We start from the raw sequence: 144,179 nt of genomic DNA, 5'->3' as shown, positions 1-144,179 counted from the left end.
CATTCCCAATTTTGTTCTCTCTCCTAATCACCAATGGCCATCCCATTTTTGTTGCTGTTCCAGCGCAGCCATGAAAAAAAAAAAAATCCAGTAGCTGACATCCAGGCTGAACAGGAAGCCATTTATTTAACTATTTTATTTTCATTTTCATTTTCATCTATCTGTCTGTCTGTCTGTCTGTCTATCTGTCTATCTATGTAAACCTCTTTGGGAACTTTTGTTTAAAAGCGGTATATAAATATTCATCGTATCATAGCATACCAAGTAGCCCCATTGAAATTAATGGGATAAGTGATTCATTTTATTTATTGTTAAATATATATAATACCACCTTTCTTTAAAACAATCCCAAGGCAGTTCATTGTTCATGGCTAACTTGTCCCATTAATTTCAATGGCTAACATGATGCACAGTCTGATGGAGCTGTAATGCTCTGTGCGGGGCTGCAGCGAAGCTGCAAGCTAAGCCCTGAGACTTTTAAAACTTGGCAGCTGTGGAATCAGTGCCGCCACATCTATCCCCATTTGCAACCATGGGGATAACTATTTATTTATTTATTTATTTATTTATTTAATTAATTAATTTACATTTACATTTATATCCCGCTCTTCCTCCAAGGAGCCCAGAGCAGTGTACTACATACTTAAGTTTCTCGTCACAGCAACCCTGTGAGGTAGGTTAGGCTGAGAGAGAAGTGACTGGCCCAGACTCACCCAGCAAGTCTCATGGCTGAATGGGGATTTGAACTCAGGTCTCCCCGGTCCTAGTCCAGCACTCTAGCCACTACACCACACTGGCTCTGTAATGGTAAATATGGTAATGCTGCTTCTGCAGCTGCCAGGTGTGACAAACACTGGGGTGTATTGTCTGACTTTGCTGCAGGAAACTTACAGCTCCACTAGACTGTACATCATGTTAGCCAATGATGACACTAGTCTTATGAGGACACTAGTCAGGAAGTCAGCCAGTCAGTTCCCCAAATCTCCGAAGCATGGATCTAGTTAGCTGTCTTTATTGTGGCTCCCTAGGTGGAGCTTGTTCCCCAAGAATGATAAGTGAAACAGATGGCATTGCAGAAATAAGAGAAGGCAAGTGGCCAATTTCCGCCTTCCTTGCTTCCCTTGCATCTCATCCCACCCCCCTTTTGAACAGGAGAGAAAAAAAATCTCATCTGAGAACTTTGGTTCGGCCCCAGTTAAAACCCCGCGAGACCACAGGCCAGCCTTCACAGTAGTACTGAAGCCTTTTTAAATAGCACACAAGATACTTGGATCACTGCCCTTAATGCCCATCTAAACACACCTAGCTTGCTTTAGGTGGGACGCCTCTGTGCTCTCCCACAACCTCTTCTTTAGAAGGTCACCTCCTGTTGTTCCAGCGGCCCGGAAAGGATTTGACCCCAGACACTCATGTTCAGTCCAAGCCACCGTGCACTGCAGTCCGACAGTGACCTCGATGCAAGACTGGGCAGCAGCACAAGTACCATTTGTTTAATAGGCTGCAATGATGCTAAACAGAAGGAGATTACTTTTCAGCAAAAATGCTGACAGGCAGGACTGCCCTACCGGGGAGGGGGGGAGAGAAGAAAACAGAAAGTGAGTGAGTTTCCAGCCTACAAATCTATAATATCTCTCCTGGTCCAGAGCTTAATCAATTCTCAAGTCTCAGAACTAAAATAGCCTTGATTTATATGATTCTACGATTCCCCCCACCCTTGCTCACTGCATGCCTCCATTGCCCTGTGAAGAATTCATAGCTTTTGCATTTTTTACTATTATGTATACCCAAGGGTATGGATACTAGCGAGTCAACTCCTCCTTCCCCTCCCTCCAAGAGAGCAGACTTGCTACTGAATTCTTTATAAAATAAGAAGTTGGGGCCATTCTTGGTGGCGGCGTTTGGTTGGAATATGGGATAGAAACTTAGGAGTACTTACAGGAATCCCTGATACTTCTTATGGATGCCCTCTAGCCCCCTTTATACTGCTACACTCGCAGTGGTTAATATTAGAAGACCCTCAAGTGCCCTCATGCATGTGCTTGGACCACAGTGACTGCATCATGGACTTTGTAGTCAATGGGGTGATATTCATACACGGAATCGGGCTGTAGCTCAATGGTTCAGTGCCTGCTTTGCATGCAGAAGGTCCCAGTTCCAGTGCCTGGTATCTCTAGATATGGCTGGGAAGAACCTGAACCTGAAACTCTGGACAGCTGCCACCAGTCAAGGTAGACAACAATGAGCTAGATGGGCTAATGGTCTGACCCAATAGAAGGCAACTTCTGGTGTTCCTGAGAAGCATCCATAGGCCAATGGTGGGGGATACCTGCTTTGTGTGCAGAAATCTTCAGGTTCAGTCCTTGGCATCTCAGTGTATGGTTGGGAAGGACCCCAGTCTCAAACCCTGGACAATCAGCCAGTGTAGATGCAACTGAACCTGATGGGTCAATGGTCTGACTCAGTAGAAAGCAACTTTTTGGTATGAGCCATCAAGACTGCAGTCCGGAGCAGCTTCTTGGACAATGAAGATTCCCAGTTTTTTGTCTGGCTCTGACCATTGGACTCACTGAAACAGGAAGCTCTGTGAAGGCTTCCTGTATAGGCAACAGTTGTTCCCCAAAAGTATCTGCACCCTGGCTCTGTCTTGACAGAAGCTTTAGTCCTTGAACACCAGAATCCTGTGCAGTTTCCTTCTGGCTTTTGATATTTTTCAGGTACCTTCTGGCTTTTGATTGCCTGATTTTATCAGGCAATGCCTTTCACTCTCAAGCTTTTCTCAGCAACAAAGGTTATGGTTCAGACTTTTTTGTTTCAATAGATGTAAATTATGAGATCCATGAAAGGCTACATTCTGGGCCAAAAACTAAATTGTTAATTTGCATAACAGCCCTTAGGGTTCACAAAAAGTCTCTCTGCCTTGTTTATTTCCCGTGGATCTAGAAGTGTCCAAGAAGCTGCTGCATATTGTAAATAATAGGCCAATGCAATTATTCAGCTCTGAATAGTCAAAGCCAAATAATGTGCACAGCCTCGCTGGCACCGCACAGAAGCAAGCATTCCCGGGGCACAACCCCATGTGGGTCTGAACTCACTAAACTCCTTACCAGTTTCGAGGGCCTCTTAAAGAGCCCAGAGCCCTGCAGTGGAAGGTGTGTGGGGAGGACTGGGAAGTGCAGTTCTTTCCAGCGCTTTCCTCCATAAAGCTTCCCCATAGAGCCTGCAAGGACTACACTTCCCGGCACTCCCCATGTACTGTCCTGTAGGGATGTGCACGGAACCGGCAACTGCCAGTACGAAGGTGGGGGGGATAACTTTAAGGACTGGAGAGGATGCTGTTACCACCACCACCTCTGCTGCCGCCGCGTTTCCCCCACCAGTGCTGTCTTTTAAAATGGTCCGGCGGGGCGGCAGTGTACCTCCTTGCCGTTGTGGACCAGAAGTATCTGGAAGTGTTCGCTGCACATGCCGTGTCATGATGTGTGCACGTGCAGTAGACACTTCCGGACACTTCCAATCTGCGATGTACCAGGGCAGCAAGGAGGTACGCTGCCGCCCTGTGGAACCATTTTAAAAGACAGTGCCAGTGGGGGAAACATGGGGGGAAGGGAAAGAGCACCCTCCCCAGTCCTTAAAGTTATGCCCGCCACCTTCGAAAAAGCAGAACTGTTGGACTTTTGGACCAGTTTAGAGGTCCATAAAGGGCCTCCGAACCGGCTCCTTGCACATCCCTACTATAAAACATGGCACTGGAATATAGTAGGACTCCATGCTCTTCTATTCCTGCTTACCTGGGAGTAAGTCTAATTGAAGACAGTGGGAGTGACTTCTGAGTAAACATGCATTGCATCAGACCACACAGCACTCATATTTCAGATGCCAAGGCAGAAGTCTTACTAGCTAAGATGCAGAACTTTTAATTGGGTGTTTCACATTCCAAGCGTGCATGGTGAAACTGCAGATCTGGGCAAATGATGAATATTTATGAACATCCATTTCAAACCTCTTCTTTGTGAGGAATATTTGTGAACCTGGGAGAAGGATGCAAGGGGTCAACTGTATCACTTCCCCATGGGAGCAGCTCCACAGTATCCCTAATTGGAGGATTCAGGCTTCCCCTTCATACAGCTACTAAATTAGTGGCTGGCTTCTCTTCATATGGCAGAATATTTCTAAGTAGATTTGAGAGCCGCTCAGCTGCCCTGCTGACTAATACAATGTCCATCGGTATTGATTCTTACCCACTTCAGATTACTTTTGTATTGAATTATTTCAAATCATAATGCAAAAGAAATCGCAGGCTCTAACTAGGCAAAGCAAATGCCATGATGAATGAGAATCCTAAGCTACCGTACAGCCATCAGAAAGCTGTTTCTTAACTGGTGCAATCAGAGGGGTGGAAAATAATTAGAAATACATAAAAGAGAGGTGGAGCGTAATAATGTTTTCCCTAAGTGACGTAAAATTGGCGAGATTTAAAAAATGATTAAATCACCTAGTTTACCAAGAAGGATTGAAGTAAATGAACGGCAAATAGCAATGGAGAAATGAGATTAGAGGTCCATTTCCACTGTGATTGGTACAGGGATGAAGGAGCAGTAGCATCCTGTGAATTCTGTACAGCAGTGGAGCATTCAAAACCTGGACTCATTGGTACGGGGTTCATTTTAATCAGTGATGAAAGCTTTAATTGGTTGATTGCACCAGTTAATTGTTCCTAAGGTTTAGCCCAGGTGTGGCCCTTGCATAAGGTGAGGTAAAGCATTTGCCTCAGACGGCATATTATTGGCATGCCAGCAGGGTGGCAAAATGCCCCTCACTACCATTGGGGCAGCTCTTCAGGACCAAACTGACCCTCACAAGCTTTGCCAGGAGTTCCTCTCCTCCCACTCCTGGCAAAGCTTGCAATGTGTCCAAGGAGAGAAGAGGAGGCTGCTGGCAAGGCTCTCTTCTCTTCCCCATCCCTTACCACTTTCAATGCTTGCAAGAGTCAATTTTGAAAGAACATGGGGCAAGGCAGCATTAGTGAACATAAGAACAGCCCTGCTGGATCAGGCCCAAGGCCCATCTAGTCCAGCATCCTGTTTCGCACAGTGGCCCACCAGATGTCGCTGGAAGCCACAGGCAGGAGTTGAGGGCATGCCCTCTCTCCTACTGTTACTCCCCTGCAATTCACCTCAGTGCCTCATTTCAGGCACCAGGATATCCTGGTCTGCCCTTGGTGTAGCCTTACCTTTTCAGAATGGGAGAGCCAGGGTCTTGGATCTTGATAGCAGGGCCTTGAGTTCAAATCCCCATCTCAGCCATGGGGCTCATTGGATGATCTTGGGAGTAGTGGTATGTGGCTTGAATATTGTATTTATTTATTTATTTGATTTATATACCACCCTTCCAAAATGGCTCAGGGCGGTTTACAATTAAAACAAACCACTGAAACAGTAAAGAGCTAAAACAAATTAAAAACAATATAACAACTAACAATTTTAAAACATTTTAAAACAATTAAACAATTACAGTGATTAAAAGCCCCAAAATCCGGTTAGAATATTAAAACAGATTTTAAAACCCTGGAAAGCCAGGCCAAACAAATACATTTTAAGGGCTCTCCTGAAGACTAATAGAGAATTCAATTTGCGGATTTCCACGGGGAGCGCATTCCACAGCCCTGGAGCAGCTATAGGGAAGGCCTGCCTCTGAGTTGCCACCAGATGAGGTGGTGGTAACTGGAGACGAACCTCCTCAGATGACCTTAATGTGCGGCGGGGATCACGCAGAAGAAGGCGCTCTCTAAGGTAACTCGGGCCTAAGCCATTCAGGGCTTTAAAGGCAATCACCAGCAGTTTGTATTTTGCCCGGAAACATACTGGCAGCCAGTGCAACTGTTTTAGAATAGGCGTAATATGGTCTCTCCGGGTTGCCCCAGAGACCAATCTGGCTGCCGCATTCTGAACTAATTGAAGTTTCAGAACTACATAAAAATGCAGCCCTACGTAGAGTGCATTGCAATAGTCAAGCCCGGAGGTTACCAGCTGGTACACCACTGTTTTGAGGTCATCCTCCTCAAGGAATGGGCGCAGCTGTCGAATCAGCCGAAGCTGGTAGAAAGCACTCCTGGCCATGGCCTCCACCTGAGAAACCAGGGTGAGGCCTGGGTCCAGGAGTACTCCCAATAAAGGAGTACTCCATTATCTACAGGGGCATAGGGAGCTCACCAGCAGTCACGGGTCCGCCTCTTATTGGCAGCCCCTCCCTTGTATTGGTTTGTGTGCACAGCCACACACTCAGCATATAATGCCATATGCAGGGAGCGTGCCTACTAGTGGCAAGAAGGGCCATGCTGCCCTTCTGCCACTTCCAGTCAGTGCTTCGTTCATGCACAATTTGGATTGCATGCATTCTTTCTCTGCTGTGCTCCAAGCAGAGCAAGAATGCACCCCACACGAACAGCACGTGAACAAAACACTGACTGGAAGCAGTCTTATCTTGCCACTAGTGGCTATGGGCATGGGGAGAGTGAGGGCAGGTGAGCACCTGGTGGCCCCTTGGAGGTGAGGGGGAAAGTGGGGGGTGAGTTTCAGGGAGCCCTTGCAAGTGCTTGGGACAGCGGTAGGGATGTGCACAAACTGGTCTGGAGGCCATTGTAGAGGTCTCCGAACCGGTTCAAACGTGGACGCAGTTTGACGGTTCGGCACTGGGGGGTGGTTCTTTAAGGGTGGGAGGTGCACTCCCCCCCCCTCCGCTTTTCTCTTGCTGGCAATCCTTTTTAAAATTAGTTTTGGGGGCGGCAGCATACCTCCCTGCTGCGCCTGTCCCCATTTTCAGCCGGAAGTGGCCAGAAGAACCATGCACACATGAGCACAGTGCAGCGGGCAGGTGCATATCAGCAGGCGCGGCTTGTGAACTCTCCTCTGGGGGGGGGGGCGTGTGGCTTTTTAAAGGTAAATGGAGCTGGTACTCCGTGCCGCCCAGCAGCCCCTGCTTCAGGGAATTGCCTCCGCCACTCACCTGGCCGCTGGCGGGGGCTCACCTCCGCGGGAGCCAGGTGAGTGGCAGAGGCAATTCCCCACCGCGGGGGCTGCTGGGCAGCACGGAGCACCGGCTCCGTTTACCTTAAGGAAGCCGCCCCCCGCCCCCCCCCGGAGGCACATTCACAAGCCGCACCTGCATATCAGGTGGGTGTGGGCGATGTGCGCAACCTGTGCATGTGCACATAGTACTTCTGGCCACTTCTAGCTGAAAACGGGGCAGGGGTGGCAGGCAGGTACACTGCTGCCCCCCAAACTGCTTTTAAAAAGGAGCGCCGGTGGGGGGAAAGTGGCGGGAGGGGTAAGTGCACCCCCTACCCTTAAAGAACCACCCAGTTCTTTAGTGGGTGAAACACGGAGATGGTGCTGAACCACGGAGATGCGGTTCCGTGCACACCACTAGACAGCGGTGGCCAGAGGATGTTCATCCCCCAGCGTTCCATGTTAGCCACGTGCCTGGGGATCTACCAGTTTCTCCCAAGCCCCCCAGTGTATCCCTCTGTGGAGCATTACATGCCATTCTACAGAGGACTCAAAAGCCGCTTTCAGAGGGGGAAGAATAGGCAGCAGCAGGAAGAAAGCGTCACTGCAGGAGCAGAATTTCACTTGTGGTTCTGAGCTGCCAAGCTTATGGGTATAGTACAGTGGTCCTTACTCTCTTCAATAGGGCTCTGCACCGAAACGCTTCAGTGCCACCCCAAGGGCAGCGAGGGGTTCCCTTAAGAGAAGGTGGGCAGGTCCTACTCACCCATCCTCCAAGCCCCCGACACCCCGCGCCACCCCGCCGCAGTGCTGTGCAACCGGAAATACATCAGTGTAAGCGGTGCCAATTCCATTTACATGCAGGGAGGCATCCCGTCGCCACTTCACAGTGTTTTAATAGGTGAAAGTGTCACAAGCGGCTGCTTTCATGGAAGTATTTCCAGTTGAACAGTGGCATGGGGTGTCAGGGGCTTACAGGATGGGCAGATAGGCCCTGCCGGCCTCCTCCTAAGAGAACCCCTTGCTTCACACCAAAGCATTTTAGCGCCTCTCCAAAGAGGCGCCAAAATGCTTCAGGCTCGTCCCTACTTTTCAAACAAGGGTTACTTGGTCAAAAAGCCTTCCATGTGAGAGCCATTTCCCACTGTGCTAACCTCGGCACATTACTGTGCTTTTCTCTGTTGGGAGGGCCACTGAAGAGAGAAGGAATCGTCTTCAAAGAGTTCTAGGAGGGAAACACTGGGATGGGTTACACTTCCTGGCACTCTGTGCATGCCTTCCAAGATGGTGTAGGGGCTCAAGAGGGCTCTGTTTCCCTTAAAGCCCCCCACCCCAGTGCTGAGCAATGGTTCCCTCTACCTGATGCCAAGGGAACTGAAACCTAAGGCAGACTGGATGAACCTTCAAATTTACATTCCAACCTCTGTGAGCAACTCTGTTCAATGAAACCATTTAAATACCACCTGCATGATAGGATTGAAATGACATCTTGTGGGTGCAACTCAGCGAAGCAATTTGGGAGGCTTTCAATGGAAACTGTCAGACAGATCCTTGATTCTTACCGAAATGTGATACGCGTTTTGCACTGTGGTTGAATAGATGATTTCCGTCACGCAGCCAAGGTGTTTAGCCTATCATCAAAGCCCCCCATATGTGTGTTTTCCAACTTCTAACACTTCAAATGGTTGCTTCTTGAATTAACAATGAAATACTGAGTTCAGTACTCCCAGCCGGCTGATAGTTAACCATGTCTTTCTCTTGCCATGACTGGTACACCAGGAGCGGTGGGGGGTGAAGCTGGCAAACTAGAAAGTGGAAGAGATAATCCATGCAAAGCGTTGTGAAAACATTTTGAATGGAAGCCAGATACCTACCAGCTACCAGCAGAAGGCTTGTCTTAGGTACTACAGATGTTCTCTCAATTGGCATTAGGATAGGAGAAACCTTCTACCCTAATTTGGGAACCATGCATGCATGCTCCTGATTGGCCATTGTGAGAATTCTACAAGCAAGGGAGGAGAAGGGGAAATGATCACCAGCCAGACAGGTGGCAGAAGTCCAGAACTTGTACTCTGCATGAGGGTGGAGGGAAAGCACTCCAGGCAACTCCTGCCTTTGGACCCAGCTTGCAGACAATCGTGAGAACAGCCAGTGGCACACCTAGGTGATTTTGGCACCAGGACTGTCCCCACCGTGAGCCCCCCCCCACCATGATGTCATGGGCTTGTGATGATCTATTCAAACTGCACAGGCACGCTGGAGCACCTTGCAGTTTTCAAGGGCCACTGGAGCTGACGAACAGGCCCAGTGGCCTCTCCACCCACCACCCGCACCACCACAGGGGGGAGGCCTGCTCAGCTCACACACACACTGCTCAGCTGTGCACATGGAGGCTAAAATTACAGAAAAGCGGCAGTTCGGCATGGTGGTGCAGCGGCGGTGCAGGCGCGGGGTGGTGGCAGGAGGGCCCCCTAGTCATTTGGAGCTCTCTCGGACCTTGCAGGCCATGGACTGGGGCCCCAAGGTCCGGGGGTAAGAGCACCTTTGAGAACTGCCCTACTTAGGAGGTCTCATTAGAGTTGAACTGAAGGGGGGGGGGTTATACAGAAAGCAGGACCCTCATTCCAATGAACTTAATTTGCCCTTGGTGACATCAGCACAGAGTCAATTTTTACTATAGTTACATAACATAGCATTCGAAAGTCATCTCATCCAATATGTGATCCCTGACTGGCCAGGATATGTGATCCCTGACTGGCCAGGATCACTTGGCTGCTGAAGCACCAGCAGAGAGGGGAAACAGCAGCAAAAGAATACCCACAGGACTTTTTTGCATGGTGCAACCAGACACCAATTCTAAAACAACATTTGTGCAGTTCAAAAATTCAAGTCGTGCAAAAAGTTGCCTTTTGTTAGAATATGTTAAACACGATTCATATCAATGAGAAAAGCCGTGAGTAGTCCAACCTCCTCTAGAATCCACAGCCTGATCAAGCATGCCCATTGCTTCCCCCCACCCCTGCCAAAGACTCTTCCCGCAGATTCCACTGCTACTTCCCTTAGAGTCTTCACCAATGAACATAACACTCTTCTGCAAGAGTGCTGTCAAATTCCCAGTTCTGAGAATTTTCTCCCACTCTCTGTGGGCTTCTAACTGCCCTGGGATGTGATTCTAGGCAACAAAGTGCATGTGCACAGACAAGGAAAATGCACAAGTGTGGGTTGTAGTGGTGCATTCTGTGCGTTGGAATAACATTCAGCTATATCAGTATGCAGTTCTGCATTTGCCTTTAAAAGACCCCTGGATGGCAGCATGCAGTTGTGAACGACCCTCCAAAGGAGCAGTATTAAAGGCTCTGGAGAGCACTGAAGAGAAGAGACCAGTTTGTGCTCCATGTCTCATGATGGAATCAAGTGGGATCGAGATCAACCTGTTCAGGAGGCATTCTGTTAGTGTCACTGACACACATTTGACTAGGTGTGTGCAAACTCGAATCAAAGCGGGGTTTGAGTCAAACTTGCCCAGTTTGATCGGTTCGCGCTCGAATCAGACTGGCCCTCCAAAAAGGGCCAGGCCGGTCTGAGCTCAAGCCAAACTGGGCCTGGTTCAGATTGAACAGGTTTGGCCTGGTTCAACCAGTTCTAGTGTTTGTAAAGGGAGATCCGGTAAGGATTCCCCTTTACAAGCACCAGGGGAACCCTATGGGGTTTTAAAAGGGCAGATGGGGATTATTACTGGATTCCCTTTTTCATGCACTAGAACTGGGGTTAAACCAGTTCAATCCCAGTTCTAGGCATGAATCGAACTGTCAGCTGGTTTGTCAGAACCAGTCCACAGACTGGGGTGGCTTAGTTTGAGTCCGGTTTGGACTTCAACCAAACCGCCCTTACATTTGAGTCCTTTTGAAAGATATTTTGGTCAGGTTCAAACAATACTGGCAAAAGTACATGTGATAAAGGAGGGGGAGTGCCTCCACAGACATCCCAGTACCCTCCTGTGTATGTCGACTATTTGTCAGAATGATCGCTAAACACACGCTCCAAATACTTGGAGAACAGCCCCTACAGACAATCCAGGGATGCAACATTTCACCAATGCACTGGAGGACATGTGTGCATCAGTAAATGCATACGTTGGGGATGGGGCCAGGGCTGGGTTAGAGTATCTGATTTGCATGCAGAAGGCTCCAGGTTCAATCCCTGGCATCTCTAGGTAGGGCTGGGAAAGACCTCCTGCCTGAAACCTTGGAGAGCCATTACCAGTCACTGTAAACAATCCTGAGCTAGATGAGCCAATGGCCTGACTTGGTCTAAGGCAGCGTCGATGCTCCTGTGTTCCTAAAACACCATGCAGAAGGAGTCATAATGCAATCGTATGTGCAATCCCACCCATTTTGCATGGAGGTGTGATCAATGCACACGTGGACATTGGTAATGCACAATTGTTATGGGAGGAGGGGTTGAAATGAACCTGAAAACTCAGGCAAACAGTGCATGCTCCAATTCCAGAACTGGTTTTAGAAGCTCTCCTAGTCACATCGTAATTTGGAGAAGTGGAATACAGAGCAGTGCAAACCCATGAGCAGAGCAGTGGGATGGGGAAAATCATCTTTACCTAGGTTGCTCTTTGCCCCATGGACTCCAGCCATTAAGCCTGCACCTAGTGTCATAGCCCTGCCTCTTCATGTGCATAGACCCATCCTGGATTCTGTTTCTTGATGGCACTAGACCAGGGCTGCACAATTTCAGTCCTCCAGCTGTCGTTGGACTGCACCTCCCAGCATCCTCAGCTACCCGGGCCAATAGTCAGAGTTGATGGGAGTTCTAGTCCAAGAACAGCTGGAAGGCCAAAGTTGTGAAGCCCTGCAATGAGGAAAGGGCTGTAGCTCTAAGTGGCAGAGCACCTGATTTGCACGTGGAAGGTCTCAGGTTTAATTCTTGGCACCTCCAGGTAGGACTGCAAAATTTATTTATTTATTTAAAAACCCGTTTGAAACCCTGGAGAGCTGCTGCCAGCCAGTGTAGAGAACAGTGCGATAAAGGGGGGAATGGCCTGATTCAGCAAAAAGCTGCTTTATATATGTGACAGAATATTTGGCACTGGCTTTTATATATACAGACAAGCCCACTAATTCAAATTTCAAGCCTGGCCTTCCCCAAGAATTGCTACTTTTAGACAGTCGTCTTGCTACCTGCAAATGCTATCCTAGTACAAATAAACTCATCCTAATAAATAAGCTGAACTCACTTGCCATGATATTGGAGGACTGTGTCCTCCAGGGAAGGATTATGAACAATATGTTAACAGCTCGAACATTTACATCTTGCAGTGAGTTCTAAATAAACCATAGGAATGTGTGCACGGATGAAATCTTCCTGGAATGAATTTTCATATTCATTTCTTATTAATGAGAAAGAGAAAGGCAGACTAGGTCGGATTTCATCCTACGTAATTAGCAGTGACCTACCATACTGGGGGCTGGATGAAATAATTCTGCACAGTGAGCTATAAAATACATAAGCACCAATTTTCCATTTGGAATGGGTGATAGTTAAAGCTGTCTCCCCACTGGGTCTTTGCACTTTGGCCCTAGCCTTTTATATCTTGAATATAACCAGGATGCATTAAGCCTCTGCTTTCCAAAGTGCATGCTTGCTGGGCCACAAAAAAATCCATAAATGTAAGCCTCTGTGAGTCCATAGCAACCACCAGCTGATGAGGCTGCCCACCAATCCTCTACATGACTCCCTGTTTTGGCCTTGCCTCCTTCCAGTCAACCTCTGCTGGGGAGAGATAGGCAATTCTGCCAAGTTCTCACACGGGGAAGAGGATGGCTCACACAGTCACTCCTGATGCAGGAGAGTTACTTATCAGAGGAAGCTGCCCATTGCATCTCTGCATGATATACAGTTATCCCTCTGCTAAGTTCTTAGACTCTGCTGACTCTGCTAACAGTCAACCCCTGCTAACTTGGCAAGGAGGCACATTTTAACGTGGTGATTCTCTTTTATTTAACAGGGGGAGAGTAACTGGCCCGATCCACCCCCAGCACAGTACCTCCAGTGACTGTTGCTGGTGTCTATCTTATGTTTCTTTTTAGATTGTGAGCTCTTTGGGGACAGGGAGCCATCTTATTTATTTATTATTTCTCTGGGTAAGCCGGCCTGAGCTATTTTTGGAGGGGTGGTATAGAAACCGAATGAATGAATGAATGAATGAATGAATGAATAAAAATCCCTTGCCAACCACAAGGGTTCCATTCCAGGCAAGCCTCCTGGTTGGCAAATTTGCAGTAGACAAACCATTGAAATCAATGGCAAACAGGAGGTTAGGGGAATCATGGTTGTGAAAGGACCACAAAATACAGTAAACATTAGGAAAAAATCCCCCCAAATCCCGCCCCAATCACCAGGAGTGAGTAGGAGGAGTGAATGGGACCCCCCAAAATGATCCCCAATCCCCCAAAATCCCCCCCACCCCCCAATTAAAAAAATATCTCCAAACCATGGTTGTTCTCACCATGGTTGGTGAGACTGGTCACAATTTCCCCATTGTGAATACTCAGATTGGTTGGCAAGGGATGACTATACTGCTTATAGCATGCCTTCTTCCAATCCGAACTCATGCCCAGATCACTCATGGAGCAGAACTACCTAGCATTTCAGGAGGCTGGCCCTGCCACAGGTCACTGCTGTGGGCATGCTTCCTTCCAGTCAGGAGCCACTAAATTGGGGATTCATGCAAAGGGTTGGAGGGTGGGTGCCTCTGAAATCAAGTAATTCTTACTCTCCACAGTCCAAAAGTCAACCTGGGTGTGTTTGCATGATGTGCATCTCCTATTTTAATTTGGAAAAAAGTGCACGCCATCTGTAAGAAGGCTGAGGAACTCTTCAAGGCCAATATGATAGCTGAAGTATCTGTCCTTCTACCATGCTTGTCAATGGGCAGACTGGCGTGGCTTTGCCTCACCCCTTTTGTGGTCTGTTATATATGCTTTTGCAAGAAGGTGTGGGGCCAGGTTGCTGCTGGGGATTGATATGCATGCCCCTAGATGGAGGGGCTGATGCAACCTCTTAATACTGGTCCAAGCATACTACGCAGTGCTTTGGGGCGGGGGGAGCAAAATACCAACCTGGCCACTTATCTAAGGACTGCGTGTCACGGACTGGCGACAATCACAACTGCACAGTTGTTGTTGTTTTTAAGCAGAGCTTTGGTGGGGAGGACGCAGGGTGGCTCAACTACCGGAAGGCCCCTGACCCCGGCCATTTGGAGGCTTCCCCAGACCTTGGAAGACCGGACCAGGTCCCCAAGGTCTGTGGGTTAGTGCGCCTCTGGTTATATGTGCTTGATAGTTATTGCTAGCAGCAGCAGAGTCTTGATTTGCGGTGATCAAACTTTCTGTTTTTCCTTTACACTGTTAATATGAGTAAGTATTGACAAAAGATGGGGCAAAGTTCTCATTGCTATGCATGTCTGGATTCTGGAGGGACACTGAGCAAAGGAAAAAGTCAGAGGCTTGGGTCTGCAGTGACTCATCTTGAGCATCCCAGTGGGAACACCTGCAGCAATCCGTTCTGCTTTCATCTGGTCAGCTTGTGCCTGAACCTCATTAATGATTTTGTGGCTTGTCTGTGCATACACCACAAGTGCAAACGGTGCTCTTGTAACTGTGTTGAACCAATCAGGGCATTAGCTACCCAGAATAATCCTTTGCAGGTCCTTCCAAATGATCTCTCACTGTGGATGGCCTTGGACCTGGGCCTCCAGGTTCTGTCCCATGAACCCTTTGTGCATCGGAGGTTGGTGTGATGGCTGTTTGGCTCCGTCCCAGAGGAACTCATTGGCAACACTGAGTAGCCATGTGACTCCTGAGCCTTTAACTGTTGTATAGAAGAGGGAATTTGAGCTCCGTGGTGACTAGGAACTCGTTTTGAAATGGAGCCTACCTCCTTCTTTCCTTGTGATTGGGACTGTTCTGTGCTTAAACTATGGCTGAAATGAAATTACCCACCTCACCCCACTCCCACCATTTTTGTCATTTCACAAATGGCAAAAATGAGAGAGCCAGTCTTTAGGGTGGGCTGCAAAATTGGGGAACATTGTACTGGAGGAGAGCAGATTTTGTGGTAGCAAGCATGAATTCTCCCTTTTGCTAAGCAGGGTCTGCCCTGGTTTGCATTTGAATGGGAGACAGCATGTGTGTGCACTGTAAGATGGATGGGTCCGCTCTGGGAAGAGCACTTGCATGCTTGCATGCAGAAGGCTCCAAGTTCCCTCCCTGGCATCTCCAAGATAGGGCTGAGAGAGACTCCTGCCTGCAACCTTGGAGAAGCCACTGCCAGACTGTGTAGATAATACTGAGCTAGATGGACCAATGGTCTGACTCAGTATAAGGCAGCATCTTGTGTTCCTATGTTGTGGTGTTCAGTAGCTAGTTGCCATCATTTGTTCCCCTCCAAAGCCCCCTTAGAATGACATGAAATCGTGACATACTGGCCTGGTTCATACATAACAGGAAACCAGGGGGCCCTTCATCTCTGGTTTCTAAACCTGAACGTCCAAAACCAGGGGAATGCAGTTTGTCGGGGGAAGTGAGCCACAGTTACCCTTGCAAAACTTCACTCTGAACCTTTGGTCAAAGTGGAGTTTTGCCACCGCAAAATCCATTTCTGTGGTGCCAGCATGACATAGGAATGCTGACACCACAATTTGGGCCCCAGAGAGCCAGAGTTGATGGAGGAAGCTCCTCCCTCACTCTAGCCCATTTGGCTGTGCGGGCTGTCCTTCTGTGAAGAAGGAAACCCACACAGCCAGCTTCCCCACTGCAGTCTTGGTGACTGCAGAGAGGACATTCTCCCTAACATCCGAATGCAGATAGGAGGACAGGGGGAGGGGGGCACAGAACCGCAGGTCCATTGGACCCTCAGTTCTGTGTTATGTATGGACTGCGCCACTGTTGCTTTGAGGAGGTTCTAGGAAGCAACACTCTTCCCATCCCTCAACCAGCAGCCACTGGGAAGAGTGTTATAGCCATTACCCATTTGTAGCTGTTTGGAAGCAGCAGCAGCAGCAACAGCACACACACACACACACACACACTAAGCTGAGTGTGTGTGTGTGTGCAGGGGTAGGTTTCAGTCCTCCATCCCCCCCCCCTCAAGCCTCCCAAATTTCAGCTCACAGCTCTCAAGAGGGAACATTCGGCCCAGTTACCCAGAACTGCCACCACCATGTGAGTTTTGACCCATAATCTGGGCTTTGTCATAGGCATTTCTGTCCTCAGCATGCCCTTGAGGAACATCCTTTTCCAGCTGCAATAGGCTTTGATTGTGGTCAAGGATGCCCTCTTCTGGACCACAGGGATATTTCAAGTCTTTTAAAATGCACATAGCAGGTTTGTAATTTGAAATTTCCTCCAGTTACAGACAGGAGGCAAAAGACCTTTCGGGATTCCACTGCTAATGACAGGCCACTGCAAATATTTCTTTATCAGCATGGGATCAATGTTGTTTAAATTAATGAAGTGTGTGACTTTGAAATATCACCTAGAACAGGGGTTTCCAAACCAGTGTCACAGATGTTGTTGGGGCCAAGACGGCCTTCAGGATGATGATGATGGGAATTGTAGTCCAAGAACATCTGGAAACCCAAGTTTGAGTGAGGACCCCTGGCCTGGAGCATTTTATTGAAGTGGTATGTGATAGGCAAGGGCCAAGGAGAAATTATATTCATATCATCTGAATAGACTGAATTTTCAGAAAGGTTGCAGCAACAAATTTCATCTAGAATGAAATTCCAGGTGAATCTGGAGGTTCCAGTGTATCAGCTAACCTGAATCAATGCTGTGCCTTTCATATCAGCTCGACGAACACAAATCATCTGGTGAAGCTTTTCGTGGTTTGGAGATAAGAACCATCACCTGCTAATATCTGCAGACAAAACTGCTGTTAAAGGCACAAAAATGAGGACTAGCCAATCTGGCTACCCTCAAGGCCAGCCTGATCATATAAGAGAACTAGGTGGTCTTCTAGAGCAGGTATTCTCAACGTTGGGTCCCCAGATGTTATTGGACTTCAACTCCCATAATACCCAACCAAAGGCCACTGGGGCTGGGGATTATGGGAGTTGAAGTCCAGTATCATCTGGGGACCCAATGTTGAGAATCCCTGTTCTAGAGCACCACGCTTTAAGGGGCACCGTGCTGCAGTGAATAGCCCTGCATCTCCATCTGATGGTTGTAGGTTTGCTCCTCTTGCATGTTCCCTGCCTTATTTGCATCAGCACTGCCCCTCCCACCTTCCTTCAGTGGGCAGGGGGATCTTGGTCTGTGTCACGTGCTGCCCAAGGCAAGAGCTGGTTTTGCTGCCTGTCAGGTTGAGCTGTGAAGGGGTGTGCTGCCACAGACTGCTTTTCCCCACCTACTCACATGCCTGCCTTTCTTCTTTAGTTCATTGCCTCCACCCCTCAGACTAAGGCAGCCTGTGAACACAGAAGCCCCATTGAAGATGGGTTCACCAGAGGCACGGATAAAGAGCTGGGTCCTGCCAGCTGGGACTTGGGAATGTCTCTGCTGGCCTGGCCCACCTGCTGATGCTGTTTCCCCACAGTCTCAGTGAAGAGGAGGACGGAAACCCCCACCAGTCCACAAGTGCCTGCCCTCCGTATTCCTGCTAACTGGGCAAAGAGGCACCTTTTTAACGTGGTGATTTTCTTTATTTATCAGGGGGGAGAGTAACACCCAGCACAGTACTTCCATTGACTGTTGCCAGTATCTATCTTATGTTTCTTTTTAGATTGTGAATCCTTTGGGGACAGGGAGCCATCTTATTTGTTTGTTTGTTTAATATTTTTTGATGTAAACTGCTTTAGAAACTTTTGTTGGAAAGCAGTTTATGAATATTTGTTGCTGCTGCTGTTATCGTGACCCAACTGGGGTGCAGGAGGAGGAGCAGGAGAAGGGGCAGAAGGGAGAGAAAAAACCCCACCCAACTGCAAACCAACACAACAAAAAAGTCTTCTGCCTCCTCTAGAGTGTGGACATCAAAGCCATACTTTGCCTAGAGGGCCAAAAACCTGAGCTGGCTCTAGCTACCCTGTGTTCCCTTTTCTGTAAAATACTTGGTTCTATGAGATGTCTTCTGAATTGGATTGCAGTCTTCTGTACTGGCCCCTGTAGACATGCCTCTAGCAGAGGTTTGTTGTGCAGCACTTAGCAGGAGATCACATTGATCTCTGCTGAATGATGGACATCAAACTGCAGTTGTCAAAGCCCAGCTACAGGGGCCAGTTCAAAAGCTGGTGACCTGAATTCTGTAGGAGAGCAGAGAGATCACTGGGATAGTGTGAAAGGTGAGTGAGCGAGTTAAAGTAAGTAAGAGAGAAAGACAAAGCGAATGGTAGAATCTCTGCATGGGAGAAACACCTATTCATCCCCAGCACAGTATCTCTCCAGTGGCTGTTGCCGGTGTCTATCATTTGTTTCTTTTTAAGATGGTGAGCCCTTTGGGGACAGGGAGCCATTTCATTTGTTTATTTACATCTATGTGAACTGTTTTTCACTGAGCCCCTGGTGGCGCAGTGGTAAAACTGCCGCCCTGTAACCAGAAGGTTACAAGTTTTATCCTGACCAGGGGCTCAAGGTTGACTCAGCTTTCCATCCTTCCGAGGTCGGTAAAATGAGTACCCAGAATGTTGGGGGCAATATGCTAAATCATTGTAAACTGCTTAGGGAGCTTCGGCTATAGAGCGGTATATAAATGTAAGTGCTATTGCTATTTTGGGAACTTTTGTTGAAAAGCAAAATGCAAATATTTGTCATATTCGTATTTGTATACAAGTGGTGGTTATCTTTGGAAAAGAAAAGGCATACAGATTTGGTACCTTCTTCTGTTGATGAGCAACAATCAAAATCCACAATCTGGAAGAAAGGAAATAGGAATTTGAACTGGAAGACTGGAATGTGTGACCTGAGAGGGCAAGACAACTGACTCACATAGGCTACTGGCAAGTAAAAATAGGTGTCTTTATTATTATTATTATTATTACATTTATATCCCGCTCTTCCTCCAAGGAGCCCAGAGCGGTGTACTACATACTTGAGTTTCTCTTTCACAACAATCCTGTGATGTAGGTTAGGCTGAGAGAGAAGTGACTGGCCCAGAGTCACCCAGCTAGTTTTATGGCTGAATGGGGATTTGAACTCGGGTCACCCCGGTCCTAGTCCAGCAGTCTAACCACTACACCACACTGGCTCTTTAGTGGTGCAGTGGTGGATAGCAGAATGAGATAGGGGCCAGGTTCAGACATAACGTGAAACTGGAGTTAAATGGGGCAGAGTTTGGAACTCCAGTATGTCCGAATTCATGAAACCGTAGTTTCGAGCTGAAAGTGACCTGCAGTTTGCCTTGCCAATCTCCAGTTTGAACCTTCAGTTTTCACAAAGGTTCACCACCGAGACTTCTGGTTTGGCCACCAAAGGGTTACATCCAAACCCTTATGAATGCTGCCATAACTGCCAGGGGCCACAGTGAACCAGATTGTCTGGTTCATGGACCCTATCGAACATCACCTCCAAACTGCCATGTATACCATTGATTCAGGAGAGGACAATGGCCAGACCCAGATAGGGGACCTGCAACCACTGACATTGACCAACCTCTTCAAAGAGGGCAGCCAGGTTTCCTTGCTTGAGCATGGGATCCTTGAGGGGCAGGACTTGCCCCCAGGACCAAGGCCTATTAGAAGACCTCTTGGAGGAGATGTTCCACCACACACCACCTGGTATTCTATCCGGAATGGGGGTCGCCACAACAGCCAGGGCACTGCAAGGCCATGGGGTGGTGGGTGAAGGAGTGGATCCCCACAAGTACACTCTCGGAGGCCAAGATGGAGCTGTTCCAAAATGCCCAGGGCAGTAAAAGGTTATCCTGCAATGGGTGGTGTGGTGCTCGGGGGTGGGGGTGGTGGATGGGTGGGGTTGTGTGTTGTCTGTGGAGGGTGGGGGTGGAGGGTAATTGGTGTTCTAAGGATAGGAGGTGTCTTTTTGTGTTGCCCATGGATGTTGGTGGGGTGCAAATGGTGCTTTTGCATTCTGGGTTGGGGTGTGCGGTATTCTGCAATGGATGGTACAGGGGAGGGTGTGCTTGTCCCATTTCCAGGGGGTCATGAAGGCATGTAGCAAGGGACCACAGCAGGGTGTAGGGGTGTGTGTCCTTGGTACACACATCTGTTCTCCACCAAAGCACTTTCCTATCTGTGGTGGAAGACATGGGGGTGGGTGGGTACAGAAGCTGGATGGAAGGAAATGGTAAGATTCATCGCACACAAATCTTTATAATGCACTGTCTTTTCATGCCCCCTCTCCACAGACACACCAGAGAAGGAGGAACCAGACCAGCCACTACCACCACCAGAACAACCAGTGTTTCAAGCTGTGCCTGCCTTGCCAGCACAGCCACCACCATGCAAGACAAGGTTGAAATGCAACATGCCACCCCAGACCAGGAGCCTCACAATAAAGGCTCTCTGGGGACACTTGTAGAAATGTGTTGCTGACACCTGCTGCTCCCCTTGCAAGAAGAATCCTGCAGTGCAAGGGGACCAGTGCAGCCATACCTGGGCTGCCCAGGGGAGAAAGGGAATACGGGGGAGACAGAAGGAGATGGCCATGAACAGGCCACTGCTCCCAAAGAATAGAGTGGGGGGGGATTCCGACCAAACCCCCACCCAACTAGCCCTGCCAGTGCTTTTCTGACTACGCCAGTGCTCCTGCCAACAACTCCAGGAGAGCCAGTGTGGTGTAGTGGTTAGAGTGCTGGACTAGGACCGGGGAGACCCGAGTTCAAATCCCCATTCAGCCATGAAACTAGCTGGGTGACTCTGGGCCAGTCACTTCTCTCTCAGCCTAACCTACTTCACAGGGTTGTTGTGAGGAGAAACCTAAGTATGTAGTACACTGCTCTGGGCTCCTTGGAGGAAGAGCGGGATATCCCTGCTAACTGGGCAAAGAGGCACCTTTTACCGTGGTGATTCTCTTTATTTAGCAGGGGGAGAGTAACTGGCCCTGTCCACCCCCAGCACAGTACTTCCAGTGACTGTTGCTGGTGTGTGTCTTTTCTTTTTAGAATGCGAGCCCTTTGGAGACAGGGAGCCATCTTATTTGTTATTTCTCTTTGTAAACCGCCCTGAGCCATTTTTGGAAGGGCAGTATAGAAATCGAATTATTATTATTATTATTATTATTATTATTATTATTATTATTATTATGTAACAACAACAACAACAACAACCTTTAAGAGCACCTCAACACCATAGGGGCCACAGAAATCACCATCAGCCAATTACAAAAAGCAGCTTTACTGGGAACAGCCTATATTCTGCGACAATATCTATAACAACTGACAATAAAATTCTGGCATCCCAGGTCCTTGGGAAGGACTCGATGTCTGGATAAAACAAACCAGTCAATAACACCTGTCTGACTGTGTAAACAAGAAATAATAATAATACATGAAACAGAGCAGGAGGCTGACAAGCATTGGGCATGGCTAAAAAAAGACGACTGCGGGGAGACATGATAGAGGTCTATACAATCATGCATGGTGTGGAGAAAGTGGATAGAGAGACATTTTTCTCCCTCTCACATAACACTAGAACCAGGAATCATCCCATGCAATTGATTGCCGGGAAATTGAGGACCAGCAAACGGAAGTATTTTTTCACGCAACACATAATCCACTTGTGGAACTCTCTGCCACAAGATGTAGTGACAGCAAACAACCTGGATGACTTTAAGAGGGGTTTGGATAACTTCATGGAGGAGAGGTCTATCAATGGCTACTAGTCGGAGGGACACCTCCAGCATGTCATCGGCTACTAGTCAGAGGGCTAGAGGCCATCTCCAGCCTCAAAGACAGGATGCCTCTGAGTACCAGTTGCAGGGGAGTAACATCAGGAGAGATGACATGCCCTCAACTCCTGCCTGCAAGCTTCCAGCAGCATCTGGTGGGCCACTGTGTGAAACAGAATACTGGACTAAATGGGCCTTGGGCCTGATCCAACAGGGCTGTTCTTATGTTCTAATGTTCTATGTAAACCCCACATTCAATTGCCTTATTTGTAGAGCAGTAGTTATAGACACCCCCCCATACCCACACAAGTTTGCAAACCCTGAAAGCACAATCTTCCAAGCCAGCCCTGAGCTCACATTGTAATGTTCCCCCCATACACACAATTTGGAAACCCCCAAAAGTTTGCTGTCCTCCTCTAAAACATTTGCAAAGAGGATATTGTCTGTATGCTTCTTTGAATAATTCTAGTTTCTCTGTTATAAAGACTGGTGTCCATATTCTTCACTCAGCCCCTCTGATCCATTTCCCCTGTCCAAAGGGAGAGGGTGCTGGGTGGTGGGGGCAGCATTCCATCAAGGGGGATCCATTGTGTGCAAGGTCTTTAAGGATGCCCCTGAAGATATCCAAGGAGGAGGAGGGCCCTTCCAACAGCTTCCAAAAAGCATGAGGGGGGCAGGATCGACCCTTCAACAAAAACAAAAGTCTTAAAGGCTTGCTCCCCTTGCAAGGAGGGCAACCAAGGTCCATTGCACTTTGTTCATTGGGGACATAGTAGGCCCACACACCGGTGGGAACAAGAGGGTTACATTCCTCCAAAAACCGGCGAGATTTTTTCAAAGGGGCAAGAAATGGACCCAGAATATAGGAACATAGGAAACTGCCATATACTGAGTCAGACCATTGGTCCATCTAGCTCAATATTGTCTTCACAGACTGGCAGCGGCTTCTCCAAGGTTGCAGGCAGGAAGCTCTCTCAGCCCTATCTTGGAGAAGCCAGGGAGGGAACTTTGAACCTTCTGCTCTTCCCAGAGCGGCTTCATCCCCTGAGGGGAATATCTTGCAGTGCTCACACATCAAGTCTCCCATTCAGATGCAACCAGGGCAGACCCTGCTTAGCTATGGGGACAAGTCATGCTTGCTACCACAAGACCAGCTCTCCTCTCACACGCCTTGTGGGCATGAAGCTGGAAGGAGGGTGTGCCAGGGCTAGAACCTAATGTCCTGAACAATGCCTATGGCAGGTAACAAGGAAGGGATCCCCTCCCTCCTTGCCTCCCTCTGTGGAACAGCACCCCTTTGTTCCTGCTACTGTACGGGCTAGGTGGGTGGGCACTCCCACACACCATCACTCCCTGGATACCCTGAGTGGCCAGCAAATACAATTCATGCTCCCACAAGGGAGTGTGCCATCACACAGCCTCCCCCACAGTAAGAGAGGAAATGATTTGTCATGGCGGGCACAGCACTCTGCATCACGGTCCCCACTGCCATGCAGATAGTCCTCAGCACCATGGAGGTGGAAGCAATACAGAGAGCCCAGCAGAGGAGACACTTTCTGCGGGTTCTGGGGGGCTTGGGGCCCCAGGGTGAAGCAGCTGTCCGTGTGGAGGCTGCAAGGTTTTTGATGGTCTCCAGGAGTTTCAAGGGACTGATAGCGTGCTCAAGGACAGCTGTCAAAGCAGCCCAGAGATATTCGATAGCCCACATCCTTCTGCTGCCTACATCCTGGAGGAGGAGTCGTTGGAGGAAAGGAGGTGGGTGCTGCCAAGCTACAATATCACATGGAGGTCAAAGGAGGACTTTAATGAGTGGGAAGATGAGCACTTTGGGGGCAGCTTCAGGATGCCCCAGGCCACATTTGACTTCCTGGAAAGCGAGATGGAGCCTGTTCTCCACCGCCAGGACACTGTGATACACCACGTTATCTCAGCATGGAAGAGGCTTGGCATAACCATTTATTTTTATTATTATTTATTTATTATTAAAACTTTTATACCGCCCTTCCAAAAGGCTCAGGGTGGCTTACATTAAAACACCATTAAAATCAGTTAATAAGTAAAACAAAAATTATAAAGCATAAAAACAATGATTAACAATTTAAAACATCATAAAACAACAATAAAATAATCAGAACAATTTAGAAACAAATTTTAAAAAACTGAGAAAGCCTGGTTGAAGAGATATGTTTTCAGGTGTTTTTTGAAAATTTCCAGAGATGGGGAGGATCGTATCTCAGCAGGGAGCGCATTCTAAAATCTCGGGGCAGCAGCCGAGAAGGCCCGTCTCTGTGTAGCCACCAAACGAGTTGGTGGCAACTGGAGACGGACCTCTTCAAGTGACATCAATGGGCGGTGGGGCTCATAGCGAAGAAGACGCTCTCTTAAATACCCAGGGCCTAAGCAGTTTAGGGCTTTGTAAGTTATAACTAGCACTTTGTATTCTGCCTGGAAATCTATTGGCAGCCAGTGTAACTCCATCAACAAAGGAGTAATGTGGTCTCTCCGAGATGACCCAGAGACCAACCTGGCTGCCACATTCTGAACCAACTGAAGTTTCTGGACTACATACAAAGGCAGCCCCACGTAGAGCGCATTACAAAAGTCAAGTCTGGAGGTTACCAACAAATGTACCACTGTTTTGAGGTCATTGATCTCAAGAAACGGGCACAGCTGGCGTATCAGCCAGAGCTGATAGAAAGCACCCCTGGCCACCGCCTCAACCAGAGAAACCAAGGAGAGACGTTGATCCAGAAGTACTCCCAGAATGCGAACCTGTTCCTTTTGGGGAAGTGTGACCCCATCTAGAACAGGCAGATCAAAATCGTCTCTAGAGTTCCGACCCCGCACAATAAGTACCTCCGTCTTATCTGGATTCAGCTTCAGTTTATTCTCCCTCATCCAGCCCATTACTGTTTCCAGGCAGGCATTTAGGGAGGATATGCCAACTCCTGAAGAAGTTGACATGGAGAAGTAGATCTGGGTGTCATCACCATACTGGTGACCCAGCTCCAAATCCCCTGATGATCTCTTCCAGCAGTTTCATGTAGATGTTAAAAAGCATTGGAGAGAGTATGGAGCCTTGAGGGACACCATAATTAAGCTCAGATTTTGAAGAGCAACAATCTCCAATCGACACCATCAGGAATCTGTCCGAGAGGTAGGAGCAAAACCACTGTAAAACAGTGCCTCCCACCCCCAACACCCTCAGACGTTCCAGAAGGATACTATGGTCGATTGTATCGAAAGCCGCCGAGAGATCCAAGACAACCAACAGAGTCACACTTCCTCTGTCAATTGCCAATTGGAGATCATCCATCAGGCCGACCAAGGCTGTCTCCACCCCATAGCCCCCTGAAATCCAATTTGAAATAGGTCTAGATAATCAGTTTCCTCCAAGACCGCCTGGAGCTGAGAGGCCACCACCCTCTCAATTACCTTGCCCAGCCATGGGAGATTGGAAACTGGCCTATAATTGCTCAACTGAGGGATCTAACGCAGGCTTCTTTAGAAGAGGTCTAATAATTGCCTCCTTAAGACAAGGAGGCATCCTGCTCTCCCTCAGAGAAGCATTTATGATTTCTACCAGGCTGCCTACAACAGCCTCCCTGCTAGATCGAACAAGCCATGCTGGACAAGGGTCAAGAGGACAAGTGGTAGGCCTCACCGCTCCAAGCAGCTTGTCCACATCATCAGGAGTCACAAACTGAAATTGATCCAGTCGCATCATATAAGAGGAGTTGTCGGACACCTCCAGTTCAGACATCAAATAAATTGTGGAGTCTCCATCTAAGTTGGCCCAAATCCGAGAGATTTTGTCTGTGAAAAATTCATTAAACACACCATAGCGGGTAACTGATGCTTCCAAATTCTGGTTCAAGGGAAAGGGGGCAGATACTAGTCCCCTCACAACCCTGAACAACTCCGCCGGGCGTGAACTCGCAGAGGCAATACAGGCAGAAAAGAACCGCTTCTTTGCCGCACGTATTGCCTGAGCATAGATCTTTAAATGTGCTCCATGTCATAATCTGTCGGATTCAAGTCAAGTTTTTCTCCACTTGCACTCCAGTCACCTACCTTGCTGCTTCAGCCCCCGTAGATCTTCCATATACCAAGGGGACGCTTAGGAGCAATCATGTCTACTGCCCTGGTGAGCAAGTTGTTCCAGTTCTCAACCAGGGCATCAACAGGATGACCAGCAGAGCCAACATTGAATTCCTCCAAGGCTTCTTGGAATCCTACCAGATCCAGTAACATCTTCAGGTGGACCATTCTAATAGGCCCCTTGCCCCTGCGAAAGTGGAAAGCGGTTGTAAGTCCAACCTTAACCAGATGGTGGTCCGTCCGTGACAATGGGGAGATCGTAGGAGTCCCCACCCATGGAACACCACCCTGATCAGAATAAAAGACCAAATCAAGCATGTGACCTGCAATATGCGTCAATCCAGAGACCGCTTGGAATAGGCCCATAGTTGTCATGGCCACTATGAACTCCTGAGCTGCCCCGGACAAATTGGTCCCAAAATGAACATTGGAGTCCCCCAGCACCAAAAGTCTGGGAGACTCCAACGCAAGTTCTGCGACCAAGTCCGTGAGCTCAGTAAGAGATTCAGTTGGGCAGCGGGGCGATCGGTACACCAACAGAAGTCCCAGTCTATCCCTGGTCCCCAAGCTCAAGTACACACATTCATTATGGTCCAATACCCTGACAGGGACCCTGGTAAGGGAGATGTTATCCATATAGACCACAGCCACTCCACCTCCCCGCCCACGTCCCCTCACCTGCTCCTCTACAGAATATCCTGGAGGGAGAAGCTGGGACCAAACTGGACCACTAGCCTCCCCCAACCAAGTCTCAGTAACACATCAGGTCGGCCCCTTCATCCATGATCAAATCATGGATGAGTTCCGATTTATTTTGGACCGACCTGGCATTGCAGAGGAGCAAGGTAAGGTTATGTGGGATGTTGGCAGTGCTCCCCAAGTTCAAAGAGCTGGCAGGACAGCTGGAAGGGGGGACAGCTATTAGATTTCCGACTGCCCTACCCCTGGAACAGCCTTCTGACCTGCCAACGTTTCTTCTTCTATTCCCCACCACCACCGGAATAGCTGCCCCACATTCAATGAAAGTGCTCCCTGCCTCCCCACCCCCAGACAAACCCACACACATTGCAACTTCAACCCAACCTCAGCACAACTTAAAACTGATTAAACAGAAGCCCTACTATTGAATGCCTCCCTCTATATAAATAGTTGGACAAAGTGTCCAGCCCTCGCCCTTATAACGCCCTCGTTATAAGCTGGTCTCCAAGGTCACCTCCAATGTGAACTACCCGACCTTCTGCCACCTGTTTGTGATTGGCAGATCCACCATCTGCAAGAGAGTCAGGGAAGTTGTGAACCTCCTGGTGGAAGTGTTCATGGAGGACATGATCTGTCTGGGTGACCCAAAGGAGGTGATGGTGGGGTTCATCTACACCAGGGTGTTGGGCAGAAGCCATGGCATGCCATTTTCTGGACCTCCAGAAAATGGGAAGGTAAGCACATGGGATCCTCCGTGCAAGTGGTGGGGAGCATGAAGAGTTGTTGAGGCGGGGGGGTTGGATGGGGCAGAGAGTGCAATGTGACCCCCCTTGGTGGCGGCGGGGAGGGTGACGGGCTGCTTTGGGGGTTAGATGGGTCAGGGAGGGAAATGGGATGCCCCACCCACACCAAGACATGACCTGCACAGCATGGGCTGTGCTGGGGGTGGACAGAGTGTGTGTGTGTGGGGGGGTGGCTTTTGCTCAATGTGGGTGGGTGTGGCCAGTGGGTCCCCATGTGCTCAGTGGAGGCTGCAGAGCGAGGTGGAAATGAGTTATTTGGCAGCTGTGTGGGGGTGGGGGAGTGGCAAGTTACCCTAACCCAAGTACCCAACACTTACGCTGCTCACATGTCATGCCGCAGAACGCACTGAGTTTTAAATACAATGCAGTTGTATTGTTTTTAGGGGTTGTAGACATCCTATCTCTCTACATGGAAGTGGGCATCTCTACTAGGGTAGGAATACAAACCAGACAAGACCTGCTGCAGGTTTAAAGAGTTGTTATTGATAAAGTTGTACCCATATTTCAACTAGGTCTCTGCTAGGGGTGTGCACGGAACAGGTTCTGTGCACTCCCGGGAGGCGGGTTGCTTTAAGGCACAGGGTGGGTTCCTCACCTCCCCCGCCAGGTTTCCCTCGCCAGCACTGCTGTCAAAATCACTGGCACGGGGTGGCTGTATACCCTCTTGCCACTCCGCTTAGCGTAACACTGGAAGTGGCCAGAATGCATGGGCAAATCACTCACACATCCTGGCCACTTCCAGTATTACGCTAACCGGGGCGGCAAGAGGGTATATAGCCATTCTGCACAAGCAATTCTGACAGCAGCGCTGGCGGGGAAAACACGACGGGGGAGGTAAGGACACCTTCCCCGTGCCTTAAGCAACCCCCTCCCCACCTCCGAACCGGCTCAAATGCTGGTTATTCAAACCAGTTCGGCAGTCTGTGAGTAGGCCACCAAACTGGTTCGTGCACATCCCTAGACTCTGCAGGGCCCCAAAATATCATGACATGACATGCCCTCTCCTCCTCCTCCTCCTTTTGACTAGATGGGGGCAGGCAACAGGCTGCATATTACTTGATTTTGCTCTGGGGGTCACACACGCACACACACACACACACAGTCCTGTGAGTTCTTCGGGGATTGCTAGTTTATTTTGTGGCTGCCGCCATGCAGGACCTAGAAAGGGATTTTTCTTTATTAAGGGGGAAAAGTCACTTTTAAACTGAAGCCATAGAAGGCTGCTCTCCGTGTGTGTGTGTGTGTGTGTGTGTGTGTGTACGCGAGTGCATGCATGCGTGTGTGTTTGTACTCCCTCCAGAGCAGAGATCAAGCAACATGCAGTATGTCTCCTGTCCCCACCCAGTCTAAGGCAACAGAAGACAAAGAGGTGAGGACAATGACAGGGAGTCTAACAAATGTCGGATCTCTGATGGGATTTAGCAAAAACAGCAGAGAGCCACCCAGCAGTTCTGAATGTCAGAGGCTCCCTGTTGTTGTGTCAGAACTCCCTCTTGACAACCCCTGGCAGAGGACACTTCGGCCCAACATGTCTGTTGGGCCCATTGCAATGCTCAGCCTGTGTGTGTGTGTGTGTGTGTGCGCGCCTTGTGTCTTCATCGAGTGTTGGGGCCATACAGTGGCTCTCGCCACCCACACTTTTGTGCATCCACAGACGGATCCTAGAGACCCAATTTCTTAATCCATGGTTTGAAAATAGGCTAAAACTAGCCTATTCGCAGTTGCAGAGTGGCCAGAAATGACTTCCAGTGCAACTTCCGGCTGCCATTTTAGAGCATGGAGTATTTTGAGGCTCTTAAAAAAACTTATTTTGCTGAAAATTCAGCTGATTTGGGGGTTTGGGGGGAGGCATTTCTGGAGCCCTGCAGCCCTGGAGAGCAAGGTGCTGCGAAGTTCTCTTCTTACTTTTCTCCCCCCTCTTCCCAGTTTTTAGGGATTTTCAGGCTTTCTTATAGCAATAGCAATAGCACTTACATTTATATACCGCTCTATAGCCGAAGCTCTCTAAGCGGTTTACAATGATTTTAGCATATTGCCCCCAACATTCTGGGTACTCATTTTACCGACCTCGGAAGGATGGAAGGCTGAGTCAACCTTGAGCCCCTGGTCAGGATTGAACTTGTAACCTTCTGGTTACAGGGTGGCAGTTTTACCACTGCGCCACCAGGGGCTCTTCTTCAGGTACCTAACCCCCCAATCCCCATAGAATTAAGGTTTCATTATTCATGGTGTCCCTATTCATGCTAATTGGTGGGAAGAGAACCCCCACGAAAAATGAGGGCCACCTGTATACAGATTCTGGAGCTGTTAGGGGTTTTTTTGCCCTGTAGGTGGCAGTCATAGAGCTTAGACAGGCTCCAATACATTACTCTCAGCAATAGCAAAAAAAGATGGGAGATATTTCCTGGAAAGTTTTTTGGCTGGTGCCTGGTGACGCTGGTGGAAATCTGCCCTACGGCAGAAAGAGACTCATCCAGGCCGTACACCCCAGCAAGCAGTGTCTGACGAGACTATTTGTTTTGCTGGGCTCATAATTCCATTTTGTAACGGTGAGCAGAACTCAGTCATGTTACTTCTAGTCTGGATTCTACTGGGAGTTTCAAGGACAACTCCAGCGATTTCATTAAATAATGTTGATAATCTGGAAAGGTTATAAGGCCAGGGCCATTGCCTCAGCAATCTAATGAGCTTCGTCAAAATATGTGCAGAATTTTGTGGGAAACGGTGGGAGCTTTGCAATATGTAATTAAAACTCTCAAGCAGGGGGTGAGATGTGCATCCCTATTTCCATCCAAGGTTGGCTGGCCAGTAAGGGCAGAGGGGCCTGTGCCCCCTCCCTCCCCCAGACAAAAACAAACAGAGGATCCAGCAGAATATTGGACTTAGCAGCAGCCAGAAAACTCTCTCAAGCAGGGAGCTTTCTCCAGCCCTTCCTCCCCAGGCCTGTAACTTTCTGGCTGCAACAGCTGTTAAGAGAGAGAGAGAGAAAGAAAGAGAGGCTTGGTGAGAGAGTGGGGCTGGGGGGAGTGAGAGGCTTGGTGAGGGGCAGAAAAAAAGATTGGTGGGGGGGCTTGCTGAGAGAGAGAAATAAGGAGGTATGGCAAGGGTGGTGAGAGAGAGAAGAGAGAAGTGAGAGCAGGAGCAGAGCTTCAAAGAATCTGGGCCACCAAGGGAAAGGGCTGCAAATGAGATGCCCCATGCATGTGATGTCACATGCATGTGGGTGTGGCCCAGTCTCCATAGGGCCCATCCCAGCCCTCCCGAATGCATTCCCAGCCAGTGTTTGCTGGCTGGGTGCATTTATTTCACATCCTCTCCATCGCTGAAGGGGGAGGAGGCGAAATGAGCAGAGCAACCAGGAAATGCTGACTGGAAATGAGCTGTGGAGAGCTTGCTTGGAGCTCTCCAGACCCTGGCACACCCCTTTTGCACATGATGTCATGCGCATATGCGGGTGCCTGGGCTCCGGAGAGTTCCAAGCAAGCTCTCCAGAGTTCATTTCTAGCCAACATTTGCTGGCTGCCACATTTATTTCACTTCCTCTCCCTCCTGAAAGGAAATGCATTTGGGAGGGCTGGGGTGGGCCCTCCGAAGATTGGGCCACGCCCACATGCATGTGACATCATGCGCACGGGGCGTTACAGGCATGGGCTGCCATCTGGCTGGCTCCACGAGTGGGTGAGAAGGGAAAAAAAGAGGCTTGGTAAGAGAGGGGGTTTGGGGTGTATGTGTGTGTGTGTGTGTGTGTGTGAGAGAGAGAGAGAGAGAGAGAGAGAGATGCCCATAATTGGCTCCACGTCTCACTATCCCTGGCTCTGCCCATCACTTGTCCTGCCTAGTGCCCACTCACCCACCTATCTCAGGGGCCACCAGCCACCACTGTTTCCATCAATATTTTGTAGATGTTGTGCAGGAGTATGATCTTCCAAGTTGGCTACGTTTTAGTGGCAACTCTAGTATTGAATGTGACCTATCCATAAAATATGGAGTGATATCCCTTGCTCAAACTTGAATCACTTTGGAAGATCCAGAGGAGTTAGTTATATTGAAAATTTGGCATGGAGAACATGGGCTCAGGTTTCATCTCTGTGGTGGAGTCATTGTATATGTCCTTGAGCAAGTCACTTTCCCTGATACATAGAACAGGAGCTCAATAATAATGACTTGCCTCACAGGGTTATTCTGAGAATCAATGGCTGAAGGATAACAGCAAATCATAATTGGGGGTGATGAAAGACAAAGGCAGAACATTCTCTCTGACAATTCCTGGCACTGTGTTATTTCTGTTCCCAATACTGGACTTTTATTGGGAGGATTTACTGGGAAGATCTTTTGTAAACTGTTTTTTTTCTCCTGGAAACACCTGCAATAATATACGAAGGCCCTCAAAATTGGGTCCCCAGATGTTGTTGGAATGCAACACCCATCATTCCCAGCCACAATACTAACAGTAATAATAATAAACTTTATTTGTTAGCTGCCCCATAACAAATTGTTCTCTGGGCAGCTTACAACACGACAGGAAAACATGAGCTAAAAACACACAAAACACTAAATCATAACAGACCAAAAGTGGGGGAAGGGGTGAAAGACAAAATACAATGCAAAACCATTTAAATAGCGTTTTTTTTAAAAAGCCTTTGACCATGTGGAGTTAGAGATGATGTTGTAGATGATGTTGTAATCCACCATCTGGGGACCCCAGTTGAGAAACCCTGATCTACCAAGAAGGAATACCTGTTTACACTACAGAGAGACATAGCAGTCATTTTCTATCCCCCCAAGGAACTGTAGTTTTTGGAGAGCTAGGGATTTCTAACAGGATTCTCAGCAGCAGCATCAAATGGCAATTTTCTGGATAATCTAGGGGGTGCCATGACAATTTAGCTGGTAGAAGTGATGTTGATGTATAATAGGAATTTTTTTCAGATACTTAGCAGTATGTTTTTCTCTCCAGTAGGTGGAGTAGCAAGACCAACAAAGAAGAACCTCCTTTTTTTCTTAATTCCTGTGATTGTTTGAACTACTTCTCTGAAAAACCAAAGAAAGTACCTTTTGTTATCTTCTAAGCTAAATACTTGGCATATAGCCTGAAGTTGGCAGGAACTTTCAACAGGTGTTAGAAATAAACACAGGCCTCCTCATGCCCTCTGGGCAGATTGTGCAGGTATTTGATCAAGCGGAACCAATGTTACAAGCCACCAACACAAGAAATGGGATTCATAAGGCAGAAAACACATGCATTATAAAACAGAAAAATTGCTTCCCTCAGCACACTGGTGCTTGTACAGCAAATATTTTGAATTTATATAAGGGGCTTAATTTGTGTCATGGCTCAGCCTCAGAATTTTTATTTTTATTTATTTATTTGTTTATTTATTTATTTATTTATTTATTTAGCAAGGACTCAGTCCTGAAAAGTGGAAAGGAAAGCTACACTTACCCAGAGCATGTGCAGAATTCCTTTCCCTCATGCCTTTCCCCTGCACACTTAGGATTAGGGAACAAAGCTTCCAAAGAGTGCTGAACCTTCACAGTGGAACTCATACTCTGCCCAAATGTTGATAACCTTTTTTTTTTTTTAAGATTATGTACTTAAGAATCTTAAGTACCCATTAAGAGCCCATGGGAGGGCCCTGGATGCAGGCCTGCAGCAAGGTTTCTCCCAAGGCAAGCAAAGGCGGGAGGAGGCTGCATTGTGTCAAAGGAGACAGAACAATGTTAATTCACAAAGTCCAAATGGAACACACAGGGCAGATGTGGGCTTTGAGCCAATTTACGAAACCAGCATCTGTCATTTTTTAAAAAGAAAAGAAATTTAGTGCTTAATTAATTAATTTGATTGGCTGACATCCTGACTAAATAACTCAACAGAAGTCTTATTGGGATTAAGTAGTCATTTAGAGTAACTTCTGAGTGTGATACTGTTGAGTAATTCAGTCTGGAGGTCAGCCGTTGAGGCTCTTCTCACATGCACTCTAACCTAGGCTAGGGAGTCCCAGCCATGGTTAGGCTGCGCATGAGAACTGTTGGGATTGGGCCCAATCCCAGCGGAGCAGCACTACCTAGCCCAGCTTTTAAACCTGGCTCTTAGCCAGGGTTAAGGACTCAAGTGAGCCCTTAACTTGGGCTCCGGAGTAGTGTGTTCGCTGGGGCTAAGTTCAACCCCGGCAGACATCGAGATTGGTGCTAGAGCACTCATCTCCTGGGGGAATCCCCCAATGCATTGTGCATGTTGCATGGTTCTTCATGGGATATCTGGAGGCCAGGACGTGTTGTCTCAGCCTCTGGGGCTCCGTGTTGTGCCACACAGCACAGATTATCTGGGAGCACGATCCACACTCCTAGCAACAGTAAAGCACTTGTCTGTGGTGAAGGTGAGTTCAACCAGCCTTCCCCCTGCCCACCCGTGACCCCGCCCACCCACCTCCCTGCCTGTCGTGTGAACAACCTCACTGATTGCATTTTACTCCAGTCTTTATTTTGCAATATCAAAGAGGGGTTTGTGTATTTATTTGCTCTGGGATTGTAATTTTTGACCAATCTTGGGCTTTCCAACTTGATCTATTAACTCTGGTCCAAACCTCCTTTCTATTTTGCCAAGCAGGGCTTTTCATCAGTTGTTCCTTGGTTCCCAGGAATGTTTCAAGAAAGTTCCAGACCTAGGGCAGTGGCTTATCAGAATGAGTGATAGTGATGTGTGTCTGTCTGTCTATAGAGAGAGAGAGCACTGCTTGGGCCTCACTCACTCACTCCCACAAAACTCCAAAACCAAACCATGAAAGACAGAAACATGCTGTGGTTTTACAGGTAGGTTCCAGACCTCACCCACACTACCAAAAACATCAAACCCCCTGGGAAAATTCATTAATTTTCCAGAAAATATGGGGAAATTTTCCCATAGGATAAGCATGAGAAATGATATCTTCTGACAAACTTTGGCAGTTTTCTCAGATACCTTTATGGACGGGAAGTCTGGACTTTCACAGAATGATGCAGAAACAAACAAGCTATATTGTTTCAGTTCAGTGGGTTTCTATCTGTGTCAGGCTTCCATGAAACTCATGTAAGAAATTGAAAATCATGAAAAAAACTTGCCCTAGATATCTTTGTCCAGCTATCTCATTCCGTCTCCTAGAACTTGTCATTTTAGGCATTCCTGGCAGCAGCACTATTACATGCTCAAAGCAAAGCAGCTCCTCCAATCATCCACTAGGATGGAGTGAAGGGAAGGTGTCAGTGCAGTTGTGCAGCACTACACAACTGCACAAACGCCATTTAACATCATTGTGCAAGAACTTCCACTTGTGCAGCAGCCCTGGTGAGGCACTGCACATAATGTCCAAAACATAAAGGATGGGGCATGGGAGGAATAAGTATATTAAAATAAGTCTTGCTGTGGAAACTCTTGAAAAAACCAACAGGAAGAATGCCCATTAGAATACAAGGCAGTACATACGATCATTAATTGGGTAGGAATAGGACATGTGTCCTACCCAGCGATGGGAGCTTGCACACTCCTGGTTTTCAATCATGTGCTAGTAGAAACCTAAGTAGGAGGTAGGAGGAGTGATCACCTTTGAGATGGGAGCTGGGTAGGACGCTAGCACTTCTACACTGCTTTTTAACAAGGTAGGAGGAAAAGCCATCCAACCCAGCTCTCATCTCACAGACGATCACTCCCAGTCCCCACTTCTCCTACCTAGGTTTTTGCTAGCACATGATCGAAAATCAGCAGCACACACACTCCCAGAGTTGGATCAGATGCTTGTCCTACCTGATTAACGACCATGTGAACTGCCTTACTGTATATTCTGATGTACTTTAACCTCATGAATTTAAATCAACATCCCACTGCAGCCAAGTCACCTGGGCTGAGGAAGAACAGGTGCCATATCACCCCAAGCCTGCACAACTACTGCAGAGGGAGAAGCTATGTCTGCCAGGGGGCGCTCTTATAGCTGCAGCCCGAAGGAAGAGAAGCCTTACCCCTTGAAATGATCATCTGCTGCCAGGTTCCTTCTAGGGATCATTCTTGGTGGTATCTATACCCAGCCTCCTGCCATTTTAAGAACCATCAGCAGCCACAACCAAAAACCTGATCATTTTGTTTTTCTTTAGTTGTATATAAAGCACTTTGAGCAGCCTTGTCCCAAAGACAGCATACAAATACATACAATAATAATAGTGGGACTATAATAAAGAACTCTCTTCTTTTCTGATGGAGCATCTGACTGCTGGAACTGGGAACAGTGCTAATTTGAGTCATATAAGAAAACTGTTGAATCTGCAGTTGTGTGCTGAATGGACCACAGCATCCTGTTTCAGTTGAACAACAGAGGTCTGCAGAAGGGTTTCATCAGGAGGGAGGCAGCCAGGAGGGAGGTCACTGAGAGCAAAGACTGGCTGCAGAAAGGCAGCAGTCAAAGAGTAAGGTTGCTTGCTCCCCCACCTGCTATTGATCCCCTGCAATTAGTATTTGGAGGCATCCTACCTCTGAATATGAAGATAGCCTATAGCTATCAGGATTACTCACCACTGATAGACCTGTGCTCCATGAATTTGTCTTACATTTTGATGTAAACTGCCCTGAGCCATTTTTGGAAGGGTGGTATATAAATCAAGCAAGCAAGTGAGTCCTGCTTAAAGCTATCCAAGCTGGTCACCATCACTACATTAATCTAAGATAATTCCTTAGATTAATTATGTGCTGTATGAAAAAGCACTTCCTTTGTCTTACATTTCCTGGCAGTCTTACATTTCCTAGCAATCAGTTTCATGGGATGACCTTGGTTCTAGTGTTGTAAAAGAGGGAGAACTTCTCTGTATCCACATTCTCCAAACCATGCATATGTTTATAAACATGATATGTCTATCATGTCTCCCCACAGTCATCGTTTTTCTAAACTAAAAAGCCCCAAATGTTGTAGCCTGATCTCATAAGGAAGGTGCCCCAGGCCCCTGATCATCTTGGTTGCCCTCTTCTGCCCCTTTTCCAGTTCTACAATATCATTTTTGAGATATGGTGACCAGAATTATAGAATTGTATAAAGACATTCTAATATTAGCAGTTTTATTTTCACCCCACTTCCTAATGTCCCATAGCATTGAACCTGTCTTTTTCATAGCTGCCGTGCACTGAGTCAGCATTTTCAGTGAGCTGTGGCACCAAGTCCGGGAGGATGCCAGCATGGCCAACAAGTAGAGTCAAAGAAGCTGTAAAAGACAAGACAACTATCTTCAAAAAATGGAAGTTCTGCCCAAATAAGGAGAACAGAAAGGAACACAAACCCTTGCAACAAAAATGCAATGCTCAGAGACCGTACTTAATCAGAAGCTAAAATATTCCATGAACACCAATTATAAGAAAGCTAATCATGTGCTATAAAAGTGTTGATTTCAGACACAACCTCATCCAAGTCAAAAGTTCCCTAACATGACCTTTGAAAGCCTAGTGGTCAGCGAGATTATTCTTGATCTGGGTTACTTTGCTTCCCCATCTTCTGTGGGAGAAGGTGCTGGCATTCAAAAGAAACCAGAATATTTGTTGACAATGTTTTCATATCCTTCTTGGCCTGCATAATCTGAGGTTCCTAAGATCCTCATTTTAGAAGCATGAACCTGCACCTGTTTCGAAAGAGGATTATGAAACTAGCTATCCACACTATTATTTATTTCTCCACCGCAGTTTGAGTCCTAGGTTGTTAAATTATAAATTGGTCTTTGGGACACACTTGACTTCCCCTATTTCTTTGTTGTCATGATTGTTACCAAGACTGCACAGGGCCAATATTGGTAGATGCTCCGACTACATTTTTGGGCTAAGGGGGGAAATTAACTCAAATTGGGGTGCATCCCTGAACCTCATTTAATTAAACAAGTGTGGTGTACTGTAAAGTTCCAAAGAAGGAGAGACTAGATTATGAATTTAAGGGTTTATTGGAAACAAACTTGGGGAAGTTACAGAAAGTAAAGGTAAATTTGATTACAATTTTAGTATATTGTCTGGCGCAGTGGATAGGAAAGAGATGCTTAGGGTTGGAGAAAAAAGGTGGAATGGAATTGGGAGAGCTGAGCTGAGAGTGACTTAGCCCTCCTTGTGTGCATTCATTGCACTCAGTTTCATCCGGTGATCCTTGAGGAAGGGGGTGCATCAGCAGGGCAAGGGGTGTGGGTAGGTGTGGAAAAAGGGAAGTGGGCAAAGAGGAAAGGGGACGTGAGAGTCAAGAAGCAACAGCAGATGCCACAGCTTGCTTGATATAGGGGCAGCAGTGACCGTAGAACAGGAAGAAAGAGAAATTACAATGGTGTCAATAAGGGGATTAAGCTAATCATCATGAGCAGTTTTGTGTCTGATTGCCTACCTGGAAATAGGTGTGCCAAGTGCATATCTATGCGGAGTTCTTTGTTCAGGGTAGAACTTCTCTCCTTATCTAGTCATTCCCATTTACTGCTTAAGGAGTAGGAAATGGTTGCATGTTTGCCCATTTTGGCTGAAGCACTCAAACATCCTTATCACTAATAGGCCATCCTGCCCAGGAGATAGCTTTGAGGTCTGTCAGCTGACCACTTTGAAGGTGGAAGCTGTTTGTAACACCTTTTTCAATCAAGAAGTGTTTTGACCTTCAGGCAGGTTTCCAAACTTGCCTTTTGCCAGTGACCTGAAGATACAAACAAGTGAGGGCAGGAAGATTGCTGAAGGCTATTCAGTCATGCAACTGGTGTTTTGCAAGGTTCTTGGGCGGGGTGGGGGGTGCACCTTGCATGCCCTGTAGGAACACTATTGGCAACATATCTTGTCTCTGTCTCTTGTCCTCAATGGTCCCTAGCATCCATTTTCCTACCTTGTTTGAACTTTTCTGCTCATTTCACAGTTTTCTCCCTATCTGGGTCCATTCTTTTCCTTATTGTACACAAATGCCCAGGTATTTATAGCAGGGGTTCTCAACACCTGGCCCCCAGGTGTTGCCTGTTGTTGGTTTACAATTCACCTTTGGTCATTGTGGTTGGGGATGATGGGAGTTGTAGTCCAAAAGCATCTGGGGATCCAAGATTGGAATACCCCACCATATATACCATGGCTCTGATCAATCAATATTTAATATTCCTATAATTTTAAAGATGGTAAAACGCCATGCTAAATAACATGGTATAGAAACCATGCAAACCCATCCACAATCGTACATGTTAGCTGGAACTCCACTAGAGTTGTCAGTGCTTTAAACAAGTTTTTCTAAGTAGAACAAAAGAGTTCTATATAGAACTGCTTTCCATTTGTAACATGGTGACTTTTACATAGTGCCCTCCAATGTGCTGTAAATTTGGTGTATCAGACAGTCAGCATATTCATTCATAAGAACATACGAACAGCCCTGCTGGATCAGGCCCAAGGCCCATCTAGTCCAGCATTATGTTTCGCACAGTGGCCCACCAGATGCCACTGGAAGCCACAGGCAGGAGTTGAGGGCATGCCCTCTCTCCTGCTGTTACTCCTCTGCAACTGGTACTCAGAGGCATCCTGCCCTTGAGGCTGGGAGTGGCCTATACCCCTCTGACTACTAGTCGTTGATAGACCTCTCCTCCATGAAGTTATCCAAACCCTTCTTAAAGCCATCAAGGTTGTTGGCTGTCACCACATCCTGTGGCAGGGAATTCCACAAGTGGATTATTTGTTTGTTTTGTTTGTTGTTGGATTTATATACCGCCTTTCATTAAAAACAATCTCAACAATTATGCATTGTGTGAAAAAGTACTTCCGTTTGTTGGTCCTAGATTTCCTGGCAATCAATTTCATGGGATGACCCCTGGTTCTAGTATTATGTGAGAGGGAGAAGAATTTCTCTTTATCCACTTTATCCACACCATGCATGATTTTATAGACCTCTATCATGTCTCCCCGCAGTTGTCTTTTTTCTAAACTAAAAAGTCCCAAGTGTTATAGCCTTGCCTCCTAAGAAAGGTGCTCTAGGCCCCTGATCATCTTGGTTGCCCTCTTCTGCACCTTTTCCAGTTTTACAGTGTCCTTTTTAAGATGTGGTGACCAGAATTGTACGCAGTACTCCAAGTGTGGTCGGACCACCATTTTGTATAAGGGCATGATAATATTAGCCGTTTGATTTTCAGTCCCCTTCCTAATGATCCCTAGCATGGAATTGGCCTTTTTCACAGCTGCTGCACATTGAGTCGACACTTTCAACGAGCTGTCCACCACAACCCCAAGATCCCTTTCCTGGTCAGTCACCAACAGCTCAAATCCCATCAGTGTATACTTGAAGTTGGGGTTTTTCGTCCCAATGTGCATCACTTTACACTTGCCAACATTGGACCGCATTTGCCATTTTGTCGCCCACTCTCCCAGTTTGGAGAGATCCTTTTGGAGCTCCTCACAATCCGTTTTGGATTTCACTACCTGAAAGAGTTTGGTATCCTCTGGTAACCAATGTAACTCAAATTTTCAAAAGGGGATCCATCGGGGATCCAGGAAATTATAGGCCAGTCATCTTAACTCTGGTGCCAGGTATTTTGATGGAAAGCATACTTAAGAAGAAAATTGTTAAACAAATAGAAGAAAAGGCTTTGCTGAGGGAGAACCAGCATGACTTCTGCAAGGGCAAATCTTGCATCACTAACCTTTTGGAGTTCTTTGAGAGTGTCAACAGGCATGTGGATTAAAGGTGATCCCGCTGACATAGTGTTCTTGGACTTCCAAAAAGCTTTTGACAAAGTTCTCCATCAAAGGCTCTTGAGTAAACTTAGCAGTCATGGTATAAGGGGGCAGGCTCATGTGTGGATCGGTAACTGGTTGAAGCACAGGAAACTGGGTAGGCATAAATGGACAGCTTCAACAATGGAAGTAGGTAGGAAGTGGGGTCCCCCAGGGATCTGTACTGGGACCCGTGCTCTTTAACTTGTTCATAAATGATTAAAAATTAGGGCAAGCAGAGAAGTGGCCAAAATTGCAGATTACACTATACTATTTAGGGTAGTCAAATCCACAAAAGATTGTGAGGAGCTGCAAAAGGATCTCTCCAAATTTGGGGAGTGGGCAACAAAATGGCAAATGCAGTTCATTGCAAATAAGTGTAAAGTGATGCATATTGGGGCAAAAAAACCCAACTTCACATATACACTGATGGGATCTGATTGTCGGTGACTGACCAGTAGAGAGATCTTGGGGTTGTTGTGGACAGCTCATTGAAAGAGTCAACTCGGTGCACAGCAGCTATGAAAAAGGCTATTTCCATGCTAGGAATCATTAGAAAGGGGATTGAAAATTAAAATGCAAATATTATAATGCCCTTATACAGTTCAGATGTGCGGCCATATCTGGAGTACTGCATACAGCTTTGCTCAGCGTATCTTAAGAAGGATATTGTAGAACTGGAAAAGGTGCAGAAGAGGGCAACCAAGATGATCAGGAGCCTGGAGCACCTTCCTTATGAGGATAGGCTACAGCATCTGGAGCTCTTTACCTTTGAAAAGAGGTGACTAAGGGGAGACATGATCGAGGTGTATAAAATTATGCATGGAGTAGAGAGGGTGGACAGAGATAATTTTTTCTCCCTCTCTCACAACACTAGAACCAGGGGTCACCCCATGAAACTGAAGGTCGGGTAATTTAGGACCAACAAAAGGAAGTACTTTTTCACACAGCATATAATTAATCTATGGAATTATTTCCCATGGGATGTGGTGATGGCCACCAGCTTGGATGGCTTTAAATTTATGTTGGACAAGTCTATCAATGGCTACTAGTTTGGTGGCTGTGGTCCACCTCCTGCCTCAGAGGCATGATACCTCTCAATACCAATTGCAGGGGAGCAACAGCAGGAAAGAGGGCATGCACACCTTGCCTGTGGGTTCCCCAGAGGCATCTGGTGGGCCACTGTGTGAAACAGGACGCTGGACTAGATAGGCCTTGGGCCTGATCCAGCAGGGCTGTTCTTATGTTCTGTGTCCCTCCTGCTGGCAGCACCCATGCAAAGAGGAAGGCCCAATCACCCACACATGGGATGTTCATGACATCACATGAAAGGGGTGTGTGGCCTGGGTGCCAACGAGACCGTTCGAGCTCTCCCAAGCTTATTTCCAGCCAGCGATTGCTGACTGGAAGCATTTTTCCCCCTTTCTCTCCCTTGCTGGAGAGAGAGAAAAAGAAATAAACTCAGCCAGCCACAAAACACTGGCTGGAAATGAGCAGAGCCTAGCCTACGCTCCTTTTGCGCATGACATCATGTGTGCCATGTGAGCTCTCCCAAACACATTTCTAGTCAGCCTTTGATAGCTGGCTGCATTTATTTCCCTTTCTCTCCCTCCAGCGAGGGAGAGAAGGGGAAATTAATGCTTCCAGTCAGCAAACGCTGGCTGGAAATACGATCTAGAGGGCTGGGGCAGGCCTTCCAGCTATCAGGCCATGCCCCATTGAGTGTGATGTCACACACAGAGAGGGCACCAGCAGTCCTTTTCATTGGTGGCCCGGGTTCTTTGAACCCTACCATGCAATAGTGGCTCCACCCCTACTATACATTGAGTGACTGCCATTTTGAAACAAGACAGCCGTTTGACCAAGAAACCCACCAGAGTTTCCTCTGCCTCCTCTAATGTACTGTGAATTTGGTTTGTATTGGACTGTAAACACAAAGGTTCTTAGGTGGGGACACATAGCTCTCATCATCCTTCTTCTCTTCAGAAAGCAGAAGAATAAGACATTCTTGACAGCTATGTGGGATGAGACAGTGCCCTCTGAGTCTGGGGTGCAGCCCAGAGTAAGTTTAGAGGTTTCCCAGGTCAGAGTCCACCAGTAAGCTGTAGAACTGGGGGCATAGCTTAGTGCAAACAGCTTTTCCATTCACCTAAAGTGACTAGCTTAAATAATGTTGTGGAAGATAGCCTTGACCCTTGCTTGCCTGGCAACGGACCCCAAAGCAAAGAACATGGTCAGGTCACTTTCTTCTTTTGGGAAAAAATTCAGGTTTGGGGAGAAGAGCTGGCCTTGTAGTAGTGAGCATGAATTGTTCTGTTGCTAAGCAGGGCTCACCTTGGTTTTTATTTGGTTGGGTGACTACATGTGAGTGCTCTCTTCTGAAAGATATTCCCCTTAGGGGATGGGGCCATAACTCAGTGGTGGAGCATCAGCTGTGCATGCAGATGGTACCAGGTTTAATCCCTGGAATCTCCAGGAAGGGAAAGATTCCTGCCTGAAACCATGGAGAGCTCCTGCTAGTCTGTGTGAACAGTACTGAGCTGGATGGACCAAGAGTCTGACTCGGTATAAAGCAGCTTCCCCTATTTTCCTATTTTCTCACTTCTACAAAAAATACCTGATCAAGCAGAGGCTCTGTTCACATGATTTATCACCCCCTACTCCACAAACTGGGTGCAAACAACGGGTGTGTGCAGACCCTTTTCCACATTCAGACTTTTTCACATTCGGACCAAAGCATGGGTTCACAAATGGGTTCAGTCTAACCAACTGGCTGGGCCGGTCTGGTTGACCGAACCAGCTCGAACCAGTTCAGTGGTTCGAGGGGCTATGTAAAGTGGCTTGTAAAAGGGAATCTGGCGAGGATTCCCTCTTACAAACAAAGGGATATCCTTCACAACAGTCTTCTAAAGGGCAGCTGGGGGTGGGGGGCAAGGGTGGTGAGAGCTGATGCACCAAGTAAGTGATATGATACTTACTACTGGTAGCTGCGGGGCCCACTGTGGAGCAGCAGCAGGTCAGGTCAGTGCCAGATCCGTGTTGCCACATGTGGGCTTCTTAGGGGAGCTAAGGGCCCAGGCAGCTTTGAAGAGTGGTATCATGGCTGCCACTGGTATGCACCTTATCACTTACTTTTGTAAGTGCCCCTGCTCCCCCAGCCCCAACCGCCCTTTCGACACCTTTTATGAAGGATTCCCTTTTACAAGCCACTTCACATAGCCCCTTGAACCGCCAAAGCACTTCACCGTGGACCAGGCTCCACCATGCACCAGGCTCCATATTGCCAGTGCAGGCAATATTGAGTAAGACGGACTGATTATCTGACTCAACAGAAGTCAGTTGCCTATGCCCTTATGACTGTTCTCCTTGGAGAACTTACAGTCTGGCCCTAAGCTTGGGAATTATTGAGACGGAGAAGTAGACCCGAAACATTTTAAATTATTATGAGTCCCAACCCACCATGGAATATCAGATCTCTTGCAATATATTGTGGTTTATCCCAGCACACACCCAATATCTGCCATAGTACATAGGAACATAGGAAGCTGCCATATACTGAGTCTATAATTGGTCTATCTAGCTCAGTATTGTCTTCACAGACTGGCAGCAGCTTCTCCAAGGCTGCAGGCAGGAATCGTTGCTTTTATGAAGAACCTAGGATCAGAACCACTGACCTTTCTTTAGTGATCTTGTGCACATTCATCGCATGTGTGGACCACTGGGGAAAGGGGAAAGAGAGTAGGCGGGAGCATTCTTCCATGTGGGGCAATGGAGGCTGCTTCCCACACTCCTGTTGTGGGAATTCCCACAAGCCCTCCAACAAGGCCCAAACTGCATTTTGTCCATTTCTCAGCATTGGCGTGATAATGTCATGGTTTTATTTCCCCTTCCTTCAACAGTCTGGAGTGGATTATAGCAGCTGGAGTTACCACCTCCCTCTGATGCCCTGGGGCGTGTTCAGTTCTGTTCTTGGCTAGGACAGGAAATTATCTATTTTGTCCTTTCCCCACATATATAACAGACATGCAGGCATATGTATGCCCATACACAAGCCTGGAGGAAAGAAGATTCCAACACACTCCCAAACACACAAGAGCAAACAAATAGCACAGAAGGATGTGTGCAGAGAGAAAAATGTATAATGCTTGCTGTGGTATTGTACTAGATGCACTCATCGTGTCCATGTCTGGGGGAGCATCCATGAGATCAGTGGTGTCATTAGGGGGGATAGGGGGCATATGGCCCCAGTGGGTTTTTTGGGGGGGGTGCCCTGGATCTCCCCTGTCTCGCATCACTCCTTCACTGCCACAAGGACAGTAGCAAAGGAGCTAAACAGTGGGCTGCCGGCGGGCATGTGAAAGGCAAGCAGGGATGTGGCAGTGAGTGCACAAGTGCCATCTCCTGGATGGCTCTTCACACGCCATCCTGGCAGCAGTAGGAGCACCAAAGGCTGCTCCCCCTGAGGTGAACCCCATCGCCCACTGAGATCATCTGGAGACGTCCGTCTGCAGTTGCCACTGGTTTGCCTGATGGCTACTCAGGTACGGGCCTTCTCCGTTGCTATCCCAAGACTTTGGAATGCACTCCCCATTGAAATAAGAGCCTCCCCATCTCTGACAATTTTTTAAAAGGCAGTCAAGACACATTTGTTCACCCCAGGGTTTAATTGGATTTACAGCTTTTAAGAGTTTTTTAACATTGTTTTAAATTATTATAATATTTTAAACTTCATATCTATCTATCTATCTATCTATCTATCTATCTATCTATCTATCTACACACACACACACACACACACACACACACACACATATTATGATTATTATTATTATTATTATTTCGATTTCTATACCGCCCTTCCAAAAATGGCTCAGGGCAGTTTACACAGAGAATAAATAAATAAGATGGCTCTCTGTCCCAAAGGGCTCACAATCTTAAAAGAAACATAAGGTAGACACCAGCAACAGTCACTGGAAGTACTGTGCTGGGGGTGCATAGGGCCAGTTATACACACACAAACACACACACACGTATTTACATTTTATATCCCGCTCTTCCTCCAAGGAGCCCAGAGCAGTGTACTACATACTTAAGTTTCTCCTCACAACAACCCTATGAAGTTGGTTAGGCTGAGAGAGAAGTGACTGGCCCAGAGTCACCCAGCAAGTATCATGGCTGAATGGGGATTTCAACTCAGGTCTCCCCGGTCCTAGTCCAGCACTCTAACCACTTCACCACGCTGGTGTATTTATCATTTTTATTATCATTTATCATTTTATTATAAATCACCCAGAGACATACGTTTTGGGCAGTACACAAATATGTCAGATAGATAGATAGATAGATAGATAGATAGATAGATAGATAGATAGATCCATAAGTAAGTAGTGCTGGCAAGTGGTGGCAAGTTGCAGCAGCAGCGCTAAAGGCCACCCTCAAAGGCAGCGGCTGCAGGAGCAATGCAGGCCTTCCCCTACGACAGTGCAGAAGAATCCTGCGCCTCAGCAGGAGCAAAAAAAAAAAAAAAAAAGGTTTAAAAAAAAATTGCCCAGTCCCAGATCCTTTGAGGGTGTAGCAGTGCCCCTGCATGACATCACCATGTCCATATGTGTGTCGCTCAAATAACCTTTTGCACTTACAGTCCAATAAAAACCAAATGAGCAGCTCACGGGAGTGGGGTCCTAGGGGACCCTGATAGAGGTATTCTTTTGTTGGCTTGCCAGGTTGCTTCAGGAGGGCAGCTACTCAGGGTACAAACCGCACTCCTTAGTAACTCAGGTGCTGAGAGTTGGTTACAAATCCAGCTCACACAGCACATGGAAGGAGGCCTGCATAAGAGTCACCAAGATAAAAGAAGTGGCAAATGTGGTCCATTAATTCTGCTTAGAACTGCTTGTTTTGCAAATGATGGGAGCGGCAGACAGGAAGAAGAAAGGTGGAAGGAACTGGGTAGGCTTAGCTAGACAAGAGAATTCAGTGAGGACATGATAGCACTCTCCAAATGCTGCCCTGGAGGGCTGTCACACAAAAAAGGGCAAAGGTTTCTTCTCCGCTGCCCCCAGGGCTGGATGTTGACATGCTGAAGCCCTAAGCTATGCCACGCTTAAAAGGCCCCGAAGCACTACAAAAAGTATATTATTCTAACAAACAGGACAATGAAAACAGAAATAAGAGAGCTTTATTTTTTCTTGGCAAAGATGCAATGAAAAACCAAGAACCTAACAAAAACAGTTATCTTGCAATAAGCCTGTTTGCAGTAGAAATACCTTTAAATGAAAATATGTTATGTAAAACCTGACATTTAGTCTTTCTGTGTGTCCAGAGGCCCATCATGATGTGAGGCCCTAAAGTGTAGCTTGATTATTTGGTGCCTCAATCCGGCACTGGCTGTCCCAGAAAGCAGGATGAGATCTAATGGGCTTAATTTAGAGAAGAGTCAGTTTTCGTTGGATATTATGAGGATCTTCTTAATGATAACAGCAGTTTAACAGCTGATCCTGGGATCTGGTCCGCTGTGACAAAGGATGCTCTTGGGATGGCAGACCTAGTCAAAACAGTCCAGGAACTACCAACACACTCCTGCCGCTGTGTTAGCTTGTTGGCCGGGGATTAGCCCTATCATGAGAGGGCCACTCCATTGTGGAGCCAGGGGCGTATCTAGGGGTAGGGCAGGCAGGGCACATGCCCCGGGCACCATTGGAAGGGGTGCGCCATTTTGTAAAATTATTTTTTTAAAAAAAAAAATGGCTGCCAAAAACAAAATGGCCACTGTGCATGCTCAAATGGCCTCTCTGAGGCTCTAGGTCATGCCAGGCTTTGCAGAGGCCATTTGAGCATGCGCAGTGGCCATTTTGTTTTCAGTGGCCTTTTTTTAAAAAAAGAAGAAGATTATTTTAAAAAACGGCCACTGCACATGCTCACATGGTCCCTGCGAGGCCCTAGAGGCCAGCGGGGTGAGGGGGAATCTTTGCAACACCCCCCCAGCCTTTAGGAAGCCCCGCAAAGGGGCTACGGGTAAAAATAATAATAAAAAATATATAATATAAGACACTGTACACATTCAGATTGGCACTATGTACAGAGAATCAGGGCTTGTGAATACTGAGCTGAAGCTTATGAGCTAGGATTGTATTCATTTGCTCTTACTTTGCTTCTTGTGATAAGTGAGTTAAATGTGATGTCTTGCTAATATGGCTATTAATGGTGAGTTTGTCTTTGAATCAGTGTGAAACCCTTAATATTAAGGCCCACTGGGAGTTTCTTGCTCTCTTTCTCTCATTTTAACTGACTTTCTGAAAGACTAGAATATATTCCAAGCAGTGACACAGTTTACTCTGCATATCCTTTAATTATTTACAGAGTATCTGGGAAAAGTCAAATTCTCCACTGATTTTTAAAACTTATGTAATGGTGATGCTACAATGCATAGTAGAGAATTAGACAGGCACTTCTGTTTAGTTTTCCAAGTACATCTCCACATAGTATTTGGGTATTTCATGAGCCCCCACATACTGAAATTTGTAGTTTTCCAGCATTTTTTGGTCTGGCTAAGTCCACTGCTAAATAGTTTTTGAAATATTAAAAGATTAACGAGCTTGACTTGTATTTTTCAGCTGATATTATGGTAAAGTTATCTGAAAGCATCTGGGTGTCAGATGCTTGGACAGGGGGCGCAATTTCAGTGTTTGCCCTAGGCGCTATTTTCCCTAGATACGCCTCTATGTGGAGAACCAGAGGCTCTATGAGCTTTGGGTCTCCATTGGACTGCATTCTCATGAGTTAGGCTGATGTATAATAAATTAGAAATGCATAGAATTGCACAGCCTGAATTAGTTTGAAATAATGGTTCTCTGCAAGAGATGTTTCTTTGCTTGTCAGTGCAAAGCATTGTCAAAACTATGTTTCTCTAGTAATATTCCATCCCCCATAGGTTACTGCGACCGTCTGTGGAATGTGCTGAAGTTGATATGTAGAAGGGGTTGATATGACTAGGAAGATGTTGGCAGTCTGCCTGCGTATGTGTTTAGAGTTTGTTTTCTGGCCTTGGTTAGGCACCTTGGCATCATATGTTGTTTTCTTGTGAGGGTGACTTTTGCATTTGTCATGTATAAAGGTATGGATGTTTGAATATTCCTTTGTCTTACTTTGAGCAAATAGCCAAAGTAACACCTCTGTTCTTAAGGCAGAATAAAACCTTTGATCTTGTTATCTCATCTGGGCTGATGATTATTGGGCTCCATCTGCCCAGGAACGAACCTCCTTATTGGGGACAAGGTTACCCTAATACATCAAGGCCATCCAACAATAGGTCCTCCAACTATACTGCTGTGTGTGACCTCCCCGCCCCCACCGCCAGTATATCTGTTTAAAAATAGAACTCATACTCCTCATCTTCTCCTCCACACTCAAACCCTACATACTCCCAAGGAGTCCGGGCCACCCCGTGTGTCTTGCTGTCTCCCTGTGGATTTTGCTAGATTGGGGATAGCTCCTAGGACACCTTCAAAATTCCTGGGCTGCAACCGGCATTGCAGCGTATGCAGATTGGCTGCCGTGGGGAATCATGATTGAGGGGAGCCCCTATTTTCAGCAATCTCTGGAAAGCCGGGTGGCTATACTGGGCAAATATCAACATACATATGTGCCAAGGGGCGACCAGACTGCCAGAGTGAACAGTTTCACTCCTGCTGTCCTCCAGTTGCCACAGCCTGGAAAGGTGTTGGTGTGGCGTCCTTCCTCAGGGCTTGCGTGGATCTAGCAACAGGGCTGTGCAGTGACAGCCCTCTGGCCTGCATGCATGTCTGTATGGCCTGCCACACTCATGAGAGAGTGGTCCTTGGGAGAAGGGGCTTCATCACACATTATCTTAATGCCTGTTAAGATAATCTAGAGAGGTTCGCCTGCGGCTGCCACCAACTATTCTGACGGCTACTCGGGAAGGGGCCTTCTCCATTGTTGCCCCTGGACTTTGGAATGTGCTACTTGTTGAAGTAAGAGCCTCTCCATCTCTGGCAACTTTTAAAAAGGCACTGAAGTCACATTTATTCACCCAGGCTTTTAACTAGATCTATGGTTTTAAATTTTAATGTTGGTTTTAAATGATGTTAATGTTTAAATGGTTGTAATTGTTTAATTGATTTTAATTGTTTTTATTTTGTTGTAAACCACCCTGAGCCATTTTTGGAAGGGCGGTATATTAATTAATTAATTAATTAATTAATTAATTAAAGATTCAGCCCCTAAAACACCATTCGGTGTACCCCCAAATGGTTGGTCTCACAAGTAATGCCATAGAGTGTGGGCTTGCACCCAAGGAGAAGGGGCTGGGCCCTGCTTCCCCTGTACAAGAAATGGAACAGAGTCACTCACAAATTCCAGGGGCTGCCTTTTAACCCAGACCCCGGGTATCACTCTCCTGGCACATGTGTTTTCTTTGTTGGGCAACAACTGGGTTGCCCGGTTTCTGGTGCCGCTGGGACTCTATGTGCTTGTACAAATACTCCTTCATCCAGGGGCGTAGCAAGGTTGCAGTGGGCCCAGAGACAAAATTTTAAAATGCCCCCCCCCATAACAAAAGAGAGATAATTTCAGGTTCACCTTTGCTAGAGCTGGAGGGAGAATAAAAATAAAGGGTTTACATCCTTCCAAGCAGAGTTCTTTTTCCAGATCAGAGTTCAAACAAAATAATTACAACACACATATAAAAACCTATCTCCTTTCTTCCAGGGAAAGGGCAGGGAGGGGAGACTGTCCCAATGAGTAGATGTTTATAGCGGGAGGGGAAAGCCAGCATGGTGTGGGTTGGTGCTTCCACTGTAAAACCAACAACCTTTCACTCCAAAAAAGCAGCAGAAAATCACCTCTTGGCTGCTTGAGAGCCTACACCATTTCCCCCTCCTCAGCTTCTGAGCTGAGCCTAGAGGGAAACCAACCCGCAAAGATTAGAAGGGTGCGGGGGGTGGGGTTAAAGAACAGAAAGAGTCTAAGAGTAGAAATACAAATCGCTCAGAACGAAGACTTTCCCAGCTCAAGGATTGCTGCTGGGCACTGAAAGGACACTGGAGACAACAGAGGCTGGAGAGAAGATCTCCAGCAAGCCTCACCATCTCTTTCTCTCCGGGCTACCCCTCTCCTTAGTGTACATACAACCTCCTCCTCTTCCACCCGCCCTCCCTCTGCCCCAGCCACTGCCTCTGCTCACTGCGCCTCTCCCTGCCAAGGCTGCAAGCACTCTCTCTTGCGTGCACACAGGCTTCACACGAGAGAGAATGGAGACGGGGGAAAGAGGGAAAGGATGGGGCAGGAGGCTTGGGGAGAGAGAGAGGCTGCAGGCTTTTTGAGAGGAGCCACCCCATCCTGCCCAACCTCCGTGTGTTTACTTTGAATTTCTGCCACCGCGTGGCTGAGGGATGGCTGGGGGGGGGAGGTGACACAGGAGTAGTCCTTCTCCCCCTCCCAGTCTGCTTCAAGTGAATTTCTTCTAAGGACTTACTCTGCTTTAGAGCAGGGAAATGCTTTTCCTGCCAGGGTTTTTTCAATAGCCGAAGACTTCTCCGCTCCCAGGTCTATCCTGGTGGAGACTGGAGCGGAGGCTAGTTCAGTCCACCTCCTCCCTGAACTGCTGGAAAGGAACAGGCTACAGTACTGGGGACAAATAGGGAAAAGCAGGCAGCGGAGTGGCTGCTTTTTCGCCAGGAATAGGTGGTAGGAAGCTGGTCCGGAGCTTCTTGTGCTGCTGCTGGGGGCGGGGCTGTGTGTAGGGACAGAGCCCTGCCAGGCAGGGAGAGCACCCCCCACCGCTGAAGACGGCTTTGCTTCTTCCTCGCCCAGTCCCTCGTCCACTGTGGGGCTCGCAGCCTTACCGCTCTGGAAAGTGCTGCTCACGGCCAGCATCAGGAAGAGGAGGAGCCGCCGCGCAGGGCTCTCGAGGACACATGCGCCTCATGTTGGGCTTCGTGGGCTGAAGCGCGCTGGGAGCAAGTCCATCCCTTGGCGGGTTTTTTATCCCTCCAAGCCCAGGCTGCAGCGGAAGGAAGCCGGGGGCGGGAGCCCTGGGCCACCGTTGAGGGGGGAGTCGCCGCCGCCGAGGGCAGAATTGCTGCGTTGCCAGGCAAGCACGCGCCGTGCTGGGCGAGGCCAGTTCAGATGTGAGGCGTGTGGGCTGCTGCTGCTACTGCTGGGGCGCTTGACCGGAAAGGCGGCTTCTACTACATAAATTACTGGCAGGATAGGCTTCTTGTCTCCAAGAACAGATGAGCCCCTGGGCGCTCCTTAAATTGAAGGAGCAGCGGCAGGCGCTGGGTGGGGGGAGGCACGTGACATGTCTCTGGAGGGCCCCCCCAGAGGCCAGGGCCCCTAGACAGCTGCCTCCCCTTGCCCGATCATAGTTACGCCCCTGCCTTCATCACTTGAATGTGGAGACCTCGCCACTGCAAAGTGCCCCCTTGTCACCCTATCCCCTTTTTCTGCAGATTGCCAAAGGAGGGAACTCGAGACCCAGTCAAAAGCAGGCATCTCCCAATGTGGCTTTCCCCCTTGACATGCTTTGAAGCTTGGGACGTGGCAACTTGGCATCCCTGTGGCCGGGCAATGGCTGGAGGATTGTGGAGAAAGTGGGGAGGGGAGTGTTCAGAGAAGTAGCCAGCAAGAAGCACATCAGGCATAGAACTGGTGCGTCTCTGGGCTGGCCTGAGCCACCCTGTGTATGGCTTTGGCAGCAGCCACAGCACAAAACCCCGGTTATGGCGCAGGCAGAATTTGGATGAAACGATGCCCCCTTCAAACCTCAGGCTGGCACAGCAAAACTCACTACAAACCAAAAAGTGCAAAGCGGGTGAAAAGAGTACATGAAGAGTACCAGAAGGTTACAAGTTCGATCCTGACCAGGGGCTTAAGGTTGACTCAGCCTTCCATCCTTCCGAGGTCGGTAAAATGAGTACCCAGAATGTTGGGGGCAATATGCTAAATCATTGTAAACCGCTTAGAGAGCTCCGGCTATAGAGCGGTATATAAATGTAAGTGCTATTGCTATTGCTATTGCTATGATTCCAGATTACCAAAATTCAGATCACAGTTTTGGCTCAGAAACCTTGGGTTAACCAGGGGTGGCTCGGTTTGTGACCAAGCTGAAACAGGCCCGGTTCAGATGAACCAGTTGGCAATGGTAAGGGGCGGCTGGGTGGGGTCTCTGAGAGAGGTTATAAGCTCCTTATCTGGCAGCTGTGGCTACTGGCACCACTGCTCACCCAAGCGTGTTCCTCCTTCCTTTATTAAGCTGCTGGCTCATTGCTGGCTTAGTAAAGGAGGGAGGAGTGCACTTGGGCCATGCCAGGAGGTTGAGCGGCTGCGAGCAGCAACACCAGCAGTCATCTAGGTAAGGAGTTTATTACCTCTCTCACTGCCCCTGTTCTTGTAAAGGGGAATCCTCACTGGATTCCTGTTCAGTCAAATGGACTGGACTGGCCAGTCATTTCAACTGAACCAGTTTGGAGCAGTTTGGTTCAAACTGATTCGCAGTTTGGTTCGAATTTGAACCGAACCACGTGTTTTTGTTCTGCGACCCCCGCCCCCCATTGGCACAATGCACCCACCTGCTGACCGGTGTTCCCTCTAAGGTGTGTGCACTTGCACACAATTTTTTTTTGATGTCCAGTAAATTTAAGATTCTGTTCCGGTTAAGTCAGGAAGGTCCCACTCTGAATGCACTTGCGCACACATTGCTTTGATATGGTTGGCCAGAACAAAACTTATTCCACACACAGATTTATTTATTTATTTAACGTACTTGTATACCACCCAAAACACAAGTCTCTCGGTGGTTTACAATAGAATAATAAAAACAATTAAAATGTTAAAACATGACAACAATTTAAAGTTTAAAAGGTTAAAGCTATTAAAAATCACACAATTAAAACAGCATCTAATGAAAAGCCTGGGTGAACAAATGTGTCTTGACTGCCTTTTAAAAAGTTGTAAGAGATGGGGAGGCTGGTGGCAACTGCAGATGAACCTCTCCTGATGATCTCAATGGGCCATGTGGTTCATAGCGAAGAAGGCATTCTCTTAAAGAAGGGGGGGAAATAGAGAGAACACTGCTACCAACCTCGAGATTTAATCTGTCAAACCCCTCCTCTCTCAGAATCATAAATATGTGAAATGGCTGGTGAGAAAACTGAGGTGCTTTAGACACCTTTCCTTCTCAGAAGCAGAAGGGGTTGTGACTGTCATGAGGGAGTATTCTTCAAGCTGCAAAATGTCTTGGTTTTGGTTCACGTCCTCTTCCTCCACTCCTCATCACGGAGTTTCATTAGTTTCACCCACCTGGTTGTTCGCTAAGTGCCCTCTGAGTCCACGAACATCCCACTGCATCAAGTTACGTTTGGACAGTTTGGGCTCTCTCTCTCTCTCTCTTTGCCCCCTTATGGTCTTTTCTTCAGATTTTTGTTAAACCAAAATGGTCACTCACATGACCAAAGTGGGGCAGCGAGGGCTGGGGGGAAGGCAGGAACCCCACACAATGCAGAATATAGGATGGGGGCCATCTGGCTTGGCAGCAGTGCATGTGAACAGGATCTAAGTATCTTAGGAACATAGGAAGCTGCCATATAATGAGTCAGACCATTGGTCTATCTAGCTCAGTATTGTCTTCACAGACTGGCAGTGGCTTCTCCAAGGTTGCAGGCAGGAATCTCTCTCCGCCCTATCTTGGAGAAGCCAGGAAGGGAACTTGGAACCTTCTGCTCTTCCCAGAGCAGTGGCTCCATCCCCTGAGGGGAAGATCTTACAATGCTCATACTTCTAGCCTCCCTTTCATATGCAACCAGGGTGGACCCTGCTTAGCTAAGGGGACAAGTCATGCTTGCTACCACAAGACCACTCTCCTTCTCCTTCTGGAGGAACCACACGGTGAACCTGAGTCCAAAGTGTGACGCATCAGCTAAAAGAGCTAATGCAATGATAAGGAAGCAGATTGGGGCTGGAGAGTAGGAAGAAACGTCCTAATTGCAAGATCTGTTTAAAAGTAGACAGTCTGCCTTGTGCAGTGGCGGGGCTCTCCTTCTTTTGACGTTTTCAAAAAGGCTGGGCAGCCATCTCTCCAACATCAGGGATGCTGTAGCAGTTTCCTGCATGAGCAGGTGCGGGGGTGAGCTAGATAACCTCCAAGACGCCTTCCCACTGCTGGATTCTGTGCATAAAAAGCAGGCATGTCATCCCCACTCAGGTGCTTAAAATAACATCGGCTCTGATCCTCAGCCAGAAATCATCACATCTCTTGGCAGTGAATGCTGTATGTAAATTATGTGTGGTGTAGTACTGTGCTTTTCTTGGACTATCCTGAATCTGCGCTAATCAATCACCTTCCCGGCTCTCACCCCTGCGTGTCTCCCTTATCTTCCTTTCTCCTTAACTCTTCCCCTCCCCGCTGTCTATTTCCGATCTCTTTCCGATCTCCCCTCCCTCCTCTTCTGCCCCCTCCTCTCCCCCTGCTCTCCTCTCCAGCCTCTTAACTGCCTCTCCCTTCAGGCGGGCTTTCAGATCCCCATTGTCACTTTCTAGCTGTCACATCTCAGAATCAAAGGTGTGTGCCGGCTCCTCTGCTATTGGCTGAACGGAGATAAGGCCACCACCTTAGAGTCGCCTGGGTTGGCTTGTGAAAACATCAGTCATGCCAGGTGGGTGGGCTTACCGAGAGACTGAATGAGAGGGCGGGGCGGGGGGGAGAGAAAGAGAGAAGAGAAACTGATTAAGGGAGAGAGAAGCAGCATCTCCAGAGTCCACACAAACAGGTACATGTGGGGTGCAGGCGGGGTGGGGGGGAGAAGGCAATGGGGGTGTGAAGGATGAAAGGCAATGGATATTGCAATGGATAATCGGCGCTCTGCGACTGTATATAAGTGATGGTTAGTACTGGGGGTGAAAAGGGGAGCTGTGTGTTGACCAACCTGTCTTGCTGAGAGAATTGAAAGGATCAAAGCTGCTGGCATCCCCACCCCGTTCTCCTCCCGCCCCCCCGCCCATCTTCTAGACGATGCGTTTTCATGTGAGAAAAGGAAGCAAGGTGCATGAGGGGACCCGGGATCAGCACGGAAAGGATTGCCAGACTGTGTGGGGAGAGTGTGCAGGCGGAAAGACACCGAGAAACAGGCTCGGTGTGCAGCTGTAGACAGACAGGACCGTAAGCATGTGTGCACACACAGAGGGTGCATGGCATGTGGGCAGAGTCCCTGCCTGTTCTTTGTCGTCGTCTTCTGAGCCTCGGAGACCGTCGCAGAGCTTGGAGCTGCTGGGCAAGCCGGGCAAAGTGCAGAGCGACCGGGAGGACGCGAGGTGGGTCGGGCGAGGGAGCCGCACATCTGCACGCCCGACTCCAGCAGGCTTCAAATGATTCAGCATTAACCAAGGCGCTTCTGTGGCTGGAAATGTGGTGTCTGGCTGAGTCGTATCGTGAATGGGGACGCATGAATGGGGAAATGATGTGCGTGTGACTGAGAAGCCCTTTGCTGAACAGCCTTTTGTGAAAGGAAGGAAGAGAGAAAGACAAGCTTTGTGCAGCTAACATTTGTGGAGAGAGAACAACCTGCTGATTGATTTGATCCCTATAGCTGAGCGTTGCCAGGATCTGCAGGGCTGCTCATCGCAGAGATATGGGTTCCTTGTGGCTACTCGGCAGTGGGTACTCAGCACATGCTCAGGAGTGCTCTGTAGGGCAGGGCTACACAACTTCAGCCCTCCAGCTCTTTTTAGACTACAACTCCCATCATCCCCAGCCAAAGTGGTCAACAGTTGGGGGTGATGGGAGTTGTAGTCTGCAGGAGGGCCGATGCTGTGCAGACCTAGTCTAGGGGTTAGGTTCCCAGGCTTGTGTCCACAGATGGGAGGGATGATGGGAGTTGTAGTACAACGCCCATAATCCCCAGCCACGCTGTAGTCTAACATCATATGGGGAGCCAAGCTGCGGAACCCCGAGATTGGTACTTCAGACCTTCCAGGGCTGAGCCCGAGGTGTCACCTTACAAGCAACTTCTGGTGTTTACCCTTGAGAATCATTTTGCAGATTCATCCCTGCCTTTCTGGGGAAGGAAGTGAAAGAAAGCCCCCAAGCATCGCGTTTCATTCTTTTCCGGGGGTGAGGGGCCATGATGAGGTCTCTGAAGACAGAGCAAACGCGAGCATCGGTTTGAACATCCCAGTACTTCCCAAACGCGCGGCTTGGGGGCTGGCTGTAAAAATCGGCGGTGGGAGTGGGAGAAACGCGCCCAGAGCTCTGTAAAACGGACAGCCAGCTCTGGGACGGACAAGCCAAGGATGAGTAGGCAGGTGCGCAACCAGGATGGGGTGGTCCCCTCTGCGCGGAGGGGCGGAGGGCGAGAGGGCGGAGCGTTGAGCGTCCGAATTCACTGCGGCTGCAGAGCCACGTGCGAAGAGCGGACACGCATCGCCAGCAGGCTCCGTGGAGAAGGAGGAGGCGGCGGCGGCCTGATTTGGCGCTGCTGGGCGCAGCTGGGCAGAGGAGCTTTGTGCTGTTGGCGGCTGAAGGGAGGGATGGAGCCGGGGTTAATGGCTTAATTGAATCGCTGCGAGCGGGAGGGGGAACTGCCGCCTGTTCGTCGGCGGGGGAGGCGGCTGCTCCTGGGGTTATTGTCGGTCACCCACCTGCAGTTTTGCCTCGGGAGGCTGCCCGCCGAGTCCCGCCAGGGATGGCTTTCTTTGGGCTTGGAGTGGGCCGGTCGGGAATGGACTCTGCTGGCCTTGATAAGGCCACTGATTTCTACAAAATTCATCTCAAGCAGCTGTTCCCAACCTTGAGTCCCCAGATTCTGGACTACAACTCCCATCATCCCTGCAGTTTGTAGTGGTAGACTCCAGCAACAGCTGTGCCAGATGCAGGACTGCACAACCCCTGCCCTTCGGCTGGTTTGGGACTACAACTCCCATCATCCTCAGCCACCGTGGCCAATAGGGATGATGGGAGTTGTAGTCCAACAGCAGCTGGGGGACCCACAACTCCCATCATCCCTACAACTCCCATCATCCCTGACCATTGACCACTGTGGCTGAGGGGAGTTGTCCAAAAACAGCTCACTCTCCGGAAAAGAGTTGCTTTAAGTGCTACTCAGCTTGCAAATCTGTAGAAGACAACCTTGCCCTCATTACGTTCAAATGCAAAGAAAAAATCCACTTGCTAAATTTCTGCCTGTTGTCGTGGAGCTAGCCCAAGAGCTGGTTAGGGCTTTTGGTAGCAACTCTGAATGAGTTTGCCAATATTCCAAGTTGAAACCATATTTCAATATTTCAAGTGTTCGGCTTGAAACCATAGACCTCCTGACCTCTGCAGAGGGTTACATATTTGGTGAGCCATTCAAGATGGAAACCTTAATTAGACTGAAGGTTCTAACAAAAAAACTTACTAAAAAAACACGTGTGTTTCCCCCAGTTATTCTCAGTAATCGCCAGGAAGCAAGTGAGAGCCAAAGATGACTTACTGGGGGCTTTGCTGGCACTCATTGTGAAAGCACCAAACCATCGGTGACCTCTGATCACTGGCCTGGAAAAATAATGAGTGGTTCAGATGTGGTAATATAAGATTTAGGCCTGGAAAATAGTGAGTGGAACATTAAGAGATATGGGGTCATAATAGATACCGCCTCCTGTGTAGTACAAATTTTCCAATGCAGTGTATATTTTCTGAATTCTATTCATATCACAGTTTTCCTCCACAGAGCTCCCAGTAACCGGCTTGCTTCTCTCCTCTTTTGACCACTGTTATCCCTACAACTACTCTGTGAGTACTTTAGGCTGAGATATGGTAACTGGCCCTGAGTGAGTTTCATGGCTGAGTGGTGATTTGAACCCGTCTCTTCCTGGTCCTAGTCCTTAACACTCTGCTCACTGTACAACACTGCCTCTGGCTGCCTCTGTAGGGAGACCAATGCTGGTACAAGGAGGCTGCAGGACACTTTCCGTAAAACTGAATCCATTGCTTAATGGAGTTTCCAACTTTGGGTCCCCAGAAGGTGCTGGACTACAACTCCCAACATCCTCAGCCTTTGGCCATTGTGGCTGGGGATGATGGGAGTTGTAGCTCAGCAACGTCTAGGGAGCCAAGTTGGTGATCCCATCCTAAACTAATGGATTAAAATGAACAGAGGGGCATTTGTAGGGGAAACTGATGTGTGAGCAAAGGGTTAAATCCATGAGTGTATCTATAATTGAAGTGGGGGTGGGGTGGGGTGGGGTGGATGTCCCTGGGCCCATGAGGGAGGCAGGCCCACTGGTTGGAGACAATCCACTCTTCACTCTACCCTCCCACCTCCCTGACTCATTGGCAAGCTGTTGGCTCTTGATCGGGTGATATTATTTGCATAGGAGTGAGAGAAAGGCCATGCTGAGAACGCTTTGTTTTTCACCATGTCCATATAGTTCTTCTGCATCACATACATGGTGGGGGTGGGAGAAAAAGAAGGCACGTGGCCCATCTTTACAACCTTGCTATGCTCCTGGTTAACTTAGTCACTTTTCTGGCTGATTCTCCCCTTCAAAGGTCTTAATGCACTGCAACCCTGTGTTTTATCCATTGTTTCGGGTAGGGGTGTGTACGGAAACAGTTTGGTTCAAATCCAAACTGGATTTGAACTGTCCTGGCCCGGTCCAGTTCCCTCTCCTGCCAAACCAGGTCTGGTCCAGTTCAACCATCGAACTGGGCCGAACCGGTTTGGGGGATATACTTGTAAAAGGGAATACGGTGAGGATTCCCCTTTACAAGTACAGGGGGTAAGGTAAAGTGTGCCGTCAAGTTGATTTCGACTCCTGGCCCCCACAGAGCCCTGTGGTTTTCTTTGGTAGAATACAGGAGGGGTTTACCATTGCCTCCTCCCACAGAGTGTGAGATGATGCCTTTCACCATCTTCCTACATCGCTGCTGCCCAATATAGTACCAGCGGGGATTCAAACCGGCAGCCTTCTGCTTCAAGCATTTCCCCGTTCAGGGGTAAATAAGCTGCTTACCTGGTCAGTGCGGCTGCTGGTGCCACCACTTGCCACCACTCACCTGGCTGCCCCAAGCAGCATGAGCCTTGTTCGGTTCGATCACAGACTGAACCACCCCCAGTTCAGTTCATGATTGAACTGATGAACAGGCCGAAGACGAACCGGTTTGGCACAAACTGTTCATGCACACCCTTAGTTTAGGGTTCCCCCCGCCCCAGCCTTGTAGCTCTCCATACTCTGCATATACTCTATACAGAAGGAAGTCCTATTGTCTTTAATGAGGTTTACTCCTAAGTAAGTGTACATAGGATTACAAGCATAAATAAGAGACTTCTCTTAAATAAGAGAAAAAGTAAAGCTGTTGTCTGATGCACATTTCCTTGAGAGTCTCATTGAATTTAGGCTTCCGTCTGAGTAAATCTGTAGAGAGTTCTATAGATAGTGATAGGAGGAAAAGAAGAAAGACAAAAAACAAATTAATGGAACCACTAGACTTCTCTGGTGGCAAATTAAACCTTGGTCCTGTTTTTCAATTAGGACTAAGAGTGGGTTCCTTCCAGCATATTATATTTACTTTAATTATTGCTGTGCAGGTGGGGGAACCAAGATTACATAAAGATATGCAAACCAGAAAATAAAATACATGCAACACCCATCAAAGTGTAGAACAATGAGATACATTCATATTGAGAAGGCTTCCCCTTCCCCATTTTTCCAGGTAGTTTCCATGCAGGAAAAATGTGTGTGTGGTGGTGGTGGTGGGGGACCATACAATGAGAGTTGTCTGAGCCCTCAGATTTTTCTGAGTTTTTTGCTGAGCTTGGTCACAATCTTATTTTCCCATATTTTAATAACTTAGTTGCTGTAAGGGCACGTTTTCATGATGATCTGGGCTGGTGGGAAAACCAGATCCCTAGATTCTGTAAATCGAGAACTTGGAAATATTGGGCTTGCAATCATGTCCAGCCCACATCCACCCCAGATCAGTGTTCTAGAATTTGATCTTGAACCCCAGTTACTCTGGGGTTGATGTGGACTGGACACAATTGCAAGCCCTACATTTCCACGTTATCCCACCACAAAATTGGGAGCATCTATGATTCCTGGGTCATAACCTGGACAGGCACATTCGTGGCGGCCTCCAAAATGGCCAGTGGCACCAGAGAAAGGGCTGGAATGCCCCCCAAATGGGCCAAAACTGCCCTTGGAAGCGTGAGGGAAGGCCAGTGGGAGGAGGGGAAAATGGCAGAGACCCATCCATGGCAGCACTCCTGGATACCGCTGGACCCAGCAGTGAGTGTTTTTTTAAAAATTAACTTTAGAACCCCCAAACCGGTCCTGAGCTGGGGGGGGGTTGGCTCGAGGTTGAGCTGAACTGGGCCCGGTCCAGCTCAAGGGCTCACCCTTGAGCCGACCCAGTTTGATGGCAAACTGGCTTGACCTTGAGCTGCTTCTCACATTCCTAGTTATCAATATGCTGATGGCATCCAAATCTATTTCACCTTGTCATCAATATCAGGAAATGGCATTAGCCTACAGATAGTAATGGGTTGGATGAAGGATAATAAACTGAAGCTGAATCCAAACATGGCAGAGGTGCTCATTGTTGGGCGTCATAATCTGCAAGATGGGATAGAACTTCCTGTTCTGGATATTGTTACACACAGGTCCATCTGTGGGTGCCATCAGGTCATCTGGTGATGACCTGGGATTGAGCCTTCTCAGTTGTCTCCCCTTGATTGTGGAATGTGATCCCCATTGACTTGAGAGGATTATCTTCCTTGGAGGCCTTCAGGAGAGCCTTAAACACCCATCTCTTCAGCCAGGCTTTTCATGATACCTGGTTTTTATTCTAATTTTTATTTGGTTACATTTTTTAAAAATGTTTTATTGAGGAAGGTTTGGTATATAGAATGAATGAATGAATGAAATATATTATTATAACACTCCGCAAACACCAAGTACACAGCTGTGATTAAAAATAATAATAATATTTTTTCTTTTGCATTTCATCATTTTTGGTTTTTAAAGTATTTTGGTTTTAATCACATTTTAATAACTGATTAACAATAACTACAAATAATACAAATAAACAGTCAATAAAACAATATAAAAATTGATGCAACCATCACAGAATTAACTGCAAAAACCAAAAACAGGAGACCCCCTTAGCATGCCCCCAAACACCAAATGTGTAGCAGAATGAGCAAGCTTTTAATGGGCACCTAAAAAGAGAGAGTGATGTAGTTAGTACTCAGGTTTCCTTGGGGAGGGGATTCCAGAGCTCCAGCCCTGCTACGGAGGGGATCCTGTCCCACATGCTTGCTAACCGGACCTCAGAAGATGTTGCAAAGCAAAGTATAATCGCATATTCTTCAAGCTCACAAAACCTGATCAAAATATTCTTCTTTTAGAAAGGATTTTCTAAATTAGATAATTCAACTAGGGGGAAAAATCAAAGCAGTAATTTGGTACTTTTCATATTCTTTTTGCGGGTGTTCCACCTATCCTTTTGGAGGATTGTTACTATTTCTTTTTATTTATGTGCCTCTTTTTAACAGGAAAGTTCTCAAAGCAGTTTACAAAGACAACTAATAATAACAGGCTGGTTCTCTGTCCCCAAAGGGCTTACCCAAAGAAACACAAGGCAGACACCAGCAACAGCTACTGGAACTCTGTGTTGGAACTATATAGGGACAGTTGCTCTTCTCTTTTAAAAGGTGGCTCTTTACCCAATTCACAGGGATGGATAGGAAATGCATCTTCTTTCTGGCCACCTCTGGACATAACGTGGAACCATAGGTCCAATGGACCTGTGGTTCTGCTCCCTCTCTACCTCCACTCTCCCATCCAAATTCAGACATTCAGGAGAGCTCCTTTTCTGCAGTCTTACTGACTGCAGAGAGGAGGCGGAATTAGCTGCTTGTGCTTCCTTCTTTACTGAAGGACAGCACCAGCAGCCAATAGCAACTGGAGCGAGGGTGGTGCTTCCTCTCTCAGCTCCAGTCGCAAAGCAACCAGACTTCAGAGCCAGTGTTCGGACATAACTCTGGCACCGCAGAACCAGAGGTCCAGTCGGTGGACCTCACTACAGACTGAAGGTACAAATCTCTGTCCGGGGAGGGAAACTGTAGGTCCATTTCATGGTGAAACTGTGGTTGCTCGCATTCAGACATACAGTTTTTGAAACCAGAGGCCCCTACACCTCATGTTACATGAAAATGCGGCACCTGTGTCTCTGCGGCTGGTGACAAATAACTTCGTTTTGCTTGAGATTTGCCCCCAAAGGTTCAGCTTTTAGTTTTGCCAATTTCTCCTGCTTGGTTTTTGTTTACTAAGAACTACACTGCTGAAAAATCTCTCCTGCAGAGAATCTATATGCACACACACACACACACACACACACACACACCCCTAACGCTTCTCCTATTAGCTTATGGAAGTGCTTACGAATCAAAAGCACATTTTAAAAAACAGTCATGAGAGCAAATCTCCAATGGAAACATGCCCGAAGCTTCACAAAAATCACTACCTATTTTCATCCAGAGTCTCATGAGTTACGACCACTGCTGGTTATACCCAATCAAAACCAGTAGTGAGTATCTGTCATTTGCTTGACCTTACAATGTCACTGTGGGTGGCTTCAAGCATTATCCATCCACTGCAAATAACCAGAGGAGCCCTGTTTGGAATGGATGGATTAGGCTTTGCTTGCTGTTATGGTATCAATCAGTGAATCCAAGGATTTGTAGCTTGCCCACTTGAGAAATTGCACTAGTCCTATTGAACTTTGCTTGGCTCGTCCTCATATCTCAGATGCTTTACCTGAGAAATTCCCCAAACCTCTTTGAATTCCGTCGCAAGTGAAATTGGGTGGCAACGTAATTTGCAACCCCTGCTAACTGACAAAGAGGCACCTTTTAAAAAAAATGGGGGGGGGGGATTTTGTATCTTACAATATCTTTCCCAGTCCCCCAACATCACCACCTTTTAAAAGTGGCAATTCTCCTTACTGAGCAGGAGGAGAGCAAGTGGCTCTATCCAGCCCCAGCACAACATTCCTCCAGTGGCTGTTGCTGGTGTCTATCTTATGGTGGGGTTTTGTTGTTGTTGTTAGATTGTGAGCCCTTTGGGGACAGGGAGCCATTTTATTTCTTTACTTATATCTATGTAAACTGCTTTGGGAGCATTTGTTGAAAACTAGTATATAACTATTTGTCGTATTCATAACCTGAAGATGTGCATGTCTCCTCCGCAGTTTTTTGTAACCTTATCCAAATCTTGTTGGCTGCACTCCACATTTCTGATGTTTTGCCTGCGGATAAATTCTCAGATTTGTTCTAGGTTGTGCCATTCAGGCGAATCCTACTGTATAATCACATATTGGCTTGGATCCAAAAAGGGAGGTTTCCTTCTGTCTTCCTGCTGCTGCAGCACCATGTGCCTTCAAGCCAATCCTAAGGGTTAAAGTTGGGCCCCCGGATGTTGTTGGACTACATCTCCCATCCTCCCCAGCCACAGTGGTTCAGTCATTGTGAGTGAGGATGATGGGAGCTGTAGTCCAACCATATCTGGGTACCCATATATGAGAACCTTTGGGTTAGGTGACCTTCCAGAATGGATACATGGTTTGGGGAGCTGCACCTGAAGTAGCAAATTGGAAAAAATAAGTGGAGGATAACCCACCTGGCATGACTAAAAGATGGGATAGAAATAAATGCAATCAAATGATTAAATGATTACTTCCCCCAAACAAGCAGAGCTATCAACATAGCTTTAGATTTGTATTTTATATTCTAATTTAATATTTGTATTGCTTTAACAGTTTAAAAGTTTTGTATTGCTTTTAAATGGTTATTTTTTATTATTATTATTATTATTATTATTATTATTATTATTATTATTATTATTATTTTAAATTGATAATAATAATAATAATAATAATAATAATAATAATAATAATAATAATAATAATAATAATAATAATATTTCTATACCACCCGATATAGACATCTCAGGTGGTGTACAGGTTAATAACAGATATAAAAACAATATAAAACAGTTAAAATGCATAAAGCAGATAAAAACAATATCTGTGAGTAAAAAACATATTATTATTATTGTTATCTGTTGTAAACGACCTTGAGATTATTTTAATGAAAGATGGTATATAAGACTAATGATAGATAGAGGTAGATAGATAGATAGAGGTAGATAGATAGATAGATAGATAGATAGAAAGATAGATAGCCTTATTCACAAATTATGTTCAATGCACATATGAACTGTGCATAGTGCAGACGTGCATGGTATTCACACAATTTGTTCAATGCATATATAGTAATACACTTCCTATCTGTGCCCTGCTTTTGATGAGGCTGGTACCGAGGTTCACTTACACATACAGTCATTCACAGAAAAAACATGGATATGTGTACAACATAATGTCTGAATAGGGCTCATGTCATTCTGATATCCCACCTGTGCTCTCTCTAGGCCTGGCTAGGGCAAAGAGGAGGCAGAGAAAAGGAACAGATAATGAAAGGTGAGGCAGTTCTTGCCCTTAAAGGGAGGAAAAGGCTTCTTCAAGCAAGACTGCAAAATATGCTGTAGTTTCATGGTATGCAAGATCCTTTTGAAGGATTTGCGATTTCCGAGGAAACCTATCCCCGTGACAGCTGCCATGCAACACTAGTGTTTCTCAGGAGGATGAGAGCCGGGTTGCTAAACGGCCGTCTCTCCCACTGCTGGAAAATGAGCCACTTGGAATGCCAACAGATGTTTGCGCCCAACAATGGAAACATTATACATCCTTTCCTCCCTTTATCTCAGGAAGAAACTTCCCATCCATTTGGCAGCAGTTTTCTGCTCCTTGGCACTGAGAATGAATTTGTGGCCTGATCAACCCCTTTGTTTCAAAAAAAAAAGCATCCTGGGAAGAAAGAAGTTCAGCAGGACCTGAGCCTTTGTCTCTTTCCAAAGTGCTTTTTGCCTGGGTGTGTTCCCTCCACCAAAGGTCTTGGATCTGTATCTGTATTTGGTTTCTTCAACCCAGGGATTCTGAAATCTGGGTCCCCATATGTTGTTGGACTACAACTCCCATCATCCCCAGCTACAATGGCCTTTGCCCATTGGGGTTGGAGATGATGGATGATGGCACCCACTTTCTGGAATTCTATGCCTCATAAGTGAAGTTCTTTGGGGTCCTTAAGACAGCCAGTGCAGAATTCATTCCTTCTTTCCTTCCTTCCTTCTCTCTCTCTGGGCTCTGTTAGTGGTTTTATTCTGGGTGTTATTCTGGCTTTTTAGTCTTGCACATTTAATTAATGGTTCATTGCCTATAGTTTATTGAATGGCTACTTTTAATTGGTTTTATAACTGTATTATTCTCTTGTTGTTACAGCCTAGAGCAACCACGTTGGGCTGATTGGATGGGATTCAGATTGCGATATAAATAAAAGAAATCTATTCACCTAATAATTGGTTTACCATCTTAAAAAGAGGGGGTTGAATCCCTGTGATATTTAACCATTAGTGGTCTTTACCTAGCATCTTCATGGTGGGGCTGTAGCTCATAATTGATTGATTGATTGATTGATTGCATTTCTATACCGCCTAGTATAGAAATCTCTAGGGCGTGTACGGATTAAAACATAGTATAAGATAAAACATTTAAAATTCATAAAAACAGATAATCACAATGGATAAAAACACACATTAAAATTAAAAATTTAAATTTCAGTTAAAAGCCTGGGAAAACAGGTGTGTCTTCAGGGTCCTCTTAAAAGCCATCAGAGGAGGAGATGCTCTTATTTCAGCAGGGAGCGTGTTCCAAAGCCCTGGGGCAGCCACAGAGAAGGCCCAGTCCTGAGTTGCCACCAAACGAGTTGGCGGCAACCATAATCGGATCTCTCCAGATGATTTTAATAGGTGACAGGGTTCACAACAGAGAAGGTGCTCTCTTAAGTACCCTGGAACTAAGCCGTTAAGGGCCTTATAGGTAATAACCAGCACTTTGTATTTCATTTGGAAACATATCGGCAACCAGTGCAGTTCTTTTAGAATCGGTGTTATATGGTCCCTTTGGGTAAACCCAGAGACCAATCTGGATGCCACATTCTGTATCAATTGTAGTTTCCGAACTGTGTACAAAGGCAGCCCCACATAGAGTGCATTACAGCAGTCAAGTCTAGAGGTTACCAGTACATGTACCACCGTTTTAAGGTCATTTGTCTCCAGAAATGGACGTATCTGTCTTATCAGCCAAAGCTAATAAAAAGCACTCCTGGCCACAGCCTCAACCTGAGAAACCAGGGAGAGTTTAGGATCCAGGAGCACTCCCAGACTTCGAAGCTGATCTCTTAGGGGGAGTGTAACCCCATCCAGAACAGGCAGATCTAAACCATCTCTCAGGTCCTGACCTCATACGGACAGTACCTCCGTCTTGTTAGGATTCAGCTTCAGCTTGTTATCTCTCATCCAGCCCAATATCGCCTCCAGGAAGGCACTTTGGGGGAGGGGTCATGCTATTTCCTGATGAAGTTTGTATAGAGAAATAGATCTGGGTGTTATCAGAATATTGATAGCATCCCAGACCAAACTTCCTGACAATCTCTCCCAGCGGTTTCATGTAGATGTTGAAAAAGCATTGGCGACGGTATGGAGCCTTGCGGAACCCCTCCATTCCACAACAGAGCAGAGGGTATTGCAGCACCTGAAGTGTGAGGTTCTGCTAATGGAACTGCCAAATGCTGCCTGTCCTATGGCCTTGGTGGGGGCCAGCCACCTTTCAGATCTGGCCCTTGCAAGCTTTGAAAGTGGTGCAGGGGGCAAGGAAGAGGACAAATTGCCGGCAACCTCTCAGCTCTGCAGCTGGTCGCAAGCTTACAAGGAGTGTAAATAGAGGAGAGCAGTCTTCTCCTTGGAAACACTGCAAGAGTCAGATCAGTCCCAAAGAGCTGCCTCAGGGGGGCATTTTGCTGCCCTGCTGCCACCTCAATAATCCGCCACCTGAGGTGACCACCTCACCTTGCCTCATGAAAGGACTGCTCTCAGTAGAGCACTTGCTATGCATGCAGAAGGCCCCAGATTCAGCCCTTGGCACCTCCCATTGAAGAATCTGAGGCAGCAGATGCTAGGGAAGAGCCTCTGCCCAAGACCTTGAAGAGAGGCTGCCAGTCAGTGTGGACAATACTGGGCTCTACAATGTGATACAATGCATGGCAGCAGTAGCGACCGATGCGGGTGCCACCAGGGGGGCAGCAAGGGACACATTTAAGTGTAAATTAATAGGCGCTTACCTCTGCTACCGCCACACCTGAATGCTGCTTCAAGCAGCAGCACACCGCCCAGCACCCCTTGCGGCGGGGAACTCCGCCACTCACATGGCTGATGGATCAGCTCTGTGGAGGCCATGTGAGTGGAGGAGGCAATCCCTGCTGCAGGGAGTGTTGGACGGAGAAGTGTTCAGGTGCGGCAGTAGCAGAGATAAGCACCTATTAATTTACACTTAAAGGTGCCTCCCAGTGTCCCCTGCAGTGGCGCTTGCAATGACCGCTACTGTAAGGCAGCCTTATTAACCTAATGGATACATCTGTGTTCATGTTCATTCGTATGGATATACTTGTACCTGCTTTTCCTGATCCAAGTTGGTGATGGTGATGATGTAGGACAGGGTTTCTTAACCTTGGGCCCTCAGATGTTGTTGGACTACAACTCCCATCATACCCAGCCATAGCCTTTGTGGCTGAGGATGATGGGAGTTGTAGTCCAACAACATCTGGGGGCCCGAGGTTAAGGAGCCCTGATGTAGGATGCAAAGCTGTCCGCTCCCAAAGCTGACGATACATTTCTATAAAGAAGGTGAATGTAAGAGTCCATAGTGCTGCCAGTGTTGCTAGCTCTGTTACACTTTTAAATGCACTTTTAAAGGTGCTGCACTTTTAAATGCTGCACTTAAATTTAAGTGCTGCACTTTTAAATGCTCCGTGCCACTAAAAGCAGCTGCTGGCTCTCATGCCCTGCTTCTTCAACCTCCTTTCCGGCATCCAAGGGGCAAAATTACTCCTGCCTGCTGTGGTCAGCAGGGATCTAGTCATGGTTCCCAACCTGGGAGCCTCCAGATGTTTGTTTGTTTGTTTGTTTATTTTATTTAATACATTTTTGCATACCACCCCAAGCCAAAGTCTTGGGGCAGTTCACAGTTATAAAACAACAATACAAATAAATAAAACATTAAAATCAATTAAAACTCCAAAAAGCTGCTTAAAATGAAAACAGTTTACAATATTTAAAATTACAAAAGCTAAAAGGCCTGGTTAAAAAGTTGAGTCTTTAAAGATCTTTTTAAAACCGCTAGAGATGGGGAGAGTCTTATGTCAGCGGGAAGTGCATTCCAAAGTCTCAGAGCAACAACTGAGAAGGCCCATCCCTGAGCGGCCACCAAACGACTTGAAGGTAGCCACAGACAGGCCTCCCCTGAAAAATGCAGTGGACAATGGGGATCGTGCAGAAGAAGATGCTCTCTTAAATACTGTGGGCCTAAGCTGTTTAGGGTTTTATAGGTTATAACCAGCACTTTGTATTTTGCCCGGAAACCTATTGGCAGCCAGTGTAACTCCTGTAAAAAAGGAGTAATATGGTCTCTTCAAGATGACCCACAGACCAACCTGGCTGCCGCTTTCTGTACTCATTGTAGTTTCCGGACTACGTACAAAGGCAGCCCCACATAGAGTGCATTGCAGTAGTCAAGTCTTGAGGTGACCAGCAAATGTACTACTGTTCTGTTGATTTATTTATTTTTATATTCCACTCTTCCTCCAAGGAACCCAGAGCAGTGTACATGGTTATGTTTATCCTTACAACCACCCTGTGAGATAGGTTAGGCTGAGAGATAAGTGGCTGGCCCAGAGTCACCCAGTGAGCTTCAAGGCTGAATGGGGATTCCTAGTCCACCACTCTAACCACTATGCCATGCTGGCTCTCTACTGAATTACATGTTCAGTATGTTGCTGAACTACAACTCCCATGATCCCTAGCCCAATAAATTTGAGCTGGGGCTGACGGGGGTTGTAGTTCAGCAACATCTGGAGGCCCTCAGGTTGGGAATCACTGTTCTAGAGGATGGGTGGGAGGACTAGTGCAGATAATGCAAATGTTTCAGTCTTGCTCAGTGCCCTGGAGCATTTAAAGACAGAGACACCAATGGAGGGCAAAAACCCAATAACCCAAAGAGCTGCATTCAACTCTGCACACAGAAGAATGCAAATCTAGCTAATTCTTAGTTATACCAGAAAGCAAAGTGACATGGTCTTGCAGTTATTGGCATCAATTCAAGTTGATAAGGCATGACAAGTTGATAGCATGACATTTAGCACTTAAATGCCCCTTCTAAGCAAAGAACTTAGCCACCTAATGATGCAGTGGGGAAGTAAGTTGCTGAGGGAGCAAGAGGTTGCCCATTTGAATCCCTGCTGGTGTGTTTCCCAGACTATGGGAAACACCAATATCAGGCAGCCGCGATATAGGAAGGTGCTGAAAGGCATCATCTCTGTGGTCGCCAGGAATTGACACCAACCCAACGGCACAACTTTACTAAGCAAAGAGTCACCTTTTAAAGTGGTGACTCCAGAGGCGTAACTAGGGAAAACAGCGCCCGGGGCAAGCACTGAAATGGCGCCCCCGTGCCCCCCCGCCACCCCCCCAACATACTACATTATACTTAGGTTTTTCCTCACAAGTGCCCACCGCCGCCGCCAAGCCAGGCCACTGACTGGCCGCCAGGCGCCAGCAATGCAATGGGGGGGGGCGCGGGCGGCGTGGAAGGGACCGCTCATGGGGAAGGGGACACCGACGCGCTCCCTTGACTGCTGCAGCACTGCTGCACTGAGCAGGAAACATTTGTATTAACAAAAAAAATTTAATTTTTTTTAAAAAAATTGGTCATGGCGGCGCCCCCCATGTGACCAGAAAAGATGGCGCCCGGGGCACGTGCCCCCCCTGCCCCCCCTATAGTTACGCCTCTGGGTGACTCTCTTATATTTAGCTGGGGAGAGTAACTGACTCCCTATTCAACCTCAGCACAGCATTTTTTCAGTGACTGTTGCTGGTGACCACCTTGTATTTCTTTTCTATTGTGAACCCTTTTGGGACAGGGAATATTTTTTCCCCATTTTGTAAGCTCTCTTGTGAACCTTTTGGGGTGTGGGTTGAAAAGCAGTATATACATATTTGTAATTGTAGTAATAGTCAGGCTTAGGGAGGACTAGGCCTCAATTCAAGGTGCTGGTTTTGACCTTTAAAGCCCTTAATGGTTTGGGCCCAGGATACCTGAGGGACTGCCTGCCCCCAAGGGTTGCTGCCTGCTTGACGTGGTCATCTGAGGGGGCTCTGCTCCGGGTGCCGGCAATGAGGGAGGCTTGGTTGTCGTGCACGCGGGACAGGGCCTTCTCTGTTGCTGCCCCCAGACTCTGGAATGCTCTCCCGGTGGCTATTCGCTCCTCAGTCTCCATCACAGCTTTTAGAAAAAGTGTAAAACCTTGGCTTTTTGCCCAGCACTTTATTTCATTGTCTCTGCTGCTGCTCTTTGTACTCTGTATTGCTTTTATGCTTTGCTTTAAATTTTTAATCAGATTTGTTTTATATTTTTAGCTTAATATTTTAATTGTGTGGGGTTTTTTTACAATTATGTTTTTACATTTTGCTGTAAACCACCTTGGGATTGTTTTAATGAAAGGCAGTATATAAATTTAACAATAAAATAAAATAAAATAAAATAAAATAAAATAAAATAAAATAAAAGTAACTGCTTGGAGGGTGGGCTTCTCCAAATAAGGAAGAAAGCCCGGGAGAATCAAATCCTTGCGGCCAATCTAGAATGAGGGGCAGGTTTACTGGACAAGAGCTTATGGAGGAGTAAAGGAGGGGTGTGTTCAGTTCTTCACTGGAAGCCTCTCTGAAGGAGGACCGATCAGCAACTACTGTAGGAAGAGGGGAGACTAACAGCCTTGTGCTGGTAATCAGCTGGAAGCTCCTTACCTGGAAGTAAGTAGGAAGGATAATGGCCAGTTTAGCTAGTCAGGGAATTTATTTTTCTTCAAGTGCTTGGATCTGACTGCATGGTTATTGTAGTTCATGGGGAAGGGTTTTACTTGAATGGAAGCAGTGATTGTTGATACCTCTGTAGTTTTCCTTATAGTCCAATTATTAATAAATGTTGTTACAGAGTGCTGCTGCTTATTGGGTCCTGCTCTGGTCACACACTCTTGAAGGCCTAAGACTGCTCAAGCCTTTCTGTAGGGAGGGGGTTTCCACTTTACTCTCCCAGAATATCCTCTTGGAAGGGTGAATCTGCTCTTATAAAAAAAGTGGACAGTGGCAGCCTACCAGCAGCTAAAGGAGGAAATTTAAAGCCTCCCTTTGATCATTACAGTAATAAATACATTTAAAAAAATACACTTAAAAGCAACACATTGGTCAGGAAAGGGTCAAAAGTGGTCAAGGATAGAGATGTGAAAGCCAGGGGTAGGGGTGAGGGACAAACCCTGAAAAGGGCTTTTTATTGTTTGTTTTCTGGGGGAAATGTTTTCCCCCCTAGCTTTTCTCCAGGCTTTCACATAGGAACAAAAGAAGTGGCCTTATATTGAGTCAGTCAATTGGTCAATGTAGCTCAGTGTTGTCTACACAGAATGGCAGCACCTTCTCCAAGGTTGCAGGCAGGAGTCTCTCAGCCCTATTTTGGAGTTGCCACGGAGGGAACTTGGAACCTTCTACATGCAAGCATGCAGATGCTCTTCCCAGAGTGGCTTCATCCCCTAAGGGGAATATCTTACAGCGATCACACATGTAGTCTCCCATTCAAATGTAAATCAGGGTGGACCTGCTTAGCAAAGGGGACAATTCATGCTTGTTCTCACAAGAGCAGCTCTCCTCCTATCTCAAGTCAAGGGCTGAGAGTAGAGGTGTGCATGGGCGATTTGGCACAGTTCAGTTCGAATTCAGACCGAACCACAGGTATGCAAAGTGGTTTGATCAAACTGATTGGCCTAGGCCAGTTGGTTCAAGAAACCAGCTTGAACCAGTTCAAAGCGGTTCAAGATTGAACCACTCAAACCGTTTCAGAGCACGGCAGTCCAGTTCACGATAGAACCGGTTCTTCACATCCCTAGCTGAGAGGCAGTGAACAACTTGTTAGAAATATTCACAAGTATAAACATTTCATGACTATAACCTCCCCGCCACACACATTTTTTGGTAATTTCAGCCAGATAGTTGCTATAAGGAATGGGAGCATGTACAGTTGCTGGAATATGTTGGATGCTTGCTTGCAATATTGTTAGAATACTTGTTGGTAATGTTTTGTGGCTTCCCCACCCTGTAGTCTCTCATGTAGCAAGACATAGATAACTCAGGAAATACTCATTTCCTGCATTGTAGAGAGCATCTTTCTGATGAATTCACATAAAAGGTTCGGGTGGTATCTTGAAAGCAGGACACTGTGGTTAAGATGAAGCTCTGTTTAAAAGCATCCTACATCCTCGTCTTCTGCTCTTGCAAACTTTTTGCCTCTTTTTCTTACAGTATCTTTCACTTGCTGGTATGCACAGCGCTTGTAACCATACTGGAACATGCTCTCTAACTATACATTTTTTGGTAGAAGGCTAGCTTTCTTACCTTGATGTAAAATTTAATTGTTCACAGGGATTCAGCATTTATTCCATTGTGTAAAGGGAACTGCAGCTCTGTGGTTGTCCCATACTAGTGAACTCAGAATATATCGAGGTTTTCAGCTGAATTCTGTGGGGTTGGTAATCTCTCTCTCTCTCTCTCTCAATATCTCTCTCTCTCTCTCTCTCTCTCTCTCTCTCTCTCTCTCTCTCTCTCTCTCACACACACACACACACACACACACACACACACACACACACACAGAGCTGAGGGTTCTGGACAGATCAAAGTTAATTTCCCAGCGCCCCAGTTCCTTTCTTTTTATATATTTTTTAAAAGGCCGAAAGGAGGCTCTCCTCCCCCTCCCCCCTACATTCAATTTATTTATTTATTTTTCATTTTAAATTTGAATTGAATCAAGTCCAAATTGAACTGGTCGTTCAGGGCTAATTCGATTTGTGTTTGAATCAAAACAATACATTTGAATTTGAATTTGAATTGAATTGTGATTTTTTATTTGTGCACATCCCTAACAGAAATCACTGTCAACATTCATCCCCTGAGATGGTACCAACGACGAAAATTTGTAGGTCTGGCTCATGGATTATTCTGTTTCTGGTTTTCTAGCCTACTGCAAAACCATGCTTTCTTGGTGTGGCTTGATGTCTGCATTGAACCAGTATCTGATGCAATTTAAAACAAGTCTACTTATTGTATAGGCCACAGAATGGCGCAGTGAGGAAATGACTTGACTAGCAAGCCAGAGGTTGCCGATTCGACTCCCCGCTGGTATGTTTCCCAGTCTATGGGAAACACCTATATTGGGCAGCATCGATATAGGAAGATGCCGAAAAGCATCATCTCATACTGAGCGGGAGATGGCAATGGTATACCCCTCCTGTATCCTACCAAAGACAACCACAGGGCTCTGTGGTCTCCAGGAGTCGACACCGACACGAGGGCACACTTTACTTTACACTTTACTTTACCTACCTATTTTATCTGATGATTGTTAGGAAGTATGCAAATGGTTTTCCCAGAAGAGTTTATTTACACACAAAAAGGTGAATTTGCTTTAATTTGCTTTTTTCTTGAGGAGAACCAAAAGCGAATGATTCAAATAATGTCCACCCTTTATCCATGTTCCCAAAGGTGTAAACATCTTTATTGGAGCAAAGTGAAGGTGATAGGAGCGAAACACAGCCACCACTTCCTATTTTTCTCCAGGGTTCATGAAATGCAATTAAGTTGCTGCTTCTATAAAGGCAAAGCAGACTTTAGTATTGATATAAACATTGAATGGAGGGACCGACCCAGTGGAGAACAAATGTGAAGATTTATTACTGCCGTTGCCCTTGTGCAGCAGACAAAGCACTTTCACATTCTCCCTAATTTAACTGCAGTAGTGGCAGCAGCAATGGAGGGCTGGCGAGCAAGCAGGCTGACGCAGTGGGGGAGACTTGGAACAGTTCCCCTCAAAAATTCAATGCCTCAAAAAAAGTGGGGGGGGGGGCGGGGGGAGGCGGGAGCTCAAATCCTGAACACAGGCCCTTTAAGAGGTAGGTACACTCCTGGTGAAAATACAGATCATGGAGCAATAGTCATGGAGATAACACTGCAAGGAAGTTCAAGAAAAGCCTTCTGGCTTATCTTTGTGACTCGGGAAAACCGACAAATGTGCTTCTGTCACAATCCATTTGGAATGTATCCAAGTAAATAAAGGCCGCATTCAGACGTAACGTGAAACTGGAGGTTGGCGGGCCCGTGCTTTCAATTTTAAACTGTAAACCACATCACAGACATTCTTCCACCTGTGGTCTGGCAACCTGCAGTTACAGGTGAGTGGAGCCTCTCGCTGCTGCTCAGCCTCTGAGGCCTATCCCAGCAAGCTCCACGGCCAGACTGTGGGCAAAGCATGTCAGCAAAGCAATTGGTCACAATCTTGGTCAAGATTGGTCACAATCTTGAAGGGGGCATGCCAAGCGAGATCATTCATTTTCAGAGAGGTCCGCCCATCCTCGGCATGGAAAGGGCATTTAAATACCTTTAAATGCCATGCCATGCCAGTGCTTCTTCTGACAGCGATGGCACAGCCCAGCAGCAAAATGTCCAGCACAAGCACAATTGCAGGGTTGGGGGGGGCACTATTTCCCTGTTACTCAGGAAAGGGAAGGTAAAATGATGACTTCCTATGGGGGGATATGTATATGAGGGAGGGGAAAGAATCCTAGGGGGTCCGTCCCACCACGAGCTAGGATGCTCTTGTGAGGGATCACCCTAGTAAAGCAGTGCATACCAACTGGTGCCGCTAGTGGCACAGTGGTAAAACTGCCGCCCTGTAACCAGAAGGTTGCAAGATCGATCCTGACCAGGGGCTCAAGGTTGACTCAGCCTTCCATCCTTCCGAGGTCGGTAAAATTGATGTGTTTGAGTAAACCAAAGTAACTCCATTTTACATAGAATACCAAAGCATCTCCAAGTTTGCTTAGAAAACCTAATTCTAACTTAAAGTAACCCCAGCTAAGCTCAGAGACATACGGCCAATGTCGTTATCTCTCTCCACTAAAATGTATCTAAAGAAACTTGGTTCTCACCGTTCTTTGCTGACAAGTTAATAAAACAGGATGTAACCAAATAAGGAATGATCACCAGATGAACAATGAATCATTCACATGCGTACTAGATACTTAGTCCACCATTTTACTGCCACGTATACTATGTCAGCATCATTCAGATTGTCTGTATAAATGTAAGATGCACCTATAACCAATTTGTATTCAATGTGGAGCGTGAGCCCCATTGTCTACCTGCTTCTGCAGAGCATTAAACCAAGCCTCTAATTGATTCCCACTGTGTCTGTTTGATTGGCTTAAGGCGGACCCAGGGACGAACTGAATTCACATCAAAATGAGTACCCAGAATGTTGGGGGCAATATGCTAAATCATTGTAAACCGCTTAGAGAGCTTCTAGCTATAGAGCGGTATATAAATGTAAGTGCTATTGCTATTGCTATTGCTAAACCACACTCCTGCCCCCACTGGCAGCTTGCTTCCAGTGGGTGATTCCTCTCATCAGAGGGCCCTTCTACTGGGGAGGACCATAGGGGTGAAAACCTTAGATCTTCCACTGGACTAGACACACATGAGTTGAGCTAACCCAACAAAGAGGGCCCTGCTTGTGTGGGACGCCCACTGTTTCTGGTAAAAGATAGAACTTTTGCACTGCAGCCCCCTCCTCCTCTCGGAAGCTTTGCGCACACCCAAAAGAGATTTTGACACTCCATGTGTCAGATCCTGGCCGCTGTGTGGATGGAGGGAACACTGGGGGTGGGGCTGGGTCTTTATTCCCATTCAATATTCCTGGGTCCAGTCCAGCGTTGTGCGGTATGCAGATCTGCCAGCACGGGGACTCTCAGGAGAGGGGCATCCCAATTGCCAAATATCCCATGAGAGCAGGGTCACCATCTCGGGGCACAAGCTAGGGTGCACATGTCCACATGGGTGGACAGGCTGGCAGGGGGCAAGTTTTGACAGCTATTTGGTGGCAGTTGCCAAGACGGAGAGAGCACTTGCAGGGGAGCCACCCCCATGACTTTCCTCCATAAAGCAACCTGGATCGATATAGAGCCCCAATGGTCTGACACACTCTTGAGAGAGCTGTCCATGGGAGAAGGGGTTATTTTGTCATCACTCATTATTAAAGATTGTGGCAGACACCCCTGTCCCTACAGACAGTTCTTCTCATGTGAGGGGGCATCCCCATGGCCCGGCACTCTCTTGAGCAAGTGTGGGCCACCCTGGGTCAGCATCCATCCTCATCGCATATGAGGAATTGTGCCTTTCACAGAAACAATCCTGATCCTTCTGCTCAGCCCTTCTCATGAGTAAACCCAGGGAGTGCAAAAGTCTCCAAAGGAGAAGGTGCTGGGCTCCCCTTCCTTAACCTTTGTGTGGGGTGGGGGGTGGGGTGGGGAATAGAAATTAGCTGCTCAAGAATCCCGGGTTGGGGCTGACATTTAAACCTAGGCCCAGGCACCCCGTCCCAGCCATATCTTTCCATCCTGGTGCTGTGATGGGGTGCCCTGCTTATGTTGCCACCTGGAGTGTTTGTGCTTGTGAACATACATCATTGTCGCTTTATTCTCAGGAAGCGAAGCACTTTAACATCCGCCCTGTCATCCCATCCCAGTTCCCTCCTTCTTGCCAGGAGGGTGGAGCAAGTGACAGAGTGGAAAGGAAGGATCTGCCCATGTGACTTTGCGGCTTGACAGGCCATCAAGCATGCAATGGGACGTGGCGGCGTCCCTGTTATTGTGCTTCTACATTGCTGGATAGGTGTCAGGAGGGGAGGGGCAGTGAGAAGCACCACACCATCTCTATAATTGCTGTTTCATAAACAGAACAAAACCATGGTTATCCCGTTTTGGACATCACTTCAGCGGCCAAACCAGAGGTCTCGGTGGTGAACCTTACTGCAAACCACAGGTTCAAATTGGAGTTTGGCAAGGCAAACCACAGGTCACTTTCAGCTCAAAACCACGGTTGCACAAATTCATATGTAATGGAGTTACAACCTCTGCCTCATTTAAGTCCAGTTTCATGTAACGTCTGAATTCAGCCAAAGAGAATTAATTCTCATCAATAATAAGCACTATATTTAGCTGCATTGCTGCAGATTAAGAAACAGTTATCCCAAGCATCTGGATGGTGGCCTTCTTATTCAGGAGCACTGATGTAGTCGCAAATTCAGAAGTGCAGGCGCTCTCCGTGACAGCCTTCCTGACAGCTACCTCCCAGAAACCCCCTGAAATGCACTGGTTCAGTCTGGTACATTCCTCCCAGATAGACTACTCAGATAGATGCAATAATTTTTTTTGGCGGGGGTGGTGGTGGTTTGTGACAAGAAGTCAAGGATCATGTAGACTCTTGGGAATGTACCAGAATGAACCAGTTGCATTTCAGTGGGCATTCGCTGTCATTTGTTTTAGGACATCCTGACACTAGTCCACCACAGGACTTGCATACTGACAGTCCCAGGTTCAGCATCTCCAGGAAGGCCTGGGAAAGACTCCTGTCTGAAACCATAGAGGGCTGCTGCCGGTCTGTGTAGACAATACTGAGCTAGATGGACCAGGGCTCTGACTCAATATAAGGCAGCTTCCTATGTTCCTAAGACAGGAAGAATGGTAATAAACTGTTGGAACAGCAAAAGCAGCTCATGATTCCTATGTAGAAAGCCAAGGGCTTTGCATCCCTGCTGAGACCCTGAAGTGGGGGAAGTGTTAGGACTCCGTCAGCACTACACCACTGTTCAGGAATGACCCCGAGTGAAAACTAGTCTGTTTTTGTTTCAGCTTCCCAATCAAGAACAGATAGCCGTCCCTCCAGAAAGCTGTGAAGATTAATTTATCTTTGCGGTTCTTTCACTGCAAAGCCTAGATACTTATCTAAGATGGATGGATATTAATAGGATAGTTGCAAGCACACAAGTTAAGTAGTATTGAGTCCAGCACTTCCCAGGTAAGACATCATTAAATAAGACCCCGAGTGACATTAATTTAAAAGTACTTAAACTCTATAGGTGCATTATTGTCAAGCCCAGCTAATCACTAAGAACACAAATTGCTTTCTGGGCCCCAACGTGGATCCCAGTCTCCATTTATCTAAAGTAATTGCAACATCTTTGTAATCTGTAACCAAGGTATTGCTCTGGACTGCACTTTTATTACTCTTATCTCTAGTACAGATGAAGTACAGTCAGGCATGAAATCTACCATTAATGTGTCTCATTGCCAGTAAGTGCATTGCATATATCTGAGTGGGTACTTCTGTCCAATAAAGATTTTACATCTTCAATACATGTTTTCAAGATAATTCAGTCATTATTGTCACCTAATTAAAGAAATCATAATTAATCAATCATTTGTGTGTTTGATTAATTGATTGTATTCGCATATGAATAAAATGCTAGTTCTGTGGAAAAGGCATTCCTGTCTTTGTTTTTAGATTATAAAAGCATCATAGTGTGGTGTAGTGGTTAGAGTGCTGGATTAGGACTGGCCCAAGTTCAAATCCTCATTCAGCCATGATACTTGCTGGGTGACTCTGGGCCAGTCATGTCTCTCTCAGCCTAACTACTTCACAGGGTTGTTGTGAGGAGAAACCTAAGTATATAGTACACCGCTCTTGGCTCCTTGGAGGAAGAGCGGGATATAAAATGTAATAAATAAATAAATTAGCAGTGCCATCATGAATGAGCCCCTGGTGGCGCAGTGGTAAAAAACTGCCGCTCTGTAACCAGAAGGTTGCAAGATCGATCCTGACCAAGGGGCTCAAGGTTGACTCAGCCTTCCATCCTTCCGAGGTCGGTAAAATGAGTACCCAGAATGTTGGGGGCAATATGCTAAATCATTGTAAACCACTTAGAGAGCTTCCAGCTATAGAGCGGTATATAAATGTAAGTGCTATTGCTATTGCTATCACAGAATTTCCTCATGTGGGAGAGGTAAAAGAATGCCTCTTCTCAAGATGCCACGTGCAGGATTTTACAGTACTGTTTTAATTAAATAGTAATATTTTGGAAATCTACTGCCAGATTAGCTCATTATTTCACCAGTTTACCAGATTAGTTCACTATTCACTAGATTACTTCACTATTTCTCAGCCTAATCAACCTCGCAGGGTTGTTGTGAGAATAGCATGCAAGCAGAACCTTGAACACTGACTTCCCTGAGCTCATTGGAGAAAGGCCAGGATAGAAAAGTAACAAATAAATGTTGGTTTCTCTTGCAAACCAGCTGCCCCTCACAAAATGCTGTCCTAGACACTCACCTAGGTAAGGCTGTTTCTGTATGTCAGCTGTCGTGGACAATCTGAAATGTAGCTCACCAGGTTCCAGCCCCTGCTTATCTTCCCAATACCAGGGCACTGCCCAAGAGCATGTGAAGTAATAATAAAGGGAAGCATACCTTTGAGCATGTACAGAGTGACTTTTTTGCCCCACTGAGTAACAACAAAGGGCCCCCTAAAGGTAGAGTTACAGAGAAGAGCTTTCGGATCAAAGAATATGTTTTCTAGGCAGCCATAAACTCCAGCACCTCTCATTTTAGAAATGAAATACTATAGTAATCTCATACTAGCAAAAGCATTTGCTGTTTTGCTAGGGATGATGAAAAGTTGAAAATGCTTAGCGCACTGAGGAGGATTATTTTAAGACCTCTTAGGAGCCTTTATACCATTTTTTTTTTAAATAAAAAAGATATTTTGCATGTTAAACAAAATGCTAATAAACCATATTCTGCCAGCAAAAGTGCATCAAATTGCCCCAAACCACTAATGGATTCTAATGAATCTGTCACATCAAATCAGAGCCCTGAAAGGGAATAGTAAAATTCCATTCGTTCAGCATGAGTAGGCTGTGAACTCTCCCTGGTCTTGCAAAACAGTCTCCAGCAGGATCACCAGAAATAGCATCATCTCTAAAAAGCAGCTGTGAGAACATCTAGTAAAAAGAAGCCAGCAAAGGTGCTTACGAATTTGTTCATGCACCAATACCCATGAAAATTGGAAGTTAAGGCTGCTGCCTCCACTTCTGTGCCATCTAAATAGTAACTGCGCTCTACGGTCTTCCATGCTGTGCTCACATCTGACGTAACCTGTATGCACTCACAGTGGTCGAGGGCAGCATGGAGGAAACCACTCAGTCCATCTGCTACTAGGGTTGTGCATTGTGTCAGACCCGACAGAGATGTTGGACCTGACATGCCCTCTGTCGAGCATTGTTGAAGGAAGTTTCACAATGACAGCAGCAAGCTCCCAGTAGTTGGGCCGCCTCCATAGATGCGCCAAGTGTCAGCAGGAAGAGGTTCTGGTTCCAAGTCTTTTTGGCCTTGTGTCATGAGGAGAGGGTAGTGGTGGCAAAGGTAGCATCAGCCATCAGGGGCATTTAGTTGGAACTGTTAAAAGCTCTAGTCATTTTGGGGTAAGCAGCCTCTTGGTTGCCCATCTTATGTTCCACTGAACCACTTTTGGGGTGGGGGCCGAGCCAGTAGCCTAAGGAGTCCAGCAGTGGCCCCTGTTCAGCCAACCACCAGCGCCCACCCCCCCAGCCATGTCCCCTTTGTCAGACATCAGCACCTGACATCAGATGCAGGGAGCGTGGTTTTGCTCACAAAAGGGGCTTCACGTCCCATTTGCGAGCAAAATCCAGCCAGCGCCATGTTTGCAGCACAGTGGGAGCGGCAAAACCACACACCCTGCATCTGATGTCACGCAGGGGGCGTGGCTAGGGCGTGAGATGTGGCCCCTGAGCAATGCAGCCCGGGTTCTTTGAACCTGTTCACGCTATGATGGCTCTGCTCCGGCCAGAGCTTGGGGCTAAACTACATAGTAGGGCTGCTCTCATGATTGGCATTAGGTAGGAGAAGCCTCCTACTCTAATTCCGGAGCCATGCACACTCCCGATTGGCCGTCACGAGAATTCTACAAGCAAGGGAGGAGAAGGGCAAATGCTTGTCTGGGAACTGAATGAGAGTAGGAGGCTTCTTCTGCTCTAATGTTGGTCATGAGAACAGCCTTCTTGTGGAAAAATGAGCAGATGCTAATGTTTCTTTTAAGAATCACAGCTGGACTGCCCCTTGAGGAGCAGGACCATAGCAGAGGAGCTTTAATCCTGCTCCCTGCCATGGTCCTAATCCAGATCTTTCCCCACCCTGCAGCTTCTGTTGGACGCCGAAAGATACTCCCATGGCTGTTGAATGGCAGTCATGATGGGCGGGCATCTGGACTGGGACTGTAACAGGGGTGCAGTTAGACCCCTTGCCCACACCTTGGTCCTGATCTGCAAGGGAGCTCAATCCAGCTGCTATATTTAAAAGAAAGGTTAAGCTTGTCAGCATTAATGATAGGCTTAATGCAACAGGTATTTTGGCCCTTAGTTGCACAGCACATGCTTTGGAGGCAGAAGGCCCAGACTCTGCCCCTGGTATCTCCCATTTTAAAAGGCCCAATCATAGAACAAGACTAGAAAGGATTCCTGCTAGAGAACTGCTGTCATCCAGAGTCGATAACACTGGGCTAGATGGACTAATGGTCTGACTGGACTAATGGAGGAGAACTGGTCAATGCGAGGAGAGCTGGTCTGGTGGTAGCAAGCATGACCTGTCCCCTTAGCTAAGCAGGGTCCACCTTGGTGGCATATGAATGGGAGACTTGATGTGTGAGCCCTGTAAGATATTCCTCTTAGGGGATGGAGCTGCTCTGGGAAGAGCAGAAGGTTCCAAGTTCCCTCCCTGGCAGCATCTCCAAGATAGGGCTGAGAGAGATTCCTGCCTGCAACCTTGGAGAAGCCGCTGCCAGTCTGTGAAGACAATACTGAGCTAGATGGACCTATGGTCTGACTCAGTATATGGCAGCTTCCTATGTTCCTATGACTCAGCATCACGTAACATGATAGAATCTTAACAGTGGAAGGGACCTTGAAGATCTTCTAGTCCAACCCCCAGCTCAGTGCAGGAAGTGTCATATGTTCACTCATCTGTTACCTAGTAAGTACCTGGTAAATGGACACCAAGGCTGTAGTGTGTGGCATTCATGCTTTCTTTACAAATTTGCAGAAACCATGATTCATCTTACACTAATTTTAATTTATGAAAATTATGCACATCATACCAGTGATTTCTGATATGCTTACACTAGAGCAGGGATTCTCAACGTTGGGTCCCCAGATGTTCTTGGACTTACACTCCCATAATCCCCAGCCCCAGTGGCCTTTGGTTGGGGATTATGGAAGTTGAAGCCCAATAACATCTGGGAACCCAACGTTGAGAATCCCTGCACTAAAGCATGGGTTCTTAACCTTGGATCCACACATGCTGTTGGACTACAACTCCCATCGTCCCCAGGTATAAAGGTCATTGTGGCTGCAGATGATAGGAGTCAATCTCCAACAATATCTGGGAAGCCAAGATTGAGAAACCCCACACCAGAAGTCTGAATGTGCACATTTCATTTGCAGGATTTTCCTGTGGACTTCTAAGATTCCTGGGAAGCTTCCCTTGCACTGCCCCATTTTATAAATGAAAGATGTGATTACATCCTTCCATATGGAACTGATCATCTGTGACAGAAATAATATGGATAATCCTCATTGACCATGAAAAGAATTCAGTACATGTTATTAATACAACTTCAGCAGGTGGGGTTGGATGGATTTGGCCCTTTTTGCACCTGGCTGAAATCTGAATTTGTCTCAAGTTTGGACTGTTTAGACTGGGGGATTTGGGTTGGCAATTTATTTTCTGATGATTTGGGGGTTTTTAGGACACTGTTTCTAAAAGCATAGAACCCACTGATCAGCCTCTGCAACAAAAGTGAAAAGGGACATTAAGGGTCAAAGTAGAATCAACTTTATTCTTTGCTCATATAAGTTGTCTCCAATGGCTGCAAAATGTAATATGAGAAGCGGGAGCTGACTGATCATAGCCATAACAACTTCTCTGTCTGCAAAGGGGCATTGCAGGGCTTTACAGATTACCAATGTAGTTGTGGATGAGATCCATTCATTACCAGTTTCCACCATACTCAAGATGGTGGTACCACTTGTCTCTTCAAGACCTAGAAGTGATCCATTCAGTCAGAAGCTGTGCAGTATCAACTTGTTAATGTGTCTCATGTTTATAATGCCACTCTTCTTCCAAAGAACACTGCACTCTCTAGGCAAGTGTGTGTGGTCCCCACACAACTTTATCCTCACGAATGCCTTGTGAATAGTGGTGACCCAGACCTCTGCAAGGGCACCAGATTCTGCCCCTGCGCGCCCACACAGGCACCCCTTTCACGAGGATTTTGCTTGCTAACTGAGCAAAGATTCACCTTTTTAAAGTGGTGATTCTCTTTATTGAGCAGGAGGAGAACAACTGGCCCTATCCAGCCCCAGCACAGCATCCCTCCAGTGGCTGTTGCTGGTGTCTGTCTTATGTTTTGTTTTAGATTGTGAGCCCTTTGGGGACAGGGAGCCATCTTTATTTATTTTTATTTCTCTATGTACATCACTTTGGGAACTTTTGTTGAAAACTGGCAAATCAATATCTGTTGTTGTTGTTTGTTGTTGTTGTTGCTTCTCCTCTCCCTTTGCAGCAGTAATAGCCACTGCCTACAACTCCAAGATAGAGCTGAGAGAGACTCTTGCCAGCAACCTTGGAGGAGCCACTGCCAGTCTGTGTAGACTGGTGGTTCCCAACCTGGGGGCCTCCAGATGTTGCTGAACTACAACTCCCATCATCCTCAGCCACAATAAAGTGTAGCTAGATGGACCAAGGGTCTGACTAAAGCAGCTTCCTGTTTCCTATGGTCTCCCTCCTACACTGCTGAACTGCTTATGAAAAGATGGGTGACACAGAAGAGGAAATGTTGAAAGGCAATAGAATACCAGATATGCTCTAGACTAGAGTGTCTCGGGTACTCTACTGTCCTTTTGGAATCTTCTCTTCCTCTCCACTCACTTTGTCGTAACTGGGCCAGCAGCAATGTCTGCTCAGATAGCAGTGGGTGGCAAAGGGATGCCACCCCAATAAGAGGTATATATAAAAGCCAGCAATGCTAGCAGAATGGACTTCTCATTGGCGGTATCCCATCTTTGGAATGCCTTCTTCAGAGAGAGATCTCAGTGTTGGCATCATACATATCAGGCCTGGTGGGATGATCTTATGGTCAGCAGCTTTTGGCAGTGCAACCAAGCACTTTCCCTTATTCAGGTTAAAGGTAAAGTAAAGTGTGTCGTTAAGTCAATTTCGACTCCTGGTGCCCAAAGGTTGCCTCTCTGTAAAGCACCCAGGAACTCAAAATAACCACTCTGCCCATGCCACCAGAACAGCTCCTAGGCAAAGGGAGCTTTTGGCTTGATCTTTGTCCTACCATTCAACATTTCACTGATGAAAACAGAGATGTGCCTCGGAATGTGTAGGGGGTGTGGCCAAGGGATATGGGAGGGGTGGTGTCCAATCATGACTACAAGCATGCCACAATGGAAAGTGGGTAATAAGGTCCATACATAGGAACATGGGAAACTGCCTTAATCTTAGCCAGGGCATTGGTCCATCAAGCTCAGTTTTGTCTGCACTGACTGGCAGCAGCACTCCAAGATTTCAGGCAGGAGTCTTTCCCAGCCCTGCCTGGAGATGCCAGGCAGGGCCGGGAAAAGACTGAACCTGGGACCCTCTGTGTCCAAAGCAGATGCCCCGCCACTGAGCTATGGCCCGTTCCATAGCTACAGCCCCATACAGACCACATTAGGAACATAGGAAGCTGCCATGTACTGAGTCAGACTATTAGTCTATCTAGCTCAGTATTGTCTTCACAGACTGGCAGCGGCTTCTCCAAGGTTGCAGGCAGGAATCTTTCTCAGCCCTATCTTGGAGAAGCCAGGGAGGGAACTTGGAACCTTCTGCTCTTCCCAGAGCGGCGGCTCCATCCCCTAAGGGGAATATCTTACAGTGCAAACACTTCTAGTCTCCCATTCATATGCAACTAGGGTGGACCCTGCTTAGCTAAGGGGACAAGTCATGCTTGCTGCTACCACAAGACCAGCTCTCCTCTGGAACAACATAACATTGTTCCAGATTACCAAAGCAGAAGAGCCAAGAATCAAAACACCACCCAGATAATTACAAACCAGCATTCATAATTATGGGCAAACCTTGTTTCCTAAGAGATTTATAATTCAGGCCCAGCTGCATCTGTAATGTGGCAGGTATCCCAAAATGAAAGCATGTGGGAAGCTGTTTGTGTGAAGCGCTGCCTCAGTGTGCATGCACATACACATGTGCAGAGATGTGCCAACACCAGGGTTGGGTTGATGTTATTAAACATTAGCTTAATCATGTGTAGGAGGGGAATTCCCTCCATCCAGGCAACTCAACCCATGGAGTGACATCCACATGGCTCCATTTGTTTGGTGGCAGTCCTTGTAAGCAATACTGAGCTAGATGGACCTATGCTCTGACTCAGTATATGGCAGCTATGTGGCTCCCAAGCAGCAAATGTAACATTTGAGCTGGGTCTCTTGATCCTTCTGGAGGTAATTATTTCTCAGTTTCTTCTCAGGCCTCCCTTTAGCTCCCGCAGTATTATAAAAGCCCGTTGTTTCACTTTGCATAGCATAAGCTGCTCCCAGCTATGAGAAAACACTGATAAGAGTGAATCTCATTTGCTATAGTAATTCCTTATCAAAGTCACAAAGCCAGTCAGAGTGAAAGAGAAGATTACCTACCACTGAGCAATGCCTTGGGAAATCGGATTATTTTACATGTCATTTGGCAGCTGAGTCATAACACTCATCTCGCTGAGTCTCTGCAGTTGAGTTTCCACAGAGCACTTTTAATTGGCCCTGTGACTTGTTGCGCTGATTAAAATGATAATCTGATGAAAAGCGGTGCCATCGAGTTTCTTCAACCATTGGGTTAGATGCCAAAAACTTTACAGATCCTGCAATCAGATCAGAAGAGGGTAAGCCTTTGGTTTCCTCTCTGCTTTTGTTACAGGGAGATCAAGCTGCTGTTAAAAGGGAAAGGAGCAGGCTAGGTAGTTCTTTGGGGCCATTGACAATCCTGGGGAACCCTTCCCTCACAAGTATGTTCACTACTTATCAAAACTCTTTTGGCTTGCCTTGAAATTTCTCAGATGTTTTGCCTGAGGGGAGACTTCCACGTTTTCATTGAATTTTGCATTAGGAAATATCTGCTAAAACGGACAGCGATATATTGAATGCCTCCCTCCAACCACCACTCCTCCCAGGAAAATGGCCCCACCTATTGACAGTCCTCTGGGTTTCCTCACAATTCCTCTACATGTTTTGCTTGAGGAGCAACCTTCACCAGAGGTGCACCTAAGTCATTTTGGAGCCTGGACCTAAAGCCCTTTTGGGGGCCCACCACCACCTCTGCTGCTTCTCCTGCTGCCAAATAAGCTGCAATGCACTTTAAAAAAACAACAGAAAAAACACCTCCAGAACACACTCTCTCTCTCTCTCTCTCTCTCTCTCTCTCTCCTCTGAATAAGATACTTCCCACTAAATTGTCGAGAGATATCACATTTTACATGGAAATCCTGCCACATAAATCAGCAGGCTGCTCAGCATTTGGAGGCCCCCCAGGCCTGCAGGGGACCGGATCTCTGCCCAGAAGTCTGGTCCAAAGAGCACCACTGACCTCCACATTTGCTTTGGATTCTGCTTAGGAGACATTTCAGTAGCAAATCTATGAATAGGGCAAGAGAGGCAGTCAAGGCATATTGTCTCCTAGAATCACGGAAATAATCAAAAATCAAAATCATAATTAAGTCATAATAAAAAATTATGTTTTTCTCTAGAAAGTCTTGCTCCCCAAATACTGTATCTCGTGGTGGTGGGGATACTACATGGGTCATAGTTGGCAGCAGCCACCAGTCAAATGCAATTATTACTGCAGTTAGCTCACTGAGAATGGTGGAGGGAGGGGGACAAAAATCACGGTAAGAAAAGGAGACCAAGCCAGCCAGAAGTAGGGGTGTGCATGGAACCGTCTGGCCCGGTTTGAGGCTTGACCAGCCTTGAATGGAACTGGGCCAGTTTGGTCCAGCCCCCATCGGACCCCGCCCCCCCCCCGCCTGGTCCGGACCGGCCTGCTGGGGGTCTGTGATCATTTTTTCATTTTAAAAATGAACAATAAATACCTGTGGCCTCTTTGGGGGGCTTGCGGTAGGCCGCGGGGTGTGTATGTGTGTCCGCGAGGGTTCCCCTCCCCCCACCAGCCTCCCTCATCACCACCGCGGCCGAGTAAATGTAGTATTTCTGGCCCTTTTAGGCCTCCGTAAAGGCGAGCGGTGGCCATTTTGGCCACTGCTGCGCATGCGCAAATGCCCTCTGAGAGGCCTGCCTACGACCTCTCAGAGTGCATTGCTCATGCATGGCAGCAGCCAAGATGGCCACCGCTCACCTTTACGGAGGCCCAAAAGGGCCAACAATACTACATTTACCTGGCTGCGGAGGTGATAAGGGAGGCTGGCGGGGGGAGGGGGAACCCTCACGGACACACACACACCACATGGCCTACAGCAAGCCCCGCAAAGGGGCTTGCTGTACCCAGAATGAGTACCCAGAATGAGTACCCAGAATGTTGGGGGCAATATGCTAAATCATTGTAAAATGCTTAGAGAGCTTCGGCTATAGAGTGGTATATAAATGTAAGTGCTATTGCTACTGGTATTTATTAATCATTTTAAAAATTAAAAAAATTCACGGACCAGTATCCAGTGGTTCGGTTCCAGTCCGGACGGAACCGGGGTGGGGTTCAGTTCGATCACGAACCCCTGAACCTCCGGACCGAACCATCGGACCGCAGACCGCCGGACTGGTTTTGCACATCCCTAGCCAGCAGTTCTTAAGTGCTGGCTGGGCTCAATCCTTCCCAGGGAAGGCATTAAATGTGCTGCCTCACCCACCCCCATCCAAGAGAATCCTGTGCTGACACCACCCCTAACTAGGAAGCTTTCCAGATTATTATTTTTTATATTATATTATTATTATTTCTTGTTTACACAGTCAGACAGGTGTTATTGACTGGTTTGTTTTATCCAGACATCGGGTCCTTCCCAAGGACCTGGGATGCCAGAATTTTATTGTCAATTGCTATAGATATCGTCGCAGAATATAGGCTGTTCCCAGTAAAGCTGCTTTTTGTAATTGGCTGATGGTGATTTCTGTGGCCCCTATGGTGTTGAGGTGCTCTTCAAGGTCTTTTGGAACTGCACCCAGGGCGCCAATGACCACTGGGATTATTTGGGTCTTTTTCTGCCACAGCCTTTCAATTTCAATTTGAAGATCTTTGTATTTGGTGATTTTTCTATTTCTTTTTCTTCTATTCTGCTATCCCCTGGTTTTGCTATGTCGATTATTTTGACTTGTTTTTCTTTCTTCTCGACTACCGTTATATCTGGTGTATTGTGTGGCAGATGTTCATCTGTTTGTAGTCGGAAGTCCCATAATATTTTTACATCTTCATTTTCTTCAACTTTTTCAATTTTATGGTCCCAACAATTCTTGGCTACAGGTAGCTTGTATTTTTTGCAGATGTTCCAGTGTATCATCCCTGCTACCTTGTCATGCCTTTGTTTGTAGTCAGTCTGTGCGATCTTTTTACAACAGCTGATTAGGTGGTCCACTGTTTCATCTGCTTCTTTACAAAGGTGGCACTTGCTGTTTGTGGTGGATTTTTGGACTTTTGCTCTTATTGCATTTGTTCTTAGTGCCTGTTCTTGCGCAGCCAGTATTAAACCCTCTGTTTCTTTCTTCAAGTAATCATTCTTAAGCCATTGCCAGGTCTTGGTGATATCTTATTTTCCATTTATATTGTGCAAATATTGACCATGCAGTGGCTTATTTTTCCATTTTTCTGCTCGGTTCTTGACTTGTTCTTTCTTGTAGGCCTGCTTTGTTTCATTGGTGTTGAATAGTTTCGCGTTATTGACCATTTGAAGTGCATCTTCTTCACTGTCCTTGATATATTCTTCAAGGCCTCTTTTCTCCTCCTCTACTGTTTGATGGACTTGCAGCATTCCTCTTCCACCTGAGCTGCGAGGGAGGTATAGCCTATCTACATCACTGCAGGGGTGCAGAGCATGATGGATGGTCATGATTTTCCTGGTCTTACAATCCAGGGTCTCTAGCTCTGCCTGGGTCCAGTCTATTATTCCTGCACTGTATCTGATAACAGGTATAGCCCAGGTGTTTATGGCTTGTATGGTGTTCCCGCCATTGAGTTTGGACTTGAGGATTTTTCTAACTTTCCTGATGTATTCACTTCCAATTCTTCTTTTAACTTCGATGTGTGCAATGTTATCAGCCTGGAGAATGCCCAAGTATTTGTAATGTTCTTTCTCTTCCAGGTTCTTAAGAACATAAGAACAGCCCTGCTGGATCAGGCCCAAGGCCCATATAGTCCAGCATCCTGTTTCGCACAGTGGCCCACCAGATGCTCCTGGAAGCCACAGACAGGAGTTGAGGGCGTGCCCTCTCTCCTGCCATTACTCCCCTGCAACTGGTACTCAGAGGCACCCTGCCCTTGAGGCTGGAGGTGGCCCACAGCCCTCCGACTAGTAGCCATTGATAGATCTCTGCTCCATGAAGTCATCCAAACCCCTCTATTCCTTCTGTTTTTCTTATTTTCCCTCTGTTCATTATTAATGCAGCACACTTGTCTAGTCCAAACTCCATTTTTATATCGCTACTGAATATACGGACAGTGTTTAGCAGTGATTCGATTTCTGACTGGGACATTCCATACAACTTCAGATCGTCCATGTACAGCAGATGGTTAATTTTACTTGATGTTTTAGATGTATGGTATCCGAGGCCTGTTTTGTTTAGTATTTGTGAAAGTGGGGTCATGGCGATTACAAACAACAGAGGGGATAGTGAGTCCCCTTGGAAAATGCCTCTTCTAATGCTAACCTGTCCAAGTGTCTCACCATTGATTGTTAACTTTGTACTCCACATGCTCATTGCTTTTTAAAAATAAATATCTGAATGTTTTTGCTGACTTGTTTTTGCTCATTGCTTTTTTATAAATATCTGAATGTTTTTGCTGACACCAGTTGTTTCTAAATATTTTAGTATCCATGTGTGAGGCAATGAATCGAAGGCTTTCTTGTAGTCAATCCATGCAACACTTAGATTGGTTTTTCTTCTCTTGCAGTTTTCTAAAATCATTTTGTCAATCAGCAGCTGGTCTTTTGTGCCTCTGGTGTTCGGGCAATTTCCTTTCTGTTCAACTGGAAGCTGTTTGTTAGTTAATAAGTGTTGCATCACTTCATCTGCTATTATTCCATTTAATAATTTGAACATGGTTGGCAGGCAGGTGATCGGTCTATAATTACTTGGAACTGCACCTTTTGCTGGGTCTTTCATGATGAGATGAGTTTTCCCAGTTGTTAGCCATTGTTCAATATCACCTGCTTGCAAAATGTGATTGAACTGTTTTGATAGTTGTTTATGAAGGCTTGTTAGGTGTTTAAGCCAAAAGCCATGCAGTTCATCGTCGCCTGGAGCAGTCCAATTTTTAATTTTCCTTGCTCTTTCACTTATTAATTCTGGTGTTATTATTAGATCTTGCATTTGTTGGTTACATTTTTTGACCTCTTTCATCCATCCTGCTTTTTTTATTATAATCTATTGGATTGTCCCATAATTTTCCCCAGAATTGCACTGTTTCTTCTTTATTTGGTGTTTCTAGGTTCCTTGCAGTTTCTCCTTCTATACTTTGGTAGAAACATTTCTGATTCGACTGGAATTGGAGATTCTGCCTGTGTTGTGTAATTCTGGCTTCATTCCTGCTAATCTTCTTTGACACTGCTGTTATTTGCTGCTTTATTATTTCCAGGACTTCTCTAATTTTCCTTGAATCTAGGTGGTATTTTTGGATCAGATACTGTTTGGTGTTTTCATTCTTCAGCTTCTTGTCTTTCATATCTTTCAATTTACTAGCATCTGATCTAAGCCTGGAGATTTTATTTTCTAATCGAATCTTCCATTTAGGTGATGTACTGCTTTCTTTTTTGACAGGTCCACTGATCTTATATCCGAGCTCTTGTGTTGTTATTGTTGCTGCACTGTACATTAGTTGGTTTGTTTCTTGCAAATTTTTGGTTGTTATTTCTGCAAGTGCAGCATTGACATCTTTTAATGCCTGAGCAAGTTGTTTTTTGGCAACTGTTTTTAGAGCTGGAAGTCGAACTCTGGTGGTTGTTTGGTTCATGTGCTCAGTTATTTTTTGCTTTAGTTCTTGTTGCTTTTCTGTTAAATGGCATTTGGGTTTTTGAGGTGAAGGCAAAGGGGCGTTTGCCTGGTTTTGATTTTGAAACAGTTCAGCAACAGTGGCATCCTCCGTTTCCGACACCTCCTCCACCTGCGCCTGAGCAACTTCTTCAGTTGGTGGTAATTCTTCTTCCATATCTTGAGCCTGTGTTGCTCTTTGCAGTTCTTCCAGCTCAACTCCTGTGAATACTTTATTTCTTATTATGAATCTTCTCTGTTCTGCTAGCCTTTGTTCTGTTATTTCTGTATCTGGATGCTTCTTTTTCCAGATTTGGTACATTCTTTCTAGTTAGCCTCTTCTAGTTGGACTAGACTTGTAATAGCAGATCATTATTTCCTTGTTGGCATTTTTCGTATATTTTTTTCAGTTAAGCGACGTTTCTTCCAGTAACTTTGCTGTCTCCAGCCCTGGTTGCTCAGCTGAAGTTCCTGAGTCCTGTAGCCCACTTGCCATCAGATGTCCAGGGACTATAGCACCTGGCGCAGTCCTTGTTGACCCGGGCGACGACCGATCCGGTATAGATTTATTAAAGTTACGTCTCACCATATTGTTGATGGGAGAGGCACTCTTTGTCTGGCTCCTCAGGTGAGACCTGTCCAGTATGGTTGGACCTCTGGCATAGCTCTCACCTTCCTCAGAGCACACAAGCCCCACAACCACGCCAAGGTAGTGCCTCACTGGGGGTTGTTGTTGTTGTTATTATTATAACATATTTCTATACTGCCCCAAACTCACGTCTCTGGGTCGTTTACAACAAACAAACAAAGAAAAAGCTAAAACATTAGTGAAAATAATTAACAGAAAAACTTAAAATAGTAGTTAAAACAAAATAAATGATATAGTAAAAGTTAAAACATTACAACAATTTAAATTTTCAAACAACATTTTAAAATGATGTAAAACAATATTTAATTAAAAGCCTGGGTGAATATGTGCATCTTTAAATACTTTTTTAAAGTTGTCAGAGATGGGGAGGTTCTTATTTCAGCAGGGAGCACAATCTAAAGCTTTGAGGCAGCAGCAGAGAAGGCCTGTCCCTGAGTAGCCACCAGATGAGCCGGTGGCAGCTGCAGACGGACCTCTCCAGCGGATCTCAGTAGGCGATGGGGTTCATGACGGAGAAGGTGTTCTCTCAAATACTCAGGGCCCAAACTGTTTAGGGCTTTATATGTTATAACCAGCACCTTGTATTTTGCCCGGAAACTTATCGGCAGCCAGTGTAGCTCCTTCAATACAGGAGTTCTATGGTCTCTCTGAGATGACCCAGAGAGCAACCTGGCTGCCGCATTCTGAACCAGCTGTAGTTTCCAGACTACACACAAGGGCAGCCCCACCTAGAGTGCATTGCAGTAATCCAGATTACACCCTAGAACAGCAGTAATATGCTTTGGCTTGGCAGGATCGTCTTGAAAACGATCCCCAGAATCTCAAACTCCTACAACGGGAAAATGCAGCTATTTTTCTGCAACAGACTTGCAACATTGTAGCATTATAACACCAAGGAGGCTTTCCAAAAGAAGGCATTGGAAATGTGAACAGCACCTTGCTGTCAGTGTAGAGACTGCGGTGCCAAAACACAGGAAGTATGGAAGCACACTTAGGAGATCCGTAGAGACACTGTTGCAGGGGTTCATCTGGAAAGCGCTTTGATTAGCCTTGACTGGATGCCAAATGGCGCTGATAGCTACTGGCCCAAGTAACAATAATGGCTGTTCCCTCCCCTCCCCCTGTTTAAAATGGTAACATTTAACAGTTACCTAGCTTAGTCTCCCACACTAAGCAGAATACCAGGCGTCCATGTAACGAAAGAATTCGTATGGGTGGAGTATTTTTGTGGCTTAAGTATTTTGTACAGTCATGCAAAGTATGAGCTGGTGTAGTGCCGTGACTAAGAGACAGAGCTGTGAATATAATTTGAATCTCACCTCTGACAAGTGCACTCTGGCCTTCAGCCAGTCCCTCCCTCTCAACCCCAGCTGCGATATGGGAATAATAATACTTAATACTAATAATAATATTGAAAGGATTGCATTAAAAAAAAGGGATTCCCAACCTGCAGTCTTCCAGATGTTGCAGAACTGCCATCATCAACAGCCACAATAAATGGTAGCTGGCGATGATGGGAGTTGTAGTTCAGCGACATCTGGAGGAACGCAGGTTGGAGACACCTGCATTAAAATAATACATGCAAAACCCTCAAAAATGGCTATACAAATAATATGTTTATTATTAGTAGTATTTTTTTAGTATTAAATGTATTTGGTATTAAATACTAATAAATTAATACTTTAATTTTAATTTAATACTAAACTAGCTGGGCCGGGCGGAGAGCATCTGCGCCTCAGGCCAGCACCGTCTCTACCCCCCCACCCCGCGCTTTCTGGCTTCCTCCTCCCGGCAGCCCCATTGCTAGTCCAGCAGCTGCTCATGAACTCTTGCGAGAGCTGCCACACATGGGATTAGCAACTGGTACATTTAAGAAAATTAAGTATATAGATGTATATATTACAGCCAGTTACTGTGGCTTTGAGATGGAACAGTGAATTAACTCATTTATTGACAACTAGAACATTTAACTAAGTGAATCCTTTCAATTTGGCAAGCCGTCTAAAATCCCAGTCAGGGAAGTGATCCTTTCTATCTGGCTCTTTTTCAGTAAGAGCCAGCGTGGTGTAGTGGCGAGAGTGCTGGACTAGGACCGGGGAGACCTGAGTTCAAATCCTCATTCAGCCATGAGACTTGCTGGGTGACTCTGGGCCAGTCACTTCTCTCTCAGCCTAACCTACTTCACAGGGTTGTTGTGAGGAGAAACTTAAGAATGTAGTACACTGCTCTGGGCTCCTTGGAGGAAGAGTGGGATATAAAATGTAATAAATAAATAAATAAATAAATAAATAAATAAATAAATAAATGGAGGCACAGGGGCGTAGCTAGGGGAGGGGGCCCTCAGGAGGGGTGGAAAAAATAGGGAGGGGAAAAGCTGGGAGGCCCTCAGGAGCTGGGGGGGCTGGGTTCTTTGAACCCATCCACTCAATTATAGCTACACCCCTGTTCAGACATATAATGTATTAATTCTGTCTGGACATCTTTTTAGAGCAATTGTTTTCTCCCTTCTCATGTTTGCTTCATTCTCCTTTTGGCCAGGGTGGGGGGGACTGCTTCTACTGATTAGAACTTTTCCCATGGGATCAACTTGACCTATTTCAAAAGAGCAGTAAAGAAACGTCCTTCACAACATGAGCCTTACCATGCACTCGTTTGCACAGCAACCCTGTTTTCTGCTGCAGCCGCTTATCATTAGACAGTGACGAAACTCCATTCTTCTTCACCCTTATCCAAGCTGCATTGCCATCTCAGCCATTTCCTTGTCTGACGTCAGATGCAGGGGCGTTGTTAGCTGAGCCCCTGCGTCAGACATCGGGGCAGGGGCCCATGGCGGCAGTTGCAGGTGGGGTGCCACCAGCCTCCCTACACTACTGTTTCTGGGTGATAGCATGGCAGCTGCTCTTATGCAGCAGCCATGGGAAATATAAGACTTGGTGCTGTCTCTGCCAGAAGGACCTCTTCTGTGTATGCTGCCACTGCAATGAAGCTAGTGGCAGATAAAACATGAAAAGGAAATCATTGGATTTCAGGCACACCAAAACGTGGTCAAGAATTCTCACTTGGGAACTTTTAGCCCCAAACTAAAAAAGGCACATGTTTTGTGCAACACCTAACATGCTTTCATTATTAGAGCCAGCATGGTATAGTGGTTAGAGTGCCGGACTAGGACCGAGGAGACCCGAGTTCAAATCCCCATTCAGCCATGAGACTTGCTGGGTGACTCTGGGCCAGTCACTTCTCTCTCAGCCTAACCTACTTCACAGGGTTGTTGTGAGGAGACACTCAAGTATGTAGTACACTGCTCTGAGCTCCTTGGAGTAAGAGTGGCATATAAATATAAAAATAAATAAATAAATAAATAAATATTATTACACGTATTAACTCATGCAACGCTTACAGCTGGCTTCTGCCCAGAATCCCAGAACTCCCATCATCTTTATTATAGAGGGTGCCCTTCAAAAGAAAATGGCAGTGAAACCTTTTATACATGCAGCTGTCTTCACCTCCCAGCAGATTTTCCTATAGATTGCACAGTCTAATTAGCTACTGATTGGCTTTTGTTCCATTGCAATACACAGATGTGAAAGCCTAAATAAAATGATTGTGACAATGGAAACCCTGTGTGATAATTACAAGCAGTTCTTAAGTCATAGAGAAGGTGGCAGCAGGAGGATAATAGATTGATCGATTGATTGATTGATTGATTGATTAAGTGCTATCAAGTCGGTGTCGACTCTTAGCGACCACAGAGATAGATTCTCTCCAGGATTATCTGTCTTCAACTTGGCCTTTAAGGTCTCTCAGTGGTGCATTCACTGCTGTCATCATCGAGTCTATCCACCTTGAGGATAATATAGGGCCAGAATTCAAAGTTTGGAAATGCAGGGATCTTTAAGAGGAAAGAAGAGGAAGTTTCTTCTTCTAGAATTCTCTGCTCCTGCAGCTCAGCTAAGGCCTTAGATGGAGGTCAATTGGTTTTTATTTAGCATAGATTAGTTGCCTTGCCAGCTTTGCCCAAGGCAATGTGCAGAAATTAAGCTCAAACATCTTAACTATGTAAAGTAATTCATCTCAGAGGTTAAGAAATGGCTGTAAAGCATCACAAAAATCAATGCAAGACAAAATAGCATAACCATATACTAAGCATAAGGGAGGTATGATCTAGACCTCTATTTTTAAAAGTCCTCTGTCAGTATACCTCTGATGTTAACAACACCAGCTGTTTTCTAATCTCCCCTTTGGGGGCAAGGTGAAAGTGTGTGTGGTGGCAGCTCAGCTGCAGAAGGTCTTGGACAAAGCCATAGCATAGTGGCAGAGCATCTGCTTTGCATGCAAAAGGTCCCAGGTTCAATCCCTGGTATCTCCAGGTAGGGCTGGGAAAGACTCCTGCCTGAAACACTGCCAGTCACCGTAGTAGACAATACTGAGCTAGATGGACCAATGGTCTTATGTGGTATAAGGAAGCTTCCTATGTTGCTTTGACACACCTTGAGGCTATTCACATGATGGGAGAAAATCAGGCTAGCAGAGGCTAGCCTGATTTTCTCCCATCGTGTGAACCACTTGGCTCGGCTGCAAGCCCAGTGGTTTCTAAGCGGGTAACCTGTTACAGTACCCCTGCCCTTAAACCAGGTTTGTGGAGCAAGCACTCCGCAAACCCGTGTTTGTTTTTTTACTCCTGTGTTGCTGCGGCATGGCTCCACACCGCAGCAATTCATGAGTAGACCCCCGGGCGAGAAGCTCAAAAGCAGCCTCCTGTCTTGGGGGTCTCTTCAGCATGCCCTGAGCACCTGCACAGGGCAAGCTGGAGCTTCCGGGGGCCATACAGCCCCCAATCCCAGTAATGCTTTGCAGCTCTGCAAAGCTCCCAGTAATGCTTTGTGCGCACACACGTCAGTGACGTGGAAGGGGCGGCAGGGAGGTATCCTGCCGCCCCAATTACTCTACAAATTATGGCACCACAGCGGAAAGCAGCGGGAGGGGTAAGTAAACCCTCCCGCTGCTCTTAAAGTGACCCCCCACCCCAGTGCCAGACCGCAGTGTGGCAGTTCCGTGCACACCCCTACCCAGTAGACTGGCTTTCTAAGGAGAGTGCGGCAAGCTGCCATGAGGGCAGGAGTGTGGTTTGACATCCATGGACTGCTTTGCCAGGGTGAGCCGTCACAAGAGCATCGTTGATCACAGTGGGCCAGACCCCAGGATCCTTTGCCCTCCCTCATATACATATCCCCTCCTAGGAAGTCATCGTGTTCCCTTCCCTTTTCTGAGTAACAGAAAAATAGTGCCCCCCCCCCAAGATTCCCCCACACACCAGAAATTGTGGTTGTGTGAGACAGTTTGGCTTTGGCATCATCATCATCATCATCATCATCATCATCATCATCATCATCATTACATTTACATTCCGCTCTTCCTCCAAGGAGCCCAGAGCGGTGTACTACATACTTGAGTTTCTCTTTCACAACAACCCTGTGAAGTAGGTTAGGCTGAGAGAGAAGTGACTGGCCCAGAGTCACCCAGCTAGTTTCATGGCTGAATGGGGATTAGAACTCGGGTCTCCTCGGTCCTAGTCCAGCACTCTAACCACTACACCACGCTAGCTGTCTTAGGAGGGCAAGAGTTTGAATGGCATGGCATTTAAAGGGATTCAAATGGCCTTTCCCTGCCGAAGGTGAGCAGATCATTCTGAAAAGGCATGAGTGCACTTGGCACACCCCCTTGAAGATCGTAGCCAATGGCTGTTGCCCTGCAGACCTGCTGACACCTTGCCCACAGCTTGGCAATGCAAGCACTACAGAGCTTGCTGGGAAGCAGCCTCAGAAGACCAGGAAGAGGGAAGGGCTCCCCTGTCCTGAAAACGGAGGTGCCAGACTGCAGTTGGACAAATGTCTGTGATGCGATTCACAGTTTGAAAAATTAACCATGGGTTCGGCAACCTCCAGTTTAATGTTACGTGTGAATGCAGGCTTAGCCTGTGGAAAAATCCCAACAGTGTACTTCAAAGCTATGAAGTGGCAACCGAGAAGGTCTGACTCTTAAGTCATCACGAGATGAGCTGGTGGCAACCACAGGCAGACATCCCGGATGATCTTAATACATGGTGAGATTCACAAAGAACAAGGTGCTCTCTAATGTATTCAGGGCCTGAGCCGTTTATGGTTTTATTTCACCCAGAAACATAGCAGCAGCAATGCAATTTTGTTTTTAATTAACAGTTTTATCCAGATTTTTCCAAGTCATAACAAATAGGAGCAATATGATCTCTTCTGGTTGTCCCAGCGACCAGTCTGACTGCTGAATTTTGCACTAATGGAAGTTTCTGGACTAGAAACAGAGGGAGCCCTGCATAGACTGCATTGCAGTAGTCTAGACTGGTGGGCATGGGAACTTTGGCATTGTTCTGCACGCCATTCACAATGGGAGGAGATGCCTCAGATGCAACAGGGATGTAGCCTGAAATGCAACGCAGGAAGTCCCTGACTCATATCTTGTCCCTACCATGATGAGCTTACTAGGTGGCCTCAGGCAAGCCACAATCTCTCGGCCTCATCCCCCTCCCCTATGCAGAGCCATTAATATTGGCCTTCCTTACAGGGCTGTGTTAAGAATGTGAAGCATTTTTCAAATGCTGTATACACGCTAAAGTAAAGTGTGCTATCGAATCGGTGTCAACTCCTGGTGAACACAGAGCCCTTGTGGTTGTCTTTGGTAGAATACAGGAGGGGTAGAATACAGGAGGGAATATAGGAGGAGGTTTCCCATGCAGTATGAGATGATGCCTTTCAGGATCTTCCTATATCACTGCTGCCTGATATAGGTGTTTCCCATAGTCTGGGAAACATACCAGTGGGGATTCGAACCAGCAACCTCTGGCTTGCTAGTAAAGTCATTTCCTCGCTACACCATTAGGTGGCTGTATACATGCTACTTTTATTATAAAGGGAATTTGGGATGAGACATGATGGAGAATGAGAGTTTTAGCATAACATAGTATTGCCCACTGACAAGGAAAAACACCCATCATCTCCAGCTACAATGGTCCAACAACTTCTGGGGACCCTCGTTTGAGAACCCCTGGTAAATAGGGTTGCTGCCTTAGCTAGTTTAACTATTTTGTCTTTTAACCACCTGACTAGATGTACAGACATCTGCTCAACTGCAATACCTCAACATATTTTGGGAGGAAAGCTGGTCTCATTGTAGCAAGCATGAATTGTCCCCTTTACTAAGCAGGGTCTGCTTGGTTTGCATTTGAATGGGAGACTGCATTTGTGAGCACTGCGAGATATTCCCCTTAGGGGATGGGGCTGTTCTGGGAAGAGCATCTGTATGGAGAGGAGAGCTGGTCTTGTGCTAGCAAGCAAAGCATGACTTGACCCTTTAGCTAAGCAGGGTCTGCCCTGGTTGCATATGAATGGGAGGCTAGAAGTGTGAGCACTGTAAGATATTCCCCTCAAGGGATGGAGCTGCTCTGGGAAGAGCAGAAGGTTTCAAGTTCCCTCCCTGGCAGCATCTCCAAGATAGGGCTGAGAGAGATTCCTGCCTCCAGCCCGGTCTGTGAAGGCAATACTGAGCTAGATAGACCAATGGTCTGACTCAGTATATGGCAGCTTCCTATGTCCCTATGTTCCTATGCTTGCATGCAGAAAGTTCCAAGTAGCTTCCCTGGCATCTCCAAGATAGGGCTGAGAGAGACTCCTGTCTGCGATCTTGGAGAAGCCGCTGTCAGTTTGGCTAGACAATACTGAGCTAGATGGACCCATGGTCTGACTTGGCATAAGGCAGCTTCCTATGTTACTGCCTTGGTCTGCTCCTATAACTTTGCAGTGGCTTGATCTGCAGAAATCTGCAGCAAAGTTTATCACACCATGGGAATAAGCATTATCAAGGCTTGCAGATCAAGCTACTGTTAAAGGCATAAGAGAAGAGTGTGGCAACCCTGGCATAGCATGTTGTATATTTGCTAACTCCTTTTGATGTTCTTTTCACAGAATGAAGTGGTTGGGGTTCTCTCCTTTGCCCAGTTACCCACTCAGGCACATGTCACAGATTATCTCCATCTGAAAACCAAGACCTCAAGACACTCTTACAAGAAACCAAACCAGCCTGGGTGGCCCCCAAAGCATACAATAACTGGGCCATCTTTTGATAGAAATGCCTCACAAACTGGCAGGCGAAAATGGCTTCAACTTCACCCCCAAACTTCTTTTTTCCAGCACATCTAATCCAGTGGAGAACAGTCTTACTTTTGATACACCTACTCCCAAGGAGTCCTGCACCACCCCTCTGAGCAATGGCACTTTATACTCCAATGAAAACAGCCCTTCAGACTCCTGCGTGAAACCCCTCTGCAATGCGGATGCTGAAAATAAAAGCCCATTCAGCAAAGGAATTAAATATGTCTCCTCGGAAGGAGAGGCACTTGTGTGTGGGTGGGGGGCCTTCACACCTAGTTGTTTACAGTTCTTCAATACTCCCAAGGGGGTCTTGTTCTTCCTCTGTGTGGCTTCTTTCCTGCAAGGGATGACAGTGAATGGTTTTATTAATACAGTCATCACCTCCATAGAGAGGCGCTTTGACCTCCGGAGCTACGAGAGCGGGCTGATTGCCAGTTCTTATGACATCGCAGCCTGCGTGTGTTTGACTTTTGTCAGTTATTTTGGGGGGAACGGGCATAAACCGCGGTGGCTCGGATGGGGCATTTTGATCATGGGGATTGGGTCCATCGTCTTTGCACTGCCCCAGTTTACCACCAGCCAATATGAAGCACATTTCTCAGAAGAGAGTGGCCTGTGCTCCTCCAATCAGAGCATGCGATGCTTGGAAAGCGTCTCCAGCCTCTCTAATTACCGGTTTGTCTTCATGCTCGGACAGTTCCTGCACGGAATAGGAGCAACACCACTTTATACCCTTGGAGTGACCTATCTGGATGAAAATGTTAAGTCCAATTATTCCCCTGTATATATTGGTAAGTGGGATTGTTCTTATTGGAACCATTTCTCCTTTCTTTTCCTTTGTTAGTCTTTGTTAGTCTTTTGATCTACAAAAGGCTGTCAGTTGGATCCAACTATACATAAAAACATAGGAAGCTGCCTTATACCAAGACAGAGCATTGGTCCATCTAGCTCAGTATTGTCTACACTGACTGGCAGTGGCTTCTCCAAGGTTGCAGGCAGGAATCTCTCTCAGCCCTATCTGGAGATGCCAGGCAGGGATCTTGGAATCTTCTACATGCAAACATGAGGGCTATTCTGACACTTGGCAAAAATCGGGCTAGGAGAGCCTAGCCCGATTTTTGCTGATCGTAAGAACCACCGGGCTCGCAGCCGAGCCCGGTGGTTCTAGAGCGGGTAACCCACTCAAGAACCCCTGCCTTAAAACCAGGTTTGCGGAGCGAATGCTTTGCAAACCTGGTTTTAATAACTGTGAGTAGCCATGGCATGGCTTCGCGCCACGCCTACTCATGAGGAGACCCCCAGAAGGGAGGAGAAAAACCGCCTCCCGGCTCCGGGAGTCTCGCCAGCATGCCCTGCGCACTTGCGCAGGGCATGCTGGAACTTTGATCGGCCCCCGCTCCCCCCAGTCCCCGCCGGCTCCGTCTCAGAGCTGGCAATTGTGTGCCGGCTTCCTCCCCGCTCGTGAGCGGGGGGAGCGGGCTTAGCCCACTCTTTCCGCTCACTGCAACAAACCAGGACTCACGGATCGTGAGACCCGGTCCATGGAGATGCTCTTTTATTTATTCATTTATTATTAGTTTTATATGCCACCTTTCATTTAAAAAAATAATCCCAAAGTGGTTTCACAACGTATTTAGAAACAGTAGAACAATTTTAAAAGTACAAATATTAACTTCAAATATTTAAAATAGTACCAGGCCCTGGTTTATACGCTTGCCAGGGATGTGCAAATCAATTTGAGTACAAATCAATTTGTACCTGAATCTAGCTGATGTGGGTGGTTTTGTTACAGAACAGATCGCCCCTGTGGTCCACTGGCTAGATTCAGGTCCAGATTTAATTGCACCAGATTAGATGTGAATCGCTTTGAGATTCGGATTCCTCCTATCATTTCCCCCAGATTCCCAGCTTTCTTTTCTTTCCTTTAAAAAAAAGCTAAGCTCTTGCAAGAGTGGTCCCATTCCCTAAGCGGAATATTTCACCATGCTCACGTGTAGCCTCCCATTCAGATGCAAACTAGGGTGGACCTTGCTTAGCAAAGTGGACAATTCAATCTTGCTACCACAAAACTAGCTCTTCCCCCAGGTAATAAGTAATATATATGACATACTAGCCAACATTATACACAATGCAATACTGGCATTACCCATCGTCCAGCACTGCTGCACATGTAAAAGTCACCCCCCAGTAGAGCACAGCTGTGCAACTACTCAAAACAGTGCATGTCCACTTGCATAATGGAACTCACACACAAGTGTGTGCATGCTGTTTTAAGTAGTTGCGCAACTGCTCTCTTGTGCAGCTCTGTTGTGACTGACTTTTATGTGCACAGCAGTGCTGGGCAAAAGCACATAAGAGAAGACCTGCTAGATCAGGCCCAAGGCCTATCTAGTCCAGCATCCTGTTTCTCAAATGGCTCACCAGATGCAGATTGGCTCCAGAAGGTTGCAAGTTTGACCCCTAGCATTTCCAAAATGTCTTCCCAAAATGTCCCTTCCTGAGACCCTGGAAAATTGCAGCTAGTCAGAGCAGACTATTATGCCATTTGCATGTAACACAAAACCAGAGTTGAACGGGCCAGAGGTTGCCAGACCTGTACATCCGAATGCAAGACACTCCATCCAAACTCCGGTTCTGCACAGAGAGTGACTTGTTTCGCTCTCCAAACTTCAATTTGGATCCTTGGGTTGTAGTACGTTTTGCCACCCCAACCCAAAGTTGAACACACTCTGCATTACATCTGAATGTGGGAACACAGGCTGTGTTAACTCCAACTGCAGTTGAGGAAGGAAGCTCCTTCCTCTCTCTGGCTGTCATTGGCTGTGCAGGCTGTCCTTCATGCAAGAAGGAAGCCCGCACAGCCAGTTCCCCCTCCTCTCTGCAGTCTCCCTGCCTACAAAGAGTCTGTTCTCCTTACATCCGAATTTGGACAGGAGAGTGGTGGTGGGGAGCAGAACCGCAAGTCCATTGGACCCTCAGTTCTGTGTTATGTGTGAATGTGGCCAATACTGAGCTCTGTGGTCTGACTCAATATATGACTGCTGCTACAAGGCAGCCTGAAATCCATCATGCAGATCCACTGAAAGAGTTTCCTACTTTTGGACTGCCTTGCAGCTGGGACTTGAAATGGCAAGAAGGTCAAAAGGATTTACTGGAAGAATTCCTGCAGAAAATGTGTTCACACATTTACTTCAGTTGTGAGATTGTTTTTTCCATGAGGGTCTTGATGAGTAAAACTCCTAAGGGAAGCTCACACAAAAATAAGCTGGGCAGGAGACAAGTCTTACCCAATTTTGGAAACTGGATGCACTCCCATTTTGCAATCCTGTGTTAGATCAAAACAAGGTACGATGCGGAGCGTTTGATCATCTGTTAAACCTCAGCTTGATAGGACCATTGTTCCATTTACCTTGTTCAGAAACCAGGGATGGAATATGGGTAGAGTGAGCTCATCCAACCCAGCTGGGGCTTGACAGATGATCAAACTCTCCACTTCCTATCTTCCTTTTATGTAACACACAAACACAAAATGGAGGTACACCCAGCTCCCATAACTGAGTAGGACTCGTCTCCTATCCATTTAATGATTTTGTAAACTGCCCTCTAGAGCAATATAAATCACACAAGGGAGTACTTGAGTGGAGGGGGAGACACATGCAAAATAAGAGTATTCTCCAGATACTTCCCACAGTGCCTGCCATGCAAATGCACCCCAAGATACTGAGTAGTCTGTGCCACTGTTGCATCAAGGAATTGTAATCCTAAGACTTACATTCTTGCCGCCTCTAAAACTCTTATTCATCTCAATTAATTATACCACACACAGAAAGGATCATTAGTCACAGATGTCGCTATTAGCCAGCTTGAGTGCTTAAGAGGTAGGTAATGCAAAGAAGCTAATGGCTTTTCCTTCTAATCCTAACATCTGCCTCCACATCATTCACACAAGTACAAAATGTAGACAAAACAGATGTGCCCTCCATTATCCACAGGTAGGGCCCACCCTGCATTGTATTTGGGTACAATGTTCTCCCCTTAAGAGCTGCCAGCTTCCAGACTCCCTTCTCCCTCTCTTCTCTTCAACTAGGAGAAACGCTGCTGCAAGCCTGTGTTTAGGGCCCTGCTGGGTATCTATACACAACCTTGTAAATGAATCAGTTAAGTTACCAACTACTGTGGGGAGCCTGAATTCAACAGTCAAGGCTCAAAGAAGCATGCATGCCCTATTGTGTGGTGAGAACAGTAGAAACAATGAGAGACTTCCATACTTAACTATGAGCCCTAGAGGAGTTTTGTAACAATCTGAAAAATCCAGAACAAAACTTGTATAGTACAATAAAAACAACAAATGTATATCTGCTTGCCTTTCCAGACTAGCTCAGTCCTGAGTTCTTGAGATGATGATGATGTAGATCAGGCCTGCTGAACTTTAGCCCCCCGCCCCAGCTGTTTTTGGACTACAACTCCCATAATCCCATAATCACAGTGGCCAATAGCCAGGGTTTATGGGAGTTGTAGGCCAACATCTGCAGGTGGGCCAGAGTTGAACAGCCCTGATGTAGATATAGCAACTGTTACTGCCTGAAAGCAATGTCTATATACACTGTATCTAAGTGCTGCAAAAGTACTGTAAAACAGTTTTAACTGCTGCAGGCATGAAACATTCTGCCATAAAATACTAGGTATGATAAATGCAGCAAGACACAATAAGCCCCATCACTGGCGCTTTCCCAAGAAGAGAGCAGGGCATTGGACTAGAACAGGGATTCTCAACGTTGGGTCCCCAGATGTTATTGGACTTCAATTCCCATAATTCCCAACCAAAGGACTCTGGGGCTGGGGATTATGGGAGTTGAAGTCCAATAACATCTGGGGACCCAACGTTGAGAATCCCTGGACTAGAAGATCTAAAAGTCCCTTCCAATTCTAAAAATCTATGATGCTGTGATTTAAATTGCTATGATTCCAAATGGCCATTGTTGACGCTCCTGATTCTGTGCTGTAGCTCAGATATGGAAGTGGAAGAAGTGTCACGGGAAGTGTGTTAATGAGAACAGACTGTTTTCTTTGCTCTGGAGCTATCCCCACTGTGAGCTGAGTTGTGGGTGGTGAAGGATCCAAAAGGGAAGCTGTGAAGTTTACCAGAAGAACTGTTTTCACTGTCTCCCACTGTTTGCTGTTCCCAATTATACCTTAACCAAGGAAGAAAGAAGCAAGGCATTAGATTACACAAGGGCTGCACAACTTGGATCCTCCATCTGTTGTTAGACTACAACTCCCATCGTTCTTGACTATTGGTCACTGTAGCTGGTGGTAATGGGAGCTGTAGTCCAACAGCAGCTGAAGGGCTGAAATTGGGTAACTCTGGATTACACTAGAAAACAGGGGTGGCCTGCCTGAGATTCTCCAGTGCTGCCGGACTAAAACTCTCATCTTCTCCAGCCACAATAAATTGCAGTTGAGGATTATGGATGGCTGGTTAGTTAGTAGTTAGTTAAGTTTCAGGACCCCAGAATCAAGCATCCAGGAATTTATCTATTATAAAGAGTTTGTTGTGGTCTCAGATGAGGCAGTTTTTTCTCCCCACGTCCTCTTCTTTCCACTTCCTGTCCTTTCATAGTACAACCAGCAAGCAGTACTCCCAGTCCAGTTGATTACAGAAGTGCTCTAAGAAGACCACACCTGGGTTGGATGTAACTGGCCAAATCAATGCGGATTCTTGAACAAATATGCTCAGGGAGAGGCATCAGCAAGGCCATGTTTCCAGCCAGACAGCACAGGAGTCGCTGCTGCTGAACCAGGATGTGCCCTGTGCAATGAGACAGGACATCCCAGAAAGCTATCCCAGAAACTTCTGTGATGTCCTCTTATAGCCATAGATGTTCAATTATACTTACGTGAGAGGCATGCGTGTGCTGCCTTGAACTGGGTCAGTGCCCCTCTCTAAGTGAAGCCGTGTAGGGTGTTAGGGTTTTGAGCTTGAGAGGACCAACAGCTGTCCAGCTAAGATGCAGAGAAGCATGGCAGCATCATGGAGGGGTATTTAACCCCATAGTGGCTTGATGAAGGTCAATCCATCATACCTACTAGGGATGTGCATGATTCATTTTGGTGCCTCTAATCTGAGGCACCAAAATGATTCGAGTTCCCCCAGCCGAAACATTTTGGCTGGGGGTGAGCAGGCACTTTAAATGGAGTGAGGCAGGTCTTACCCGCCCTCCAGCACTCCTCCATTGCACCACCACCATGCTATTGAGAGTGTATTCATGGTTTGTCATTGAAAATCTCATATGATACCAGAGAATCTACCCTCAGAACACCTCAGAAACAACAAAACCCAGTAGCCCATGGGTTAGCAACCCATGAGGATGGTGGCACCCTTTGTACACTACACCACCACTCGCTCTAGTCCACCCCAGCACCTCCCAAGTGCAGTTATGGGGCTGCTGAGAACTCCATTCTTCCCTATGGAGAAAAACCTTAAATATATGTAAACTTCAAAAATCACTTAAAAATCAGCCCTTTGCCCAATTCCTTTGAAATAATTCTGGTAGATTCCTTGCCACCCTTGGGTACTACCACCCACCACATTCCACTCTAGGCCACCCCTTTCCCCCCAACATGAAGCAATACATTTGCTGAAACCTCCATTCTTCCCTATGGGGAATTCAAAAATACTTTTAATATTCACCAATAATTGGAGGTGTGTCCGATTGCCTTGGGATTTGGTGAGTGGTAGGCAACCCTGGGTGCCTACCACTCACCCCACCTTTTCGCCCCTAGGTACTCCACATTAGGAGATAATAGGCTTGTTTGAGTCCCATTATAACCTATGAGAAAAACAATTTAAAATGTTTCAAAAATTCATTTTAAAAAATCGTAGGAGTGTCCGATTGCTTCAGGGTTTGGGTGGTAGTTGGCGCCCATGGGTGCTTCACAATAGGGAATAATGGGCTGGTTCGAGTCTCATTACACCCTATGAGGAAAAAAATAAAAAATTTCCCCCAAAATTCGAGTGTCTGAAAAATACAAGTGTCTGATTGCTTTGGGGGTTGGGTGGTAGGCACCCATGGGAGGTTCTGATGAGTTCAAACCAGTTCATGAGTTCACCCATGGGAGGTTCTAATGAGTTCAAACCAGTTCAAACCAGTTCGAATAGAACCCCCCAGTTCGTTTCGAATTTGAACCAGCAGCATGAACCGAATGGCTGGGTCACTTCAAATTTAAACCAGCAGAACTGAACCAGTTCAGATTTGAACTGGTTTGAATTCGAGCCAGTTTGCACATCCCTACCGCGGGATGCTTGGAACAGAGAACTTCCCAAAGACTCTGCAGCCATTTGGAAGTGAAAGCATCATGGTGGGACAGTGGAGGATCACTGGAGAGGTATGTAGGACCTGCTTCCGTTCATTCACAGTGCTCGGTTGCCACCCCCATGGAAGGGTTTCTTGCACATCTCTAATACCTACCCATTCCCTGACTAATGAAATTGGATGTTATAGACAGCTGCCAAGAGCAAAATTGAATGGAATGTTGCACAAATCTGGAACTGAGCAACATTGGAAAATCCAGATTTGACCTTTTTTTGCATTTTGAACATTTGCAATCATTCTTGATGTCTTTCTTTTTCAGCTATTTTCTACACTGCTGCCATATTGGGTCCTGCAGCTGGCTATTTGGTTGGAGGAGTCTTTCTAAATATTTACACTGAAATTGGGAGACAGTAAGTCAACAAAACACTCTTTTCCTTGTCTACTGCACAGCAAATTTCTGTTAAGCTTTTCATCTTGTTTTTGGATGCAATTTGGAGGAACTGAAGTATCCTTCTATTCTGTTGGAGTCCAGACAGCAACATCCCCTATCCCACTTTTCTGTCCAAATTTGGACATTATTTATTTATTTATTTATTACATTTATATCCTGCTCTTCCTCCAAGGAGCCCAGAGCGGTGTACTACATACTTGAGTTTTCTCCTCACAACAACCCTGTGAAGTAGGTTAGGCTGAGAGAGAAGTGACCGGCCCAGAATCACCCAGCTAGTATCATGGTTGAATGGGGATTTGAACTTGGGTCTTCCCGATCCTAGTCCAGCACTCTAACCACTACACCACGCTGGCTAATGGAAAGCTTCCTCTCTACAGTCATTGAGACTGTAGAGAGGAGGGGGAACTGGCTGTGCGGGCTTCCTTCTTTCATGAAGGGCAGACTGCACAGCCAATGATAGCCAGAGAGAGGAAGGAGCTTCCTCCTTCAGCTGCAGTTGGAGTTAACACAGCCTGTGTTCCCACAATCAGACGTTACTCAGGCTCCATTCAACCTCGGGTTGAGGTTGCAAAATTCACTACAACCTGGAGGTACAAATTGCAGTTAAGAGAGCAGAACCTCGGGTCACTCTCAGAGTGGAACTGGAATTCCGAGGGGCTGGCTTGCATTCAGACATAATGGTCTGGTAATTGCTGGCCCCTTCAACTCTGGTTCCGCATTACGTGTGAATGCATCCTATACAGCTACAACCCAGCGCATGGTTGTGATAAGTCCCATTGAACTTATTGAGACTTACTTCCAAGTAAATCTGCAAAGGACTGGGCAGCATGCCTCACTTTTCTGGATTTGCTAAGTGAGTGAGTATTCAGAAGAAGCTGTATCTGTGCTTAGGTGGGCCTAGTGCCTGCTGCTGGTACAGTGTCAGCTGTTGTGGTACTGGGCTGGAAGGAGATCTGCTAGAAGTAGCCATGGCAGTAGCATTAGGTTTTAAGGCTGCCTTTTTGTTCTCTTCCTATTTGGAAACCAAAAACCTACATGGAACAAACGATTGCGTCAATTTGAATGTAAACGTATTATTTTTCCATTTACAATAACAGTAAAAGACTGCATCCCTTCTGAAAGCTCTTACCAGTCAAGGAAGTAAAGGACCCACAAAATATATTGGTTTCTATCCAGCCATAAAATATTGGCCTTTCTTTTCCTTTACCTACAGAATCGATCTGACTCCTGACAATTCGCTATGGGTCGGAGCTTGGTGGATTGGATTCCTGGGTGCAGGGGCTGCTTCAATCTTGATTGCAATCCCCATCTTGGGTTACCCTCACCGTCTACCCGGTAGGTAAAGAGTGGTCTGACTAAATTCAGCCAGCACAGTAATCCATGTCCTTCTAAGTTACACTAACACTGGCCACACACAAGCCCTGTGCAGATCAGTGTAGCAGTCAAGGGCAGAGATCAGTGGGTACCATCCTGACCCCATTGAGCCCTGCTTGGGCCAACTGAGCAGGGCTTCTGTGTCACTATGATGGGACGTGGTGGATTTAATTCATCCTGCCTTGCTGCATAAAAAGGTGTTCAAGGTGTCTAACAATGTGGCAGCTTCTCAGTTGCACAGGCCCATGGATGAAAGAAATCAACTGCTGAAGCCTGTAGGCTGGAGTAGGAACGGATACATATATTTACAGAACAGAATGTCATTGTTCATTTTGCCATTTATCTGACCTTTGCATTATGATTCACGCCTCTGTCAGGTTCAGGGATCTGTCTTCGTACTGTGCATATTTGCCTATGCAGGGGGAAAGGAAGACAATGGAAATTCTCTCCCACACATCTCCCTCCCTGAGGGACACACTCTCTCTCTCTTTGTTTCCTTTTGTTTCCTTTCCTTCCCACATCCATCTCTGCCTTTTGGTTCTTGCCTCCTCTGATGAACACTTTGAAACAGTCTTGTGAATTTCCCCAACATGCTTGATGATACATGCTATACTAGAACAAGAGAGCCTTATAGCAGGTTAAAGTCCGGCAAATTGGTTTCAGCATAACATCCACATCATCAGATGCAAGATGTATCACTCACATACCCAGTAAAGACATAAGGAATCTTATTGGGTTGCAAAGGGTTACATCTTTATTTATTTTATTTATTTTACATTTATATCCTGCTCTTTCTCCAAGGAGCTCAGAGCAGAGCACTTGATTATATTTATCCTCACAACAACCCTGTGAGGTAGGTTAGGTCAAGAGATACATGACTGGCCCAGAGTCACCCAGTGAGTTTCATGGTTGAATGGGGATTCGAACTTAGCTCTTCCCAGTTCTAGTCCAACACTCTAACTGCTATGCTATGCTGGCTCTGATGCTGACTATACTGAATAATAACATATCAGAAATGGCAGCGGGCTCCGTCATGTCAAACTATTTTCCACTCCATGTACAGTGCCGGCAACTAAATTCAGGAAGAGAGGAATAGGAACATAGGAAGCTGGCTTATACCAAGTCAGACCATTGGTCCATCTAGCTCAGTATGGTCTACATTGACGGGCAGCTCTCCAAGGTTTCAGGCAGGAATCTTGCCCAGCCCTACCTGGAATTGTCACAGGTTGAAAATGGGACCTTCTGCATGCAAAGCAGATGCTCTGCCACTGAGCTATAGCTCCATTCCCAAAGGCGGCATACATGGGTCTCCCATCCAGGCACTGGCCACAGACCTGCTTAGCTTCAGCAAGGTGAATGTATCATACGCCCTTAGACTGCACACTGGGATCCAACAGCATAATGACAGCCTTCACTCAACCTTGCCAGATGACCTACCCTGGTTCTGAGCCTAGGCTCAGTTACAGGTCACCTTCGGGTGTTATGCAGAACCGCAGGTCCAATGGACCTGTGATACGGCACCCCCACCCCCCACTCTCCTGTCCACCTTCAGACATACTGGAGAGCATCCTCTCTGCAGTCAGCAAGACTGCAGAGAGGCAGGGGATCTGGCTGTGCAGGCTTCCTTCTTTCAGGAAGGACAGCCCGCACAGCTAATAGCAGCCAGATCAAGGGAGGAGCTTCCTCCCTCAACTCTGGTTTGGGACAAGGCTAGGAGCAGTCCCAGCATTCGGACGTAACTCTGGCACCAACAAGCCGGAGGTGAAGACCACAAAACACTGAGAGAACCAAAGGTACAAAATGGAGGGAAATCAGTGGTCCATTTCTGGCTTTAACTGTGGTTGACTACATTTGGATATGTGGTTAGCAAAACTGGAGGTGGAAGGACCCCTGGTTTCGTGTTACATGTGGCCACAGTCTCATCCCTGCTCATCCCAGCAGTGAGTCCATTAAATGGTCTCAGTAAAGCTCTGGGCAGCAGTTCAGGCTGGCATTGTTGTCACAGTGTCTAAAGGAGGTCCCATCCCATTTCCCTCAAATGATTGCCTAGCAGTAGGGATCTGCAAGCCAGCTCAATTCGAACTGCAGTTTGACTCAAACTGGCCTGGTTCGGCCAGTCTGAGTTAAAACCGGAACAGCCCCTCAAAGTGGGGTGCCAGACCGAGTTCAAACCGGACCAGACCCGGTTCTAAAAGATCCACTCTGAACCAGTTGGGGATATACTTGTAAAGAGGAATCCGGTGAGGATTCCCCTTTACAAGTAAAGGGGCACTGCCTATCCTAAGGCCTGGTGTATGTAAGAGAGAAAGGGTACTTTGTACTTTATCCGAGATGGTGGCACAGGCCCGGGGCCCCCCTCCTCCAAGCCCCCCACCAGCCTCCTGAAGGTCAACCCAGACCAGTTGTGGCCTGTTTCATGACCTCCATGTGCAGAGGCCTGAACCAGGCCGCAGCCAGCACAGGCTGTCCCTCAGGAGGCGGGCAGAGGGCTTGGAGGAGGCCCCACTGCTGCCCCACCGCTTCCCACCACCACCGGCCCCCACCACTGCCAATGTCTCCACCACCTCCATCGCCACCTCGGATAAGGTGCAAAGTTCCCTTTCTCTCCCCTCTCCCCTCTCCCCCCCGACTTCCTTAGGATAGGCAATGCACCTTTACTTGTAAAGGGAAATCTTCGCCAGATTCTCCTTTAGAAGTATATCCCCAAACTGGCCCACAAACCAGTTTGGCTGGACCTGGCACTGGACTGGGTCGGTTCAAACTGAATCGGCCAAACCAGTTCTGTGTACACCCCTGCTTAGCATAATTTGCCCCACCTGCAAACAATTTTATTTTATGCTATTTTATTTTATACATTTATAGATCACTATTACAGAAGTCTCAAGGTGATTTCAAAGAAATAAAAATAAAAATAAAAGCAACCAAAAAATTTAAAAACATTAAAATATATATAGTCCAGATTGAAACATCAGTAAAATTCAGCTATAACATCATACAGGCCTCACTGCTCATCTTTTAAAAATAAATATGAAATTTCTGACATCAAATGAACACCATCACCTCAGCAGTTGGGACAGTTGAGTGTATGATCATTAGGTGGGGCATACATTTATTTATTTACTGAGTCTATTATTTATAGAGTGTATTGTCTACTTTTCCTCTAAGGAGTCTAGAACAGTGTACATGGTTATGTTTATCCTCACAACAACCCTGTGAGGTAGGGTTAGGCTGAGAGATAAACGACTGACCCCAAAGTCCCTGAGTGAGTTTCATGGCTACACGAAGATGTGAACTCAGGCCTTCCTGGTCCTAGACCAGCATTCTAACCACAACATCATGCTGGCTCACCATTGCCCCACCAGTGGTCACCATTACCTTCCCAAGTTTCCTATTAACTGCACTCTGCTGGCCAAGTCCACTTCCTTCTGATCCCTATGGCAACCTTTGCCTTTTAGCAGAGGAGGAGGGTAGACACTTTGGAGTGAGTCTTTGCTGAGTGGTGTGTCACTGCTCAGTGCGGAGCTGATTCCATGGAGGTGGGTGGAGGCAGATAAAGCAGCAGGGGACATATTGGCACCTCACTGAAGGCCCCCCCCCAATCTTCCACTTGAGGTGGCTACCCCCCTTGCCTGATGAAAAGTCCCCCCCCCGCAGCAAGACACGTCTTAAATTTTTATAAGCTTTGGAACTATTATTGCATTGGCCAGCTGCCATGAAGAAGGATCAGTCCAGTATTTAATGAAGAACTGAGATTAATTTGGAAACTAGAAGTGCCAACACATGAAAGCAGTATTCCCACGCAAACGCCTCTGAAAGTAACAGCGGCAGTACAGAAGCAGAGCTTGGTGGATTTTCCCCCCGTATGACAAGTGAACAAAAAGCAAAAGGTTTCTTAGGAATCAGAGTCTGTCTTAAAGCACCAGACAATGGGGATTGCTTTAAATAACAAATAGGAGGACGGATTTAAAGAATGCAAGTTAAGTAATCAACCCCAGCTGTGGATGCTTATGAAATTCTCCCCATCTGAATTTTCTCTGGATTTTGGGGCTCCAAATGATCAGATCTTGTTTGTGATGGATCATCTGTGCATACTAAATCTGCCATAGTCTTCATGTCCAGATGTTGTGCAAGCCCTGCAGCAGCTGGAAGTTCTCTGATGGGAATTGCCACCTCCCTCTGCAGGGCAATCAAGAGGACAGGAGAAACATGCCCTTAGAGGTAATTGCCAGGAAGCAAAGGTAGAAGCAGGCGATTTCTCAATCAACACCATGCAAGCCAATGCTTGCTGATTGGCTAGCAGCCCCTGCTGACATCAGTGGCCTGTGCCGGTTGCTGCTAGCCACCAGTTAGGAATCGCATGCTTGAATGGTGCTGACTGGGATACCCTCTACCTCCACTGATACCTATTGAAGATTAGCCAGAAGGACATGCTTTCCCATCTCCCTCCACCCCCGATCACCCCACAGTGGCAGACAGCACTTACCAAATTACCACTGCTCAAATCACTTGCGTGCCTGCTGAGTGCAGGGTTCCCCGCTCCTTTTTTAAAGCTTTCATTGCATCAGGATTCCTTCTTTCGTATTTTTATCTAATAAGCAAAAGCTCTCGCATGCATCCGCACATATGAAAACAAAGTGAATGGAAAACTGTGGGGAACTGTACTTGTGTCAATTCTGAAATTATTTATAGAAATTCTGCAAGTTAAACTGGAAGGCAGGTGGAGAACCATGTGGGGCAGAACCACCCTATGGAACCAGAGACAACCACTCACCCCATGGAATAACTTAACTGAGCAGTCCCACATTTGAAAACTTGACTTGTATCATAAATGTTTGATTTCAGGATCCCAGCGCTATATAGTCATGAGAGTTTCAGAAGCCCACCAGCTGAAAGATGGAAGCCATAAAACAGCCTCAGATCCAGATTTTGGAAAGACAGTTAAAGACCTGCCACGGTGAGAGCTTCTTGCACCTTCCACTTAGAGAAATCTGTTCTGAATTAATAGAAGAATAAAAATCTAAACCTCCTGGTGTTTGTCTTCATCAGTATCCCAGTGACAGCCCAATTCCCTCCACATGGGGCTCCAAACCAAATCCAAAGTGAGGCTGAGTCACCTTGTGGCAAGGACGAAATTCATAGACAGATTCATCCTTCAGTTTAGATGTTTTCCCCCAACCCATTCAAGTTCTGCATTTGTTTTGATGTTGGAGATCCATGAATGGAGGGGCAGGTGGGTGCATTTGCACGTAATCTGGAACTGCAGGTCCAATAGACCCATAGTTCCATGCTCTCCCTCCCCCTGCTCTCCTGTCCGAATTCAGATGTAACGGAGAGCATCTTCTCTGCAGTCAGCGAGACTCTAGAGAAGAGGGAGGACTGGCTGTGTAGGCCTCCTTCTTGACTAAAGGACAGCCTGCACAGACAGTCATGCTGAAGTTCAGGGAGGAGCTTCCTCAACTCTGGTTCCAAGGGACGCAGCCTACATCCCCTGGAATGGTTCCGCATTCAGACGTACCGCAGGCTGCAGCCAACCTCAGGTTGTTGTGATGAAACTCACTACAACCCAAGGATTCAGACTGGAGTTCCAAATCTGAATCTTTGGTTTTGTCACCACACCTACCTCCAATGGCTCACGTTCGCATATACAGGTGAAACTCGGAAAATTAGAATATCGTGCAAAAGTCCATTAATTTCAGTAATGCAAATTAAAAGGTGAAACTGATATATGAGACAGACGCATTACATGCAAAGCGAGATAAGTCAAGCCTTAATTTGTTATAATTGTGATGATCATGGCGTACAGCTCATGAAAACCCCAAATCCACAATCTCAGAAAATTAGAATATTACATGGAACCAAGAAGACAAGGATTGAAGAATAGAACAATATCGGACCTCTGAAAAGTATAAGCATGCATATGTATTCAGTACTTGGTTTGGCCCCTTTTGCAGCAATTACTGCCTCAATGCGGCGTGGCATGGATGCTATCAGCCTGTGGCACTGATGGGGTGTTATGGAAGACCAGGATGCTTCATTAGCGGCCTTCAGCTCTTCTGCATTGTTTGGTCTCATGTCTCTCATCCTTCTCTTGGCAGTGCCCCATAGATTTTCTATGGGGTCAGGTCAGGCAAGTTTGCTGGCCAATCAAGCACAGTACACTGTATACTTTTCAGAGGTCCGATATTGTTCTATTCTTCAATCCTTGTCTTCTTGGTTCCATGTAATATTCTAATTTTCTGAGATTGTGGATTTGGGGTTTTCATGAGCTGTATGCCATGATTGTCACAATTATAACAAATTAAGGCTTGACTTATCTCGCTTTGCATGTAATGCGTCTGTCTCATATATCAGTTTCACCTTTTAATTTGCATTACTGAAATTAATGGACTTTTGCACGATATTCTAATTTTCCGAGTTTCACCTGTAATGCTTTCAGAACTGCTGTTCCCTTCAACTGTGGCTCTGTGTGACGTGCAATATGGCCAGAGAGAGAAAGCATGTGCGCACAAGTGAGAAACAAGCAAGGGGACAGTCAGTCCGTGTCAACCCTATTCCAACATCAGCAGAACATTGTTCTGTTATCCATCAACCTTGTATCATCTTTTACCAGCTGGCTCCATATTTGTTGTGTCTGCCCAAATTCAGAACAGCCTCCTTTCCCCTCCTGTGATCACAGTCCAAATTTCCCACCTGTGTGACACCCCTGAGTGGCCTTGGTTAGACCTAGAATTTATTGTCAGTGGCTAAGTGATGCCAGTGCTCAAAAGGCATCACTGGAGGAGGACAAACAAGATCCATAGTGCTAGAAACAGTGCAACAGCATCACTGGAAACATTGCCTCGCAGAGCAGTTGAGCTTAAACAGATGTTTGCAAAGAGCTGTTCTGAAGCCCACATGAAGAGCTGTTCTGAAGCAGGATCACACCCGCCATTCAAGTGCTGAATTATGCATATGTTTGCATATTCCTCTCAATGGAACTGAGCCTTTAAATCCATGCTGGATTGTGGCCTGCATAAAAATTGGTTGCCAGGAGGCATGTATGATTTATGCAGAATATTATACTGAAGACATTTCAGATTGATTATTAAATGAAATTCTTGACTTTGTGCCACTTTCCAAGATTACGACTCAATTTTCCACAAGGAAATTAAATTCAAAAATGGCATTTAAATGCTGCTCAGTGTACGACCAAACTAACAAAGATGTTAGGAAAGCTCATTGTTAACTTTAGTGTTTCTTTCACTCTTTTCTTGGCTGCAGACTTTCTTCGAGAGCTAATTCAGCTTCTGTTATACCTGTCATTTTCAAACATTCTTGCCTCAGGGAATACTTTTCCCATTGTTTGGAGGAGAGCTGGTCTTGTCGTAGCAAGCACGAATTATCCCCTTTGCTAAGCAGGATCCACCCTGGTTTTTATTTGAATGGGAGATTACATGTGGAAGCGCTGTAAGATATTCCCCTTAGGAGATGGGGCCACTGTGGGGAGAGCAGAAGGTGCCAAGTTCCCTCCCTGGCATCTCCAAGACAGGGCTGAGAGAAACTCCTGCCTACAACCTTGGTGAAGTTGCTGCCAGTCTGTGTAGACAATACTGTGCTAGACAGACCAAGGGTCTGACTTGGTATAAGGCAGCTTCCTATGTTCCTGTGACTTGTCCACTGTCCACTTGTCCACTGGGACCACTATAGGCTTGTTCACATGACAGTAAAGTGTGTAGGTCAAGTGTCCTAGCCACATTCAGGAGTTGTTGTATGGACTCCCAGTTCTCGGTTGTCTGTGAGTTAAAAGGAACATAGGAAGCTGCCATATACTGAGTCAGACCATTGGTCTATCTAGCTCAGTTAGTATTGTCTTACCAGACTGGCAGCGGCCTCTCCAAGGTTGCAGGCAGGAATCTCTATCTTGGAGATGCTGCCAGGGCTGGAACTTGAAACCTTCTGCTCTTCCCAGAGTGGCTCCATCCATCCCAATATCTTACAGTGCTCACACTGCTAGTCTCCCTTTCATATGCAACCAGGGTGGACCCTGCTTAGCTAAGGGGACAAGTCATGCTCACTAGCACAAGACCAGCTCTCCTCTGGTCAGAGTGATCAGAAGTGGTCTAAGTGGAGGAAGTGATAATGTAGGAGGTGGGTGCAGGCTCCAAGAGCATCATCCTACCCAGCACTTTTGCCCTGTATATTACCAAGGTAGGAGGAAATGCCATCAGAGCCTGCACCTGCCTCTCCCATGAACACGTTCCCCTCTTCCATCTTAGCTTTGAACTCATGCCTGACTGAAAATCAGGAGCACACGTAGCTCCCAAAGGTGGGTGGAACATTTGCCCTACCACTTAATGGCCGTGTGAACAAGCCTTCTGTCTCATAATGAATCCTGGAAGGTTTTCTAGTGCTGCAGTTTCCCAAGTAGGAGTTGTGACCAGCACTGGGCTCCTTAGTAATGAAAATGTTTCAATCTCTTCAGTGTGACCATTAAATTGAAGTAGTTTAAATAGCACGCAGGGCCCTAGTGTGATTTTATGAAAACTCTTCTGAGAATTATTATTTTGGATCATAGGGATAAGTGGCTGATTTCAACTAGGTCACAATAAAAGGCATTTGAAAGTCATTCTTCTAGAGTACCTGCTCAATTTTTGTAGGTCCCTGGCGAGGTATTTTGGGTCTCACTGTCATTGCCCATCAACTGATTTCTCAGTTGATTTCTCCTCCAGCCACTATCCAGACTCAGACCCACTTAAGCTGAGCAAAGTTCCTGCATGTTGTATCTGCAGACCATGATTGGATCATTTGCTTTACCTACTAAGGGTTGAAGACATCACAATTTCTGATGGACATAGGAAGCTGCCTTCTGCTCAGTTCATCTATCTGAATATTGTCTACACCTGACTGGCAGCGACTCGCCAAGGTTTCAGGCAGGAGTCTTTCCCCAGCCCTAACTGGAGATGCCAGGAACCTAGGACCTTCTGCATGCAAAGCAGATGCTCTCCCACTGAGTAATAGCCCTTTCCTGATCACTGTTAAGATTGAAGCAATTTCTGTATTATACAAGTATCATATTTCTGATTTCTTTTCCTGGATCCACAGAAAACAGTAACAGTACTAAGCATTACTTGCATGACACCATAAGTAACATCGTAGAAGAAGATTAGGTTCACAAGATTTCACTGGCTAGCTTTATACAGTTCTCACCAGCTAGTGTGTCCCTGGGCTACAAGGATATCCGAGGAAACATTTCTGGGAGAGATAATATTTCAACAGTTGTTACAAATGATCACAAAAAGTCCAAGAGAAGGGAAGACTCCCCCAAGATTTTTCTCAGTCAACAACCAAAATGTCACCATTATTTTCCCTTTCATTTCCTGCATGCTGCAGTGTTTACTGAAGCCCGATATAAAACTCTAGAGAAATTAGATAGAAGAAACCCAGTGTTGCACTTTTTAAAACGAGCAACAACAGTCATGATCTATCCACAGCTAAGCATTTACAGGTCCAATTGATTTCAGCTGGAGAAAGTTAACCACTTGCATAAATGTCTCCTGCTGAAACCTGTTGGACTCTAGGTACTTAACTTTATGGATTGTGCCCAATTTACTTCCTAAAACAATTAAGATTTGTAATCAAATGACAATATCATCCTTAAAAAAAAACAACAAACATATTTGTCAAAATGGATCATCCTTCTGCATTATCTCTTTCCCATTATTCATGCGTGACTGCCAGCTCGTGTGTCCACTGAGGAAAGAGATGCCATAACTCAGTATTAGAGCACATATTGTGTATGCAGAAGGTTCCAGGGTCAAGCGCTAAAAAGATCAGATACCATACTTACCTGAATACAAGACGACTCTGAATTTAAGACAAGCTCTTAAAAAGAGTGGTTAAATACAAATTATACCTATACTTACCCAAAAGAAAGAGTACTCTGAATTTAAGATGATCCACTGATTTCTAATGTCAAAGAACATGGAAAAAGCCTAGAGGCTATTCCCACGATCACTGGAAAGTGGGCTAAGGGAGCTTAGCCCACTTTCCAGGGATCATGGGAACCACCCGGCTCACAGGCGAGCCCGGTGCTCCCAAGGCGGCCAGCCCGCCTAACTCCCCCTCGCCTTAAATGAGGTTAACGGAGCAAGCACTCCCTTAACCTCATTTTTTTTGCTCGTGTGTCGCCACAGCGTGCATAGGTAGCATAGCTGGACAAGAGAGAAAGTCAAGGGTAAATAGGTAGGAAAATAGTCCATGAGCTTTTACAGACAGGGCTGTTACCCCGTATCTCCACCTGAATAGAGTGTGAAAGAGACACACCAGCCAAACTTGCCACTCTGCCGAGAGTGAAAGAAATCTACATCTGCAGCCATAAGGGAAAGGGGACCTATCCTGATAGAAGGAGGCCCAGCATAGGTTAGCTTGCCTAGGCACTGCTCAGATCTGCAGCTAGCCTTGTTGTGGGTCAGTTTGCTGATGCTGCAAGTATGCATCAAGTTGGAGGTCTGTTGCCGATTTCGTTGTTCTGGGATTGGAGGTGGGCAAAAGCTTCCATAAGGTGGTTCAACTCAGTCCAGAAGAAATCCCATTGAGTCGGTATAAATTTGACCAGTCTTAATATCTGAAAAAGAAAGGATAATTGGGACCATCTTGTATGCCCAAGGCCGTTGCTGTACCCATGAGAAAGGGTCACAGCTGGAACCATTTTCTGAAGAGAGATGCACAAATCATAATCACATGTCTGATATTCCAAAATATCTGTTGGCACCAATCCTGTTGAGGGCTTCTTCTTGCCTTGTGCAAGTGTTTAATTGTGGTTTGGGGTTGTGGGTAGAGGCCACAAAGGCTAGAAATGCTGAGGAGAGCTGGTCTTGTGGTAGCAAGCATGATTTGTCCACTTAGCTAAGCAGGGTCCACCCTGGTTGCATATGAATGGGAGACTTGATGTGTGAGCACTGTAAGAGATTCCCCTTAGGGAGAATGGAGCCGCTCTGGGAAGAGCAGAAGGTTCCAAGTTCCCTCCCTGGCTTCTCCAAGATAGGGCTGAGAGAGATTCCTGCCTGCAACCTTGGGGAAGCCGCTGCCAGTCTGTGTAGACAATACTGAGCTGAATGGACCTATGGTCTGGCTCAGTATATGGCAGCTTCCTATGTCCCCATGTTAAATGGTCAAGAAAGGCATTGCTGAAAAGATCAGAATAAACAGAGAAGGATCAACTTTGAATTGTTGAAGTGGCATTAGTTTCAACATGCTTGTCAATAGATGTCCCCCTTTCTTTTGGATCTCCTGCAGGTCAGCATTGTTGCTGCTGAAGAACCCAACTTTCATCTTCCTGTGCTTAGCTGGAGCCACAGAGGCCACACTTATTGCTGGGATGTCCACCTTTGGCCCCAAGTTTCTTGAATCCCAGTTTAGCTTAAGTGCCTCTGAAGCTGCAACTTTGTTTGGTAAGAAAATGTTCATTAGGCAATGGTTTATATTGCCTACATCTTCTTAAACCTCTGTGTATGTCTATATATTGTAGTTCTTTACCACAGCCATCCCAGAATGACAGCAGGGCATCACCAGGGAACCTTGTTACATCCAGCACTAAATGGCTCACCACCAGAGTGCTGATCGAAAGGAACCTGAATCTAGTCATGTGATTTAAGGACATGCCATGATCGCAACAGTACATCCCTGAGTAACGTTGGAATGGGTGTGTTCAAGCCACAGCCCAAGTGTTATCACATATGGGTGTGACTTCAGGGTGATTCTTCTAAACCAACCCCTGGTTGATTAGAGACCATTCATTGCTCTCGGCTTTTAGTATTTTGCATTCTGTGACAGTATATTTGTTAAATATTTGTTGTTGTTGTTGTTGTTGTTGTTGTTGTTACAGTATATTTGCAGGAACATTTCTGAACATAGACCTCCTCCTCCATATTTCTGGACTGGTGATAGCAAAGAGAAAGAAGAACACACCATATTCCAATATGTGAATTTGTTTTCTCTCTCTCTCTACTTCCTTGGAAGGTTACCTGGTGGTTCCAGCCGGAGGTGGTGGCACATTCCTTGGAGGGTTCATTGTGAACAAATTTAAGCTGCGTTGTTCAGGAATCATCAAGTTCTGTTTATTTTGCACCATGTCGAGTCTGCTGGCGATTTTCATCTTTTTTATTGATTGCCCCAATATGCCCATGGCAGGAATAACACAGATGTATGACAGAAGGTAGGCACGGTACTAAACATTTCTCTGTGGCAATGCCTGGGCTCTTGATGTAGCAGCAGATGGAGAACTCAGGATAATTAACATTTGAATGTATAAACACATGCAGGGCAAAACTACACAAAGCACAATCCTGGCCAACATGGATACATTGCTTAAATTTCCACAGTGATTTTCTTAATGGATCATATGTAGAGGCTATTCACGCAAGCATCCCAACCCAGCCTGGGTTGGACTGCTCATGTGGAGCACCATGATCACTCCTGATCTTGACGTTTCTGCCCCCGCTAGCCCAACTTTAACCCTGGCCCTTAACCAGGATTAGATCATGCAAGCATGCCCTCTATCCCATGTTGGGAATCATGTCTGTGCTCGGGGTGCATGCATAGGGGAATCCAGGATGCACACATGGGGATGCACGGAGGAATATGCCAATGTACCACGCTCATCATGTGGTGCATTATGGGATACCTGGAGGACGGGATGCATTTTCCCCACCTCCAGTGCCAGGAGCAGTGTAGATCGTGTTGGTGCATGATGGCATGAAGAAGAGGAGCTCCTTGCTCATCTGAGGGGAAGGTAGGTTCAACCCTGCCTTCCCCTCTGCCCCTGTTATGGTCATGTGAATGACCTGATAGTGTTTTAGGCCTTTATTTTCAGCACATTAAAACTGCAATATGAAGCACACTAACTAAGATATCCTATCAAATTCCATAGGATTTACTTCCAGGTAAACATGTATAGTATCCAACTAGTAATTTCCTTTTTTGAGTACTGATAGAGCATAGTGATGAAAAGCATTCTTTTAGACCAGGGGTTCCCAACCTGTGGTATGCCAGATGTTGGTGAATTATAGCTCCCATCATTCTCAACTACAATTTATTGTGGCTGGGGAAGATGGGAATTATAGTTCAGCGACACCTGGAGTACCACAGGAAGGGAACCCCTGTTTTAGTCAGTCTTTTAGACTTTGACCATTTCAGGACAGGGAACCATCTTCTTATTTTATTGTCTTTTTTCTATGTAAAGCACTTTGAGAACTTTTTTTTTTGTTGAAAAGTGATTTTTAAGTAATAGTAGTATCAGCAGCAGCATTAGCAATGAAAAGGAAAGTACCCTCATTCAGATCTCTGCTTAACCATGAACTTGTTGGGTGGCTATAGATATGGTTAGGCAAAACACATGTATTCAACAAAACAAGAGCAGTGAAAGTCATTCAGGAAGAGTTCAGTAAGAAGACTGTAATGTGATTGGATGTTGACTATCATCCCCACAATGTTCAGATCACTTTGGAAAAGTACTATACAACTACCAATTAGTTTCATATTTATTATTAAATATTTATCCCACCTTTCCTCCTCAGAATTCAAGGTGCCTTCCATGATTTATTTCCTCCTTTTATCCTCACAACAACCCAATGAGGTGGTTAAGGTTAAGAGACAATAAGGTTTAACCAACCTGGGTTAAGCTGCTCATGTGGAGTGCCGGGATTGCTCCCAATCCTGGTGCTCCCACCCAATCTGACCTGACTTTCAACCCTGGCCTTTAGCGACTGTGCCCTTAACCAAGGCACTAGGGTCATGTGTATGCTCGGGCTGCATGCCTAGAGGACCAAACTCATGGGCAAATCCCTAAATGCACTATGATACTCACACAGTGCATTCCTGGAGGCCAGGACTCATTTTCCCAGGCTCCAGTGATCCGTGTTGCAGGGTGCAGCATGGATTGTGTGGGCATGCAGTGGTGCAATGAAAAACATGGCAAGACTCGTCTGGGGAAAACTAGGTCCAACTCTTCCTTCCCCCACTGCCCTAGCCACCAGGGGGATTTGATCGTGTGCATAGCCCTAATGACTGCCTAAGGGTCACCCAGTGAGCATCATGGCAGAGTAAGGATCTGAATCCATGTCTCCGGTGAGAAGCCCAACATTCTCACCACTGTATGTGACCCCAGTCCAGTCTAGCACCAATATGTCAATTCTCTTGAACATTCTGAAGGCACAGTGTTGAGCCTTTTCTGGCATCTTCAAGAACCCAAGTCTGAGATCTATATGAAGCATATCTGCTCACCCAACTTTATCTGTTTAGTGTCCTGCCAGAAGGCCACCTCAACCTGTCTGCCCCCTGCAATACGGAGTGTGACTGTCTGCGAGAGATGTATAGTCCTGTGTGCGGAAGTGACAATGTCATGTATTACTCCCCTTGCCATGCTGGGTGCAAGAAAATACTGAGAAATCACGGGAGTGGGAAAAAGGTATGTTTCAAGGAGCTTTTGAAGAGTTTCTAATTTCACCTTACTTCCAGCTAGCATGTTGATGTCCTTAAGACCATTGAGCCTCATTTCGAATAGGGCTAAAAGGAATTGTGGGGAGAGGGGAATTCTTAAGCAAATTATCCATGAATGAATGAATGAATGAATGAATGAATGAATGAATGAATTATTCACACAATCAAAAACTGTGTTCTACCCGGGTGTAGGAGCTGTGTGTGCTCCCAATTTTTGATTGTGTGGAAGCAAGGTAGGAGGAAAACCTGAGTAGCTTTTCACACATTCTACCTTGCTTCTACACACTCAAAAATTGGGAGCACACACAGCTCCCAAACCTGGGTAGAACACAGTTTTTGATTGTGTGAATGACCTCTGTGCATCATTGAAAAATGACTCCGTAGGCCGGTGCAAAGATTCAGCTTTGAGTGGTTGAAGTCGAATCATGTTGCCCCTCTGGCCTTGTGCAGAAGAAACCGCTCCCACCACTTAACTCTGAGGAGAGCAGCCATGGGCACAGTGGTGGAGAGGGCCCTTAAAGAGAAACGGAGCCATGGGAAGCCCTAGTGATGTCTTAGAAAGTATGTGGGGAGCACTGGGAAACATAGTCTTTCCAGGGCTTTCCCAATGCAGCTTTATAGGCCCTCCCCACTGTGGCACACAGGACTACTCTGTGCAGAGATAAAGTGGAGAGATCGGCTACCTCCAGGAGGCTTTACACACAGGGCTTCTGCCCGAATCTCCAGAAGAGAGTGTGTGTGTTCACATAGCATCCAAACTTGCCCCGAAGTCCCTTTGAGATTTTTGGACCCACTCTACACTGGCTTTGTGATGCAAAGTCTAGCTTATCTCGATGTATTTTTAAAATGCAGGTTTTAAGCTACTTTTGCTGAAAAATGGGAGAGGCACTGAAGTAGAATCATTAGCATGATAAGAGTCATGCCCTCTTCAGAAATGCAGATCTATCTTCAGGGAGCTCTCCCCCCCACCGCCCCCCATTGGCTATAAGGAAAACACTGATGCCTGCCATGTGAACTTGCATCAAAAGCAAACCTGAGAGCAGAGGGGAGGGGCTTCTTCCCTCAATGCCACGAGTGTACTTCGTAGTGGCTTCGCTCAATGTTTACCCCAAAGCTTGAAGCCAAGTGCAAATAACTCCCAGGTGGGAAAGGGGTGATGTGCACATAATTCAACATTGACCCTTGGAAACCAAATCTTTGAAGCTGAATTAGGCCTACTAATTAGTTTTTGTTAACATCCCCAATAATAGACACTATTTGAGTTTTTTGGAGGAAGAGAACAAAGTATATGAAGAGTGATGGTATGTGCGTATGTGAAGAGTGATGGTATGTGGGGTGGAATGCCCCAGCAGCCAAGGGGAGAGAATAAGGAGGAGCATGTGGACCACATGATATAGGTATTGTTGTGTGCCATGGGGAAGTGCAGAGGCAAGGGGCAAGGGGGGTGCCACAACATGGCACCAGGAAAGCAGTCGGTAGAACTAATATACCGGCCGACATGTCCCTATTTTCCCATTCGGGTGAATGGGAAAATAGGGACATGTTGGCAGGTATGCAGTCATTGTGAAAAATGATTGCCTTTTCCACTCACAGACTTCATGGTGGAACCTGAGAATTATTTAGGAAGAGTTAAGGTTTTAAAATTGTATTTCTCAAGAATTTATCACCACTTTTGGTGGAGGATTTTGCTCCTTTTGCTTCTGCCTAAGGTATGGCTGACCTTTCTGTAAGGGATTGGGAAGGATTTTCTCCACATGATATTAGTAGGCCTTGGGGCTATTCCCACGATCAGGCGAAATCGGGCTACTTCCCCTTGTAGCCCTTCCAGCTTATAGCAATAGCAATAGCAATAGCACTTACATTTATATACCGCTCTATAGCCGAAGCTCTCTAAGCGGTTTACAATGATTTAGCATATTGCCCCCAACATTCTGGGTACTCATTTTACCGACCTCGGAAGGATGGAAGGCTGAGTCAACCTTGAGCCCCTGGTCAGGATTGAACTTGTAACCTTCTGGTTACAGGGCAGCAGTTTTACCACTGCGCCACCAGGGGCTCAAGGTTGAATAGTCTGAATAGTCTTTGCTTTGCAGACACCTTTTATGAAGCATCTTCTCTGTCATCTAGATGGGTTATTTGATCTGCAGATATCTGTTATAGAGAGTGCTAGGGAATGTGAACTGGTTCTAACTCTAACCACTGTCATTTCCTTGGCAAGGTTTACCGTGAGTGCAGCTGCATTATTGAAAATGCACCCACTGCATATGGCATGGCTACAGCAGGGAAGTGTACATCTTCATGCCAGAAAAGGACTCTCCTCCTGATTTTCATGTTTGTGGTCATTCTTTTCACATTCCTAAGCAGTATTCCTGCTCTAACGGCAACTTTACGGTAAGCAACAACAACCAAATTCCATCCCTCAAAGTATGGCCAAGAAGACCCGTTGCTAGAATACTTGCTTTGCATATAGGAGGTCCTAGATTCAGTCCTTGGCATCTCCAGATGAGGCTGGTTTGAAACCCTGGAGAGCTGCTGCCAGTCAGCACAGACCAGGGGGTTCCCAACCTTGGGCCCCCAGATGTTGTTGTGTCACAGGTCCCACCATTCCCAGTCACAGTGTTTAAAGACTATGATGGCTGGGGATGATGGGGGCTGCAGTCCATCAACATTTGGGGACCCAAGGTTGGGAATACCTGGCATAGACAATACTGAGCTAAGTGGATCAATAGTCTGGCTGGGCTTGAACTGTTTTGCTGGGCAGCTACTGAGTGGCCCAAGACTCTCTGAAGGACCAATGTTTATTAATTTGTGTGGCAGTGGTGGAATGACTCTCTAGGGGCCTGCTAAAATAGGAGGGGACCCTGGAGGGCAATTTGGCAATGGCCCTCTGAAACCTGGAGTTGACCCCAAGTAGACGGCAGCTTCGTATGTTCTTATTTATTTATTTATTTATTTATCTATCATATTTTTATACTGCCTGATATGTATATCTCTAGGTGGTGTGCAAAATTTAAAATATTTTAAAAGTCACAAATTAAAACACATGACAATAAAGACAACATAAAATTATTAAAACAAGTTTTTAAAATTATTAAAATTAATTCTAATTAAAAGCCTGAGAGAACAGGAGGGTCTTGAGGTTCTTCCTGAAAACAAACAGAGAAGGAGATGCTCTTATTTCAGCAGGAAGCTTATTCCAAAGCCCTGGGGCAGCCACAGAGAAAGCCTGGTTCTGGGTCGCCACCAAACGAGTCGGTGGCAACTGTAACCGGACCTCTCCAGAAGACTGCAACAGGTGTCAGGGCACAAAGGAGCCACTCTCTCAAATAACCTGGACCTAAGCCGTTAAGGGCTTTATAGGTAATAACCAGCACTTTGTATTTCACCCGGAAACATATTGGCAGCCAGTGCAGTTCTTTTAGAACCAGTGTTATGTGGTCCCTTCGTGTTGTTCCAGAGACCAATCAGGAACATATGAAGTTCATGTTCTGTACCACTGCAGTTGGTCCAGAATGGGGCGGCCAGGTTGGTCTATGGGTCATCATCTCAGAGTGACCATGTTACCCCTTGAAAGTGCTACACTGGCTTCCGATAAGTTTCTGGGCAAAATACAAGGTGCTCATTACCTGTAAAGCCCTAAGCAGTTTAGGCCCTAGGTTTTTAAGAGAACATCCTCTTCGCCACAAGCCCCATCGCCTGTTGAGATCTTCTGGAGAGGTACATCTGCGGTTGCCACCGGCTCATCTGGCGGCTACTCGGGAACGGGCCTTCTCCATTGCTGCTCCTGGGCTTTGGAATGCACTCCCTGTTGAAATAAGAACCTCCCCTTCTCTGGCAACTTTTAAAATTGCACTGAAGACATATTTATTCACTCAGGCTTTTAACTATCCTTTAATTAGATTGATAGTTTTAATATTTTTAATGTTGGATTTAAAATGATTTTAATGTTAATGATTTTAATATTTAAATGATTTTAATTGTAACCCGCCCAGAGATGTAAGTTTGGGGCAAAATAGAAATCTGGACAATACATCCCTTCGCATTACTAAGGCCAAGACTACATGCTCATGTTGTTGCAAGTCCATGTGGAGCCAAGACAGAGAGACCGAGCGGCCAAATGTGCATCTTTGAGTAATTTGCAAAATGTAGAAAGCTGGGTCTATGGGACCAATAGAAAGTATCACATCATGACCTGAGTTTTCTTTTGCTTTAGTGGACTTCTGCAGAGATCATAACCTGATCCATCACATTTTTAATTATTTCAGATGCCTTTTAATTTTTGACATGACCAACTAGTGTCCTTATTTGTTCAGGCCCACAGTTTGGTGGTATTATGTGATGCCAGACTGTTGCACTATAGCTCAAGAGTTGCTCCTACTTGCTCTCATTTCTAAAATGACCTTTAAATAAAGGTTATCGGAAAAGACCTTTCTCTGTGCTCCTTTGCCTTCTGAGGTATGGTTGGTTGGGATATAGGCCTTCTCTGTTGTAGCACCCAAGGATGTGCAACAAAACTGAAAACTCAACTATTCCGAAAAGCTTTTCTCTGCTATCTAGGAATAGTATATTAGCTCTTTCAAATCTATTGCTTTTTAAGATGTATTCCATTTTTGTCATCATTATTGTTTTGCTGTTTAATTGATTTTTTCCTGTGTGTAAGCTGCTTTGAATCATTTTGTCATCATCTAATAAATAAACAATTTTTTGTTGTATGTATCCTAGATGTGTCTCGGATAGGCAGCGATCATTTGCTCTAGGAATCCAGTGGATTGTAGTAAGGACGCTAGGTACAGTATACAGTATATTCGCTTTTATGACAGCTCGCTTTTATGTAAAGCTTTTGTATTTTGTGTTTTGCTGGTTGAATGACCATAACAATAAAGATTTGTTTGGTACAATATGCAGCTGATATTTAATATTATAGATGCTATTCATGCACTGAGATAATCTTTGGAGGTCCTCCATCAGGTGCCCTCATGATGGAGATCTGGCAAATGATGACTGGGGAGAGGGCCTTCTCAGTAATGCTGCTCAGTCTCTGGGATGCCCGCCCCATGGAGGGTTGTCTGTTCATGTCTGTCTCCACCCAACCTGATACTCCCCCATGCAATGAAGTGCCAGCACAGCAGGAGAGTGTGGAAGTTGTGGGACTGCATGCCCACACTCCCCCTGCCATGTGTTTTATGTTTAATTGTCCAAACTAGCTCTTCATCTCCTAAACTTTGATTAAGAACATAAGAACAGCCCTGCTGGATCAGGCCCAAGGCCCATCTAGTCCAGCGTCCTGTTTCACACAGTAGCCCACCACATGCCGCTGGAAGCCTACAGCTGGAGTTGAGGGCATGCCCTCTCTTCTGCTGTTACTCCCCTGCAACTGGTACTCAGAGGCATCCTGCCTTTGAGGCTGGAGGTGGCCTCTAGCCCTCCGACTAGTAGCCGTTGATAGTGGTGATTGACTTGTTTTACACCCATGTCGTCTGTTCTTTTACAGTGTTATTTAAACAACCTTGTTGTTTTAATTCTTAACATGTAAGCTACTCTGGAAATTTTCTGTAGTGGACGTTGGACAGAAATGCATTAAACAATAATAAAACTGAATAACATGCTCCTTTTTACATATAGTGGGCAACATCCAAACTAACACTGCACTCACATTATTATTTATTTATTTACAGGTCCAATTTATTTATTTATTTATTTGTTTATTTATTTAGACATTTTTATACCGCCCAAAACTTGCGTCTCTGGGCGATTAGAATGTTTTGTGCACACAATTTTGCTGCCAGTTCTTCCCTGCCCATGATATATGTTCCCTGAAGTTCCCCAGCCCCCAGGGACATATTTTCAAGGGGGCATTACAGAGGGAAGAGGAGATCAGCAAAAATCATTGCACATGTGAAACGTTCTAACATGCAGCATTAGTCCGGATGCTGCCCAGTGTTTGTTGCGATAGTTCCTTTTGAGCATAAATTCATGCCGCTACCCTCTGCTCAGAGATCCCATTCTCATGGTGTACACAAGAATGCCCCTTTCAAATGAAGACCATACATGCATCTGCCAATGTGTGTAGCCAGCTGTTGTGTCAGCATCCGCAGATGTGATCTGCAAGCACAATCCTGCATCTCGCTCCCCTCCTCTGAAGACAGAGTTTTTGAGAATAAGGCTAAACAGGCAACGAGGCATGAGCATGCAAAAATGGGCTAAGAGAGCCCAACCCGGTTTTGCACGCTCCTGTGATCCACCAGGATCAGGCCCAATCCCAGCGGCTATATGGTGGCAAACCTACCCTAGTAGCTGCCCCATTAAACAAGGTTAAGGGAACGAGCACTTCTGATTGTTTTTCTGATCGCGTGTCAGTTGTGGCTGCTTGCACTCGGCAGGGGACGGGGGGATCCCAGTAATGGGATTATTAATTATTGGGTTTCTGGGGGCGGGGTGATACATGCCAGCATGTTCCAGCACCCTGACCCCAGGAGCTACCGGGTGAGCCTCTGGTCATCCGGGCGGGTGATCTGCCCACCCAGGGAAGCCAAAGAGATCATCTGCAGGGAAGGTAAGTTAAACCCTCCTTCCCCGCAGACCATCCCGGAGCAATTCTTACGAATTGTGAGAAGTGCTCTAACATTTTGGTGGAGTGCATGCAACAGCAGATGAACCTGCTATTGATTTCCCATGTCTGGTAATGAGGCTCAAACACAGCTGGTATGTGTTTAGAAGTTGGCTGGTACTTAGGGGTTACTGTAGCTCCAAGCTGTAGTGATTCCCTCCCCAGTATAACCTGGCATCAAGCAAGCCTGGGAAGCACTCTAGCAAGTGCCGCTGCATGTCCTTCAGTCAGCTCGATACTGTGATGCTTCTGCACAAGCCATTTTGTGGCGAGTAGCAGCTGCATCACAGCAGCATTTGCGTCTGATCTCAGCTACAAATTGGGTCAGCAAACCATGCCCCATTCTGAAAAAGCTATGCCCTGGAGATCTCCGTAGGTTGGGTTAGACAAATATGATTTCCTAGAGTAAGACACTCCAATTTCCTTGTATTTCTGGTGTGAATTATTGCGTTCCAAAGTGTTAGATGTTTGAAAACTTGAACAGAGATCCCTGTGTTGGGTAAAAGATAAACAGAATGGAAATTTTTATTCACCCAAGGAATACAAATTATACTGTTATTCAAGGGAGTGTGCTTGTGTACGTATAAAACATTGACTTTGGAACTGGTATTTTAAAAGATACTGTACAATGACCTAAGCAGCTATCATCTATCTTGTTCTTCCCCAGTAATTATTTCTATTTAATCACCAAAGCTGTCCAAGAAGCCAGTGACTGAGATTCCAAGGAGAAATCTAACTCCAACGCATACAATGGGAAGCATCCCACTGAGTTCTGTGAACCTGAATTTTCAGAATATCCTGGAAATGTTTTGAGTTGAATGTGTTTAGGGTGAAAAATGGATTTTGGGCAGCTGATTCCCTCAATTCTGTCTTTGAGCAGGTGGCATTCCAGGCCCCATTGCTTTTGGGTCGATGATTGACAAGTCATGTCTGCTCTGGCAGAACCAATGTGGGGAGCAAGGATCTTGCTATGTCTATCAGAACTTTGCCATGAGCCGGTACACCTTAGTGGCTGGACTGATTTACAAGGTAATCCCAAATAATTCTGTTCTTCTTTAAACTAACTTTAACTGGGGGCTGTCTGTGCCTCCCTGTTCCCCTAGGAGTGAAGGCCATGTGGACTAGTAGCTTGGTTTAGTTAAATGCTACTCACCCCAAACCAAAATTAGAGTCTTATTCTGCAGTGGTAAACCTACATCTGGGCTGAACCTCAGACTGCAGTTGGGGGCTCACAGGACAGAATCCTCTTCCATTCCAAAAATTCTCTCCACAAAGAAAACAAGAGAGCTTCTAACCTACCTTTTACCCTGACATACTTGTTTTCTATATGCAGGGCCTTTTCTGTGTGTATTGCATGGAAGAGCATTCAGTCATGTGAGACCCCACTTGCAGCCTGTGGTGGTAGAACTAAGTCCTACACTCCAGCTTGTGTGGAGGACAACCCCACACCTCCTCTTCCATGTGTGGAACAGCAGCCCACTGGTGCTCATTGGAAAGAGTTATCACTACAAGATTTTTCCAGTCTGTACTCTGCAGTTTATGGGTGACTTTCCTCCTCCCCACCATTTGGAAAATGAAAACTCACACCACCTGCTTCTTGTTACAAATTTCTCAGGTAGCTGCAACCAAGGTGATTGCAACAGTGACCAGTTGGATACCTTCGGGAAGATCACAGACAGGGATGTATGGAAACCCCTTGAGAAATTTCACTTATCTTATAGAAGCTCATTTGACTTCTCTTGAACACAACGAGGCTCTATACACGATCAGTGTGTAGAGCCTAATAGGGTTCTGTGGGGAGAATGGGTCAAGCCCGCTCTCCCCACAGACGACCAGGGGGCTAGCCCCGGGTGGCCAGATTGGCCGCTCACATGATTACCAGCTGTGTCACTGAGCTGGTTGGGTCTGTGGGGATTGTGGACCGTCCGGCCCTCGGAAGTACCAGAATGCCCCACGTGAGTGCGCATGGCAATCTGGGGAGACCCCCGACGCTGGGAGGCTTGTTTTAGCCTCCCAGCCGGGGGTCTCCTCATGAGTCGCTGCAGCATGGAGCTGCACCATGACGACTCATGATCACGGAAATGGGGTTAGCGGAGCGCTTGCTCTGCTAACCTTGTTTTAGGGGAGGGGTATTTTGGCAGGCTAGCCGCCACTGAACCACCAGGCTTGCCCGTGAGCAACCACTCGAAAGCTGGCTGGGCTCCCTTAGCCCGCTTTCAAGCGGTTGTGAGAATATCCTCAAGGTTCTTCTTGGCAGAAATCCTGAAATTCATTTTAACACCCACATTGCCACCTATCTCTGCTCTGTAGCCTCCTCACCTAGCTCCCTTGCTCCTCAGTCAGGGAAGGGAGGGGCTTCGTGTCTCCCTTTTACTCCTCTTCTGGATTAAGTTCACTTGCCTGGACTTCCCCCCATCTCCGGAGCTCCAGTTCTCTCCATCTACCTCTCTCCTGTGTCTTCATCAAGATTTCACTGCAGGGTTTTAAAGAGCCTGGTACATGTGAAATACCCTCACAAGAGCTCCAAGGGACCTTGTGTCGTACTGCTTCAGTCTCACAAGGTTCCCCTTGGCCCAGTTGTTTCATCCTGCTTGGCCATTTGATGTGCCTGTGTAAGATCCAGCTATTTTTGCTCCTAGACACATTTTCAATCCGTTGGTGGCAAGCAGGGCCTGAAAGTGAAAAGCATTGCAATCAATTGCCTCCAAAATGTGGCACTCAAAGCTTTGCTTCATCTGAGTGATAAATATGGGGATTGACACAAGCCCTATTCACATGTTTTGCACAACATGTGTACAATCTGTGTACAGTGTGTGCAGGTACAGTTATTCACATGTCATGATTTTGCAATGGTCTGGACAGAGCAGGAAAGTTGGATAGACAAACTGAGGAATAGGCAGGAACCTTGGTGACCAGGAAAATTTTAAGACCGTTGAACAAGCAAGATCAGAATTTGGCTGTTGACCGGGTAATGACCAAGGCCTGACCTAAAAGCCCTTTTCACCAGGCCAGAAAAAAACAATGGGCTGGGTGGGTGAAGCGATGCTGGAACCTGGAGAAATGACCTCACAGTTTCATACTTTTCTCTGAAGCCTTGAGTGGTCCCAAAAGAGCAAGAGATCACAGACTGGGAGGTTTGTTTTTGCCCTATCCTGAGAAAATCAAGACAAATGGAAACTGTTGTATTCTGTCCAGTATCTTTTATGTTTTGTTGTTTAGAAGTTTTTCCCAGTGGGGATCCTGTAGATTGTTTGGGCAGGGGGTGGAGAAGAGAAAAAGGGAAAGGGAAGGAGAAGGAGAAAATAGAGTGTTGCTAAATAAACTCTTAGTTAAAGCTACCTAAGATTATTTTGTGTTTGTGATGGAATCAGATATAAAAACAGAATCCATACCTGAAAGGTCCATGAAACCAAGATTTGGTGTCTTACAGGTGATGGGATCATTCTTCTTCCTGCTTGCCTGTTTGCTTTACAAGCCACCTCCACCTGAATCCCTCCCGGGCAGCTCCGACACCTCTGAAAATGGCAATTGTGACCTCCAGGAGAACAAATGTCCACTTCAGTCCCCAGACAATACAGAGCACTGTGGATATGACAAGTGACTTCTACACCATCTTCAAGATACTGTGTCAAGAATACATATTAGCCTCTTCCTGTTGATATTATTTTGTTCAATTTTTCCTCTTCCAGGAAGAATAATATTATTAAGTTCTGTTATAATTTACTATTTGATGATACCAAAAGCACACTGGAAAACCTGTGCACTGACTTTTCCACCTTCAAACGAGGGTGTCGCCAGATCTTTGAAGCCTCTTCCCAGTGAGATGGAAGGAGACACAAGGATCTCAGAAAACCCTGATGCCACAATCGTGAATTTCTTCTACAAGGGGATGCTACCATTCTGAAATGGAGTGCCATTGTCTTGGAATATTAAAAAATAACATTCCAGATGGCTGCATCTATGGGGTATAGTGATGGGTGTCTCCTGTGGTCCAAGTGAGATTTCCTGAGGTGTCCAAATCTTGGATTTAGACACCAATTTTCAATGTGACCTCAGAATACCAGAACAGCTTGTGGCATCAACTTTACCCACATCACAGTGTTAATTTAATTTATTTGAAGAAGGGCTAAACCTAGCTTCAGACCATTCCTGTATAAAGCACTTAAAAAGGTAACCAGAGTACACACAGAGGGCCATATATTCCACTGGTCCCAGTTATTTGTTGGTGTAAAGCTGATTTCATGACCAATGCCAAGGGTTAGCATCTTAGCATGCTGAGTGTCCACAGTCCTCCGAATGACACATTGTGGATCCTTCAGACCACTTCTGTGCCCATAAGCTTTGTGTGGTGATGGAGAGCAGGTCTCTCAGGGTCCGGTGAGGTAGCAGGGGCCTAACCTGTATGATTTGGCTGGCCAATTGTTGCTATGGGCAATTAAAGATATTGGATGACATGATCCACAAGCCTCTGGCAACTGAAGGAGGGCTGCTGGTCCAGAAGGCTGAGGGTTCGCTTAGCACCGCAGACTGTGCACAGGGTTGTGTAGCCCTTAGGAATAGTCATACAAGTGGACAGGACTTTTGGAGGGAGGGGAGAGATGCAAAAATTGGTCCCTCCTCCTCTGTGCCTGATATGCTGCACAAGAAGCCTACAGTACAGTGATGCTGAAAGCTCCTTGCGGACCCATAGCCCTCCTTCTCTGGCTGGAGGGCTGTGAATCATGTCAACTATTGAGTTCTTTGTTGGGTCAGATTCCCTTTTCTTCCTGTTCATCACTTGATGGCTGCAAAGACATGGTGACTTTTATGCTTCAATCAGTAATCAAATATCACAGACAGAGCTTTCATATCACCTCACAGCACCTCAAACACAATCATTACCAGCAGAAGCTATTGATGTATTCAGCTGTGAGTCACTGAATCAGTGAATCATCAAGTGATGCACATGTGCGTATAAATCAACCCTTTATTACCTTGGACAGGCAGCTTCTGTTTCCTCTTTCAACTTATTGGTTGTAGTAATTTTGTTCTAAATGTTTATTCAGACAGTGGCTTCCTACACGCAGGCAGACATGATAAGGAAAATTAGTCAAAGTAGTCCCTATGAAATTAAAAGGACAAGACATGTTTGGGGCAGTATATAAATTTGTTAAATGAATAAATAAAATAAAAGTAGGCACCATGTCCTTTTAATTTCTGTAGGACTGCTTTTGTCTTTCACATTGTAATTCCACCCAGAAGCACAGGATTTGCCCCATGGAAAGGCAGGTCCTCAGAACAGTTTGACTGAGACATGAGGCCCTGTGCTTGAGGGGATGCTTTGTAATGGTCGTCAGCCGATATATTATCTGGGTAGTTGGAGACTCTGTATCCCATTCCCATGGGGAGCCTCTCATTGCTTCTGCAATGCAAGTAATAATATGGTATCCCTGGTTCAGCCCTGTGGCTGACACAGAGTTTGCCCCCCAGGTATGTACATGGAAGGTTCCAAGTTCCCTCCCTGGTGGCATCTCCAAGATAGGGCTGAGAGAGATTCCTGCCTGCAACCTTGGAGAAGCCGCTGCCAGTCTGTGAAGACAATACTGAGCTAGATAGACCAAGGATCTGACTCAGTGTATGGCAGCTTCCTATGTCCCTATGGTAGGCTTCAGAAGTTGCCCTTGTATGAAGACTCTTCTCAGGCTAAGACTGCATGGTTGTTGGTGGTGTGAGAGAGAAAAAGCACTGGGACCAATCACTCCATCTCAGATTTCTGAGACCATGCTGACTCCTTTTTATTTCCCTAGGATGTAGAGCCCCCATCGCTCCCAAAGAACTCCCCTAATTTTGAAACAGGCTTTGATCTTAAACTATGAGGTGGTATGAACAGCCAGGAAATCTTGTGTGAAAGACTGGTCGTTCACACGACTGGGTGGGTGGGGTGATGGACAGGAGAGGGGGAAGGCTGGTTGAACTCACCTTCCCCCCAGAAGACAGAGAGGTCGTTCACATGACCGGGCGGGTGGGGTGATGGACAGGAGGGGGGGAAGGCTGGTTGAACTCACCTTCCCCCCAGAAGACAGAGAGGTCGTTCACACGACCGGATGAGTGCTCTGGATCCTTTTGGCATGCAAGCCATGCACCCACATGACCTGCTCTGCTGGGAGCAGAGCAGAGCAACGGAGGCCGGGACTTGTTTTCCTGGCCTCCGCGTATCCCACAAGCGCAATGAGCGTGGTGCCTTGGGGGATTCCCCTGTCAGACAGGCGCTCTGTGTCTCTTCGACTCCATAGAGCTGAGGAGACACACGGGCCCAGCAACTGGGTTAAGGGAGCACTTGTTCCCTTAACCTCGGCTAAGAGCTGGGCTCAGGAGCGGGGTTAGGCTGGGCAGGAGCACCAGGATCCATGTGGATCCTGGCACTCCACACAAGCAGCCTAGCCCAGTTCTCATGTACTCTGAGGCCGTTCTCATGAGCAGTCTAGCCCTCTGTAGTTTTTGTAGTTGGAAGCACTGAAGGAAACCGGAAGTAGGCCTGAAATCACATGTAAAAGAGCAGAACAGGATAAAAACCAGTTTTGTGGTGAGTTCTGCTGTAAACCAGAGGGGAACTTTCTCACAATATTGTACCAGGGTGATATCTTGAGATCTGGACTGGCAGTGAGTCCTCAAATCACACTGAAGTTTGAAAATTAGGGGAATGGTGATTTCAAACCAAACCAGTAGCATTAGAGATTCAGGATTGTTTTGAGGAAAATGAGGGAGCTGGCAAACAAGAACAACTTTTCTTCTGAAACCCACCTCCAAAAAATATGTGCAGCATTACTTATTTATTATTCCTTCATTTTTGTTCTTTTAGTATTGAAGGCTTGCTGTGACTTCGAATCCATTTATACAATCAACAAATATTGTGGTAAAACCATTTTTGGACTGTACTTCTTCAGGCTGCATGTCTGAATACTCCTCAGTGAAGATTCAAATTTTTTTTTAAATTGTAAAAACGTTCATTATTATTTTTGTTAACAATAGTATAATTAGTGGCTGATGTGATAAGGAAAATTACTCAGGGTAGTGAAATTATATGGGGCTACTTTAAGTAATTTTCCTCATGTCAGCCAGTATTATTGTTTGGACACCACTTTTAAGCAAAATATAAAGCTATCAAAGTGGTTTACATAGAAAAAGGTATAAGAAAATGGTTCCCTGTCCCAAAAGGGCTCACAGGTTGACATACTACACAACATTCTGTGCTCATTTTAATGAAACCTGCGCACAGTTTGGCAAAAGTGCTTTTGCACAATATGCAAAAATTGTGCAAATGTAGTTGTGCAATAGATGCTCAACTGTTTGCACTATTGCAACTGTTCTCACTATTCCCATCCATTGCACAACTGTTTGCACTATATTGCATTTTGCACTAGAGCGCTTTTGCACAACTCACAGAACTTTCTCATTCTGTCACAACACACACGGAACCTTGCACAGTATTTCAGCCACAGTCTATAACACACATGAGACATCAGCAACAAACACTGGAAGGAAGCTATGCTGGGCTGAATAGGGACAGTTGTTCTCTCCCTGCTAAATATAAGAGACCCACCAATTTAAAAGGTGCCTCTTTGTGCACTTAGCAGGAATAAGCTTGCAAGGGGCAGCTTACGAAGATACATTAAAACAATCTCATAATGCATTAAATTGTTCCAGCAGCATCAATACCAATTAAAGCAGAATCAGATCTAGAAGGTTTGTACAAATAAGGATATCTAAACCTGGCAGTGGGGGCGGAAATACATGGGGTGCCACCACAGAGAAGACCCTCTCAAGAATCCCCATCCACTATACTTCAGACAGGATGGGAACCTGGAGCAAAGCCTTTGAGCATATTCTCAACAGCAGGGCAGGTTCATATAGGAAGAAGTGGTCTTGAGGTACTCTGGTCCTAAGCAAGTTAGGGCTTTAAAGGTAATTACCAGCACCTTGAATTAGACCCAGATATGGACTAAGGGCCAGTGAAGTTGTTTCATCAGTGGGGAGATATGCTCCATATGCCCACTCCCTGTAAGTACCTAGCTGCATCATTTTCATTCTGTCTCCAAAAGCAGTCCCACATACCATGTAGTAGTCCAACTGAGACAGTAAGAGAATGTGGGTTCAATGAATGCTCCTCATCTAAATTACCTGGGGGCAATTCCAAGGGTAAAGGAATCAGGCATGTTACCACTTTATCATGGCTATTGCCATAAGCAAATTTTCAGGTTGATATTATATATAGATACTGGCAAGATAATGTCTCCCATGATAAGGCCATATTTTTACAAAAAACCCTTGATTAATATAGCTGGCATCAGAAACGTGCAAAATATGTAAGTAATGAAATCAGAATTTTTGGAATCATTTCTAATTCTCTTATCATTGTATTTTTTTTCACACTTTCAGAGCCTATCTATCTGAAGAGTTTTGTAAAAAGTATAGCCCTATAATATTTTTATTTATTTATTTATTTATTTATTTACTCGATTTCTATACCGCCCATCCAAAAATGGCCCAGGGCAGATTTCTATACCGCCCTTCCAAAAATAGCCCATAATAGAAGATGTTCTTCTGCCAGTGGCTAGATATATCAGCTTGAAAATCTGCTTATGGCCTATAGTCATTGAAAAAGTGGTAACATGCTGATTCTGTTACCCTTAGAATTGCACATGAAACCAAGACACCTGAATTGCCCCTGAGACCAAGACACCTCTTCCCAAATGCTCCTATCCAGTCTTTAAGACCTCCTTCAGAGGCTCTGCTTTGATTACTCTCATCATCTGAGGCACATTGTGGGATCACCCAGATAGGATCCTTTCCACAGTAGCACCAAGGCTTTGGAACAGTATATTATCCCTTTGCAGTTGGCCTTCGGGCAGTTACCTCAGAAGGCATTTAGGTCCCTCTGAGCTGACTTTTGCTGCTGCTTATATGGTTGCTCTGTTTTTGTGTTGCTGCTTCTGATTGTTTGATTTTATGCTTTAATGTGTGTTTTTAATTCTTTGGCATGAAAAGTGGAATTGATTGATTCATTGATTAAGTGCCATCAAGTCAGTGTTGACTCTTAGCGACCACATAGATAGATTCTCTCCAGGATGATCTGTCTTCAACTTGGCCTTTAAGGTCTCTAAGTGGTGCATTCACTGCTGTCATAATTGAGTCCATCTACCTTGCTGCTGGTCGTCCTCTTCCTCTCTTTTTTTCAACTTTCCTCAGCATTATAGACTTCTCAGGGAAGCTGAGTCTTGGCATAATGTGTCCTGGTCATTTGTGCCTTGAGTGAAAATTCTGGATTGATTTGTTATGTGATCCATTTGTTTGTTTTCCTGGCTGTCCATGGTATCCTCAAAAGTCATATCCATCACTAAAGTTCAAAAGCATCAATACTTTTTCTATCTTGTTTCTTCAAAGTCCAGCTTTCAAATCCATAGAGTGTCACGGTGAAAACCATTGTCCGAACGATTCCTAATCTTTGTAGGTGTAGACACGTCATGGCATTTAAATATCCTTTCCAAGGCCTTCATTGCTACCCTACCAAGTGCTAGTCTGTGGCGTATTTCTTGACCGCTGGATCCTTTACTGTTGACAGTTGATCCTAAAAGGCGGAAGCTATCCACCACTTTAATGTCTTCATTGTCAATTCTGAGGCTGGTGGCTGTACCTGTTGTCATTGGTTTAGTCTTCTTTATATTTTATTGTAGTCCAGTTTTTTCACTGTGCTCCTTGACTTTCATTACTAGAGCTTGCAGATCATCCACATTCCCAGCTATCAGAGTGGTGTCATCAGCGTAGTGCAGACTATTGATGTTTCTTCCTCCAACTTTAAAACTACACCCATATTCTTCTAATCCAGCTTCTTTCAGTATATTTTCAGCATATAAATGAATAAAGAAGGAGAAAGTATACAGCCTTGTCTTACTCCTTTGCCAATCTGGAACCAGTCTGTTTCACCATGTTCTGTCTGGACTGTGGCTTCCTGTCCTGTGTATAGGTTTCTCATGAGAATAAGAAGATGTTCTGGGACACCTATTTTCCTAAGGAAATTCTACAACTTGATATGGTCTACGCAAAGGCTTTTCTGTAGTCAATAAAGCAAATATTGACTTATTTCTGGTATTCTTTGGCTTTCTCAGTTATCCAACATGCATCAGCAATGATGTCCAAAGGTGGAATACAAATTCATTAATAAATAAAATCAATTAATGTGTTTGTTTGTTTTTAAAGATTCTAGAAAAACACCATGCCCATAAGAAAGCCATCCTTTCTCCTTGACTTACTCCCTTTCCACATGCAGGAAAGGCTTTTGACTTGGAGAGCAAATAAATATGCAGCCCACCCACACCTAACACCTTCATCTAGAAGTGATACAGTCCAGGAAAAAATCTGCCACTTAACTCTGCCGATTGTTTCAACTGCCCCATAGATTTAAAAGAACTCTGATATAGGTCTCCTGATTACCAACAAAATATATATGTATTCTTAAAGCAACAAAACCTACTGAATTCTGTCCAGCCAAATTTTAGTCTGAACAGTTTCCCTATTCAGGTGAACAATCTGAATTGCAAAGCACATACACAGAGCTCCTATCAACAATATGCAAAGTCATTCATTGCCATATCTTCTTTCCACTCTTAACTCAGACAACATTGTTTGTCTTTCCTTTGCCAGTGTTAAGCTCTTTGTTTATACTGTACATAAAAGTGTGATAGCTTCACAGTTCTCTACAGCAGAAGAAGTGTGAGATAAGGGGAAATATTATCTGGTGAAGCCATTTATGCAGATGTCCTCAATTGTGGGTCCCCAAATGTTGTTGCACTACAACTCCCAACATTACCAGTCACAGTGACCTTTGGCTGGGGGTGATGGAAGCTGTAATTCGACAATATCTGGGGGCTCCAGCTTGAGAACCTTTAAATTAGTGGATCCCACATGATGTTGCCAACACCACACCGAAACTTGAATGTCAACCATTCTCTTTCCACTTGCCACCAAAGTGTTTATGCTTGCCACCTCTGGTTCTCAATTTCTCTCCCGGGACTGAACAAAAAGAACACATAGCCACACTCTGCTTTCGTCCTACTGTTTTAAGATGGACACCCTTTTTAATGTATTGCAACAAAAGTTCTTGGTTGTGATTGTGCTGTAGCTTATGCTGAAGTTTGACCCCGGGAAATATGTAAAAATTATGGATCTATGCAATGTTTTGCTTGCTCGACTCTGAAAAAGACCCAACCTGTTTTTAGATACATGCAAAATAAAAATAAAAATAAAAATAAAAATGAGATTCTTTTTTCCTCCGAGGGTATATGCAAAAAAACCAAGTGAAATGCCTGTCACAATGATGGAGGTGGTGGGATTCAAAGATGATGATGATGATGATGATGATGATGATGATTTTACAACACATAATCAGCTATTGTAAAAAGATCGCACAGATTGACTACAAACAAAGGCATGACAAGGTAGCAGGGATGATATCTGCAAAAAATACAAGCTACCTGTAGCCAAAAATTGGTGGGACCATACAATTGAAAAAGTGGTAGAAAATGAAGATGCAAAAATATTATGGGACTTCCAACTACAAACAGACAAACATCTGCCACACAATATACCAGATATAACTGTAGTCATGAAGGAAGAAGAAGAAGTCAAAATAATCGACATACCAGGGGATAGCAGAATAGAAGAAAAAGAAATAGAAAAAAATCATAAAATACAAAGATCTACAAACTGAAATTGAAAGGCTGTGGCAGAAGAAGACCAAAATAATCCGAGTAGTAATTGGCGCCCTAGGTGCAATTCTAAAACACCTTGAAGAGCACCTCAACACCATAGGAGCCACAGAAATCACCATCAGCCAATTACAAAAAGCAACTTTACTCAGAACAGTCTATATTCTGCAATGATATCTATAATAATAATAACAACAACATTGATAATAAAATTCAGCCATCCCAGGTCCTTGGGAAGGACTTGATGTCTGGATAAAACAAACCAGTCAATAATACCTGTCTGACTGTGTAAACAAGAAATAATAATATTTATTTGTTAGCTGTCCCATAACAAATTGTTCTCTGGGTAGCTTACAACACATATTATAACATGAGATAAAAGGACACAACACATTAAATCAAAACAGATCAAAAAGTGGGGGAAGGGGAGAAAATACAAATACAGTACAAAACAATATTTAAAAGACATTTTTAAATCAGTTAAAATCAGATCAAAATTTAAACGGCCCAAGTGAACAAAAAGGTCTTTAACTAGAGTCTAAAAGAACAAAGTGATGAAGCCAGGCAAACCTCACTGGGGAGGCTATATCACCCTCCACCCAATAGCAACCTTCCAGTTTCTAATTTCCCCTCTCCTTCCACAACAATCAGCTCCTACAGGGCAAACACACACTTGAAATTCAGTGTAATCAAGAGAAATGTTCTAAACTGTCTTATTCATGCATATAGGGTGGTGTTCTGTGGGTGGAGACTCCTGTGATTTCCCCATTGTCATGGACAGACCACCATCTGGTTAAGGTTGGACTCACAATCACTTCCCACCTTTGCTGGGGCAAGGGACCTATTAGGATGATCCACCCGAGAAGGTTATTGGATCCAATATTATTTCAAGAAGCCTTGGAGGGATTTAGTGTCAGCTCTGCTGGTGATCCTGTTGATGCCCTGGTGGAGAATTGGAACAGCAAGCTCACCAGGGCAGTAGACATGATTGCTCCTAAGCATCCTCTCCGACCTGCTTCAAAATTGGCCCCTTGGTATACGAAAGAACGGGGGCTGAAGCAGCAAGGTAGATGACCGGAGCGCAAGTAGAGGAAGACTCGGCTTGTAACGGACAGATTGCAGCATAGAGCTCATTCAAAGACCTATGCTCAGGTGGTACGTGGGGCAAAGAAGCTATTCTTTTCTGCCTGTATTGCATTCGCAAGTTCACGTCCAGCGGAGTTGTTCAGGGTTGTGAGAGGGCTAGTGAGTGCCCCTCCTCCCTTGAATCATAATTTGGAACCATCTAGTACCCGCTGTGATGTGTTTAATGATTTTTTTTGTGTGTGGGTAAAATCTCTTGTATTTGGGCTGACTTGGATTTAGACCTCACAATTACTGCAGTATCTGAATCGGAGGTGTCCAGCAACTCCTCTTTTGTGGTTAGGCTGGATCAGTTTCAGTTTGTGACTCCTGAGGATGTGGACAAGCTGATTGGACCGATGTGGCCTACCACCTGTTCTCTTGACACTTGCCTGACGTGCCTAATGCTATCTGGCAGGGAGGTTGTTGTAGAAGGCCTGGTAGAGATCATAAATGCTTCTCTGAGGGAGGGCAGGATGCCACCTTGCCTCCAGGAGGCAATTATTACACCACTTCTGAAGAAGCCAGCCACCCTGGATTCCTCAGAGTTGAGCAACTATAGGCCTGTCTCCAACCTTCCGTGGCTGGGCAAGGTAACTGAGAGGATGGTGGCCTCCAGGCAGTCTTGGATGAAACTGATTATCTAGACCCATT

General features: G+C 46.1%; 1 protein-coding gene across 5 annotated transcripts; it reads left to right on the top strand.

The window, feature by feature from the left end:
• The first annotated feature begins 54,866 nt into the window (after positions 1–54,866).
• On the top strand, positions 54,867–141,950 carry SLCO4A1 (solute carrier organic anion transporter family member 4A1). 5 transcript variants are annotated; one of them, XM_053248800.1, is made up of 13 exons: positions 54,909–54,948; positions 57,870–57,944; positions 100,257–101,233; positions 108,075–108,165; positions 109,420–109,541; positions 114,423–114,534; positions 120,855–121,009; positions 121,578–121,773; positions 123,858–124,023; positions 126,274–126,446; positions 128,778–128,842; positions 131,543–131,691; positions 134,093–141,950. In XM_053248800.1, exons 3-13 carry the CDS (start codon positions 100,420–100,422, stop codon positions 134,261–134,263), a joined length of 2,214 nt encoding a protein of 737 aa, XP_053104775.1. In that variant the 5' UTR covers positions 54,909–54,948; positions 57,870–57,944; positions 100,257–100,419; the 3' UTR covers positions 134,264–141,950. The 5 variants fall into 5 exon arrangements, with proteins under 5 accessions (XP_053104776.1, XP_053104775.1, XP_053104778.1 ...); XM_053248803.1 differs by lacking the exon at positions 54,909–54,948 and adding an exon at positions 56,329–56,479 and having other exon boundaries at positions 57,883–57,944; XM_053248801.1 differs by lacking the exon at positions 57,870–57,944 and having other exon boundaries at positions 54,867–54,948.
• Positions 141,951–144,179: the final 2,229 nt, after the last annotated feature.

The sequence above is a fragment of the Hemicordylus capensis genome, chromosome 4, assembly GCF_027244095.1.
Source record: "Hemicordylus capensis ecotype Gifberg chromosome 4, rHemCap1.1.pri, whole genome shotgun sequence".
NCBI classification, from domain to species: Eukaryota; Metazoa; Chordata; class Lepidosauria; order Squamata; family Cordylidae; genus Hemicordylus; species Hemicordylus capensis.
This window is presented reverse-complemented; position numbering and strand designations above follow the sequence as displayed.

Excerpts from the sequence above, each read along its gene's own strand:
- SLCO4A1 (XM_053248801.1), top strand. The coding sequence starts at position 100,420 with ATGCCTCACAAACTGGCAGGCGAAAATGGCTTCAACTTCACCCCCAAA. Across the intron at positions 108,166-109,419 it reads TACACTGAAATTGGGAGACA|AATCGATCTGACTCCTGACA; the intron begins GTAAGTCAACAA and ends CTTTACCTACAG. Across the intron at positions 121,010-121,577 it reads TGAAGCTGCAACTTTGTTTG|GTTACCTGGTGGTTCCAGCC; the intron begins GTAAGAAAATGT and ends CTTCCTTGGAAG.